The sequence below is a fragment of the Macrosteles quadrilineatus genome, unplaced genomic scaffold (genome assembly GCF_028750875.1).
Source record: "Macrosteles quadrilineatus isolate MER2022 unplaced genomic scaffold, UCM_ALF_1.0 Scaffold_4__1_contigs__length_99947679, whole genome shotgun sequence".
Classification (NCBI taxonomy): Eukaryota; Metazoa; Arthropoda; class Insecta; order Hemiptera; family Cicadellidae; genus Macrosteles; species Macrosteles quadrilineatus.
The window spans coordinates 85,377,997-85,488,527 of NW_026542597.1; the positions used below are offsets into that span (position 1 = coordinate 85,377,997).

The 110,531-nt window shown below is 34.2% G+C and overlaps 1 protein-coding gene across 3 annotated transcripts; it reads right to left on the reverse strand.

The window, feature by feature from the left end:
* Positions 1–9,070: 9,070 nt before the first annotated feature.
* LOC128992303 (aquaporin AQPcic-like) lies at positions 9,071–68,032 on the reverse strand. Of its 3 annotated transcripts, none has more exons than XM_054415799.1 (6): positions 67,916–68,032; positions 43,170–43,366; positions 14,342–14,485; positions 12,846–13,061; positions 12,142–12,222; positions 9,071–10,326 (listed from the first exon to the last, which is right to left on the reverse strand). In XM_054415799.1, exons 1-6 carry the CDS (start codon positions 67,935–67,937, stop codon positions 10,219–10,221), a joined length of 768 nt encoding a protein of 255 aa, XP_054271774.1. In that variant the 5' UTR covers positions 67,938–68,032; the 3' UTR covers positions 9,071–10,218. The 3 variants fall into 3 exon arrangements, with proteins under 3 accessions (XP_054271774.1, XP_054271776.1, XP_054271775.1); XM_054415801.1 differs by lacking the exon at positions 67,916–68,032 and adding an exon at positions 48,983–49,070; XM_054415800.1 differs by lacking the exon at positions 67,916–68,032 and adding an exon at positions 48,977–49,065.
* Positions 68,033–110,531: the final 42,499 nt, after the last annotated feature.

A 110,531-nucleotide genomic window follows, 5' to 3' on the forward strand; every position in this document is an offset into this window, starting at 1 on the left:
ATGTCAACCAAATCCAAGGGTTTCAATAAGTTGTTTGTACACTATCAACACATCCAATAGACACAAGACCTCTCATAATAATATAGAGGAGTGTGAGGACTGGTCGGCAACTTTTTGTCCAAGAACGCTAGGATATAACCAGGATTGTTTTCACATTACTTCAGACTAAGCTTACTTAGGCATTGTAACTTAAATAAAATCCATTGGTTATTGGAGGGATTTGAACCCGGGACCTCAGGGAGCGAAGTCCCACGCTGTACTACTAGACCAGCTCGCCCTCCTAGCTACGTTACACTGTCAAACAGAATATTAATCAAATATCATTACATAGAGCTAAGGTACTTGACTCATTATCAGCCGATATAATTGATTAACTACGAAATGTCCTGTGATCATTAGGGATATTACTTTTTACATCCGGATAGTACTCTTCCATAAGAAAAATACTAGAAACCCAATTTTAAAAGATGAAATTTTCTTTATCACAAAGTATCTTCCGGAGCTCGAGCAAATCAACTAAACGGTACTTAACTTTTAGTTGTGAACCAAAGTGATTATTCCAGTGCAACATAGCTGCAGGGGTTTCCTTGGCCTAGCGTTCACTGACCTTTACAAGATCCACGAAAACCCAAGGCCCTTGTGTCATATAGGCCGATATTTATGCAGTATTTAACACACCACACTCACGATTCCTGGCTAATAGATTCCAAGTAATTGTGAACAAAACGCAACGTGTACAACGCGTGGGAAATGCACGGAAAGTGTGATTGTTACCATGGCAACCTTAACATTTACATTGTGAATTAAACTTTGGCGTTAACTTGTCGCAGTTATTGTATGGCTTTTAGAAGAGAGAATCTTCCAAAATGGTTTTTGGAGGCTGAAAATTGTTGTTGATTTAAATTGGCGAGCCTTCTTTCTTTCTTTGGTTGGTGCCAAACCACTAAATTATGGCAGTTTTACATGCATAGGAGCCATTGGTAATCGCCTGGATTCTAACTAGGGGCTCCAGCGCAGAAAGCCTGCACTCCAACTACTAAAACAGTTGCTAGCCACTTTGGATTGTTTTTCACATTACTTGACCTATTGGTTGCGGCATTATCACTTAGATAAATTCCATTGGTGATTTGACGAGATTTTACCTGGGACCTCAGAGACCGAAGTCCAGCGCTCTAACAACTAGACCTGCTCACTCCCCAACTACTAGAACAGTAGTGCACCTAATTGTCACAGTGAGGAAATAAGGGATGCAGTTTTGATTAGTATTACTTTCTCATCCTATGTATATATAATTAAGTACGGTATAGGGTCTATGGAAAATGTGTTGTTTTCATGGAAATTTTCGAGTTTGGAGTTTGAGTGGAAATGTACGTGTTGGGTTCCCCTGAATCCAATAATGTTTTAGTGATCTCTGTATGTGCACATAGCTACAGACTAAATTTGATGAAATTTGATGTGTTGATACTAATACATAGTAAATCCAGGTAGATTTTTCATTGGTTTAAATTATGATATTCAACTGTAATTTTCCCAAAAAAACCTCATAAACCCAGGGCTCTGCCCCAGTGGCTTTTAAAGTTCCCATAGGGAGAAAATATTTGTTTACATTAGAGCATATGAATAGTTTGAGTCTGCACTACTAATTATGTGAACAGCTGGTTATATTTAATGAAATGAAAATATTTACATTATTTTTGTGGCTTGAAAAAGTATTTTGTTGCATATTTGTAATAGTCGAATGAACTAAAAAAAATCAAGAATGTACAAGATTTTTTGTGATTTTTAAGATCAGTGTGGTCTCTCAAAATAATGTGTCCAGGATGTCAATGTCAAAGGAACAATTATTTGCTAACGAGTTGAATCTATTATTTGAATGGCACCTGCCTTCTCCTATCACTCATTAACTATTTTTTAAATTGGTGTTCAAGAGAGAAGATCAGAAGTTAGTGCAATCCCATCCATTCCTTGCTAGATATAGTATTCTGCAATGGCATAATCATGCAGTTGTTGAATGATGAGTATGTTGTTGTAAAACCGGAGTAGTATGGTCGTTCCCGTGCGAGACGAAGTCGAATACGGTATTACCATACGAGTCCGATAAACACATTTTGGACGAGTGGCGTACGATATTTTACACCATACCACTAAATCCGTACTAATCCTTATATATTATCACCAACTAAAGGACTAACAATCACTAGTCATAACCTCTAAGACAGGTTATGTTTTTGTTTATAAACTAACCACTCTAACCCATTGCCAAATACAGTATTGAATGATACATAAACTTTGATAAAACTTCCTTAAACAAGATACAAAATGTAAATGATGAGGAAAAAAATACTTTACTCGGTTGGAGTTATGTAAAAATATGAACTAAACACAACGTGATAGGCTGCACAGTAAGATGTAGTAACTTTAACCTTGACTGCTCGACTGTAAAATAGTTGACTTAACAGTCTCATGATAAAAATCTGAATCGTGCAGGCTGCATGAGGCGTTTAGTCAAGGTAAAATTACCCAGACTGGAATATTCATTATCATTTAATATTCCCGTTTTAACATGTATTAACATACACGTCATCAGGTGTTATGTTTCAAGCGTGGATAAAATTGAGAAATAAAACGCAAAATTTATTAATTTGTTATGTTAACTACTTTTTTTGTCATACTGCTGCAAAAACTGCAGTTTTTATTTATAATGCATGCCTTGCGAATATAAAGTAGCATTTTTACTCTCTAGGGAGTAAACATTATTTTTAGTCACTAGGGAGTAAACATTATTTTTAGTCTCTAGGGAGTAAAAATCAGCTGTTGTAAACAATTGTAAAAATCTATTGTGACAATCGTATCGATCGAAATTATTTATCAATTGGTTTATTAGGTAAGGTTTTTAGCTATTTTTGTCGATTGCTCGACATATCGATGGTATAATGTACTATAACACAATCGTAATAAACGAAATGATTGAATCACTTACTAAACAGCTGCTTATTTGCACTGGCAGAATTGAAAACAAGCTGGAAGTCTTTTTTATAGGTTATCTTTACATAACAATTATTTCGCTTTCTAGCTTTGTTTGTTAATTAATTATGCAACTAGTGTCCCTGTTGCTCGAAATCGAGCAATTGCTAAGTATTACAGGTGTTATTTTAAAACGAATAACAGTCATAATTTTTGATGACTTGAAAAGATTCAACTCAAAGATTATGGAATACTCAAGATGTACATAACAGATCGATATAATCAACTTTTCTTGTAAATATCTTATTATTTTTCAAAAGCTGATTTTGTTTTTTAGTGTTTTCTACAAATAGTTTTACTCATAGCCGCATTAGGTTGTCCATAATAACGATTATATAAAAACAAAACACACACATTATTTCTATTTGTTCCCCTTGGTGGTGTTCCATGACTTTCCTATGTTCCATAGTTTGCAAATTGTCTCTTTCAATGATTACTAAGCAATATCAATTCGGTAAGTAATGTTAAGTGTTAATTCAGTTTTATTTTTATTATGTCAATTTCTCCAGGCTCTCTCGGTTTTCCCCCATAGTAATATTTACGCCAACCCAAATTCAAATAGTAACGATTTCATTTCAACCAAGTAAGTAAATGTTTGTAGCAAACACTGTTAAATTAGCAAACTTATTGACTTCTCTTCTTCTCACTTTTCATTTCTGACAACAGCTGGAGTTTCATAACAATATTTGTTTCCCATGTTAATCTTATGGAGAAATACGAAACTTTAAAGGGCCCCAGGGTCTCACCCTCTATATATTTCCCTAAAAAGAAAGTTTCCTGCACAACTTGACGTTACGCTCTTTCCAATGACACCAAAAATATGAGAACATGTAAATCGGTTCAGTAGTTTCGGAGGAGTAATTGTCACAAAAAACCTGCTTGCGTATTAAATAAGTATAGATATGACGAAAAATATAGTTCACCACACGGGCAAAAAATGACTTTTTAACGCTCGCTCGTTTTCCGACCTCGGGTCAAAAAAGTCACTTTAGACCCTAGTGATGAAATATACTATTGTATTGTTTGTTCACTTTTGTGCTATTTTGCTGGCCGATTTATTTGTAACAATTAAATTTTAAGTAAATGTTACACTAATCTTTAAAGGTAGTTTTTCTTTATTTATTGTATGATTGTTCCTTTACACTCCAATATTTTTAGCTAGTTTTTGGGATTATAGTGTTAAGACTGGACAGTAAAACAACACAGAGGGGATTACGTTAAATTAAATTAAATTACAACACTGAATAATAAAATAGATAATCGTCTCTACTGGGGATAATATTGCAGGAATCTTAATAGTTTAGGCAATATACACATTTATCTAAGTGTGTATGGTAAGTGAATGGTTTTAACTTTCTTGGGTAATCAAATCTTCTGTTTTTGCTGACAAATTGAGTACTACGTTGCCCTGGACTGAGGTCGTACCAATGAGGTCTACGGTAAAGATACGTATATTGTATCCGTAGGTAACCTATATTTCCAAAATTACAAATATGTATTCACAGAGCATGAAAACAGTTCTCAACAGGAACCACTACTCTTTGGAATATTACTGTCACACACAACCACTTCGCATTACTTCAGACATATGATTCCAAGTTACCCACAAAGTTCAAGGCCAACGACTAAAACAGATTTCTCAGCTTTGATTCGCTGATTTGCACAATTTGCTCTGACATTTGTACGATGGAATCGTTTATTTTCTCTGAGGCAACATCTCACTGGACACCAGTCTTTTTGCCTAATTATGTCATTTGGAACCTACTGAAAAAAATATAGAACCCTGATACCTAATATCTTAACCCTAAGTATAAAAAATTACATTTTTTGCATACACGTCAATGTCCGAAATTTCACATTTTTACTTTCAAACGCGTTTTTCCGAAAGTTTGAATTTCAAAAAATTTTCTGACAAAAATATCTTGAGAACCAAATGATAAAGAGAGTTCATATTTTCACCACATATTTAGTAGATCTTTTACTAAATATTTAGGTAGAATTAGACTTTTAGGTATTTATGTTGCTTAGACACATAATTTTATATATATGCATGTCTTTTTAAAAAAAAGTCTAAAGTTTACTCTACGATTTTTTATAAGCCACTAATACTACCATGATAAATCCACCTAAATATTTAGATTATATCATTATTTTCAAAATTAGACCATGAGCAGTGCAATATGTTGAATAGTTTCTTAAATATATCATTTTGAAATATGGTTTAAACGTGCAAAAACCAGTTTTTATTCCTGTAGGTTGTATGTGACAACTTTTTGGCCGTTTCACATTTTTTTTGTTAGCTCACTACACACTAGAATAAATAGTTATTGTGTACTAGCATTGTTATTGTGTATTTCAAAAAAGGTATTTTTTCAGTGGTGAATCCCCTTAAACGGGAATTAAAACATGTGGTCTTTAACTTGAGGGAAGGATGGGATTAGGTTTCTTAAAAGGTCTTGAAACATCTTGTATCATGAGATTACCATTGAGGCGACACAAAAATTATAATTTTACGGTAAACGTTAAATCGGAAACTTTTCCGTGTATTTTAAATTACTTACTTAAAACTTAGCCACTATAGTCACTGTAGTCATTTTCCTCACTCTTATCTGTGACTCATTCCCATTATCTAAACAATTCTATGATTTTTTGATAGAAAAAAAAATATTTTACCAGAAACTTAAATACTAGAATAGAAACTTAAAATTGATTGATATTACTAGCCGCCATACCCGTGCTTTGCAACGGGAAGAGAACGCATGAGAAGAATTAATTTTGCGTTCCATTGAGCTGCTGTATGAAAAGATATTGCCCATTAATGTAGTCGATACCTTTGTGTAGCCCAACGATCACAAGACCAAGTGTAGCCTAACATTTAAATCAAACGGTACAAACATCACAAAATATTTTAGCTTTTTATAGATATAGATAGTGTATGAATTGACCTACGCCTACGATCACACTACGATAGAAGAAAATCGGCGAGGGCACTGCCAAGCCTAAGCTCGCAGTCCCAATGGTCTTAACTGAGGTGTATTGGTTTTTATGGTTATTATAAGCCAATCATCGGTCTCGCTCGGGCTAGAGACACGACTCTCGGCTTTTCAAATAGTTTACATTATTCTGTTTCCATCTATATATCTAATTCGTAAGCCCAAAATTTTACAATGAAATTGTGAGCGAACCGGAGGGCGTAGAAAGCTGGGAGGGGTCTCATTTTAAAGGTCTGGGCATGAAATTTTGGGGAAAATTATTCATTTTTCTTAATTATGCACCAAAAGGTTGTGACAGAATAAAATAATTCATATTTAAATAACATGGGAATCTAGGTCATGTTTGCTTTGTTTACATTAAAACATGTGGTTTAACTTTATTTAAAGCATATGGTAATATGTAATATGCACTGTAATATGTATACTAACCCTTAAGAGAGGTTGAACCTACCAATTGACTATATTAATTTAATTGCACGATCTGGAATGCCACCACACAAATTAGTTTTAAAAGTTGGTTCAATAGTGATGCTCATTAGAAATATGAAGCTAGGGTCTGGATTAGTTAATGGAGTACGATTGGTTGTGTTAGGTATTACTGGAAAAAGTGTAAAGTTAGTAGTAATTACTGGAGTAGGCAAAGGAAACGTATTTTCCATGCCAAAAATAATACTAATATCCACAGATCCTAATATGCCGTTCAAGTTTACAAGGAAAATTTTCACAAAAATTGGCATTTATTTGAAAAATTTATCTCCATGTATTTTATCTAAGTGAATTTGTCTATATTCAAAGAAATGTATATACATTTAATTAATAGTCATGAAGATTATCATTGAAAATTATCCTTAGTTGTATTATGATTAGAAAGTTTATACTATAAACACACCGCATGAAAAATCCTTTGTAATTTTTATTTTTTAACAGAGCAGACCTCAAAATGCATTATGCAGGTATGTAATAACTATTATACATATTATAATATACAATAATGTTAAACGATAATCAAGGTAGGGTAACCCATGGGACTAATAATTTGTACAAAATAATTACTACAATATATACATAGGGGCTACTGCCCCTACAAGCCACTAGAAAATATATAAGCGCTATTCGTTCGGCCAAGCGCGGTAGTCATGTTCTAGCTACTCAAAGATCCCTGCGAGTGTCAACGGATACCGAGGACTCATAATAAACTACCAAGGCTTTAAATCGCAAAATAAACCATTAGTTTTCAATTCATCAATGGTAGTTTTGTTAAAGTCTAGACTATATTGGTTTATTTTCCCAGAATAATTTGAAATTACCAATAAACTAATAAACTTCTACGTTACATAATTTGGTGACATCTAGCGGTAAGTAGACAAACTACGGCGCACTGTGGCTAGAGGCACCTAGCGGATACTAGACGAACTGCGGCCCACTTTGGTTAGTGACACCACGCACAATTTGTTATTCAGGATTAGTTTTGCCAACAGTGTCATTTGGAGGCTTCTGATTGACAATAATGAAGGTTTACTAATTGAAAAATTAGTTTTGTTCATTAAATAAAATTATAAATGCCTCAAATTCAATTTTATAATTGTTTATTATGAAATGAAACTGTCATAAACTAACCAAACCAACAAAACGTGCTGATTATGAAAAAAATCCAATGAAAGTTTATTAATCGAAAAAATTGTTCTGTTCATAAAATATAATTATAAATGCCTCAAATTCATTTTTTTTTATAAAATAAAATTGTTGTTGTGTGTTTTTATATAAACTGTCCTAACGTAACCAAACTATCCAGACTTGCTGATAACGAAAAAACTAATGAAGGGTTATAATCGAAAAAATAGTTCTGTTCATAAAATAATACTATAAATGGCTCAATTTCAATTTTATAAAGTTTTAATTATAAAATTAAATTGTCATAACCAAACCAAGCCAAACCAAACTTGCTGAAAATGAAAAAATCAAAGACAAAAAAAATTTGCCATGGGTGAGATTCGAACCCTGCTCCAGTGGTTAATCAGCCCGCCACTTTAACCACTACTCCACCGAGGCAGATGACACTGAGACATATCAATGCGGTAAATGGTGTTCCCTCAGCCAATCAGAAGCCTTCAAATAACACTTGGCAAAACTAATTCTGGAATACTGTAAATAATTTATAACTAAAAACCTTTTTTAAATCAAAACGTTTTTAAACGCACTAAAAAGTAACCTCTGCTCTTCGAACTGTCAAATTTAAGTATTTACAGCTGACTTAAATTAATCGATATATTTACATTCTTTCAAAATGTAAACATGGAAAATTTGGAAGCCCATGGGGCGTAGCCCCAGGGAAATATGAAAATTAAATGATATAATATTGCATTGTCTTCCATTTGTGAGCTATGTTTCAAGTTTCAAGTCTCTAGCTCATCGGGAAGTACCTATCAAAATTTGCAAGATAGCGAGTTAATGAAAACTAGCCCAAGGGAAATATGAAAATTAAATGATATAATATTGCATTGTCTTCTATTTGTGAGCTATGTTTCAAGTTTCAAGTCACTAGCTCATCGGGAAGTTAGTATAAAATTGATTGCAAAATTTTTACCGGACAAGAAAGTGAGCTAATAAAAACGTTTTAAAATTCAGCTGACACCACTAGGTGAAACCCGTCGAAATCGACGGTTACTTTCAAGGCTTACGTTAATTCATCTAACTGTGATAAATTGGGTGAAATATACATATTTTGAGCATTTAGCATTGTTTAAAGAGTAATAAGTGTAAAAACTATAATGATTTGAATTGCGTTAGTTGCCAAATTTGGTTGATCATTCAATGACTAAAATATTTCCCATACCTTAAGTCATCGGAGTTATTATTAGTGTTATATGATATATCTTCCTTTGGAAGAATGAGATGGGTAACAGACAAGGGTAACAAAAGTCTTTTATTTCATTAGTCGGTGACACCTATCGGCGACTAGCGAACTGGCACTTTTTGAAAATCTCATACAAAATACAAACAAATCTTGGACTAAAAAGGTTGAAATAAAACAGTATTTTACATTTATCTTTTTATTCTTGACACCAAAATAGTACCAAGGTAGAAGAGCTTAACATCTAAACTTATCTAGCATGTAATTTAACTCAAATTAAACATGAAATAGGTGAAGCTCGTATTAAAACTATATTTACAAATAATAAATTACACTAAATAAACAAAATAAATGCACTTATTGCTTACTGTTTCAAGTCATTTACGTGTGTATACTGACAATTTTGCAGTTCTTTGGTAAATACTTACAACTATACTGGTCTTTATTCTAAATGAAGGCTTGCAATGAAACTCTTGTTGTGAAAGGTACTTAACTCTGAATGCAGTTAATTCGAACATACAGATAAAGGCACATGAGAAATATACAATAAAAATCTTAAACATAAAACTCTCGTCAAGCAAACGAAATCAGTTTGAATAATTTTACTATGCAGCTAAAAGATAAATTAAGCTAATTCTTGTGGGTTAATATTAAATGAGTCGTATATGACAAAGCTTGGATAAAAAGGAGTGGAATAAAAAGAACATTTTAACATCGTAATTAGTTTGTGCAGGGAAAGGATTTAAATTATTCAACTCAAATTGTGGTTGTTTCAGACACCAAAATAATTTAATACTGTATTTTTTTTACCTATGATGTATATTTGTAAATTAATAAGTTCATGCTCATTACTTTTACAGTTAAGAAAATAAATTTACAACAAATATTACAAATCCAAAATTTCGAATTTAATTGATTTTGCAAATGATTTTAATTGAGTAACCATATAGTATCTTACATTGAATAATGAAAGAATAAATACAATTCAATATGAATACGCTTTTGTCACGTTTTTTTATTTGAACCAGTGCAGTAATAAATTTATATTGTAAATTTTAATATAATAGAAAAAAATGGTTTAAATTGTTATATAATTTTACGAAAATAAATTGAAAAGACTTTAGGGTCATTCACGGAGGTGTCAATTTTAAATCCTCCTTGATTTTCAACAAATATTCAAAGTTTGAACTTAAAGTAACTTAATTCCATTTCCCTGTCTTGAAAACAAGTGAACGTCTTACAATAGCTATTTTCTATTTGCAGAGTTGGTGTGAGAAAAAACTGATTTCAAAGCAGTGACGATGGCGTTGTGGGATAGAGGCTCCCAGAAGAGGGAGAAATTCGAAGAGTTTAAAAGTCGTAAGAGCTGGCTTCCTCGTCGGCCTTCCTAGCCCTGAAGAGTGCCTTGTAGACAACTCCAGCCACGACCCCGCCTAGGATTGGGCCCACCCAGTAGACCTGGAACAGTAATGCGTCAAGGTATGTCAGCGTCAAGTTATGTCAGCGTCAAGGTATGTTGTTTACACATACAATATAATAAAAGTCTTACGACACATTTGGATAAATTGACGTGTACTAAAACATGTACAAATACAGGGCGTTTATAAAAGAATCATCAAGTTTTAATGGCATGTACCTCACCCAATTCTTGTTTCACATTAATATTAGAAACATGTGCTTAAAAAGCATGTTTCCAAGTTTTATAATCAGCTGTTCAATAATCAGTCTTGGTTTTTTATTGGACGTGTTTGCATGTTTGCAAAATAATTACAACTCAAGAACAAAAATCTGTGTTTTTCATTGACTTAAGTGCATTTTTAATAACCGTCCAGCGTGAGTTTCGGAGTCATTTTAGACAGACACACTAAAGCATTTTAAGGTGGTAAGGTGGTATCGCCAGTTTAAGAACTCTGGAGGTGTATTGAAAAGTAAAAGTAGAAGTCGCGCAAGAGTTCTCTTAGAAACTGAGGTGGATTGGCAGATTTAACGATAATGACTTGACCCTTCTCAAATGGCCCCGTAGATCTTCTGATCTTTCGTTGTGTGATTTTTTACAACGTTTTTATAATGCCAATGACTCAAACACTTCAAGAGCTCCGTGGACGAATTCACAATGCTGTAGAATCAATGAACCTTGCGATGCTAGCCGGTGTATGGGACGATTTACAACATAGATTGGAAACTTGCTCCACGGCTAATGGACGGCGCATCTAGCACTTATAGGGGTATCTATGAAAAATTTAAGAGTTCTCCTTTCTGTTGATATATTTTATAGCCATATTTGTTTAACATTAACGTCAATAAAATGTTTTAAAACCTGATGATTCTTTTATAAACGCCCTGTATAATCAAAAGATGTTACAATTGTTATCATTTGTTAGCATTAAACCAAGGGTTTCCTACCAGCCTAGATTAAAGGAGTAGACAACTGTGTCTACTACTTTATGCTACCTCACATTGGTTATCAGGCCTAAACCCATGTGAGAACATAAAAATGTCAATCAATAAGTTTTATCAGTCACATACAAAAAGTCTTAGAGGATAGAATCTATATATTAATAGGCAAGCATGTTTCTTTAAAACCTTTTTTCTCAGCTCGTGTGCATCACAGAGGAAAACTACACATAGGGCCTACTCTTAAAAAGATATTTTCCTGCAGATGTGCAGAATCCTTTTATAAATTAAAATATGCTCAACAATCGCCACATAAAATAAATTGAAAATAAAAAAATAACATGGGCCTTATGGGTTGCTATGCTGGTGACGAAATAACAACGAAATATAAACAGAAAATCAAAACAAATGGAAGAAATACTAATTACATGTTTTATTTACAGTATGGGGCGAAGTAGAGAAGTCTGTACATCACATATGTTTGGCAGATTTTTCGACCACTGGACGACCTCTAGTATTAGTAAACACGAGGTTTATGAAATCGGTCTAAGGAAGACAAATATTACATGTAAAGGTATGTCAAACTTATGTATGTACAATTGTTAATTTTTATAAATTTACATTATAGTTTTGACTGATTGCTTGACAACTTGATGGTGATAGCGAGAATTATTTTATTTTTAGTCAGATAGGGTAGGTAATATATTCTCACATACTGTTATACTGGCCGATATAGGTAAAACATACATGGAAATTCGTCGGCTTAACAATTCGATGTCATGTAGCTGTAATAAAAGGTTAGCATAGGTCAGTGCTGTTTGGGAGTAGTTGTTGAATTGGCTAGGTTGCAGGTTAGGTTAGGCATAATTCTAATCTTACCCAGTGGTTGTCCCAGTGGTTTCCAATGACAGCGGGGCCGAATGACCTCGCAGGGTTCATGCTGGCGCCGGTGTACTTGATCTAGAGAACGACAAAAATGTCAGAAAAAATTTAAAATAGTAACTATATATGAAAATACTAATGTGAACATCAGTAATAAACCTACAAAGGTTGTTTTAGCCCATTCTACCAAACCATTCATATTCAGCTTAAATACGCATCCAATGTTCGCCACTTTCTGATAGAATAGAATGTTATAACAATTTACAAGTACTTGAGCTTGACTAATGAGGGGATCTTCAGAAAATGTTAACATTTAGGCTGAAGCAGCAGCTTCGTCAATAACAAATCCACGAAGGTCATATCTCTCAATTCTGCTCCCACCCTTCAATAATAAATAAGCCAAGTTATAACTTGCTTGGTCTTTAGCAATTTGCAACTCCCCGGGCTTCGAGAAGGAATCAAAAGATCTTCATGAAAAACCTTAAAGTCATAGAGAATGCTAAGATGGTCGTGTTTTGTTTATCAAATTGCCACTCTCAGTTAGCTTAGCTGAATCATTTCCCTGGCCTGTGGCTGAATCCAAAGACAATTCGGTCTTATGGGACTTTGGTCTTATTCTGCCTTATGGGAAACAATCTTTGGTCTTATGAGAATCAATCTTTGGTCTTATTTGAAATAATATTAGGTGCTGTGGAACTCACCGCGGCTAGATGACAGGTGGTGATGGCCAGACCAATAGCGACGGGCGCGGCGTTGCCAAGATCCTTCCTGCGGGAGTCACAGACGGCCTGGACGGTGAGCACGAGCACAAACGTGATGACAGCTTCGGTGATGAAGCCCTGGGTGGCGTCCAGACCGGCGGCGGAGTTGACCTCGGTCATGCACAAGGTGCCTTGTTGAGCGGGTGGAGTGATCACCTGTAGAAACATCGGATAAGTTGTTGGATAATGGTTTTTTACTTTGTCACCTGAGAAACTCTCTGTGTCTTAGAAGTAAACAAGATTTTTGTTCTCGAATCTTGGGCTATGGAAGATGACCGTGTTGAACAGCAAAAATACTCAGACGTTCCAGATGCATTGCAGCAATCAGTTTGTGGAGCATTTAGCTTGCCCCAAAGATCGATTGTTGCAACCAATCCGAAAGGTCAGCCAGTGTTCTAGCAGTTCAAAGACACGTTGAACTTCTAAAAGATAAAACACAATCTTCATGAATTCCCTATCTGATCACTCACTAGCAGAAACCTGTGTCATTTGATAAACACTTGCTGCTTTACCCTACGGGAAAAAGAATCTCCAACCTTAGGAAACGCTTCAACTTCAAATTCAAGTTACATCTTCATCCATTGAAATTTAGCTTGTACTGAAGATAGATTACTTCAACGAATCTAAAATTTCCGGCCAATATTTTCATCAATTAAACAGCCGAAGAACAAATTTCCACAATACTTTGACCCTACAAGCGATCGATCTTCTTCTCTACTTACCCTATCACACTTATCATGAAAATCCCACTGAGAAAAGGGTTTAAATTTAAAGGATGTGTAATAATATTGAATGCATCTTGAAAGAAATAATATATTTGGAGAAAATGAGCTTGGCACCTGGGGTTACAGTGCAAGTAATTAAAGATAGCCGGTTCCAGCGTATAGTATTTGATGGTTCAAAACTGGACCCAGTTAACCTTGGATATCGGGATTAAAAAATAGGTTCAAGCATCTGATGTAAGTCAGTAACAAAACTACAAAGGAATCTCATTCCACCCCTCTAAGAGCATGATTCAATGAAATTCCTACATATCATGATGACTAAACTTACAAGAATTAAAAGCTAATTATCCGATTTTAAATTGCTCTGTGTTACGTGAACTACACTAATAGGCTGAGAACTGAAATTGTGAGGAAGAGAGTTACTTTAAATTGGGTGAGTTCAGAATAACTTGGCAATGAAAGGTCTTCTTGGTAGGTAGTTATTGAAGAAGATAATCAACATTATCCCTTCTTATTTAAAACAAAGTTCCAAACGGAACTGAAAAACAAGGAATATTGTAAAACACTATCTATAAATGACTAGAGATCATCCAGTCCTTTAATCAAAGAAAAAAATTACACATTTCCTTCCAGCAAAATTTACTCGTCAACATCAATCTTCAAAAGATTTAAAATCTTCAAACCACTTTAGGTTGACAACCACTTGCCTACCTTCAGAATAGCGGATCCTCCAATGGCGCCGATGCATTGCACGATGATGTAGAAAGCTCCTTTGAGGATGCTGATGTGTCCAGTCACTAGGAGTCCACAAGTAACAGCTGGGTTGATGTGACATCCACTCACGTGACCGATACACTGCAACAATGGAAACTGTCAGTACCCAGAATTCCTTCACAGCTGGGAATTCGGGGTGTGGGAATGTGGCTGCAAGTTGGACGTAAAGAGTAAGCCACTATATTGAAATTTTATCTGAACCGTGTATTTCGAGTTTAGAATTTATTGATGTCTTCTTCTTAGTCTTTTTCCGAAGAAATTGGAGCTATACTGTGGTCAAAATTGTATCTATGGTCAAAGGATCAAAGGATAGAGCGTTTGTGGAATTTGTATTTTTAAATAAATGCCAAACATACGTTCAAGATGAGACACACGGTCATACAAAGAAAAGATAAATTACTCTAACATGGAAATATATCGATAAAAATGCATGCAAAAGTAGGAAAAGTACCAGAGCAGGGTTAATGACCTTGGCTGACCCCGCTCTGGTCAATGAATGAAATTACGTAAAGAAAGCAGCAAGGTCGTCCAGGTATCAGTGGCCGCTCTCTGTCTCTCTCTTACACACTGCATCTACGTATCTTCTCTCTTTCGCTCACTATGCACCCCGTATAATGTCACTTATTGGTTTACCTGACGATATTTTTTTTTAAATGACGAATCAGAAATAAATATTGCGATTTCAAAGACGTTAAAGGATAATTCGAACTAAAATAATGGTTCGCGGCGAAAGGATAGTTCAAACGAATGAGTAAAAAAGGATGAAAATGGTTCTTCAACAAAATAAACTTTCATGCCTGAAAGATTGACGTTTTTACTGTTGTTAAAACAATATCTTGTTTCATAAATTCTTATTGCTTAAAGCAAATGGTAATTAGTAGAATTAAACCGTCAGGGATAGAAGTTGTGGATTGAGTAGGATGATAGCTTTGTTACTAACAACTTGAGGAGAATACTTCAAGGTAAAATCTCTCCATAACAAATATAATTTGGTCCCTACTAATTGAGCCTGATACAAAACTTTATTCTAAGTAGGCATACTCTGATTTTCTCCTTAAATAATAATTTCTTTTTGTGACGATTGTAATGGTATACTTGTCAACGTACACTATACTGTCATACTTATTTTGTAATCTTCTCAAGCGACTGAGTGACTGAGTGGGCTTATCAAAGATAGAATTAGACACTTTAAACATTGTATAAATTAATTTATTATTAAAAACTTTGCAATACACTTACACGGGTTCGTAAGTGTGGTATGAATTGTTGACATTAATTAACTATTTTCCAATAACTATCATTCTTGATAAAGTTAAGAGACTCTTTATCTTTGACTTTGATTGGTACAAGACTTCCAACTGTACAATTTGTAGCCTCAAAGCGTGCTTCGTATTGGTGACGTTTAAACGCTCTAGTGTTACAAAATCTAAATGTTTTCATTAAGGTGAATTGTCTGTGCTTTACCACAGAAAAGTTACCTTTCTTCTATGCGCCTTTACTATTTGGCCATAATGCTATAGAACAAGCATATAGGTTAAGGGTAGACTTCCGTATCTGTTGGCACAAACAACCGAATGAAAATATTGATTCGATAGTTTCATTCGATATATCGTTTGGTAAGTTAGGTTAGGTTAACCTTACTTCGAATTAACGATATATTGAATAATATATTGATCGATATTTTCATTCGGTTGTTTGTGCCAACAGATACGGAAGTCTACCCAAAAGGTACATCAAACGGAAATATAAATCTTGCAGCTTAAATTTTTTATCCTCACACACTTCTATCCTGGAATCTCCTACACGAGCGGGAAAACACACGAGTTGTACAGAAACCTTGAGCTAGATTTGAAACGGTTTCATTAGAGCTTATTAATTAGAGCACACGCCTTAAACGAACATCGAGCTGCAAAAACTTGGGCAATCTTTCATTGTTGGCGTCCAAAATGTCGGCCACAATTAAAACGGTTGGAAATCCCTGCAGGGTGGTATTAAAAATTCGCTTTCGGACCTGTAATATATGGGTGTCTGAAATTCGCGAACGTGGGAGATGCTATGCATGATTGTGGTATTAGAAGATTAAGTGGTTTGACTAATTACCTGTATGAATTATTTCGTGGTGGTCTATGCGGTGGTGTGTATTTCCTCCCAAAAGTATGAACATTGGTTTGGGAAGTTTGTCTACAATTAAGTAAGAAGTGGTAACTAAGCTTTAACAACTTCTTGTTCAGTTATTATTTTCTGTATTTAGTTGAAATATCTATGCCACTTCACCGTGACATATTCTGAGTGAACTCTTAGCTTTATATAAAATTCGAATGCAGTGAATCTAGAATCTTTGACTGTGGAAGACGTAGACACTTTAAGCTTATGTTTATTATGTATCATTACCAATACCGTTACCAATTGAGAAGAGGACGCATCCTAGGTGCGTACTTTAACCAAAAACATGAGTGAAGTATGAGTATAGATTGTTGTGAATATGTGTATGTGTAGATTTGTTACTGGTTAAGATCAGCTGTTTCATTAGCCAGGATCATTTCAAAGCCCAATGATCAGGGACAGCTGGGTCCAGTTTCGAACCTTCAAAAAGCTACTGACTTTTCGCAGGATCGAACCGTTGACCCTCTAAGTGTAGGAGAGCACTACCCAGTCATGATAGCCGATAAATGCTGTACAAACACTATAAAATAAACCTTGGAGTTTTTTCAACAAACATTTTTGCCAAGGTTTGTAAAATAGTTGTTGGAGGGCTATTTAGGTAGGATTTTAAAAATAATGCATCTAGCTACCAATCAAATATCTACCACCCATACAAGTTGTTAAGTCATAATTGAAAAATACCTACCGATTAAACAATCTATTCCTAAATGAAACGGTCAGATAGAAGATGATTCGTTCGAGACCAGCACAGCATATTTCAGTATAAATTCAACACTGGTAAAATGAATTACAAAACAGAGTGATATGACAGTAGTAAATTATATTACACAACTCATATGTAGGTTTGTTTCAGATTTTGACGTCTTGACAGGTTCATTTCGTGTCGGCGATGTTCAAAGTAATGACGCTGGTCGATTTATGATGCAGAGGCATTCGGGGCAACTCCTGTGAAGGTCACTGGTTCAAATCTCGCTCTGGTTCTGGTAGCTGTGATATATTATGAGTCCGCTTAATTGAGTTGGAGAAATGGGAAACCTGGATGAACTAATGACTAATGGATTTGGCAACAATTATACTTTGAAAATTACCATCAAGATATGTAAGATTTCTTCTTTGCACGATATGATTGGAGCAGATTTGCAAACAACAATGGGTTAACTTGTTCAATGAAAAGTCCATCAAAATGTCACAAGCAGTTTGAGAGAAATTCGCAAAAATTAAGACAGTAGAAAAAAATCAAAATTCTCCTTTGAAAGTCACACATGAGCGTTTAAAACATACCATAATGTAATTGGTCGTTTTGACTATAATTAAGTCAAAACTTGGTCTTCTAGAGAAGACTGTGTCTTTGGATTGTATCTAAATTGTAACCTGCAACTGATTTCAGTCGATTTCCAAAAATCTGTAGCCAAAATGTCTGCCAGTATCTTCAAGTGCAACGATGTGGTCTTCTCCCGAAAAGGAAGATTCGGTTCTCTACCTCAACTGTGGAGCCTACCATCTTTTAGTTCATTAAGCGTTCTGACCTAAATTATATGATTTAACTTTTAAAGTTGATCTTGTCATTATTACATTGTACCTTTTCACCCTTTACATTCTTCTTAGATATAAGATACCAGAACCCCGCCTAATTTACGATATTCATCAAACCACAAAAGTGTAACTTCTACATGCAACAGTAAAATTCTTCATGGTGACGTCACAGACAAGACTTAACCGTTGGAAATCAGGTCACGCTGCTTCTGTTGGGAAATCGCAACAATATGTGATTCCACCGAGCGACAATAAATCAGGTTTATGGCTCTGGAGGTTTATGCCGGAGTGATTGCAGCCTACAAAGACAAACTACGCGGCAAAAGTGGCAGATGCCTTTTTTGGCGGGAACATCGTATCGATTAATCCGGTCTTGTAAGGACTGACTCCTCCCACGGGCCTCGTAGTCTATGGGGTTTACAGCCTCACCATAGTCTATGGGGCTTACAGCCTGTTCCCCATAGTCTATGGGGCTTACAGCCTGTTCGTGTTCACCGTAGTCTATGGGGCTTACAGCCTGTTCACCTATGGGGCTTACAGCCTGTTCACCATAGTCTATGGGGCCTACAGCCTGTTCACCATAGTCTATGGGGCTTACAGCCTGTTCACCATAGTCTATGGGGGTTACAGCCTGTTCACCATAGTCTATGGGGCCTACAGCCTGTTCACCATAGTCTATGGGGCTTACAGCCTGTTCACCATAGTCTATGGGGGTTACAGCCTGTTCACCATAGTCTACGGGGGTTACAGCCTGTTCACCATAGTCTATGGGGCTTACAGCCTGTTCACCATAGTCTATGGGGGTTACAGCCGGTTGACCATATTCTATGGGGCTTACAGCCGGTTCACCATAGTCTATGGGGCTTACAGCCTGTTCACCATAGTCCATGGGGGTTACAGCCGGTTGACCATATTCTATGGGGCTTACAGCCTGTTCACCATAGTCTATGGGGGTTACAGCCGGTTCAACATATTCTATGGGGCTTACAGCCGGTTCACCATAGTCTATGGGGCTTACAGCCCGTTCACCATAGTCTATGGGGCCTACAGCCTGTTCACCATAGTCTATGGGGCTTACAGCCTGTTCACCATAGTCTATGGGGCTTACAGCCTGTTCACCATAGTCTATGGGGCTTACAGCCTGTTCACCATAGTCTATGGGGCTTACAGCCTGTTCACCATAGTCTACGGGGGTTACAGCCTGTTCATCATAGTCTATAGGGTTTACAGCCTCACCATAGTCTATGGGGCTTACAGCCTGTTCACCGTAGTCTATGGGGTTTACAGCCTCACCATAGTCTATGGGGCTTACAGCCTGTTCACCGTAGTCTATGGGGTTTACAGCCTCACCATAGTTTATGGGGGTTACAGCCGGTTCACCGTAGTCTATGGGGGTACAGCCTGTTCACCATAGTCTATGGGGGTTACAGCCTGTTCACCATAGTCTATGGGGGTTACAGCCTGTTCATCATAGTCTATAGGGTTTACAGCCTCACCATAGTCTATGGGGCTTACAGCCTGTTCACCGTAGTCTATAGGGTTTACAGCCTCACCATAGTCTATGGGGCTTACAGCCTGTTCACCGTAGTCTATGGGGTTTACAGCCTCACCATAGTCTATGGGGCTTACAGCCTGTTCACCGTAGTCTATAGGGTTTACAGCCTCACCATAGTCTATGGGGCTTACAGCCTGTTCACCGTAGTCTATAGGGTTTACAGCCTCACCATAGTCTATGGGGCTTACAGCCTGTTCACCGTAGTCTATGGGGTTTACAGCCTCACCATAGTCTATGGGGCTTACAGCCTGTTCACCGTAGTCTATAGGGTTTACAGCCTCACCATAGTCTATGGGGCTTACAGCCTGTTCACCGTAGTCTATGGGGTTTACAGCCTCACCATAGACTATGGGGCTTACAGCCTGTTCACCATAGTCTTAACAGCCTGTTCACCATAGTCTATGGGCGTTACAGCCTGTTCACCATAGTCTTAACAGCCTCTTCACCATAGTCTATGGGGCTTACCGTTCCCTTGTCCCTGTAAAGTAAAAGGTAGCTGGAAACGTGGGTAATTAGTGATGTCTTTACCATACAGTCAAGGATCATGTAATTTACGTTTTTATTTGCATTAATCGTGTAATAGGGTATGTAATGTGAATCGTGGTAAGATTTACTACTATCACTTTAGATATAGTCACAATTTTATGGTTGAAACAGCTGTCACAAAAATGCTGGGAATTAGGAATAACTAATTTGACAAGTAAACTTTTGCAACTTACAATTAACAGCTGTTAAACATATTTACTGTACTACGATTTTTTTACGTGATATCATTGACTTTTGACAATGTTGTAGCGGAAATTCCATTTATTCATGTAGATGTAGAGTATCGAAACTAGTTATTACAATTTTCTTTCTACCTTACGCACCAAATTTCATACTAAGGCACCAAAACGCAATAAGGTTTTATATAACAAAACTGGAATTGGGTTTTCGATGAATGCCGCAACGTTTGGCTTATTTTTGGCAATCCAATCTTATATAGATTGAATTTTGCAGTTCCATTCTCTTATTGCGAATATTTCCATCACGTAAATGGAGGTCCACACTTTTGGTTTCATCACTAAAAGTCGCCCAACCTATTTATTTGCACGTGAGCTGCGGGTGAAAGGTAGTAAATGTTTTAGGTCTTTATGAAGGCTGCAGTTTGCTATTTTCCCATACGTGAAAAACTCCAGAGGCCATTGAAGTGATTTGCACATGGAGTTAGCGGCCGTTTTTGCCCAATGGGAATATGACGGACTATAAATTTTGTTAGAACATGAAAATGGCGTTTAAAGTCTTGTTGTTTAGAGAGTAGTTTAACCATAATTGATGGACAAGGGCTTCAGGGGTATATAATTTAGTTGATTTAGGTTGTATACCATAAGCAGTGTTAAGCAGTCTAAACATTCAATGTTTGACTAATTGAATATCAAGTTTTATTAACTTGTAGTAGTTTTACGTGTACCTTTTAGGTTGTAAAGTTAAAATCGTAAAAATGACTATTTTAAAGCTGTATATTGCAGTAAATCTATTGTATTTTTTGGAATATATATCGAACAAATAAACTCTTTTTTCAATTAGGATATGGTCTGTTTTTGTGATAAACTCGTATTAGTGCCTAATTTTATAAAATTTGATTCATTAATTCTATGTTTAACGTTTGCTGAACAGACATTATTATCATTGTCAATTGAGATGTAGATGACGCCACCTAGGTGTGCATTTTAACTCAAGTATGAGTGAAGTATGAATGTAGAATGATCTGTGTTGCTTTGTTACTGACTAAGATCAGCTATTTCAGTCAGGACCATTTCTTTAAAGCCGCTGCAGGAATAAAATCAGACTATACTTTTTCACCGGTAGTTACCAAAAACATAACCATAAACATCCAAACCCCCCTTTAAAAAACAAAATTACATCGAAGAACTTCAAGTGCTCAGACGATCGACACCTTTGGCATTCTGTAACCGATACTTTGTAAACAGGCCTACACAACAGTGACAGACAACTTGATGAGGTTTGGCAACAACGGCGGTAAGGCGTGGTGCGTTTGCGTTACGTTACGTTACGGCGTTACAGACAGGTGTAGGTTGAAAGGGGTCACCGGGTGGGGCGGCCTCCAGGTCTTCGCCCCCCTGGAGTCAAACCTTCAACTTTCGGTCTCGTAGGCCGGGGTTCAAGGTCGGGATGCGATGTGGTTGGGTTTTTGTAGTTTTTTTTCAAGGCTTTGATTGGTGTTGTAGATAACATAAGTGGATTCAAACGAGCTGTTCGCTAGTTTTTTGTTTCGAAAACATTTCGTGTTCCTAAGAAACAGAAGTCAAGACTCAATTGAAAAGTTAATTTCAAAACATGCCATTATTCAAACAAAGCTTAAAAATGGCCAAGTAAACTATTTTTTTCGTTACAGGTAAGTTGATACATATTACATGTTTTGTGTTTGTAATAACAATCACCCGATAGTTTATAACTCTTTCTTGTTTGTTTTAAACAAATGTTGGAAAAATCATGAAACTATCGCTTTGATTCTTTTGGTTACTAGGTAGATATGCTATCCATTGAACCAGCTGTAGCTAATTGTTGATATGAAATATAATTAAATGAGGTGGTCATAGAGTTTGCATTACATTACATATTATCTTTTTTTGTGTTCTATATTGTGATAAGTGATGCGACAAAATATGCCAGCCTACAGTAAGTTCTCATTTCCACTCTTTCGATTTGTCTAACTACGTCAAATTTCATTCTAAACTTGTCTACAATTACAATATGAGAATATTATGTCTACCCATGGTGGAAGGAAAAAACATAGGTGTGCTATTCCCGTCATATTCTGACGTCACTTGGATTGCAAACAAAGGATCACCTGATTGTAACTGTCAAATTAGTATGTATTTGTTTTGATTTGGTTGTTATTGTTTTTATTATTATAAAAATAATAACAATCAAATAAAAACAAATACATGATAAATTTGACATTTACAATCAGGTGATCTTTTGTTTGCAATCCAAGTGACGTCAGAATATGACGGGAATAGCACACCTATGTTTTTTCCTTCCACCGATGTCTACCACTCTTTGCTGACACTCACAATGTAAGATTCAGACGTTTTTGACCGTCTAATACCATGGGACAACTTTAATTCGGAATTTAAGATGTTCAAACGTTGCAGAGGGAGAGTCTCTTTTTCAGACTCTTCCGATTAACCCAATTATATTTTCACTATCTAAATTCTCTCTTTATATCAATTACTTTTTCTTGTACCTCGACTTCAATCAACAGCAAAGATTCACCTAGCTGTATGACTCCACATCTTTCACTCGATGCAACAATAAATCAAGTGACTCATTGTTAGTCATTCTTACTCGTTTATTGCTTCGTTAATGAGCCATTAACATTCTCATTCTTGAGCATTATTTCTTATCAGCTGTTCGTGTGCAGTAAACTAAATTTGCTATTAGCGACAGATCCAAAGAACAGCGTGTTAATACTATTTCGAAGAACGGTATTTTTGTGGATAGAGAATGTTTGACAAGACTAACTTTATCTAAGTCCTGTGATGGATTAAAATAAACTGGTAAGCTACGTTTAAGGTTCGAAGATGGACCAAGCTATTAATAACTTAAATCAATCCACAGCAGTACTCTTCGTCGGGCTTAACTGAACTTCTTTACAAGATACAAGAATAAGTGCTTTCACTTTAAGCACTTACTACACATGAGAATAGAATCTGCAGTAACCTAGTTAAAGGTTTTACTTGAATTATTAGAATATTTTCATTCTAGAATCGTCTTAACTCTATGACGTCTATTAGGCAATAACGGGTTTTAAACCTTGATAAACAAATTATTGATTACACTGTTTGGGTAGCTGAGTGGTATAGTGCTCGCCTACAAATAGAACATGGATCGATCCTGAGAAAATTCAGTAGCTTTTTGATGGTTCGAAGCTGAACCAGCTGTTCCTGATCCTTTGGATTTAAATAAATGATCCTAGCTAATAAAACAGCTGATCTTCAGTAACAAAGCTACAGATCATCTCACACCGTTCTACACTCATCCTTCCTTCACTCATATTTGGGTTAAAATACGCACCTAGGTGGTGTCCCCATCTCAATTGATAATGATAATGTACTACCAAAGAATCGAAATGAACTTTTAACGCTAGTTAATTTAACTTACAATTTCCAAAGTCTACACTTACTTATCCACGAAACTCTTACCGATAACAATGTACTTATTTTCTATTCAAGCCACAAAACTTCGTAAGAAACCTCCAGGTGAAAATATCGTTCGCCTTTTCACGCACGAGTTTTATTCAAAAGTTAATTACTTTTACAAGCCATTGTGCTCCAGGCGCCGAGCTTTCGCTTGCAGATTTTTTAGGCGATCATTCCCGAGGCTAGGCCTTAAGTGAAAGGGTACTTACTGTACATCCTTCAGGTGAGTTAGCTATTGGCAATAACTCACTCTGACAGCTGAAGATTCGAGGATCGAACCTGAATCTTCAACCTTGGCATATTGGTTTGGCACGGATTACTCGATAGTTAAACCTTGAGTTATTGAAAGTGATTTGCAAACTTTAGACTCGGTTTAGGTTTTATTGTGTAGTTTACTTTGTAATGTTTTCGTAAAATAATTACGGCGTCTCGGATGAAATAAGTTTTTGTTATACATTTGTTTTTCTACCACTGCGTGGAAATGATCACATTACCACACTTGTAAACACTACGCAAAATTGCTAATTTCCGCTCTAGTGCGGGCATGAGAATTATCGCTTGCTTAATCAGCTGATTTCACAGTTGGCGTTTCAATAAAACACTAACCACTGGCAAAACCTAAAAAGAACAAACATAACCAAAATGATATTTTACATACGGCTAAAAAGTTAATCTTTGTGTCATGATAAGTTTATGATGTTAGAAAATCTTGTGTGTTATGAGTACAAACAGTCAATGTCGGTCTTAATTAACAAATAAATATCTGTTCTACGGGTGTTAACGGTTGCACCTTTCAGTATGAATAATTCTAATTCTAAATTTATTTCATTGCAGAAAACGAGAAATAAAGCTGAATTATCATAATGTAATTTGTAGATATTTTGATGTGTACAAATCCACACATAACGTATTTGCACAACAATATGCAACCCACCTTGTGTTTTACACTTCGTTCACATCATTTATGCGGTTTAAGAGGAAGCTCCCCCAACACTTTTTTGTATTTAATGAATGTTGCTTTAATCAGCTGTTGAGCTATTATTTTGAAGGTAAGGGTAAAGTGGAATATATTTCTTCCCCTAAAACCATCTAAATATTGAAAACGAAGCCTAAAAAAACTCGGCAAGTATGTTTTCCAACTCATCATCGACAATATACCTATTACAGTTTTTGTTTACAATGTTCATTCAAAGTCGTAAGAGGTTGCTCGTATCTAGGCTACATCGGTGCACAAAAACGATGAGTTGCATTGTAACCATCGTTAACGACGGCTTCGTTTTCTCCTCGACCTCGGCCGCTCTCGTTAAGGCGTCCTTTCTGTCGTTAACGCGGGGAGAAATATATCAGCTGATTTATACTAGCTCGATTTTCGTAGTTAATTGCTTGAGCGTAATGCATTGCTTCGAGCCAGGTGATGCCATTGACTCTTGGGTACTGAAGTAGACTTCACAGCTACATGGAGCAGTCAAAGCCATTTTAAATTAGAACATAGTTCAGCGTTTAGTTTATAGAGTAATATTCTTTTCCTACAGTCACCCGACAAAGTTGGCTTCCCTGTACTGTTTATAGTACAGAAAGCTGCTAATTGCTGCATATTTATACTTTGCCGCACGGTTTATACTTTGCCGCACATCAGGATTCCAACCAAACAACACAAAACAGCGTGGTTTTATTATGCACGTAATCCGTGTACGCTTGGAAATAGGTTGGCAACACTTAAAGATAATAATACTATGAACAGCTGATTGACTATCTATATAAATAAAATTAGAGTTTTGTCTGTACATTGCTTAGAATAATGAACTTTTTGGTTATTTTTACATTTCATAGGTCAGAGAAACCGAATCAAACCTTATCTCAATTTCTGTCTGTCTGTCTGTCTGTCTGTCTGTCTGTCTATCTGTCATTCTCTTGGTAACGCTAAAATACGCACTTTATTACAACTACTCCTCAATAACTATAGCACTGTCCCGCCTGAAACTTATTTTCCAAATACTATACATATATGAGATGGTTTTAGACGTATTTCATCGAATATGAGACAGTTAGATATTTAACAGTAAACCCTTGAAAATCAAGTTTTTGTCGATTTTTGACGTGGAATTTCTGGAAGCCCATGTTAACCTTATGAGAAATGAAATTATTGAATCTTAACAGCTGTTTCAATTAAACAAGTTGGTTCTGTTCTGTGATGTTCAATAGCATTAAAGTTACAAGGATTACCAACAGGGTGCAGCACTAGCACTATTATTTCTTTTACATTTATGACAACAGCTAATTTGCAACCTGGAGGCGAGTGAGCGTAGCGAACGAGCTAACCTGAAGGCAAGTGAGCGTAGCGAACGAGCTAACCTGAAGGAAAGTGAGCGCAGCGAACGAGCTCCAACATACAGGTGAGTGAGCGTAGCGAACGAACTTCAACCAGGACGTGATTGAGCCATGCAAACGAGATCAGATAGTAAAAATAAAAGTAAGCCTACCGTTATAGGATCGACCGGCAGACACAGAGGTAATTTAACCTTTTATTGATTGTCATACCGATCCGGAACAACAAAAAACAACATAAAATGAAGCTATGTATAATAGTTTGGCCAGCATATCTTAAAATATGCAAACCAACTGCTGTTCGTTATATAAGAAGGTTTCAACTGAATATTATAAGATCCCCGTGCGTAGAACGGGTACACAGCTAGTTATAACTACGATTTAACCTGTCATTTCGTGTTTATAGTTTTGGTATTTCTGAACTTTCTGGACTTTTCTTTTAAACGTTTTTAAAACATTCCTACGGTCTTAATAAACAAGAAAATACCTTTAAAGCATTTTTTTTAGGCGCGGAAACCACTTCAAATTACAAAAACATACGGAACTATATTCTCAAAAGACGGAGCACATTTCTTGCCGAGGAAAAATAGCGGAGTGATACGGACCACGGGTACTACTTTCTCCAGGGCACCATTTGTGTAATTGTGTTGTAGCTGAACCTAAAAACGTGTTGTATAGTGTTTGAAAGACTAATTATTTATGTTTTATAGTGACTGTAGGAAAAATATAATGTGTAACACGAGTGAAAAAGGCCTTTGCTGCACTCGAGATCATTCCGCACTCGCCTGCGGCTCGTGCGTAAGCATTGCTCTCGTGTGCAGCAAAGTGCCACTTTCACCACTAGTTACACAAATAACTATTTATGAAAGGTAAACGATTTTTTATGCATGAAAAATTTGTGAAAATTTGATTACTTTGTTGCTCATTGTTTCAGAACTTCCCTTACAGCTTTTAGTTAAACTTAGCTTAGGTTAAACTCTTGCCTATCAAGGAATGGGAGTTTTGGTATATTGTACCATATTTATTATTATGCCATTGTTTTTTTAACTATTAACTAAATTATAGCATCTTTGAATAATGCAGATATTAAATACATCAGTAAACGAAATACAAGCTCACTTTGGACAAAGAAAAGTATAAAAGGTCTTTACGGTCGATTTCAGTGAAATTATTAACTTTACAGTGGCACTTTATATTGGGGTCTCCAATTAAAATTAGCATTTTAACCAAAATATGAACGAAATATGAAAGTAGAATGGAGTGAGATGCCTTGTGTAGCTTTGTTACTTAGACCACGTCTTTATTTAGCCGGGACCATTTACCAATAATCAGAGACAGCTGGGTGTAATCAAATGAAATAAGTTGGATGGAAAGTTTCTCGAATACAGGCATTTTGGACTCGTGTTACACATTATATTTTACTTACATTTACCATAAAGCACAGGATCTACTTACATTTGATCGAACTTTAAAATAAAAATACTGTCCTCTCAGGATCGAACCGGTGACCTATAGAGTGTTAAATGAGCACTATAATCCCTCAGCTCCGAAAATTATATGAGAGAATAATCAAAATGTTGCTGGTGTTCACATTCAATAATAATTTCCACTTCGCCTCTTATTGCCCCTTTTCTGACTCACATCATTAACACAATTTACTACACCATATGACTAATTAAACATGATTCACATATTCTACTTTACACATAAGTATAGCTAGAAAATAATTATCTAACCTTGGCTATAATGATCAACTTGACCCGCTGATATTTAGGTGTTCAAGGCTAAATAAACCGCTTAATCATTTTACTATGATACTCACTATCAACCAGATATTTTACATGTATAGCAAAATTGACACCTTCCAGTGCTTAGTGAGCACAATTATTTTTGGATCAGTTTCAGTATCCTCCATTTTAAATTCATGGATGACGATTTAGTTCCCTTTCCATCGTTACTATTCATAAAAAATTCACCCTTGATTTCATTCTAACGTTTTTATTTTCTATTTAAATATTTCATTTGTTTTATGCTGTTGATAAATACACTCATAGAGAGCACACGCAAAACACATAATAAGTAAGTACTATTGTAAAGCAGATGATGTAAATTAGTTTTTTTTTTTTTAAATTATGACGAATTAGCCGTGAAACTCTACCCAATGAAAAATATCACATGTCTCAAATCAAATTAAGAGTTCAAGCCAAATAACCTTTTACATTCAATATTGGATCTCTTAAGAGTGACCCTGACTCAGTTGGAGGCCACATTAAAATCTGATATTTTGAATCTAAAACTAACAACGGTTTTAACATTAAAATTAAATATTTAATTTTGCATATTCATGTAAGAAAATTCATGGTCAAATTCAAGATTTGCCGATTCTTTAGAATTACTTAAAACCCGACGAAGAAAGAACTGACAGGTCCAGTTTTAAAATAAAAATTGTATTTCACACTTTTGTTACGACAAACAAAAAACAACTTCCATCCTAAAATAAACTAAACTAAACTTTTTTGGAAAACTAATCAAGATTTTCTAGTTTCGACGACAGGGGCAGTTCGTGATAGAAAACGCCAAAATGTTTCAGGAAAAACTGTATAGACTCCTAAAATCTGAAGGATATGCGAGGATTGAACGTGCAACCCTAAAGAATCGAATTTATAGACGAGATTCTAACAACACGCCCTTTTTAAGCTACCCAGATACATAATATTAAGTAGGCCTACTCTCCGATCTGCAAGTATCGATTTCTCATCTTTCAAACCTGCAATCCAGAAACATTTTAATCACTAGCAATTAATTGCATTTATCGGGACCAAGGCCCTAGCTGAGTACCAATGAGAGGTGAGTGTAAATGCCACCTGAGCAAAAGTGGATTCTTTCATGAGGAACAAACCGTCTTTTATTCCACATTAACCATGTCAAGGTTTGTCAGAGTGGATTTGCATCTCAATACCAGTTCATGACCGAGAGCTGGGAAGCGATCATGTGGAAAATCATTCACAGATGTCCACATGGTGACAATCAATAGAGTAGGTTTGATCAATAAGAAGTATTTGGTTAAAAAAAAAATTCTTACAGCAGAATCCAACTTTTGTATGTTAATACCATAAAACCGCTATTAGCGAAATGATAAAATTAGATTAGGCTTTGTACGAATACGAAGATTTTGATGATGACTGAAGAACGTCTTGAATTATAAGTGTGAAGATAGCATTGTTACTGACTAAGCTGTTTCTGAGCAATTGATTTGAAATCCCAATGATCATTGACAGCTGGGTCCAGTTTCGTACTATGAAAATTGATTGATTTTCCTAGGATTCCTAGGATTCCAATTCCATTGACGTTTCCTAGGATCGTACCAACTAATTCAAACCTGATCCACTCTTCACTAATCTCTACCCTGAAATACTCTGGTGTGGTGGTATGCATCTAATTTGGTATAATTCACATTGTACTACATTTTTATCAGACTATTCAAAAGCACCTAAAAGCAAACAAATTGTAGACCCAATAAACGAATCATTTGATCCTGATAGCTTTTCAAGGAAGGTATATTGTTTACCTAATTTTTGAAATGTTTGTAGCCTTTCTTCAAATCAGCTGGAAATAGCTAACCAAACCCAACTATTTCCAATATCAAAACAAAATACCCTTATCCTAAACCTCTATGTCGGCTTGTACTACAGCAAAGAGACCTAATTGACACGTAAAACTCATTTGCCATTACTCAACGAGCAAGAGACAGCAGCGAAGTGTGATGTCACTAAGACAATGACTCCAGGACATTTGTCTTGTGACGTACCCGAGCCTGTGGCAACTATGGACTGTGGGCAGCTAAGTAGGGCTTCGGCGAGGATTGCACAAGAAGAAACTGTAAGGCCGGAGGTGAAAGGTAATCAAATTTCTTTTCTGGAAATTCTGGATGTGCACGAGAATTGTATGGAACGTGGTGTTCGAAAGTGTTCTGCGTAAATTGTGTTAGAGTAATTGGAGAAAAGTATAATTAGGTGTTATATATGATGAACGGGGTGTTTGTTATTTTTGAGTTCATAAATATTGTGATCATCCTTGTGAATGGAAATAATATTTACGCCATTCGATTTTGGAGTTTGTGAGACAAAGGCCATTTGCAAATCAGAACTTGTTGGAAATATTAGATGATATTCTTCATGCGTAGGCTTTCTAGGATATTAGATGATATTGAACTGTTGAGGAATTCTACCTAAAATATTTTACATTTTGTATAGTTTTGGAAGATAATGTTTACACCAATGCAAATTTTGAAATTCAAGGATACAATTTTCGCATGGTTAAACATTGGTTCAACATCGAATAAAAAGATGGGGTAAAACTTTTTAGAAATTATTATTGAAATAATGTTACAAAATAAAATTAATTAGTCACCACACTTAAATACACAGCAATTACTTTATCAGAAGACATATCAAACATTTACCCCAAATACGAAATACAGTTACAAAAACAAAAACTTTCTACATTTGTGTTCTAAAACCAAACTCACCACACTGCAAAATACAAGCAATTATACTCCATGCACTAATCAAGTGTGAACATAAAAGAAATTACTAAAACCAAAAATTTTTATAAAACGAAACTAAACCAATGTGATCTAAAAACCTAAATATCCCAATTCAAAAGACAATGCAGATACATAATGAAGAGACACCTCGTCGTTACCAAAATCAAAACTCATAAACACGACACTTTATCAAACTAAAACATAAAATTTATGATCACAGAATAAATTTGGTACGTTTTAACACTTTAGTCACCATACATCAAACGTCACATCTACTTCATGAAGAGACACTTGATCTAAACCGAATGCAAAACATTTACTCAACAAACGAAATGTCGTTGAACCAGAACAGATCAGCGACGCTCCAAGGCCTTGGATGCAGAAGGAGGTTACATTCCGTCATTTCCCAGCTGAGCTGATGATTGGATGACAGCGACCTTGATGATGCGGCTGCGGTGACAGGAGAGTCAGGGAAAGAACAACCTCGTGGTGTAAGTAGACAGTTGTTTACCCTTCTACATGTTCTTGTATGGATCTGGTCACTAATCTGCTGCCTTGACACAGACAGTTCACTTAGATAAGCTCACTTAGGAGATTCGACTCATCGTAGGTGACAGTCAAGTCAGGGAAAGAATCCTCGTGGACAGTTCACCCTACTGAATGCTCTTCTATGGATCTGGATACTAATCTGCTGCCTTGACACAGACAGTTCACTTAGGAGCTTCGACTAATCTTAGGTGACAGTTCAATCAGGGAAAGAATCCTTGTGGACCGTTCACCCTAATAAATGCTCTTCTATGGATCTGGAAAGGCTTACTAATCTGCTGCCTCGACACAGACAGTTCACTTAGCAGATTCGACTCATCTTAGGGGACAGTAAAGTCAGGGAAAGAAACCTCGTGGACAGTTCACCCTACTAAATGCTCTTCTATGGATCTGGATACTAATCTGCTGCCTTGACACGGACAGTTCACTTAGGAGCTTCGACTCATCTTAGGTGACAGTTCAATCAGGGAAAGAATCCTTGTGGACCGTTCACCCTAATAAATGCTCTTCTATGGATCTGGAAAGGCTTACTAATCTGCTGCCTTGACACAGACAGTTCACTTAGCAGATTCGACTCATCTTAGGGGACAGTAAAGTCAGGGAAAGAAACCTCGTGGACAGTTCACCCTACTAAATGCTCTTCTATGGATATGTATACTAGTCTGCTGCCTTGACACGGACAGTTTACTTAGATCAGTTCACTTATGAGATTTGACTCATCCTAGGTGGCAGTAAAGTCAGGGAAAGAAACCTCGTGGACACAGTTCACCCCTCTAAATGCTTCTCTATGGATCTGGATAATAATCTGCTGCCTTGACACAGACAGATCACTTAGAACAGTTCACTTAGGAGATTCGACTCATCTTAGGTGACAGTAAAGTCAGGGAAAGAAACCTCGTGGACAGTTCACCCTACTAAATGCTCTTCTATGGATCTCGATACTAATCTGCTGCCTTGACACGGATAGTTTACTTAGATCAGCTCACTTAGGAGATTCGACTCATCTTAGGTGACAGTAAAGTTAGGGAAAGAAACCTCGTGGACATTTCACCCCTCTAAATGCTCCTCTATGGATCTGGATACTAATCTGCCTTGACCCAGACACTTCACTTAGCACAGTTCACTTAGGAGATTCGACTCATCTTAGGTGACAGTAAAGTCAGGGAAAGAAACCTCGTGGACAGTTCACCCCTCTAAATGCCTCTCTATGGATCTGGATACTAATCTGCTGCCTTGACACAGACAGTTCACTTAGATCAGCTCACTTAGGAGATTAAACTCATCATGGCAAATTTCACACGTCGTTTTGCCAACGGTGATTTTCGCGACTGGAGGAGATCAAGGTCTAGTGAGAGATTTGATTCTGAGCGAATTCTGGTGTTCAGTTTTTATTTTGAGGCTTGCCGCTGTGTAGTTAATCATGTCGTTCGATCTACAGTATTGCGATGAAAAACTAATAAATGCTAGACAAAACCAGTGCCTTTTAAATTATAGCTAAACAAGAGATTTAACTTTCTTACATGAAACATTATTAGCTCCTTGTAAATTTAGCCTTTTCTTGAAACTCCAGTGGATTTTAAACTCTCAGAACACACGATGATTTATTTTGGCACAACCTGCAATTGGTGTTGTGTGTACAGTGTCGATTAAACTTAATTCATTTTTTCACTATTTTTAATTTGAATATTCTGAACATTTTGTTATTTCTATTGTACATCTTGTTTAATAAGATTCCCTGTTTTGCCAAGTCCGTGATCCCATTCTTTCCCCCCTGAAAACTGGGCAAGATTCCAAACGTCAAATCGTCGTTACACTTTTTCTAACTGAAGAAGCCCATGATAATCCTTATAATAATCTTAAACTTCCACAATCAACGATGTACTTCAAGTAGACTTTAAAATCGTGATGTGATCGTAAACCCATGAGGGACAGCAACCAACAACAACCCTCCAAGACTGCCCTAGGGCACACACCCTCTTCAGAATAATTTAACTAAACTATTTCACATCATAAATTACACTTCACACATCTAACCTCCACGTAGAAAAATTCGCACTTTTCGCAAAGACGAGCATTCCCTGTTAGAAAGCTCTGGCAAGTTTGATCTCAAATCAGAGATCAGTCGTTACCCTTGGCACCGATGTGGGGATTAGCATATAATGCCTCCTACCCGGCGTTAACATCTACTGAGCGATTTAGAGCCTGGAGTGCGTGTAAGGCTCTAACCCAGCGGGGCAAACACGCCGACAACCCGACTTGAGCCGTGGGAATTACCTGATCTCTTATGGCCTTTTAGTAATGGTAGATCACTACAGGATGATTTTGGGTTGGAGTTAACTTTTGGTGGGTTATGGAGAGGTTAACAGTGAACTTTAGGTGTTCAGGTTTTCCAGGTTAAGATGGGGTTGTGTACATTAGTTATTTGTGTAGTGTGCTGGTGTATATTTATTAATTCGTTTTTGTGGAAGGTTTCTCGAGTGCAGTAAAGGCACTTTTCACTCCCGTTATACATTATATTTTTTCTACAGTTACTCTTCTCACGGTTGGTGACTACCCATCACATAGTCTTTCAAACAGTGTACAAAACGTTTAGGTTAGATCCAAACATTGAACGAAATGGGAAACGCTGCACGAGCTGATCGTAGTCGTAATATCTTTAAGTGTTGCCAGCTTATTTTCAAGCGTACACGTATTACGAGCTTAATAAAAGCACACTGTTTTGTGTTGGTTGGTTGGAATACTGGTGTGCGAAAAAGTAAAAACTGTGCTACAAAGTAAAAAGTGTGCGGAAAAAGTAAGTAGATGCAGCAATTAGCATCCTTCTGTGATATGAGTGCGAGGAAGGCCACTTTTACAGGTGACTGTAGGAAAATGTTATTTTATGTGCCTTATCACCTAAAGAAGGGATCATATTTCAGATTATGAAACGTTGTGAAAACATTTTTTTTTATGATATGGTAATTTTCTGCAATATCACTCCAATACCAACGCAGGGTAATAATAAATTGTTGTTAAACTTATGTTAAAAAGTCATAAGTTTAAATTTTTCCATTGTGAAAAATAAATATTTATTACTTTTATGCCACACCGACTCATTTTTCGATATATTTTTTCTACGTACAGGCTAAAAGGTTAGGGAAAATAGTTTGAAAAAGATCTTCCCTACGTTTTATCACATTCATTTACAAATAAAGTTTCCCAAATTTTGCTTAAGTATAGACTATGTCTACCTTAGTAGGGGTTGACGATGCTAGTCCACAACCTAGATTTTCAAATCACCTTACCTTATAACTAACACACCTATACTTGTTCACAATCACTAAAACAATTCATAAAATCCAACTGAACAAACATGAACCAGCATTTCCATTAATTTTGGAACCTCCAGTTGTAAAACCAACGCCTAGCACAGTCCCATATCAGGAGCGCCCGCGGTGATAGTGATAGTGAGCTGTGAAGATGCCACTTTTGCACTGTAATCACTAGAATCATAATCACCATATCATCACCTCGCCTTGACTCCGTTATTGGTTAACCGGACAACCATGTAGGGATAGCTTGGTCTCTATGTAACTAGTGGTCAAAATTGGACATCAGTGGAAGTTTGTGGGGATATACTTGAAAGAAGGTGAGATACTTGACAGTGTGTGTGATATATTCGAAGGTATGTGTGATTACGAGTACTTGGAAGAAGGTGATATGCCTGAAAATATGTGTGAATACTTTCAAGTAAATTATGTTTTTAAGTTGATGGAAAAGATTGACTTTGTAGTATGGACATAGATATACTGAGTTTTCGATATTTGTTGTTAAATATTTAGGCAATTTAACATTTACTTTGACACTAATTATGAGTATAAATTACTTTAATTGATCAGACTGTTAGAAAGTAATGTTTGTATCGGTATAGTGTAGCAAAGAGATTTAATAAAAACTAACCTCACCACCAATGTATGTACAGGTATAAAACTGCCACAGTTTGAGTTTGTTGTTTTATTTTAAAATAAATTTTTTAACAATTTAAAAAATGTATTTGTTAAAATACAAATTTATTATCTTGGTCGTCGTGACTCTCAAACTTAAAATCGTAAATACTCATCGCTATCTACACTTTTAATTTTTACACAAGTTTTTTTAAACAATAGATGAGCAATTATAATCAACCATTATCTTTGAACCCGTTGAACAATAGGCTAAGATGAAGACCAACGATAGGTCAGTTAGGGCTCCAATAAACTTCATGAGTTTGGACAGGCCATTGTTTCTTGTGATCTTACGTGCTAGATAGTATCTTTCTTGCATACAGATCAGATCACGGTCTTTAGTTTCCCTACTTCCTTTTGTCACAGGAGAGACTTCTCTTTTGATGGTGTAACTTTCTCTATATTAATATGATTGAAATATATTTTTGGGTATACGAACTCAACTCCAAATTTAGGATTGAAACCCTTGTTTCTCTTACACAAAAGCCATTGGTTTTGGACATATTTTTTTAAGATCTAATTTTCTAAATTTTCAGTAACTTCAGCTACACAAAGGTATAAGTATACAAAGGTATAAAAACCACGCCTCTTTTCCTTGAATTATTTTTGTCTGACTTTGCAAAAGAAGTTTTTCTTAGTTTGATAGGTAGACTAAGAAAGAGTTAGTATACTAGACTCTTAAAATAAATATCTCTAATCAAAGGAGAGAACCATTTTGAACTCTCATTTCTCACGAGCAAAATTTAATACGTTTTTCAACCATCATCGGTTGACACTCAATCGTTACTTTAAAACCACACAATTTCAAGATAAAGAAAACAGAAGCCTAAAGAAGAAGCGACGTTTGCAAGATGTAAACACTTCCTAAAATTTCAAATGGCAAAGAAAGCTACTTATTCAGGTTTATCACGCTTCTTTATCAAACCTTCAACTTGATCTTCCGTTTCAGGGTCTCACGTTCAAGGACGAAGCGGTCGCGGAAGCTTGTTAATTGAGCGTAAAATCTGGGAAAATGTTAAACAGAAGAAACCGTCCTTGACATTGAGCAGGTGATCCGATCAGTTACGGTGTTTAAGCGACATAATAGAGTTATTGTTTTGCTAAGACTACCACTACTTTACACTAATTAATGGTGTTAGAAATTATGAAGGAGTATAGTTTCAAGAACGCATTTCTGGTTATCAAAAACAACTAAGCACCTTTTAAACAGTGTTGAACAAGATTCCTCCATCCTAGATTTTACAGATCCCTCCAGTACCTAAACTCAAACAAATTCACAGCAGCCTTCTCTTTATTATTACCGTATTGCTTTTAGAATAGGGACATCAGTTCGTTCATGAAAAAGGTCAGTAGCTTTAGGATGATTTAAAACTAACCATCCTTGATCTTTGAACTTGTATTGAAGGATGTCCTTGATTAAGGACCCAGCTGATCTTAGTCAGTAACAAAGATAAGGTATCTTCCTCTCAAAGCTAGCATCTAATTTATTCTACACCCATCCTCCAATCTTCACCTTGTACCTCACACCCTGGCGTATAGGCATAGTAAAAATATAATACAATTTAAATAAGAGATATTATTCAAAAAGCCGTTTCAGGTTCCTTAACAGTTTGACATGAAATAGGTTATCAGCTCATAGTGGACTTTAAAAACAGGTAGTTTGATTAACGTAAAAAATTTAAATTGGTAACATTAAATCCAAGAGTCTCAACAAGAATCTCTAGTTTTAAACACTTCACTTAGATAATACGCGTTCTCCTTTTTCAGTGATTGGACATATTCAAGATAGACTTTTGGACTGACTTTGGCCATGACCTTGCACCTGATGGCGATGGTCAGAAGAATGGAAGGTCGAGTTTGCTGCACGATCCAGTAGATGCACTTTTACTGTTAGTTGCAGACTGAGAAAACTAGGAAGAGGTCTTCACACTGAGAAAGTTAAGGATTCATTTTGTTATTTGTAGCGATGTTCAGATAAATGACTACAAGTTCAAGTTTACTGCATGATTTTAGAAAAAATAGATACACCTTAACAGTTGATTGAAGAAACTAGGAAAACTCTATACAAGTTAAGTGGTCAGTTAGAATTTATGAAGATGCTCAGTTTGCAAGGTCAAGTAAAAACAACTTCCAGGTATCTGACCAGCATCAGGATTAGGTGGAACTACGCAAGTAGACAGTTCTATACTCTGTATTATGGATCCTGTCTCATACCCGTGTTTACCTGGGTACAAGGCCATTACGAAGAATAAACGAAGGGCCAGGAGACAAGTTCCATCGTGCAGACTATGTACTCTTTTGCACTTTGGTTTGAGGTAGATTTAACAATAATAGTTTAATTGTTTGACTTAATGTGGTTCTTCATGAATGTGTGATAATGTTTCAGACAATGGCAGGTAACATTGGTCGTTATTATCCTTTGGAAACTGTTATCCTTTGGTAACTGTTATCCTTTGGCAACTGTTATCCTTTGGTAACTGTTATCCTTTGGCAACTGTTATCGGATCGGTGAATATCCCAGTCTTCATTGTATAAGCAAAACCATAATGACCAACAATCTAGGAAGCTCTTTCAAGGAGGCACATTTTCCCTACATTTTAGATCTTGTGTACTTTAATCACGACTTCCGCAGCTGGCAGACGAGATAGAAAGATGAATACTTCTCCTAAGTATTGGCTGATTCCGTTTTGAGTCCTACTTATTAGTATCCCATGATAGAGATCTTCCGGTGAAAGTACAGACTATCACAAAGAAAGACTATTCAAACTGAAGGTATACAAGCCACAATTTTTTCAATGTCATCGTCCAACACTAGGTCAGATGGTCAGCGTTGCAAGTAGGCTAGACTTCCGCTCAGCGAATCCGGTTCTTCTGAGATAATTGGTCCAACGCAGTCTGGGAAAGTCTTGTCTGGGAAGATTCGCCTGATTATTGTAACTTGATGCTACTTTAGATAAAGTTGATCATGTGAAAGGAATTGAGTGAATTTGGGATGGAAAATATTGAGCCAAAACCCTTTGTGGTAGACATTTTATCAAGTTTTCCAACGCAAAATCAAAATCCAAATCAAAAGTAGCGAAATACCTGATCATCTGTAAGTGAAGATTCTTTTCACATCATATCTCAACCCATGTGGCATGAGTTGTTAAGTATTTTGTTTACGAACAATAATTAGTCACATACATAAAACTAAGTAAGCTCTTTAGTTCTACAACAAGTAAAACTAGTTAACATTTAGTTGGTCTGAAATTCATCCGGGACGGGATGACGAACTACTGAATGTCATAATATTAAATTCAACTGAAATAATCGCCACACCGTACCAACAAAGAAGATTGTTTTGGGTACTTCATTTCAAGCAAAGGTTGAGACGTTTGAAAGGTTTGATTGAGTCTATTCATTTATTCAATAAATCAAATCCGAATCAAAAGGGAAGATAGCGTGCGAGGATCAAATGGAATGTTCAACAGACTTCGTTGGTCTCCAAACTTTTGATCTTTTATGAAACTGTTTCGACTATGGTCTCTGTTCCCACGTCAAACCTTTTTAATTAATTACTGACAAATTAGTTTCCTAGGGTAAATAATAATTTTATCAACTGAACCGCAGAAATTTAAATACCTCACAGAACCTTAAACTGTTGATGTACATTTTAAAACAGTTGTAAACGTTCTGGATAGTGCTCTGTATTTTGTGAAGTTTCTAATTTTGCATTGCAATAAAATATAATCTCTACCATAATACATAGGTAACAGGTATTTTTATCATTAATCCATCTACTTTAAAATGACTGGTTTTGGAGCATTATTTTCCGTTTTAAAATCCCATAGGATTGTCAAAATCGTCAAAAATACATATCGTCACTAGGAACATTCAAACACAAACATTACATTTAAAAGCAATTAATTGGTAGCATAATCACGTTGCCAACCAAACAAAACTATTGATCTGATCAAATTGATTGTGGATTGTCAAAGAAAATGGGTAGGTAACCTATATTATAAATGAATAATTTTCTATCCCTTTAAATTTTAATGGAACATAGAATCTCCTGACAAAAATACCTTTTTCCCAGGACGCTAGGCACGAGCCCGGAATTGTTTTCACATTACTTCAGGCTAGGCCTAGGAGTTACGGCATTATTACTTAGGTAAAATCTATTGGTGATTTGGCGAGATTTGAGCCCGGGACCCCAGGAACGGGAGTCCCGCGCTCTAACAACTATAATAGACCAGCTCGCTCCCCCACAAAAATATCTTGCACATGATACAAGTACAAATAGTTAACCTAAAAAACCCTTTGGACAAATTTTAAGCCCGTGATACATTCAAAATACAGCGTGGCCCACATGTTTCGCTCCTGACCTATGAAAGTGAATGCTATTGAGTGGGCGTTCGTGTCGTGAGAATAGGACACGGGACGATGGAACTGAACACAAGTATCAATGGGACCGTGACCACACACACGCACACACACACACATACGTGTTATGTAAAGTATGACAACCGGTTAGGATCCGTTATGGCATGGCTAACTGATTGAGCTGTCTCAATGAGAGCACTTAGTTTGAGTTTAATTTATTTTAGATAAAAACCTATGAGAAAACACCATGAGCATGATGTGGGTATGATGCAAAAATATGTTTCTTTATTTTGCTTCTTGCTAATCACATATTCCTTAACACGTATTCATTATGAATCGGTTTAGTAGTAAGAAATTTGTGAGTTGAAGGATCGATTTAATATTCCTATCGATAACTAAATCGATAATCGATAACTTTAAATCGATAGTCGATAACTTTAAATCGATAGTCCATAACTTTAAATAGATAGTCGATAACTTTAAATCGATAGTTGATAACTTTAAATCGATAATCGATAACTTTAAATCGATAATCGATAACTTTAAATCGATAATCGATAACTTTAAATCGATAATCGATAACTTTAAATCTATATTCGACAACTTTTAATGGATACTAGATAGCTTTTTTCGATGATACACAACATGATCAAGCAAGAAAGGGAGTCATGAAGAAAGTAAATAAAATAAAAAAAAAAATACAAAAGAAATTTTCAAAAAATAAATTCTTAAGATTTTGAAACCTGCCGTTGGATATCCAGTTTGTAGCAGCATGAAATACCCTAAACAGTTTTTGGCAACCTGCACCCAACTCCATGAACGATAGTACAACGTTTTTATTTTCATGTCATTAATGCTTTAAACGGAATTTTCTGTGAATTTAAAAAGTCGTTGCCCTTTTTCGACACTTGTTAGTAATTTCTTTAGCCTATTCCAGGCGAGTCGCTCTGACCTGTTGCTCAACACCTATTGTATTCTAATTTCCACACCAGTTGCTGTTTAGCTACGGATATTGTAAGTTTACAAATAGCTTATTCATTACAAAATTGGTAAAACAGTGTCGCTTTGTTCACAGTTACAAAGTAGTTATTTCGTATTTGTGCTTTGACATTATGCTGTTTGAATTGAATATAAGGATTTAATGCTGTGATTTGAGAAATTTAAAAGATCGAACCAGTACGGAATGTTTTAATATTCGTCAAGTAATTAGAAGGTCACCTCTGTGATCTTGAGAAAACTCAATTTTATTCATTTGTTTGAAACTAGACCAGTCTTTGACCATTGGGGGTTTTAAATAATTATCTTGACTAAAACAATCTGACCTTAGTCAGTAACTAAGGTACACAATACAGATTACTCCATCTTACACTTATCCTTCTTTGGTAATAAGATTACAAAACCTAAGCGAGTTTCCCATAAAGGGAGCAAGCTACAGTATATGTCAAAAACACCATTCGTTGAATTCGATATAGGCTATTTAATCTATTGAGTAAAAAATTTCCGATTTTGATGAAATTTCATACATACGTGTAAACCTATTTGACTTCTACTGTATCTATTTCACGAACCAGCAAAATCGTACTATGGGAATGGGGTTTTAAGGGTTAAAATTGAGTTTTCCCATTTTCGACCATTAAAACATAAAACTTTGCAATTTATTTCCAAATTATTTTGTAGAGCTTAAAACAAACGATTTAGTGTTTTTGCAGTTGTTACATTATAGCTGAAGGAGAAAATTTCACAACATATGAAAGTTTGCTTAATTAGGGTAGTGTCATAACGTATTTTCGGCCAAAAGAGTTTCATTCAAAGAAAACTATTAAGAGAATGATTTGGACTTTTTTTGTAACTTCTACACATTTTTCCCAATTTCACGCCTTAGTGTCAATGGACAATCTCTTTTTCACAGAAAAAATCACCAACATCCAAGCACCAACTTCAAGATCTTACGAGATGATAAATTCTCCCACAAAAGGACTATAAACTTCCCAGCTGAGTCAGCCAACCTACTTTTCTCATTCCTGAACGTCGTTGCCTTCCTGTGCTATAAACTTGTTAAGAATCGCAACCACCAGGAGTTTCCACTGACGTAACCCCCATTATTGCCTTAATTGACCCCGCCCATGATTTCATAAACCCTAATAATATTTTTTATGTGGCTCTTGTTGAGTTCTCGAATGTGGGGAAAGTTCTTGTCACCTGCGAAATACACCACTTTTGTTTTCTAAGTTGGTAGACCTGGCTTAAAGTTGGCCTCTGATCAACTGCATCTCGGAAATATTTTATAGCAAGAACTTTTATAGATTCTTTAAGCTATTGGGAATTTGAACAAGTAGCTACAAGAGAAAGCGTTCAAACTATAGTGCCATTTATGACAGAATACAGTTTACGATTACCTTTAAACCATTTGCTTCATGGCTTTGCCTATCCAATACCCAAATATAGGCACCGACAAACCAAAGTGGAAATCTACAAACTCAATCCACTCCTATAAACCACTCGATGTGGGACCGTTACAAGGCCGGTTAACAGTAGGCACAGGTGCGAGGTGTGGTGCTATACATCTTCTTGTGATCGTGACCCGATAAGCATCAAGACTGTAATGGTGATTGATCCATCCATCTGGGTAATCACGCCATTGTGATAGAAAGGTTACATGAATGGTGTGCAGTAATGTCAAGTACGCGTCGCATACCTCAAGCCGGTCATATGTTTGCGGATATGTTAGAACGATAAATTTGCCTCGGGCTTTGTCGATCGGGTTTGGTTTTGAAGGTGGAAGATGGTTTGACGATTTTCAGAAGAGGATTTGGTAAAAACAGTCTTCACGGTGTCCACGATGTAGGCTAGTTTAACTGTTGCCAGTCTTTACTTGCCTTACATCAAGATTCCAGTTGAATTGTTTATTTGAAACGTTGCAGAAAGTTTAAGTGTGATGTTAGGACTCATAACTATCAGAGGACGCAATTATCATTAGTATAATGTTTTTAAACTAGAAGATACAACTAGTAGTACTTATTTTACTCAACAGGGCAGGGTTAAAGCTAGCTTTGGCCATTGATTGGCGTGCATAACCCAGTGACAAAAAAGGGGTGTTTGGATATATAGCTTAAAAGTAACGTACTATGTTAGAGGATCATCATACAGATGTTCTATTCAATAATAGCTACAGCTAGTCCATGTAGGGGAGATGTCCACTTCAATGTCCAAAAGTAAAGTTTTGTAGGTTCTCCTGCTGACTAGATCAGAATATGAATCTCAAAATTACGTAGAAACTTTGTTTTACCACTAATGATACATTCCCACACTATATATTTTCAACACACACCTAGCAATGAACTCTAAACAAAGAATTCTCATAACCGTTGTGGGTTCAGACGTCAACCATGTTGGATGGATACGTTTCGATACCGATCCGTACCGATACCGATCATTTGTAGTTGGAAGATTCAGCCTCGGTGGCTAGGCTGAGATCGATTCACCTTTTGGACATGTACTTAAAGGAAGACTATAGAGTACAGACTAATCATTTACAGCTTCCTCTGACCTGGACCATAGTAGCGATGATGAACCCGAAGGTGAGTGCGATCCTGACCACGGCATCCCCAGCAGTGCTCTGCACGTCCGTGCAAGATCCTGTCCCTATCAGCACCAGGAGCAGCGTTCCCACCAGCTCGGCAGCCAAGCACCGCCAGATGGTCTTGGAGTCAGTGATGTCATCGATGCCGATCACCTTCTTGGTGTCTGCAAAAAACAGAAGAGATGAGAGTCTCCGGAAGTTAAAGGGGCTTAGAAGTCAATGCAAAAGGTTAAGCACTGATTTAGCAATGAATGATATTCATGATGGGTGGTCTAAGGAGAAACTCGTATTGATAGTGATGGCATCGATATCAACCCCCCCCCCTGAAGATATCCCTTGGTGTACTGAAGTGCTGATTTGGCAAAGAATGGCTGAAGACGTTATTCGTATAGAGTCATTGATGTCATCGATGCCGATTACCTTCTTGGTGCCTGCAAAAACAGGAGTGAAAAGAGTTTATGAGCATTGGAGGTTGTAGGGTGTGTACAAAGTTGATGCACTGATCAATGAAAGAATGGCATTCACGATTGGGGACAGAATATTGATATAGAGTCAGATATGTCATCGAACCTAATCACCTTCTTGGTGTCTGCAAAAACAGGAGAAGTAAGAGTCTCCGGAAATTCTAAATTTGTAATTTACTAGAAAAAATAGACAAACAGTCATAACTATTGGTCGTTCTCAAGCGATAAGAACACGAAAAAGACACCAAAACATTTACAACACCAGATTGTATGTTAGGATGAGAACTTGCAGTATCAAAAGGGAATGGAGTCAGGAAGCTATTCCTAGAAAGCTTTACATGCAGTTTTCTTATCACATTGCGTGGCTGAATATATGTTCAAGACTGCAAACATTGTTAGGTATCGTCAGCTGTTAGCGTCATGCTTACGCCAAATATTTGTATCTACCTACACTGTCTTCAAGGTTCTTTCTTCAACATAGTTATTATTAATTTGAATAATTACAACATAACCTTAAAATATATACAGAATATGAATAATAATGTTTACTGGTACTTTTATTTTCCAGAATTAGGATGTTGCCATTGGATAAAAATGTGTGTGTTGGATAAATTCGCCCCTGATAAGTTATTTCTCATTCATTTGATCTTGTAAGTACTTTAATTTACAAGGTTATTTGTTTACTATTTGGGAAGTAAAGACCTACATAAGTTTTACAACAATGTTTATTATGAAATAAAAATTACTAACAAAATTGATGTTTTGTATTTTAGAAAAAAAAAAATTGAATGTTGGTCTATGTTTAATAGGTTGTGTGGAATCAATTTTGGCTCTATTACAGATATACCTAGCCCGTTGTCCTTTAAGATATGAATTAAAAACGATTACTGATTCAGTGAGGATAAAAATTGTTGTATTTTAAATTAAGTTCAAAATCAGCGCGAATGATGCAGCACTGTTAAAACATTAGTAAAAGTAAGTGAAACATACTTTTTTTTCAAAATTAAAGTTTACAGTACAAATCTTCAAGAAAAACATCATGTATTTTATCCCAATTAAGAATTTGACTATAAACATAGTTAGTTTATCTCTAAATCAAAGTCTAAAAGCCACACACATTTTAGAGCAACCAAGATTCTTACTAGACTACTGTACTCGTATATAAGTAATGTATATTTCATTCTAATATTCTAATAAAAGTGGATTTTAAGTAGGTTAAAGGTTATAGCGTGACCTATAAGACCTATGGAAAGAGCTGAGATAATACATGAGTGCCCATCTGACACTGGGTGGGGCGCTTCCTTAACAATACCGTAATGGAAAACTCATAACTTTATACAAAGATCACTTAGAAAAGAATCTGGCACGATCCTTTTACCTAAACTGTATCAGTTATTTATGATTCAAAGAATATAAATTACACTATTATAAGATGCGATGTTGGGTATTGTACTTTTACAATACCCAACATGTTACTCTTTAGTAACTGGTATGTGTGAATTTGATAGAACAATTGCAATACATTTTCTATAGGATTGTAGGGGTGAAGTTTTTTTAAACCGTTAGTATGGGTATCAATGAAAAGTTGAGGGTATATCCCTATAGTATATCATAGTATTATCTACGTATATTTTTTTACCAAACTTGAAAAACAATCTTAAATCTGTATTTAAGTGCTGTATTAAATCATAAAAGCCAATATAATATATCAATAACTTTTACAAATAACCAAGTTAATTGATAATGTACTAAAAAACTGACCTTAAACCAGGATCAATCAAAAAGATAATTAATAAATTAAGTGCTGTATTAAATCATAAAAGCCAATATAATATATCAATAACTTTTACAAATAACCAAGTTAATTGATAATGTACTAAAAAACTGACCTTAAACCAGGATCAATCAAAAAGATAATTAATAAATTAAGTGCTGTATTAAATCATAAAAGCCAATATAATATATCAATAACTTTTACAAATAACCAAGTTAGTTGATAATGTACTAAAAAAACTAACCTTAAACCAGGATCAATCAAAAAGATAATTAATAAATTTACAAAAAAATAATAAAAAACAAATAGAATATTATTGAAAATAACAACTGATTAATCTTTAGTATGAGACGGGTTCATTCCACAGCATATAAAAAAAATTGTAAAACCGTAAATAAAAAATATTAAAAATCATTAGTTTTACCTTCTTTTAAATGCGATTGTTATCAACATTAATAGGTTGGAAAAAAACTAATTTGGTCATCAACTCAATTTTTAAATTAAAATTTTAGCTAAAAAGCAGAGTCGAATCTCATCAATTTCAAGTGAATCATATATACGAGTATTTCAGTTAAAACATTATCAGTAAATGGACAACAATTTACAATCGTAGTAAATAGTTTTGCCTGATAGTAGTCTATTATTAGTGTGATTGCATATGATTTACTAGTTTGTCAAACAAAATACTAAATTGGACAATTGACCGTGGATGATGAGTTAAACTCATTCTACCTTTAATAATCCTTAGAATGTTTTCCATGTCCAGTTGCGCCTGGAAGCATTTAATACTAAAAAAATTGATGGATTTAAGCATTTAAGTTCAAAATACTCTTTGTTATTTGCTCTTAATAGTTTTGAAGTGGAGAAAAAAACCATAAATACACACCCATCCTCGTATCTTTGAGATGATAGCTCTTCTTAAAAGAACACCAAATTCTGTTGGACCACAAGTAAGACATGTAAAAATAAGTGTATTTAACAAAAACGATTTTTCAGTATAGTTTAGAAGTGTGTAAATCTAAATCACTTAATTTACACTATATTTTGACCAAACTTGAAATTATTTATTTTATTTTAAGCTATTTTACTAAAACACACTTAATTATCCTCCCTGTAGCAGCAAACCTAAGTACTTGTTAAACCTAATGTCATTTAAATAAATTTTATTGAAAATAAATTCAGGCAAATGAAAATTCACTTAGTCTGCAGGTTTGCTGTGGCGGGGGTATTTTTGATCAAAATCTTCGTAGTTGATGTGAGTCACCAACAGACTGACTATCCAATAGTAAATGGTACAACGAATAAATGAAAACAGCTGCGTAAAGTTCAAGGACTTATCTGTTTCGCTTTACAGCATTATTTAAACAAGTGGTCGTAGTCGTACGAAAATTGTACCAAAACTGAGGAATCGTTCAAAGTAGCGAGTGTTAAATTAAAACATAAATATGAACATTTTAGTTGATTGGCAAATACTGTTAAGTTTTTTGACTATAAATATACTAATATGAATTATGTTTATTATATGTGTGTTGAGATTTATAGTTTTTAAATAAAAATACATTTTGTGTATGTGGGTTTTAATTTTTTTACAAATTACCTTTGCAGCCATATCAAACCGTAATCTTTTATGTCCTCATCTACTATTATAGTTATAGTCATACAATCTGAAAAAAGTAGTAGCACATTTTTAGGTTTTTACAAATATGTTTCCGTGTAAAACTGGCCATAGTTCACCAAATATAGCCAAGTAAACCTGGTCCATATAGATGGGTGGTTTATTTTAGCATCCTAAGTAAGTGATAATAAATATAAACACTCAATCATACAACTCACGATAAAATACACATGCGAATTTGAGGACAAACAATGAATTGAAATATGATTGTGTATGCGTGCGAGTAAAATTAACCCGCATAAAACGTTAAACTTGATTGATATAAAATATCTAAACAGAAAAAAAATCATTTTTATTAATGATAATAAAGTAGTTATCAACTTATTTTAGTCAAAAGCAGTTTCTGAAATTTTTTATTTAATTGGCCTAATCGTGTTATGCTTTTCGTGCTTAGGTAGTAAAATATTTAAAATTTGGTCATCAAATCAAGCTAGGTTAGGTAACATTTTTTTTACAGAATTGAACCGTTTAAACAACTTTAAAAACTGTAGTGTTTGGTCATGATATAAGTTGTCAGGGGTTTTTATCATTTAAATTAAATTACTATGGTTTATTTTAATACCTACGGTAACACAGGATTATACTCGGGCCTATTTGTAGACGATTAAACGTTATATGAAAATGTATAGGGAAATAAAAATATTTTTTTGTGTTGTAGTTCGCCACATAACCGTAAAATAATTAATCGTTGCAGCTAATGTCTATATAAAAGTTTATATGAGTCATTTATGTAGTATATTCACATCACAACACCAATCTGCGCTTATACCTCTCCATTTTATACTAAGCTAAACATTGTATAATTGATTGAATTCATAGTAGTTGCAATTTTAGCTTGAAATGCCGCTTGTTTGTTTTGAAAATGCAGTTTTCCACGAAAAGATAAACGCTGCAGCTTCGGCAACTTTTGTAGAATCGAGATAAAATCACCTGCTCATAATTAATGCTGGGTCTGCTCCATTGTTATCAATGACCTTCAGACTGACTGTTGCTTCTCGCGGTTAAAACATATGATAAGATTGGTGAAAAATAACGTACACATTGTTAACTTATTGATAACACTACGTGTAATATTTTTAAGATAAACGGCTGTATTCTTTTCTAGTATTTTTGTATTTGTTAACTATTATACTTTTGGGGTAAGAGATTTGACCAACAATAGTATACATTATATTGTTGCATGCATTGTAAATGTGCCTATTAATTATTTTCAAAATAGGAATTCTGTTACAATTTTACAAGTAGAAAAAACCAACTTGACATTCAAACTTTTAAAATTATACACGGTAAAACTTTTGAGTATTTTTGACAATACTTGGTTTCAAGACTAAATAAGATTACAAAACATTTATATCCAATGTTTAGCTTCCCACACCATAGAATTATTCCCTTTTTAGAGGCAATACCATAAAATTTCATAAACTGTTGCAAAGCTATAAAGATTTTAACTTATTTGCAGGCGTCAAAATATTGATGTAAAAAGGGCTAGATATTACATTAAGTTTCAAAGTTACTTAGTTTTTACTAGTAAAAAGTTATTCTCAATTTTATACTATACGTGTACAGTATTTTAAAAACTTTCTCATTTGCCAAACAAACTATTTATTACAAAATTGTTGATAGTTTAATATTATCAAGTGCACCATTATAGTGTTTTTTCTATCCGTTTACAATCGTATATCTATATTATACCCTAAAAAAATATTAAGCTTTTATACAATAAAAAAAAGTTAAAATTATTCTGATCACACAAAAATTGCACTTACAAAATGTAAAAAAATCTGACATAATGCTTAAAAATAATATAATTAAATAAAATTAACTAAATTAAATCAAGCAGGACGAACACACAGACACTAACACTTGCCAAACATGTTGTGTTCAGTCTACTCCAGGTTTTGGTTTCACTCCGCTACACTTCTACCGTCTACCGCCGCCCGACAACTACTGACAACCAGAACCGTCAGCGCCCCCCTCTAGAACCCCCCGGCCCCCTTGGTACCCCAGGGGTCCAGCAGCCCCCCAGACTCTCAGAGGACCACTCTTGGAGGAGCAAGTTACTGGAGATCAATTAGTGGATTTTTCCATTTCGTAAATCTTTTGTAACATGTGGGATGTCATAGTGGTATATCTAGACTAATTAGTTGATGAGGAAAAGATGGTATTGCTCTAATTGTGGTATAAAATATTTCGGTTTGTTGTGTAAATGTTAAAAAACTATTAACAATATGTAAATTATATAACATTACTAATTGCTATGGCGTATCAACTTGGCGTATTTTAACACCGGTATTTGCGAAGGATTACTGTAGAATGGAATTATATATTTTATGTGAGACTTTTTTACTTTTGTGACTTGACCATTTTTAATGTAAGCCCAATGGTCAATGTGATCTTAAAACACAATTTGCAACAGCAATTTCAAAACTCAAAAGATCCTATGAATTTCTATAGAACTGACGAGGTGACTATTTTGATTTGACAATTTTTTGTTTAGCTGTAACACGGTTAGTCTAGAGCTTAGAACGTGTGTTTTCCCTTGTCTGTGGTGGAACTAATGCTCGGAAGGTTTTAGGTTCGAATCCGTCCAAACACCAATGACTTTTAAATATGTGATAATACTGATAAAACTGATAAAACTGTAGTCTGGGGGTTTGAAGCTCAATATAAGCTATAGGTTCACCTAATGTATATAGGAAATTATAAATTATATGATTTCCACACATTTTATAGACCTTGCCTGTATTGCAAACTCCTTAAATCATCCACATATTTCAGTGTTCTACGTTTTGACAAATGTATTGAACTAGTCATAATTAATTTATCTAGATGTATACGTAGAATATATTTTTTATGTTTGCTTTTTAATCGTTATTCGAATATTTTGCGTATTTTTGGTAACAGCATTGGAGCATCACAAAGAGTTAATTATTTTTGTTGATCCTTAATGAGGTTGCTAGTAACTAATTAAACTGACTAAAAAAATAAATTTGGGAATAAAAATACTCTAAAAACATGTTTGGGAAAAGTAACAGAAGAAAACACGTACTAACTAATAAATATTTTACAGTAATACGGGTATTTAAATGTAATGAAGACAATGTCCTTCAAACGAAGCCAAATTTGCAAAACCTTGAATGATAAATCCCGTCAAAATCTTATCTGGTACACGAGGAAAATGTGACGTCAAAATCTAGACGAGGAAACTTAACAATGTGCATCGTTAGACATTCATAGAATAAATCAAGTTTTGACTTACTTTGCTTAGCTTGTTGTTCATGTTCAAAGTGTACTTCCGTAGGGGGATAGCTATCATATACACATTTTAAAAGAAATGGAAGAGAATCGTACATAAAAAGTATTATGACGTTCATATGGTTCATTCATATGCAATTTCACCCATAGTTTGTCATTTTTTTGGACCAGAAGACAGTTAAAAGGAATATGTTTTTTTCTGATGTAGAGGGTCTATGTAGGGTTTGCTTACTATTGTTGCTTTGTTGTTGTAAAAACTTAAGTAATATTTTCGTATTATATAAAATAATAAAATCTACAAGATATTAATGCAATCAACCACAACCAACAAACTTTTCATAAAATCAGCCTTCAGTTTCTACAGGATGAAAAGTCTACTTTTGCTATACTTTCAGTATGTCAATGATTTAATGTACCTTTTTATGAAGAATTTTTTTTATAAACTGTTTCTGGGTTTCAGTTTGTCAAGTGGTTGGTTCACGAAAATTCTCTTTCGGAGCACCAGGTTCAATCCCTTCCGATCACAAATACGTAATAATGAACAGATTTGTTAAAGGTTTGTCACAGTAAACTGATAGACAACCTTTTAAGCAAACAAATATTGTTCTTTGAGCTAAAGATTTCTGTATTGTAGGACTTTAAACAAACAATACAACATTTATAAAATTTTAACTGCCTGCAACTTTTAAAGTTGGTTTCATTAAACGTATCTTTTTGACAGTTAATAATAATTTATTAACAGATTGTAAACTAGTCAATTATTCTTTATAAAACATTCTCCTATAAAATAAAACCTATGGAATGTTCACTACCATTACATCAAGTGTACCAATTGGTTAGAAAATGTTCAAACCATACGTGTTACAACATAGAAATGTGTTCTGCACCTGCTGAATTTGATGATTAATAGTTTGTAGATGCGTTACTAAACCTAAATTATTTGGGTATGTCATTATATTTCATCTGCTCAGAGTAATAAAAATGCAAAGGATTAAATTTTGTTATCATATACTAAAAGGAAAAGGAATCGACTGAAGATACAGTGAAAGACTTTACATTCGGTTTTAAACCCGTTTTACGTGTTTTATGTCTGGTTCTTAAGTGCGCTTACATAGACTGTAACATTTTTTGTGTTAAAATATTTGTAGTTTTTGGGTTAACTATACTGTTTGCCTTTTTTAGTTATAATCCCAAAGGAAACCACATATTTTTTATCTATTGATAGTTTTTTAGGGTTTAAACGTTCCGTAAAACAACGAAAAGTAGGAGGAAAAATTACATCAAATCTATGAATCACCTATCGGAAAACTAACACCTCTCAACTTGGAATTTAAATGTTGCTATTTAACATTCTATTCAGCGAATCACTACACATGACAATCCAACAACGAAGTACATATTTGTTTAACTTCCATCCAAGTATTGCGTTTTTTGTAGCAAAACCACTGTTTTAAAGTAAAAACCACTGTTCACTCAACTTAAAAAAACAACTCAGTTTATAGACAAAACCTATGCTCACATTTACTTGAATTATATCTTACGCAGAAATTCTTTGCGACTTATACAACTTTACATAATTCCAGTCACGTAATTGATTGAGGATATAAATTACAATGTTCACCCGCTTTGCCTAAGTCAAGGTCACAATGCATCATAAGGTCAACGGGCAAGGACGTGTAAATTATATTTTCCTCTTCAACCGTTCTTTTTTTTAAGTAGTTTTAGAAATAAGATGGATTAACAAAGGAAGAGATTTTGTATGTCCCATCTTCACATACATGGACTCTAGGTTTAAGCCCGGAACTGTTTCCCACATTACTTTAGGCTAGGCCTAGAGGATGTGGCATTATCATTAAGAAAAGAATTAATGGTGATTTGCAGGATTCGAACCAGGGACCTTAGGGAATGAAGTCCCACGCTATTCTGAGAAAAGAGAAAACTAGATTAATTCATGTAAATGTTTAAGAAACATGTTTCTGTATCAATAATGAAAAATATACTAAAAACTTTTGTTTTGTTTTTAATGAGTAACATTCTGACCTAGTCGACAAAATTTGTAAATTTGACGAGCCATGCTTCTGTTATATTGTCACCAGCTGTCTTTGATCATTGGGTTTTTAATAATCCTGGCAGGAGTAACAACGGGTGTTAGTGAGTAAAGAAGCTACAAAGGGCATCCTACTCCATGGTCGTGCATTAATTGCCTCGGAGAGTTCCTTATTTGCACCAAGCCCTCAAAGGGTGCCAAAAATGTTCCTTAATTGCGCCAAGGCCAAGTCAGGTAGGGGGGAGTTGCTGGCAGAAGGAATACCCTTGTTTACGTGTCATTCTAACCTATCCTAACCTAACCAAACCTAATCTAACCTAACCTAACCTAACCTAAACTAACCTAACCTACTCAATTATACAGTCAAAGAAGGCACTTGGCTTAGTTAAGAAACATATCGGGTACCTGGAGTAGTTGGCGCAATTCAAGAATACCCGACTACCTGACTCGGGTCAGTTGGCGCAATTAATACCCAACCTTCTCCATTAGGCTACATTCATCCTTCACTCATATTTGAGGTAAATCACACCCAGTTTAGCTCCATTCCCAGATGTGTAATACTACATTTATTTTAATGTATACCTAAAAATCAACGTACCAATTACATCACCCTCTTTCCCACCAACCTAAACAATTACAGTGTTTATCACAGTATAAATTACCAGTGACTTCATTGATAACATTGATATCACACGTTGAATACACCGTAAACCCCATAAGATTCGGTCACGATCCCCATAAAGTTGAGATTTTCAGTGAACCACCATTTTACGCAACGTTTGCTCACCTGATAAGTCTGACGGGAGCCAGATAACACTAGGACATGTTTACAGACGTGTTGGTACATGGTGAAACATGCATTGGGTCATGTGTATTGTTGTGTGGGAAAATGTGAACTAATTGAAGTTTTTGAAGGTTAAAATTTTGTGCGGATTTGAGTTGTATGCCTCCCTTATTACATCCTTGGTTCTATGACGCTAGGTTCTAGCTCGAAGGTGTTTACAAATTACTTAAGGCTTTAAAGGGTCGCGGCAGTATAACATGGATAAAATGGCGATTGGCGGGATTTGAACCCGGGGACTCTGTGACCAAAGCCTCGTGCTCTACCACTAATCAAACTCGCTCCCCAAGTTTTCATTGGTCAGTAAAGCTTTCTAGACTTTATATGAAATTGTTTTGTATATTTGTGTACAAGAGGCGTGTTGTAGCATAGACAAAATAATTAAATATTGACTGTCAGCTGTGCTGTGGTTACCATGGTTACCGTAGGTTCTGGCGCACACCTCTGGGAGTGCCGTGTAGTTACGTAGCGCGTATGCCGTAACCACATGGTGATCCCAGCGGTGTGCGCCAGAACCTATGGCAACTGCAGCACGGCTGACAGTTTAATTCTTTTTGTCTATGGTTGTAGTAATAATCTGTTGTAAAATTAAGAAAAGGTTGAAATGAAAACACTAAAACTGTGTTTATAGAAGTCTCAAAGTTTTATAACAATTTTGGCAAGTGGGTGACACATATTTTCAGGAATCTTTCCAAATAGTAATAGCAGCTATGATATCGCCTAGACAGTTTTGATGAAACATTTGGATTAGCGTATCTTAATACCTTACAAACAGAGATAAGTGGCGTTGAGAGAACCAGATTCACTCTCTAAATAGGGACGGGAACAACTCACTTATCAAAGTTTCATGGCTCTTTTACAAGACGTTTTATACACCTTTTGACAAAAGATATTAAATATGGTTCTACTGAAACATAATCTCGAGCTAAGGATTATTTAATTGATTTAAACCGAGAAACAAAATAATGGGCGGAACGTGCGAATACTTTTTATTAGGAATGTGTTAATTGTATTTAATATTTTTATTTCATTAGAGAAATATTTGATTTTTCTACGTTCCAAAAGTCTAGTGTATTTGGAGCTAAATTGCAAGCCTAAATTTAGGGTTTGTAAAGTCACTAGAGTAACTGAATTATAATATCCGACCGCTCACAGATTTTACCGAAAATAAACCGTGTTGGTTAAATAATTACGTTATATGAAATTTAGAATTAATTTAGAGTTAACATGCAAAAACAAAAATAATTTTTTCGATGTGGGAAGTAAGCGTTTTGAATTAAATTTCAGCCACTGAGTTGTTGAATTGAATCAGGGCAAAGAAACATAGCAATTGTAGGATTTTTAGCTCTGAAAATAGTTTCCAATTCAGATATAATTATTGAGAAAACTGTTCCTCACCGATAAAAGCTGTATCAATTATCTTATATTGATAATGCACTGGCTTATTGAATGAGATGCTCCATTAAAATATATATATATAAATATATACGTCGTGTACAATGCAATTTTTCAGTAATGAATTATTTGTTTCAACCAGTTCGTTACACAGTTTACACAATTTAGTTAATTCTTAAATAAGCAATAATTAAGAGTTTCAACTACTTACAAAGTAATATATGCTAATTAACAATGTATTTTGTATGTTTTTGTTATATCAGAATCTAATAAATTATCGATCTTAAGCAATAATGATAAATCGTTTTTCTAAAACCTTTATGATAATAAAATAAACATCCAACAAAGAGGTAATGAAACACGTGGCCTTTGTCTACAGGGAAGCCACAGCATTGCAATGTCGCAGATGGGAAGATTAGCAAAAGACAAGGTTGACGCATCACCGCGACACGACAAAAGCGTGACAACGGCATTCCCGGCGGTCTTCCGCAAACACAGCTCAGATGCAAGGGATGCCGCGAGTGTGGATGACACACAATCATAAACGATCATAAACGATCGTAATAACGATATTATACTCTAGACACAATCATAAACAACCGGAAACAATCATAAACGGTCGTCTACAATCATAAACGACCTATACAATCATAAACGACCGTATACAATCATAAAAGATCGTATAGAATCATAAACGATCGTATAGAATCATAAACGATCGTATAGAATCATAAACGATCGTATACAATCATAATAATAATAAACGATATAATAATATAATAATAATAATAATATAATAATAATAATAATATAATAATAATAATATAATAATAATAATAATATGAAATAATAATAAAAAATAATAAACGACAGTACACAATCATAAACGACCGTATGCAATCATAAACGATCGTATACAATCATAAACGACCGTATGCAATCATAAACGACCGTATACAATCATAAACAATAGTATACACTCATAAACGATCGTATACAATCATAAAAGACCTTATACAATCATAAACGATCGCATACAATCATAAACGACCATATATAATCATAGACTATCTAAACGAACATATCGTAAACAATCAAAAACTATCACGAAGTACAACCATGAATAGCATAGCATTGCCGTAAACAATCGTTAACGGTTTTTAAAGTTATATACGATTCCATACAACAATAAACTAATAAACAATATGAAACGGTGTCGAACAGATTCAAACGAGACTTAACCCATTTAACAGATTTCACGTATTTGAACCGATTTATACAAGTTCACACAACCATAAACGAACGAAAAAGAGCATGCAGTACTTATTGGACGATCATGAACGAACATTTATGATCATAAACAATCGCTGCATACACGATCATGAAAAAACGTAAATGATTGTAAACAAGCACGCACGATCATGAATGAACACACACGATTATTAACGACCCTAAACGAGCACACGTGACCATAACGATTACTCTCCACTTTCTCCGATTGCTTTTTCACAGGTGAAAGTAAAAGTGAACAGAGCAAACGTTTTTTGTGCCATTACAAAAAATTGAATCATGTTACTGTAGTTGTTTAATGTTTATATTTGGGTAGTTTAAACAAATGATGGAAATAGTTACTTCACTAGGTTGCTTAGTTTGTGGTTTGTTGAATCCTGAATTCTAAAGAACCTACACTATTGTAGTATTCGGAATAAGAATGCTACTATAAGATTACACGTTTTAGGCTATGACACATTAACTACTGTAATATTATTATTATTATTTATACAACAACGCAGTGCGTATTTAAGCAAGGTAAGTGTATATGGTGTGAGATTATTAGTGTAGCATTGTTGACTAAGATCAGCTGTTTGTATTAACATGATTATTTATTACACAACGATTAGAAACAGCTGGGTCCAATTTTTGAACCATCTTTAGCTTTAGCTTTTGTCAGGTTATTTATTAAACTATTAAAATCATACCTTAATTTTTAATCCAGGTATTTACCCAGTGCCTGCTCCCTTACTTTTTTTTATCCCTTACACCATCCATGGAGTTTAACAACACCAAACTCTTTTAATTATTCTCACAATGAAAAATTCCTCGAAACATTCATAGCCCATTCCTGTTTCTAGATGAGCTAAGTCTATGCACCACTGCACTACTTACATAAGATAACCCCGGACATGGAAGTCCAGTAGTCACCCGACCCTAAAGTGACGTCACAGTTACAGTCAGCAGACAGATTACCTACTCTAACATTAGCAGCCATTAGACTAACGGTTGATCACAGAAGTGCCTTCGCATACATCTGCATAAATTGAGTTACAAAACTATTCTGCGAATTGAATTGTGTTGTGGGTGAAGTGTTTATTGGCACAAAGAGGTTAAGATGATAATTGCGACTGCTCGAAATCGAGCGATTGTGTTAGGGTTTCATCTTGGATAATGATTACATGATTCATTAGTAAATGAGTGCCGTAAATTCGAATCAATTTTTATTCCGCTTAAAAGATTATCATGCAATTGAAGGCTTACTTTAAAAATTTTTACCAATGTATAACATATAACAAAGGTATAAGTTTGTCTACATGGATAGAGGTTTGTGCATATGGACTTGGTTGTGTACAAAATGGTTGTATGAGAATTTGTCCAGAACAAAAAACAAATAGTTGTTGATAATGTTCGAAAGTTTTGGAAGGATTGGACATTGAAATAGAGCTATTGAAAAAGTGATGAGCCAATGGAAACTAGAGTTATTTTTTTATTTTTTATTGTATTAATATTTTATATGCACGTGTGATAAAATGTGTGAAACTTGAAGTTCTGAGAGAGCATTTACATAAACTGAACATTCGAATTTTTGAATCCAGACGCAATAAGTCTCTCTCAAAGAATTTGCTCATAATTAAGACTCATGTAAATTTTAGTTGTTTGCAGTTGAAATTACTCTCGCTCAGCCTAGTTACTTACCTAATTGTAATTCCAAATCAAAATACAGAGAGTAAAAACAATAGAATCGTAATTTATTCTACAAACCCGTTCCAGAGTGTTATGTAATAGTATATTTCGTACCTAGGGCCGAAAATGAGGTTTTGCCGGCTCGAGATAGTTTTTAAGTTCGAGACGAAGTCGAGAACTTAAATCGATCGAGAGCCGCAAAACCATTTCGGTCCGTGGTACGAACGCTATTTTTCACCACACTATACCCTATTACCACTATTCACCACAATAATAATGCACACTGATAGTCAACACAACTACAACTTTAAGGTTATGTGAAGAAATAATTTGAGGAATCAGCAAAAATAAAAATATATAGTTGCTAGGCAACGGTGACAATAACACAATTCTATTGAAATGCTATGGATTTTGATTATGTATTTAAAATGCATTCATGTTTTAAGTAAGTAAGCGGACAGCTGATTTTGCGGCCCCGGCCTGTAAAAACCTGCTCGGTCCCCAAATTATGGACAGCTGGCATCGCCAGCAAAACGTAACTTTCGGCCACCAATTAACGTATGTAATACAGCCAAAAACATGATAGTGTGGTGAAAAACCAATTAAAGATATCTGCGACAAAGGAAATCGAAGAACTTGTATTTCAACACCTTCAGTGAATTAGTCAACTGCAAGCTAACTAGTTACTACATGATAGAGACAAGGTCATGGTAGTAGTCAAAACAAGTTGTCTTATCTAGGCTTTTGCAGGGCTGTCTCATGGAAACTGCATGTTCTTGGTCTTAACCTTCTCCCAAAATCTACTACTAAAGTTGTGGCCCAATTTTGTAATTTCTTCAAGTTTAATTGTCATAATTTTATGTTGGTGTAGTTGTTACCAAAATGCTAATTGTTTTCCGTAAAATCATTGCAAGTTAACGTGTTATGTAGTTTTTTTGGAGGGTTTTAAAAATATTACTAATTTATTTATGTCAATTGTAAATTCTTAAAATTTGACCATAAAATGTAATAGAACAATAATTTCATAAACAAATCGCACAATAGTACGTAGCATACTGGTTTTCAATTAGTATTTAACGAAATACAAATTAGTTTTAAGGATCGGTGTTCCTTAATTAAGGAATTCGAACTTACATTTGACATAAAATTTCTCTGTTATATGATTCAGAAATGAGTTTTTAAATAATTTTAAATGCAAGTATTAATTGTTCTCAAGTTTGAAGCATACATGGAACTAAAAATGTACTTATGACAAATTTGCTTACCTTAAATCTTAAAGACTATGCATAAATAAAACAATTAATATAAGTAATACCTCAAACTCTATTTTTGTACACTACACTCTTATGTAGGCCTGCTATTATTTTGAAATAGTTCTATGATTAATAAATCACGAATTTGTAAATTCACCAGTTTTCATACATGCTAGTTTTTTTCGTTTTGAGGATTGTAAAAATATATTACTGCTATGAAACATTTTGGATGATTAAATTATTGGAGTTCCAAATTTAAGATTTCCCTTATTTTAGCTGTATACTCTGTCGTTTGATAATATTTTATAACTTTTCATTAATTTTGATAACGTTCTGCATGGCTTCTTCTCCTTTATATACTAGATTTACTTTAAAAATGTGATTGAAAGCGTCAAGTAAAAAATGGAAAACCTGTAATTATGTCTGGTACTACTTGGTCAACTTATCAAAGGTCACGTGAGTGACCACGTGATTTTGCATAACATATAGTATAGCAGATATCAGCAGGATATTGGGGCTACATGTCACCGTGACAGGCCCTGATAACATGTTACAGTACAAGGACTGCCTATCAGAGCTTCAATGAGTCCAACATAGGAAAGTGAACGTGTAAAAAGTCGTGAATTTGGCACTGATTCATATTATGGACACTTGCTATAAAAGTAACAGTAAAGTTCTGAGGAAAATTGTAAATAAAAATACTGCATTACCAGATTACTGTACCATCAAATGGGGGTGCAACTTGGTGAACTGTAACTAAAGGGCGAGTATGGTATTAAATGAAATGTCTTGTGTAGTATTTTACTGACTAAACCAGCTGTTTATTTAGTCATAATCGTCCAATCAAAGCCCAATGAAGGTCATCTGTCAGTTAAACAAATTTTTTACCCATAAAAAATCCTCTGACTCTACATTGGGTTCCAACCAAAATAGTTAATTAGATGTTAAAAATATTTGTGTATCAAGATGCATCCAAATGTACATCACACAAGATTAAGACATACATTCTTCAAACAAACTGCTTAAAAAACTTAAAAATTTCTTTAAACAATCATAATACACGTAACAAAATATGAACCCACAATGCAACATAATATAGCTTATTTATTTTTCAAAATCTGTTCTAATTATGTTCTTTTCTCGTGAATGAAGATATTTCACCTTAAAGGCTAAAATGTGTTCGCCTTACTTCTCGACTTTTTTAAATAGTGGAAAATGTGTAATTTATTACAGGCTAATATTTTATAGATTCATAATTATTGTTGTTTATATTGCTTTAATATCCAGCGAAGCAAGAACATTTTATAGTATAGATCTAAAATTAAAATTTATTTTAAAACATCTCTTACGTGATGGTATTAATCGAAGGAAAAAATATAGAAAAAAATATTCCACATATTCCACCGGTACGATTTAGCAAGAATACGTCAATCATATTCTCTTTCAAAGAAACTTTAAACTCACCACAGCATAAAAATAATGGATGTAGGTTGGAGGCTTGAATATGATTACTAATATGATGTTACAATCGGAAGTGATGCAAGAAAATCCCCTTTGTTCAACAAATTGTCTACCTACACTAGTGTAATTATACGTTACAAAAGGTTAAGTACTAGTAACGATCGGTTATTAAATAGTTTAGCACAGTTTCCAGTTTAGAGCCAACACAAGCCTAATTTGTGCGAATGATTTTGCTAAACCATATTTTAAAGCCTACCTTATGTTGTACAATATTATCATCATATATTAATAGGCAAGGATGTTTATTGAAAACCTTTTATCTCATCGTGTGCATCAGAAATTGAAATAGGCTCAAAATAAGCACAAAAAATGAATTTAAGATAAAATAAATAATTGGCCCTTACAGGGGACGAAATAACATCGAAATATAAACAGAAAATCAAAACAACTTCGAATAAATTCCAATCAAGTTATTTATTTACAGCCTGGGATGAAAATAGAAAAATCAGTACATTACATAATTATTTTTTATAATTGTTTATTCGTGTTTAGAGACAATATGTTTACGTGGATGAAGTAAAATGGATTCTAAATCGTTCAGTGAGGTCAGTATTGCAAATGATTCAATGTTGTATTACATAGTTTGAACCTATAAAATGATCTCACAAGTGAAGATAATCTCTATGTAAATTAAACACGTACTCTACCCATAGTAGTGAACTCGCTTGATAATTGTTGGCTTGAAAATTAACCTATGTTGCCCTTGGCACATGTAAATTTTAGATTAGCGAAGAATTTTGAGTCCAGAAATCAGCTGTTTGCCGCCAGCTTAATCAAATGGGGTTTCATTATACAATACTGTACTGTAATGAGTTTTACTGGACACCAACCAGCTGATTATACTGTATTTGGCAATGAGTCAATAAAGAAAAACATAACCTCTGTTAAAGGTCATGACTAGTGATTGTTAGTCCTTATGTCGGTGGTAATATATAAGGATTTTTAAAAATTTGTTAGTATGGTGTAATAGCTATTTACATTACAAGTGTAATAAGAGCGTTTTTACATCACGCAGGTGAATGTTGTGCAACGAGCGGAAGCGAGTAACAATATCATAACAATAACATTCAATCGCACAGCTGATTTCTAGCGTTGAACGTCGTTGGCTCCATAGAGTCATATTTTTTAAGTTAAGCACTCAATGTTATTTAAATGGGTTTCTTTACATCACTGAGTGAGTTTTTGATACTTTACATCACTCGAGAAGTAAGGAAGTTGTATACATCACGCTTGGGATAGGGAAGTTTAACATGGCGGGTTAGGTAAAATATCTTACGTCACTCGTCCAGATTGTGTTTACCGGACTCGTAATTTAACACCTATTTTCAGGGCTAGTAACGTGATATACTATTACACAAAATGAAAGCTTCACATATTACGATTTGTTTACACTGTGTACGTAAGGTATCACTTTTTTTGTTTTATAATTTTCTAGTGTTTGATAATGTTTCGATTTGTTACAGGTTTTTATCAATCGATGAAAAAAAATCGTATACAATTTTACCTTCTGATATAAGTTGAACTTTTAAGGACATAAATTTATAACTTCATACAAATTGAGACGATCAGAAATCATTCTTCCAAACATTGATAAATTTATTTGTATATTCAACAGTCTTGCCACCTTACTACTAGTAAAACTATTAACCTACGTAAATCTATCAGAACTTGTTTTTGTATTTAGCAGGCTCCCTTCTGATTTGGTATTTTTAAAGTTATAAAATTATTCGTTGTTTTTGAAGTATTGATATGGGTTTCGATTTTCTTAGAATTAAGACAATTTTGCTGTTCTCAAAGTTTATTTACCTTTGTTTTTTTCTACTTATGCCTTACGTCATGCTGTAATATATAAATCAGTTATCAGTAATTTCAGAAATGACTTTGATAATCAACCAGCGCCGACGTAAACTTAATTGCAACATCCATAAATTTATATCGGTGATCTCAAGGTTTTATATCCGCAGATCACACTTAATAATAGTTTTTATTCAGTCAGTTGTGTCTTACATCATTTCGTTAATTAAAGAATTTATCTTCAAGTAGAAGATCTTCAAAATGTGTTGTGTATTAGATGACCTGAAAATTATTATAATTTATACAAGCTTATACATAAGTAATGTCTCAATTGTAAACTTGAAACTGGTTGTTATGTCTTTTGCCACTTATACAATTATATTTCGTTTACAGACTCATTAATTAATTAAACCAGAATGGTCATATAGAAGAGTATTATATGGATTAGATTATATCTTATTCCTCTATATTCATAGATTAGTATGTTATTGGTATAGGCCCTACTCTATTTTATAAACTGAAATCAAGGTAAAATATAAAAGGGGTAGAATGATTTTTAATTTTTTAAATGTTTTTTAAAGTTTTATATAGTCTTTATTAGGATGACTTCAACACCATTTAAACATCTCACACTTAACATACCTAAAGGTGTTCAAACTATAGCTGAAAATATAGTAATAACATTCTTGAAGACTTCTGATTGGGGAAAAAAAAACTTTGCTTACAAAATAAATAATACTTTAACCTTTCCAAACCCCTAAAAAACCTACGTCATTTATCTTTAAGTTTGCATCCTCCCTATCATGAAACAATAGCTCATTCTAAAATATAATTGTTGATTGTTTATCCAGTTGCTCATTCAAACACCTACCACCAAGGAATAGTTTGTATCAAGAATATAGCACAACACGTTTATCTAACAATTTCAACCGCTTTTATTTGCGAAACTAATCTCTGGAAACTTCTTCGACTTCCAGAAGCAATTACAGCTGTTTTTCGCACAACAATCATCGTTTCCTCTGACCTGCAGTGTTGCCACACGTGCGGCATTAAAATCCCATCACTCAGAGGTAGTATTATCTAGTTAGGTTGCATCACTGCTCCTTAAAACCCAATTCACGACCAGGAACGTGTGTTATATTTTGCTGGGTAGACAAATAGTAAAATCGTGCGTGAAGAAACTAGTTCTAAGTGTGAAATAACTGTAAGTGGTTGAAGGGAAAACAGTCTTAATCTTCCATTCATTTATAGAAATTCAATTACACATATATGTAGTTAAAGAACGAAATAAATACCTAATTGTGTAACAAAAATATAAAAATCTAATGCCAACTGTGTGGTGTAATTATAATATAAATATCCCCGTCGCAGCAAACCTGACAACTAAGCGAATTTCCATTTGTCTGAATTGATTTTCAATTAAATATATTTAAATAACATTATAGGTCGAGTACCTAGGTTTGCTGCTACAAGGAAACTAATCAAGTGTTTTTTTTAGTAAAATATTAATAGCTTAGTACAAAATAAATAAGTTTGCCAAGTTTGATCAAAATATATCCATAAACAACCAAACTACAACATTTTACAATATTCTCCATAAGAATAACATGGGAATTTTAAATTTACAACTTTTTAAAATTTCTCCGTTACCAATAACCGTACAAAAATACTTTTATATACTAAATTATTTGTTTTTTTAAGCTCTTTAAAAAGGTATAAAAAGAAATTGGGAAACTTTGTGTTTTGAGGGTCATAAGTGAGAAAAACCAATTTTTACCCCATAAAACCCCCCGTAAAGCCCTGTTCCCATGTGGACCATGCTGGTTCGCGAACTCATTCAAGTTTATCCCGCTTTACACCTTTAAACCAAATTTCATCAAAATAGGACAAAAATTACTCAAGTTATCGCGTTCACGGACACATATATATATAAATCTATATATATACATATATAAAAATTTGAACGAATGGTGTTTTTGGCCTCTGGGGACATCAAAATGAAAAAGTAAATCGCTCCCGGGCTTAGGTCTTACCATGCCACCTACGGTAATAGCTACTTCCCTATAGGGAAATTCGCTAAAAGGAAAAAATCTAAGGTTTTGGTATAAAAGAGGTTTATTTTTAAGGGACAAAATGCATACTTGTGGTTATGAGAGGTGATTCGTGGTGAGTGAATTCAACAATGGAAATGGTCATGTGATGAAATTACATATCGACTGTTATATACAAAGATATTTAAATTAATACAAAAAACAAAGACACTTGACTGAGCCCCAACATCTTTTTAACTACTGCATATGTGAAAAATCGTAGTATGTAAAAAGTAATTTTTGTACAGAATAAACTAATAGACTTGTTAGTCCAATTGATGGAATTCAATTTATATAGTAAATACATTTTATCGTCTTCATAGTTGAAAGTTATTTGCTGTTAGTGTTATACTTTATTTGTGTGGGACCAGTTTTTTGGTAAAATATTTTTTTAAATTTTTTTTATTTACTATTTACTGCATCAGCACCTAAAATTAAAAATTAATAAAAATCAACAACAAAGCAATTGTTTACGGTTAGTCGATCTACCAATAGAAAACAATTTTTAGAAAACAATCAAAATAATATAAAGCTTAAAACTTGAACACCAAATAACAATGCATAAAAGTAATCTTTAAAACATTTCGGCTACACTTTAATATCCGTCATACACTCATTCGAATGAAAACTATCGATGTATAGGTTATTCGATATATCAATTATTTCATTCGGTTAGTTAGGCTTACCTAACTTACCAAACTTGATATATCCAAAGAAATAATCGATATATTAATTCGAATGAGTGTAGGTCGGATACTAAAGTGCAGCCAACATTTCAAACACACAGGAAAAATCATACCCCATTTTCCCTGTTCGCAGAACACACCAACAGCACGAAACATCAAACAATTTGAACATTTCGGTTGTAAAAACGATGACTGTTACTTTATTAACTTCAGTTTGATTTGATCAGGTCAGCGTGTAATGGGTTCTCAACCAATAATTATCATAGAACCAGTTCATTTGACCTATACAACCTCACGTTCACTATGGCACGTCTAGATGCAAGGTGCTCTCTGCACAGGTGCATGCAAATAATCTGGCCAGGTGTAATGGAAACTATATTTATTGTATGTTTATAGACTTAAATAATTGATTGTGGGGTTTATTAGTGTGCAGGACTATTGTCTTTGAATACTTTAAGATAGATTTTGCAGTTTATGCTCCACAATTGACTTTAATTGTAGGAGTAGACATTCTATATTAACTTCTTAAGCCTTTCTGGAGTTTTAGTTTTGGTTTATGATGGCTACTTCTGAGTGCTCTGGATTCAACTAAATATTCTCTTTTATTTGGTATAGTTTTTTTATGATTTGTGCAATTTTAAAATCTACATCAGAGAAGCGGTCAAAAATAGATTGTTATGTACTATCAACAAGGCAGTTCAAATGTAGATTTAGTTTTTAAAATGTTAAATGAAAATATTAGACGCAATTGACCAATACATTGTATCTACTAATTGTAAAAAACGAAAAAAAGAGTGCTGACTACAAAATTAGAAACATCAGTACACTGAAAAGGAACCGAACGCCTCATAACGAACAACAGGCCTGTTAGAAGTACTATGTATACTATCAACTGCCTGCCATTTGAGGATGAAATCATATGTTATTAATTGTTATGATTTATTTACTTTTTTGTTTACTTTTTATCAGTTTTGTTCTCAACCATGTTAATAAACCATCAATTGTTTTTCATCTCTTTTATTTTGTAAAAACTAATCACTCATACTATCTATAATTAACAAGGCCCATTGGACTACTTTTAGTATTTGCAAATAACGTTTTTTTCTTTAGGTACAAAAATATTTATTTTTTCAAATAGAATATTTTTATTTCAGATTATAAGTGACTAGCAGAGTACCCGTCCTTCGTGCATCAACATGTCTGACACTGCTTGACAATAATGAAGGTTTCAATACAACTTATTTATACTCCAGTAACCTTATCGAAAACTCTTCGTGCGAAACAACTAATGCAAACATAAAAGCATTTTATTAAGTTAATAATGTAAATGTGATATAATAATGCACTGCGAGATTTTCAATTATTCTTTATCAGGTAAACCAATTAAAGGTTACAATTCCACCCAAATTAATTAAGTGAAACAGACTACAATAAAATATCGTGTCTATAACCTCATGAAGGTCAATAGTTTTAGCAATGATGGAAATTACTGATGTCGATAATTGTACACAAAAGTAAGTAAAGTAATTGATCAAAGGAAATGTACAGAGTAGTAAGTAAAGTAACTGTTGAAAGGCAATGTCCATCTTGTAAGGGAATACGTCAATTTCAAGAACAATGCAATTGTTAATTCACTGGTATGAGACAGGAAATCCATTCTTGTAATTGTTATTTACAAGCACTTGAGCTACTGTGTAATTCAATACGACTGCAAAATACCTGGACAAATCATTTTGTTTAAAATTCTAGAATTTCTCTAAATAAAAAATATTGTATTATTGTATCAGGGATAAATAGATGCGCACCTAAATTTGTAAGTTTTCAATAATAGCATTTCTTAAATATTTATTATAAAACTTAGAAAATAATCGGTTACCTACCTATATTTTTTTAAACATAATCAAACCACAGATTAAAAAGAGCGAATTCAAGAAAAAATAAATATAGTGTCCAAAAGACTAAAGTACAAATGGTTATTTCAGTATAGAACATTTTGAATGAAGTATTGGACTACAAATACTTCCAATGCGCCAGTGCATCAATAATTTTTTTAAATAACCAATTTACGTTTTAAAGGGTTTCGAAACTTTATTCTAGAACAAATATTTTACGGAAAGTAAATATACATTTTTCTAAGAACACTGAGTTATATTTACACTTTAACTGTTTTAACAAGACGGTAAAAAACATGGAAAATAGTAATGATGATCGATTTCGATTGGACACTCCAATAATCATTACACCAAATAGGCGAATAACAGGTATTTAGATCATTTGGATACTGGGTCTGATGATTATTGGATTATCTAATCGAAATCGATCACCACTATCACTTTCATGTGTATTTTCTGACTTGTTAAACCAATGAAAGGGTAAATATATGTTTCAACGTTATTAGACGTGATTTTATTTACTTTCTAAAAATATTAACACCTAATATGCTGATTAAGAGGTTATTCAACAAACATTTTTTCTAAATCCATAGTTTTCTCCTTCTAATAGTCTTCATGCTTATTTTCTGGTTACCATAAATTTGACGAGGAAATAATATGCTTAGCTTATTTATTGATTTGATTTGATTTATTAGCTTTAGTATTTCATGTTTGTGTTATACCAACTTGATTATAATTTTGTGGAAGGAGGTTATTTTTACATATTTATATTATTTACTTAGACAATCTCTTATTTATAATTGGTACTCCATGTATTTGGTACATTTAAAATTAGTGGATGGCCTACTTTAAGGCAGTGTATACAAAGTGAAAACCAAATAAGATGAAATAGCTGATATGGTATTCAAAATTACATTCTCTCCAACCAGTAAAAATTACTCTACTACTGTAAACACATTTTTGAACAGTTCAACAACCTTAACTATAAATAAAAACAAAAAACCTCGACATACTTAAAATAAATTGAAAACTCATGTGTTGGTAGCAAAAAATTACTAAACAACTTACTGCTTGAAGTCTTTTCCACCATTTTGAACTGGGCGAGCACAAACTAGACCTACAGGACAACCGTCTCCCGACTTGGTTACTAGAAGACTAACCTACAATGACAACTGACAACAATCAAACCCCCTCCACGAATAATCAGCTGATTATCACAGGTATATTGTAATTATCAGCTGACATAATTAATTCCGACGTATAGTGTCATGCCGAGGAGCTATTCTTGACTGATAAACAGTATCACACCTAGAAGATGCTCTTGATTTGAGAATCTCATCTTCAGATTTCCACTTGAGCTTAAGTTGGTCACTGTGTCGATGAACTGTTCTCATTTAAATATGTATAAATGAAAAAAAATTTGAAAAATGTAGGAAATGTAAGTTTTTTTTATCGTAGTCGCAATGACTTATGAAACTGCAAAATCTCAGCGTCTATTTGATCAACAAATTAATAAAATACAGTTTATTATATTTGCATGTTTGTTTTTCCTCATGCATTATCGAACCAGTATCTGGTGTCAGTGAATGGTTGGAAAATTGTTCGATATGCTTGAGAAGATATTTGTTTCATTCCCAATGTTAAATCTCTTAGCAACAAATCTTTGGGGTTTTAGAGCTACCACGTTCATCTTGCAAACTAATTTTTATTGTTTCTTTGGAAACGGTAAAAGTGTTTTGGTATAGTATAATATTTTGGTATATGTGTTAATGGGTTGGCATAAACTACTGTAACATATTTTATAACTATATTTATGACCTTGAAACGTTTTGGCGTAGTGTACCAAAACCCAGAAACGGTATTAGAAGATGTACTATTTCTGTGTAACATTTAATTACATATTTTCTTTTGAATGTGTTTCATATGTTGCAGATTAATTTTAAACTGCCAAACATGTGGTTTCTAAGTAGGCCTACTGTGCGAGTTTCTATAATAATATACATAATTTATTCTTTCTCTATTTCTAAGAGGAACTATACAATTTATAAATAGTTAAGCTTATTACAGCTAGCATCCAATATTAATATTTCAATTCGACAAAGATTTTATAAAAAAAGCTTAATGCTTAATGATGTTAATTTAAGAGTGTAAGGTACGTGTGGTTTTGCAAATTCACAATAATTGATGTTTTGCGATATTACAATATAAGCTCTTCAATTAATTGTGTTCTGCTGTTCTATCCACAATTGACGTAGGCTAGTTAGTCACTGTTAAGACATGCACATTTACACCGTGAATTAAATTGTCTGTAATTAAACAATCGTGATATCTTGAGGCATTTCAACTTGAAAATGAAACAAGTTTGTTATATGATCTGTTGTTTTCTTTCAATACTAGGTTAGGATTGACTGAGTAACCTTTTTCACATTTACGTACATAATGTTTTGGATTATCATTAGTTTAAATACAAAAGTATGATTGTAAATAGGTAAAGAGTATCCTGTAAGAATAGGATACTAAATCAATGAGTGTTCTTAAACACGATCAGCAAGTCAGAAAAACTATTAAACATTGCACTTGTAGTCCTTATAGGTAAAAAAAAAAAAAAAAAAAAAATGTTTCAATTACAGTGCCATAACTTAACCATAACCAAAATTTAAAAAATCTTTGCTCTTTGAGATTTTGTTAAACATTAAAAGCAATCGGTCAGACAAAAGTTGTAAACTACATATTCATCGTATATTGTTGATTTTTCCTAAACTGCCCCATAAAAATGTTCTCCGGATAACACTACAACATTTGTAAATCTAAGATTAAAGTTCGCAACAAGAAACGAAGATTTCCTTATATCATCCACTAGTCACAATTTGAACAACCCAAAACCACACTTGTTTGCAAATGACAATGTACTTGCAGCTAAACCGCACGACTGAAGGTTGTTGTTTGTCTATAAAAAGGCTAACTAGACGGTAATTTAATGGAGGTAAATGGTAAATTCTAGAATGCCGGATGTAAATTAAACGTGAGCGTGCGTCTTCTGGTAATAGAGATTACACGAGTGTCCTTGGGATGAACCCATGACCTTGGGGTCGGCCTGGGACAAAGATGGGATAAATAGTTTGTGTAAAGTAATATTTTTATCCAAGCTAAATTATTGTATTTGGCTAAATTTAATATTTATTTATATTGTAAATCATTGGATGATAGATTTATGGGGGCCATCTTATACTTATAAAAGGCAAAGCCCTCACTGACTCACTCACTCACTCATCACTAATCCTCCCACTTCCCATTTAACTAGGAGGCTGAAATTCGGTACACCGATTCTTTGGGCATTAAATAGGAAAACTAAGTAGTTTTTATTTTGATCGGGCTTTCGGGCTGCGTCCCAGTGGCTCTGGAGTTCCCCATGTTAACCTTATGAGTACTGATATTTAAATGGAATTAAAGAATCTTAACAGCTGGTTCAACCATAGATAAAACATACTACCTAAAGGTGAGTAAGCGTAGCAATCGAACTTCAATCAGGACGTGATTGAACCATGCGAACGAGCTCATCTTGAAAATTAACGAGCATTGACATAAAACTACATTAGGACAGGACGACGACTTGACCAATTGAGCAGATGTTTTTGTCATGAATAGAGCCAATATAACAGGCTTAGTGGAGATAGCCATTTTTAATTTAATACTCTCCTAGAGCCCAAATACTCCCTGTCAGCTAATTAAGTCCAATGTTGTTCTTTGAAGTAACCATGAAAAGCCACTCGAAATACCACCCAACCCGGTACGGCAATCAATAGTTTTATTGATACTAATGAAGTTAAACGGGGCAAAGCCCGCGGGTACAGCTAGTCTATAAATAACTATGAATTAATTTTTATTAGAATTATAATATTGATCCACTAATGTAATAGAGAGATCTAACTACTAACTATAACAGAGTAGGTGTAATATTCATTTTATGTTTCGACTCGATTCCAGCACCCAAGCTTTGCAACCTAATTTCAGAGTGTTTTGTTGCACATATCCTATGCAATGTTTTATTATCGGAAAATGAATTGCTTTGATTTTGAATTGAAATTAGTTGGTAATTAATATTTAAACTCTCTAAGAAGTAAGCTCTACCGTTTTGTAGAGCTTTAAAACGAATAATTTAGTACCGGTATGTGTTGAAGCGTTCTTCAACTCAAAATTTTGACGAGGGGAAAAACTGTAAATTAAATTTTCTTATGTTATGCTTATGAAGAATAAAATAAAAACTTAAAACTCTTGTACCTTGCTTGTTTAGGGATATATTTTGAACACATTTTGTGGCAAAGTAATTTATTAAATACTATTAACATTTTAATAAAAACACACTTTATTATCTTTCTGTCGGTAGAAAACATTAATACTCATTAAATTCTATGTCATTCAAAAAGGAAATATATGCGAGAGTCTTAAGGGAATATTTTTGTGGAAATCCATTAACGAAATTTGTTTAGTCTGCAGGCTTGCTGAGGAGGGGGTTATAGATTTCGAGATTCAAAGTTTGTTCATATTCTTTGTCGAGCTTTGAATATGCAACAACATAAAGACAACCGGGTCTTATTCGAGATGTGGTTTACAATGATCAAGTGGGGGATCACAGTCCTACTTAGGCTACACCGGAAATATAAATCGGGAGTGGGAAAACCTCGCCAACATTCCGTCTAACCGAAACCAATCGTGACCATGGAGTCGGCTACATAATTCATGTCCAAACCCAAGTATGACGCACATGTTAAGCAGATAATGTTAGTTCTTAAACTTTTCCGACAGTCCGCCATCTTATTTCTTAACTTATACAAGTATTCGAAGGTTAGAAACAAAGCAATTTAATTATCTTAGGTTATAACGCATCACAACTAAACAATACCTAGAATTATTCTAAAAAAAAAAAATACTGAAAATATAAGAATGAAACCTGTGAAAACTTACATTGAGTAATTGAAAAGTGTTTCCTTTTATTGTGTGTTTGGCTATCCAATACTTTTATACCTAACCTTGAAACAAAACTAACCTTCAACACCAACAGGTTAGGTTAGGTCAAGTTAGGTTAGGTTAGGTTAAACTGAACGAACTTGAAATGCAAACTATAAAACAAACTACATAGTTTGAATTTCAAGTTCGTTCAGTTGAAACAAAACTAACTTTCAACACCAACAGGTTAGGTTAGGTTAGATTAAGTTAGGTTAGGTTAGGTTAAACTGAATGAACTTGAAATGGAAACTAGTTTGTTTTAGCACTTACCCTAATAAACAAAAGAATTTTGTAGTTTTTCCTAAAAACGCCGCTCGTCAAAAATCAAATTACAACAAAAACATAGTTTTGGAGAGTGTTGTTAATAGAGATTAATGGTGGGTTTGGATTGCTTTCCCGTACATCATCGTTTGATTTTCTTCATTAAACATTGAAAACGATAATGGTGTACACAGAAATAACAAGTTTTGAAAAATTATGAAACCCTGAGGAGGACCCTGCACCAAGACAACGTCAATAATAATTAACATTTTCAAGCCAAACACTGGTTGTGATGTATCGAATCTTTTTTTCATAAATGTAAACTCCCCAACCTCCTATAAACACAACCAAATATCCACCAAACCCAAGCTAGTAATAATATATTAAATTATTACTTCATTTAAACCCTGCATGCACACGTAGTACTAATTACTTTCTAGTGCAAACCCAATCCTGCTTAATATTCACTCTTCAACTAGCAATAAAAGTGCAAGTCAGGTAAATACCACCCATGAAGCTCTGCAGACTGCAACTCATTATATATATAAATACACTCACACACACACATACGAGAGCTGTCATCGGTAGGCACGGTGAGGCAATAGGTTAACTGTTCACTTCTGTAAACGCGTTCGTGTCTTACAAATTACAGGTTACTTGGAGGATTAAGATAATTTGCAGTTGTAAAGGAAGGATATGAAATGATAGAATTGAAATAACGATAGCTTTTTATATGGTTAAAAATACAATGGTATACACAAATGTCAATAATAGTGATAAATGTACGTTTAGTGTTAAGGCATTCTAAGTGGAAAACAACATTGGTGTTAGGGGCTAACCCCCCATTGGTCCCTGAAAATATAAACTTAAACATACATTTCGTCATAAAAACGAAACGGAGGTTTTGGACACAGTTAGACAAATTGAGTTTAAAAATTGTAAATTTCCGAGGTAGAACCCCCTCCTAAGATGGTACCACCTCTTTATCCCCCACCCTGACAAGGTCATAGAACCACTAATGGAAAACAAACTCAAGTATGATAGACATCGGGGAACTGTTATTGCTGGAGTATAGTCGTGAAATTTAAATTATCTTCAATAAATACTAGACACTTATATTACAGGTATATTTCGAAGAGGTGCCAGAAAAGATATGCCATCTATATGGACTTGCTTTAGATTTTTTTTTCAAGGAAGGCATCTGTGGCAAAGAATAAATCAATATAAATAATTTAATTTCGTACATAGTTTATTGATACGGTAGTTTGTATGATCGTGGAAGATGACAGTTGCTTTCCCTTTCATTTGGGTTGGTGTACACAATCGTACGGTGGTTGAATTTAACTGAGTTGAACTTTTTTGATATGGAAATTGATAATTCCTATTACTTGCTGAGCATTCTTATTGCTTCATGTATTTTGGATTTCATTTAGCCTATCTTACATTGTTACTTCTCCACCGATATGGTGTATATATGCACTCACTCAACCGGCCGCCATTATTATTCATTCTTGTGTTTAACTGGCATTGCCGTTGGATGCCTAGAGTACGGTGGTGAGTAATAATTGATAACAATGTTGTCATTTACTCTAAGGTTACTGACCGGCTGTAGAGCAAGCAAGGACACAAACACAGACGAAGGACACAGGTGACCTCAAACTATCAGATGGGCAGAGGTCAGCGGGGTCAGGCCTCGACCTTCACCGGGCCAACATACTGTTATTCAGAAACTGAATAGTGGATAGTTTGCATTCGATATGGTAAGATATTCGTCGGTTGATTAGCATGGTAAAGATCTGTTCAATAATCTTCCCTCCATGATTTTGGATAGAGATTGTAATGTAGCTTAAGGGTTTTAGTTTTGCCAAAAATCTGTATGTTCAATTATTTTGAGTAAAGCCAATAGCTCTTTGATGGTTTGAACCAGGACTCAGATTTTGGTCATCAACTTATACGCTAAAGAAACAGCTAGTCTTTGTCAATAAGAACGCATCATCTCACTCCTTTCTATTTCTTTCACTCACGTCCAGGATAAAAATACACATCATCATGGTTGTTTAAATACTTTTTCCTACAGTTACCTAACAATGGACATGTTCTCTCACTGATTTGAGAAAGCAAAGTGGCCAATTCGCTCATCAGTGAGACAATGTTAACATTGTCTCACTCTAATTACTTATACGCTAATTACCTGGTCTCACTCCAGGTTTGCAACGTGAAGGCACGACATAGTGAGCGCGTAACATGCAGGCAACGTCGTATGCGCGCGAAATACTTTGGCAGCACTGGCTGTAAATCAGCTGGTCAGCTGTTGTACTGTTGTATTTGTCACTTAACATTAAATGTTATATTATAAGTTCACTTCTGTGTAAAACTAGGTTATGTTTCTTCACAAATTTATTTGTTTTATGGTTACTGTAGGAAAAGTATAATGTGCAACTCGAGTTCAAAGTACAATTGCCTCACTCGAGAAACCATTCCTCACTTGCCTACGGCTCGTGAGTAAGGATTTCTCTCGAGTGAGTCAATTGCTCACTTTTCTCACTAGTTGCACAAATAACTATAACCTAACAAAATGTCGGTAGTAACAAGAACCAAGTTTGGACCGTTCCCTTACAAAAACGAAAAAGTTCCTATGACATATAGACACAAAAAATTAATTGACCTTTACCAATGACCTAATTATGAAGTAAAAACTGAATTAGACTTATCTGCATGACATTTACCTAGATCATGCCACTTTATTATACATCTCGCGATATATAAATACCAGGCTAGTTGCAATATATCGTCTTAGTCACTGTGTTAATCCTTATTAACAGGTTATGAAGCTAGTCTATGTAAGCATTCCTGTAGATTAACACAGATTCTGTCAGATATGTAAAGATAGAAACTCAGCATGCGTTGATTTAATGGTATTGCTCTCCTGGTATGTCTACAGCGATTGCTATCGTAAGAGAAATATTGTATGTAACTGTAGGTCTATTAATTAAGTTTTCGTAATACAGCAAAAAAAGAAGTTTCCAATATGACATTTACGGGGTTGAAATAGTTATTTTTATCAGTAGCGTAAAAACAAGCTGGAATTGAAGACTATCAGTAGGCCTACATTTGATTTTGTAAACTTATTTTTGGCTAAAAATAACCATACAATTATTAGAACTAGAGGTCGTCCAGTGGTCGAAAACTCGACCAAAAATATGTTATGTACAGACGTAAATATTTTCACCCCGCGCTGTAAATAAAACATTTGTTTTGATTTTCTGTTTGCATTTCGTTTCTGTTTCGTAACCAGCATGGCAACCCATAAGGCCCATGTTAATTAAAAAAAAAAATCGTGCTTGTTTTTAAAACGATTTTAATCTATAAAGGAATTCTGCACATATCTAGGAAAATGCCCTTCTATGCGTACATTTTCCCTGTGATGCACACACTAGCTGAGAAAAACTAGGTTTTTGAGAAACATGCTTGCCTATTAATATATATGAAGATTTTCGTTGCACTGTATTTTTCACTACAACAAATAAACCTACATCGATATTAACACTAGATTTACTACTAACACAAATTTACAAATATTTTTATAATTTTACAGTACTTATTTTCTTGTAGCGTTGGCGGATCTAATATATCTAACTTATTATCTAACTTTCGTTTAAAAGGCTAAATAAGTTGCATGGGGAAAAACTTTCAGCCAGCAAAACAAGGTAAAAGCTTTGTAAACTAAATTATGAAGATAAAAACTAATTAATAGTGTGTGAATTTTATAGCTTGAAACTGGTGCAGAATGGGGCAAAAAAACTTTTCTATCCTAGGTAAATTTTCATCGATTTCGCCCTTAAAACGTGATCTTTGGTATAACAATTGTCACTTTTAATAAGAAACGACATAAACCTTAAATATCTAGAAAAGCTTTCAATAATACAGCAATTTCCCGTATAAAAGTAGAAAATACAATGTGGATATCAATGATTTAGACAAGTACAAATTTACAGTCAGTTTAGCACATGGATCATGTACTAGTGACCAAAATGTAAATTTACTTACGTTATTTTAATTCTTAGGTTAATTGTTTTCATATATAGTTTGTAGTTAAGTTTGAAATCTCATTTTCCTCCTCCCCCAAGGTACTACTTTGTCGGCTTGTCCTCACAAAGGCGATATCTAGATATGAAGGCGCCGATGATGACGTAATGCTTAATACCTATCGTAAATGATCTCATCACCTGACACCGTTGAATCACTGCTACAATTACTATATCGTAAAACGTAGTAAAGAAGTGGCTTGGATTGTGAAATGGTAAATACAAATTGTTGCCCAAACAATATTTTTACCTAAAATGGTGACCATACAAAGGTAGGTATTTTAAGAAGAATAAGAATGGAGAAGAGTGTATATATTTTTTATAATGTATTTTAAGGGGCGCTTTCCTGTTTTAGTGATAATAATAATGATAGTAAAAACTTTAAGGGCTGTAGACTAAGAACCCCTTTTGCAAGTAACGTTTACCAATCTTCTGTAATTTCATGGCTAATGCAACTGGTTTGTAATTTTAAACAAACAATAATTTGATTTGACGCGAGTTTAATGCAATAAAGGGCGAAACGTTTAAACTATTGTGCAAGAAAATAGAAAAAAAATCCATGCTTGACCAGAAAAAAGTGTTCAACGGATCCGAAATGTGCTCTTGAACTTCTGTCCGATTAATTCTCCCAAAATGTCTGCATGTGTTTTGTTAAAAATTTAACATTGTAATGTGCCTTAGTTTCTGTGATGCTAGTCTATTGTATTATATTTATTCTGCTTGTTCATGAATGTATTTATTATGTTTTTCTTGAAAATATTCAAATGTATCAATGCATAATGCTAGTCCGTGTATTGTATTTATTTTGCTTGTTCATGCGTGTATTTATTATTCAATGAGTCTGAATCTACTGTAATCTGCAATCTTTATTTATTACAACCTTTCTTGTATAATGTCTTGTTGAAACCGTATAATAATCCTAGTTTATATTTATATTCGCATGTAATCAACTTGTATTTTGTTATACAATTTTAAATTGGCTACTTGTCTTAGAAATAAATAATTAAATAAAGAGTCTAAAACACGCAAAATTATTTTTTATCTTTAATTAATTGTAACATATTCTTTACAATTACATAAAATAGGCATCGTTAACTAATATAAACAATTTGAAAACTAATCAGAATTATATTTAACATGAAATATATAACCATAGGTATGTATAGTCAAAAGAAAAATTGACTGCCATCGATATATAACCTACTCCAGTAAGAGTGGTTAGAGCGTGGAACTCCGGTTCCTGGGGTCCTGGGTTCAAATCCCGCCAAGTCACCAATGGATTTTATCTAAGTGATAATGCGTAACCCTTCTAGCTCTAGTGTGAAGTAATGTGAAAAACAATTCCGGGCTCATGCCTAGCTACATAGGAAAAAAATCAAACTCTCGGACTCCTCGGGTTTGTTGATTTAGATAATTGGCAAAATGATTATGATGTTTTATCATCAATCTCGTCCTATTCAACGAATTAGTCCAGCACTAGAGGGTCAGTAGCAGGGCAACCTTAAAGTAAACAGCACATTCGAGGTGCCATTTTTAAGCAACAATATGTTACCATCTCACTATTTATTGAGGTAAACACGTTTAAATATTTCATTTAACAGCTCCTCAACAACAAGTACCGTTCGGCCAATTAAACCCAGAGATAACAGCTGATCGCGTTCACCTCTCGAGAGTTTGTGTTATCTCTCGACTTATCTCTCGTGTGGAGATGTAAGAAGCCGCTTCCCAACATGTATTGGAGATAACGAGGCGCCAGTTACCTCACGGTTATCTCCGAGGTAAATATCTGTCTTCGGGTATTTAAAGACCGTCCAAGGATGTTATAGTGGTTTAGTTTTTAAATTGCTGATTTTTAGAAAATGGTTTAATTTACTAGATTCGATACATAGACTATTGGCTACAATAATACACAGTGCAAGATTTAACTACAGTTAGAAGACTAAATAATCGATCAATACAGTTATCAAGGGAAAACTAGCTAATTGAAACTAATAGGAATTATCAAAAAAATTACCACAAAAAGATAATAAAAAAGAGAATACAGTAATCTAGAGAAAATTGAGATCTGGTTCGGACCTGAGAAATGTCCAGAAGGGTTTTGTATATGATTTGAAACTGGCCCCAAAGTAGGGTTCCACCTACCGGTTGGTTACCACTACAACAGCATTCCAAACCGAGTTTGTGAATCCGATTGAGTGTGTGAGTTTGTGTTCCGAGTTTGTGATGTTGTTTTAACATGGTCCTACAAAAAAGAACCTCGTGGCATTATTTAAGTGTCTATCAAGTTGAAATAAACTGTAAAATATTCACAAATAACTATGCCTGGATGAACTGAAACTTCTTAATTGATTCTTTAACTATTTACAAAACCATTTGGAAAATCCGTAAATTAGCCTTTTTCACATGTGATTTTAGCTTCTAAATAGTTATAAACATTAATTTATCCCCAACCATTCCAAGCTCTGATATGTTAGGAGCACAAAAAAGCACACACTCATTGGAAACTTAGTTTTAGAACGTTGAGAGATTGTACCGTAGAGGCATCCATCTTGAATTGACCCGGTAGAACCCTCTTAAAAACGGTCCTGACTAATAAAACAGCTGATCTTAGTCAGTAACAAAGCTACACAGATCATCACACATAATTCTACACTCATCCATCGCCTATTAGGGTCTTATGATGGTTGGAGTGTCCAATCAAAATCGATCACCACTATATTTTATATGTATTTACCGTCTTGGGAGTAAACAGTATAAGTGTAAATATATTACAAGTGTTATTTGAGTATTTTTGTACTTTCAACTCATCCTTCACTCATATTTGGGTTAAAATAGGCACCTAGGTGGAAGCGTCCCCACATCAATTGATAATGAAAGGGGACAATAACCTAAAATCGACATTCCCTTCCAATGTGCAACATAAACTCCAATAAACCCGGTTGCAGCAACCGGCACCACAGCTGAGCGCCACCACGTCACAGCTGGGGCTGTTGTTTTGGCGGGAAAGTGTCACACCGAATGATTACAATGTTACAATGTTATCAGTCAGCTGACCCACGCCGTTTGTGACTGCCACGCTCCGTCAAGTGTAAATACTTTCTCATGTACAGTAATAGTGAAATTATTGAAATACAATGTTTGTCTATGGAAAAAAATCAGTTTCGTAATGAAAATTATGTAGAACGACAACACCCTGAGTTCATTGCTTGGTATGGCTGTGAGAAAAAAGTTTGAGAAAAACCATTCCAAACATGCAGAATATCTCTAGAATATAATAAAAAGGTTTTGAAGGATCTTAGCAAACTCCAGTTCCTTCCTTGACCTTTTATACTTGATCATTTCATTAGAGATTTTCAATAAGATAGGGTTGGTTGTGAACGTTTTATGGCTCAATATGAAGTTCAATGGAGTTAAATAAGCTTTGTCACTGACTAAAATAAGCCGTTCTTAGGCAGTATTTGTTAAAAGCCCAATGATCAAGTACAGATGGGAACATTTAAAACAATCAAACAGTTTGAAATCGGATTCAAATCAGCTCGAAAATGAACCTTTAGGTTCGAAACCTGGGTCGCTGACCTAAAAAAACAGGATCACGGACAAGTACTACAGGTATTTAACCTTTTTATTAGTAAATTACTTAATTCAGAGGCTTAACATGTTAAAATCAAATAGTTTGTTGTGAAAATCTTGTGGGCTTCACTCACCTTTATTACTGCGATATCGAGGACTCGTCATATGCATTTAGTAAACACACACACACACACACACACACGCACACACACATACATTATACAAGTCACACTCAATCCCGGGGATCAAGTCCAAAGTTTCATGGAAATCGAAAAACGTCCCGATTTTTCAGGTTAGGAAAACTTCCCCGCACGCGGGTCGAACGCATAACCACGCTCAGTCAAGTTTTTCTACCCTCAAGAATGGGTGTTTTAAGAGTGCGTATCGGTGAAAATTATTGAAGAACGAGTGTTAAATTGATTACTTTATAATATCAACTTATGTTTTAGCATGGCCACCTAAAACACTTATATTAACGAAGCATCCAAGAAGAATAACAACTAATTAATTTATATACACAATAAATTGTCCAAAATTAATTTTCATCCTAGAAAGGAAAAGGGAGAAAGTTGCAACGAAGTATAAAACAGGTTAATAAAACATGTATGTTTACGGTAGCAATTGCTTCGTGTGGGGTCGCGTTTACTAACACACCTGCTCCACGCTATCAGCAATATCAGCAAATGCTGCAAGAGACATATTTATGGTGATTTAAAGAATCACCGTTGCCAATCTAATGCTGCCAACCTAGTTCGAGATAGTTGGATTAATTTATTTTATGTTGGTGTAACTGATTTTATTGGTTGCTAACTGATGTGGATTGTGGTTTATGGGAATGGTAATCAGCTGTTTTTCATAAGTGCTAAAGTTTATTGGTGAAAAATCTACGTTCATTATAGTTTTTTTTTTTTTTTTTTTTTTTTATAGATGGGTACGGTAGTAAGTAAAGTGCAAAAATATTTTACAGTATTTAGTTAAGTTTTTAAATATTTAAGATGCGAAACTCTGTCCCGTCTATTGGGCAACTGGTATTTATTAGGCGGTTTTAGTATCGTAGGCCTAGAGAAAAAACTGTATATGTATTATTGATAATCAGATTAAATGACTAGGCTAAATGTTTAAAAAATTCGTATGTTAATGACAATTATCCTGAATGACAATTTTACCTATATTTCAAGACAGTTCATTACTATTGATAGTCTAATGAAAAATGGCATCTGGATCTGGTAACTATCTCGCTTGGGATCGAACTAGTTAACTTCAGATTTGAAGGCGAGCACAACCATTCGGATACCCAGATATCTTAAAAGAGTGTTAACTCTGACTTTTAGCAAAGCAGAAGACATTTTACAAATTTTATTCCTAATTGATAACCAGTTTATACGGGTATTGAGTGTAAATATTCCTTTAGAGGTTGTTCTAGCTAAGTCCAGTTCAGAGTTTTCATTCGATTTCAGAGGCATTGGAAACTTCACCAACCAACCGCTGCTTACTTGACTCTGGTAACAGCTGCGAGCTGCGAACCTTTTACAAGTCAATCAGTCATTCTAGTCCGTTCCCGTAATTAGCTAATAACCACTTCTCTGAGATGAATAACTCTACAATTGGCCAATCAATGAGAACTTGTGTCTACAACTTGGCGAGGATTTAGAAAATTAGCTCTATTTTGTAAGTATTCGCGTCACAAATGACTGCGGAAAAGAAACATTTTTGAAAAAAATAGAAACAATATTGTATTTTGTATAAATGTTTTAGCCATCGAGGTAAATCAAAATATTTTGAAAAATTGTAAAATTCAGCAATACAAATTCGCATTTAACATTAAAAAAATTGGGATTTTTGTTACAATCAATTTGTAATTAGTTAGTAACGAATTATCGAAAATAGTCTATACAGTTGCACATCAATAATCAACGTATTATTGATATCAACGTATCAACATATTATAGCTTGTTTACTCTCAGGTAAATAATTAAAAAAATATTGAGCAGTATTGGCGGATATGAATAAGGAAAACACAAAATAAGTATAAAGGAAAATGAAAACAAATAAAAAAAAATATGATGGTTTAGTTTTGTAAGGTATTGATCTGACTTGGAGAAATAGATATATTTCAAGTATTATTTTGTTGAAAAACAACATGAGTTTTAAGTACCGATTTTTAACGCATAGACTTCCAAAATAACACCTTAGCACAGACATTTCTAAGAAAATATTCGTGTTTTTCTTCCACGACTGTATGGATCCAACAATTCAGCAGAAATTGAGGGGTAATCACAATTAAAACGAATAGCAATTGTTTTTAAAGACAGGTTTGGTCATTTTCCCAAAACCTCACATTTGGTTCAAACAGTTAGACTCGTAGGTTCCAGGAAAACTGAACTAACCTTAAAATTAGACGTCTAAAATTGTTGATTAGGTTTTCAATTTTCCAAGGGAACTTTCTCATAGCTGCACTACTAGTAAAGATCAAGGTTCTACCCATCGGGGTTTACTTAATCTGGAAATTTTTTGATAGTTTGTGGACGTTAAGTCAGCTGTAGTAATCAGAATGTTCATAATTATAATGTTGCAAGATGAGTTTAACTTCCTTATTCCTCCAAATTATTTGAACAAAGTAGTATGAGATTTTCTGTTCCCAATTTATACTACCTTCTTGTATAATATATCAAATACAACAGAATGAACAGAAGTAATTTATTTTCGAAAATGTACAAAAATAATTGATTCGGTTAGATGAAATAAGGCACACCACGGTTCGATTTTAAGATTTACTGAATGGTAACTTCTCAATAAATGAAAAAATAGCTACGTACTAAAATCAGTGGTACATGATCATTCTTATTATTATTATTATTATTATTTTAAGTTTGTAATCTCAAAACTGTTATGAAACATTTGACCTCAACTCGACTCCACCGCTATAATTTAATTGAACCGCCATTTCCTCTTGCATATGTCAAGTAATACATTCTAACCTGTCAATCGTTGCAGAAATCACTGATGACATAGATTAATTTTGGCGGCAAAACCAGACACTCAACGAGGGCAACAGCTGTAAATGAAACAGCTGTAAATGAAACAGCTGTGAATTAAACAGGTGTAAATGAAATCCCGATCTGTCAGCGCTTTGTCAGAAGTTTTTTTTTCTGACAAGTGGTTTGCTGTAAAGATTGAACTATCAGCAAAAGTATATTGCGATAGAAATTTTACTGAATAAAGAAATACTGTAAGCTATATTTTTAGACTTGCCGGATGCGTAAAAAACACGTGAAAAATACGTAACTTGTATTTTTTATTTGAATCACTATACATGCAGGCTGAAACTAAAAGGAGGGAGGGAAATTATAACATATTGCTAACCATTGGTGATTCAAAGGATTTGAACCCGTAACCCTGGGGGCCGAAGTGCTACGCTCTAACACATACCTGCTTCCCACGTTCAAGATACAAGATATAATATCAGTGGGTAGGTACTATAAGCATCCATAAGAATGACCTATACTTCTGCTTCAAAATTGTAATTTCAACATTATTTTTTCGAAAACGTTTAATAATTTAATACATTCCCGAACGAAATGCTAGTCGCAAGAAAAATCACTTATTGCCTAAACATAACCCAAAAGCAAATTTCAATGCCTTTTCATCAACTAAATATCACCTAAACGTAATTAGTTTAATTTCAAAAAAATTTGACTCAATTAACACAATAAAATCTCAGTTTTTCTCCTCATCAACTAACATTTTACATGCAATTTGCCTTATACGATAAACAGTATCCAAAGTCAACATTAATTATCACGGAATCTTCCGAAGACAGCTGCAGGAAGGTATAATACCCCATTGTCAGTCTTAAATGCAACCCCAAGGCAATATATTACGTTTTGACCTTGAAACTTTGCGAGATTCTCCACAGTTCCGAGTAAACTGCGCAACAATGGGTCAGCTGATTCAATAATGCGTCAGAGCAGTGGATTACAGCTGTTACTGGATAATAACAGGTTCAGAACGCCTTGGGTACGATTATGTGAGGTTAGGATTTTCCAAGGGGTTTTCGGAACCTAATGCAAAATGTAATACAAGAGAATCGTGAGTTTATGTGACGTCATTTCATGATGTGCGTAGACATTTTGCGTTTTTCTTTTCAGTGAATTTCCTTAAGGAAGAAGCTATTACAGGCAGCAAGAAAAGACTAAGACTCATGAACGATTTATTTTTTCACTTTGATGTCCCCAGAGACCAAAAACACTAATTTTGTATAGCACTGTTGTACAATTAGAGGTTATAGAGAAGAAAAACTGTACATTTAAAATTCCTTTGTTATTTTTAAGTAGAAAAAAAGCGTTTGCAGCCTGCTTGTTTATGTATATATTTTGATCAAATTTGTAATATTTATTTCTCCCATCCTCTACTATAAACATTTTATACAAAAACCCCTTTTCCCGTTCCCTAGCTGCAAACCTAAATATTGTTAGAACAATGTTATTTTAATGGGGAATAAGTATTATTAGCTTATGAAAATATTTTAAACAAAATTACATCAGACAAATTGAAATTTGATAAGAATTAAGTTGATTACATAATATTCCGTACACTCATGAATGTAAAGTATTTCTTTTACAAATTATTTTTTACCAGAAAACCCGTGAATGAATGACCATTTCGCTGGTTTTAATGAAACATGTTAATTTAGCTTTTTTGGTAAAATGATAACTGAATAAATCAATCGTTATAGCACCAACAATGCGATGGCAACTGTAGATGGCTTTGGTAATAGTTATACTACATATTATTAATAAACTGTCATACAATATGTACAAAGTGCGTATGAATATGCATTCGACAAAAGCAATTCAAACATTATAAGCGCCTGCTAGGGCTGAATGCGATATTGATGCTGCAATAGAATTGCATATTATTGAAATCCAGGCGCTTTTTTATTGGGCGATTTTTTATTGACTGTGTGTGGATTAATTTTAGTACATTTACCACCCATTGTAATCATTCGGCGAAAAACTTAATTTCGGCAGTCAGTAAGAAAATGAGTCATAATTCATATCAATTCGGATTATGTTTAGGAGTACAAAAGGTCCAATAAATCCAATGCATTGGTGTATGTTAAACCATTGACTTAGGAAACTGAAAGTAATTTCTAATGGTATTGAGAAATTTGAAAATTTCTATTTGTTTAAGGTATAGTAATGTTTAAATGCAGATATGTAAACTGAATTTACCTATGTTATTTTGTGATATTTTTTACAAAGTACGTCTTTCTCGTGGTTTTCCACACCATGTAGCCCAGTAAAATATGGTACCTAATACTATTTACAAATTTAAATATTTTAAAACTATTTCTTTGTTGATAAGACAAATTTTAAGACTAATACTGTAAACAATCAAATATTTTTAGAACACTTTCTTCAACAACTACCAAGCAACACAAATTCCGACAACGAGGTGTTCCTAAACCCCGTTCGGCGTTGTTGGGCGTGCCCCAAGGAGGGGGGCTCATTCTTACATTGGGTTTGTGTCAGTTTCTCAGGTCAAGGTTTCGAATCAAACAAAAGAGCAAGGCTGTGGGTCACTGGTGAAATTGTCAAACAGATGCAGAAACAGCTGTAGTGTTGTGATTGTTGTTAAGTGTTGCAATCGAGTTTGGAATGCTATACAAGTTTGTGGCAAAACACAAAGAAAATACAATTCCACTTTAGATCGAGCTTTAGAACAGATATTATGGGATCACCACCTAGGTGCATATTTTAACCTAAATATGCTTGAAGGATGAGTGTAAAATGGTGTGAGATCTGTGTAACATTGTTATTGACTACGATCAGCTGTTTCATTAGTAAGGATTATTCATTTAAAGTCCAATGATCAGGAACAGCTGGGTCCAGTTTCGAACCATTAAAAAGCTACTGTACTGACTTTTCTCCGAATCCAATACTTTTGACACTTAGAGCCATAGAGATTCTTAATAGACCCTTATAGTTTTATCGGTCTTATCAGGTGAAGATCATTTTAGGATTCGATCAGTTAAGTTGTAAGGCTTTATGATGTTTCCTAATTGTCTCTTGTTATTCAAACAATCTAACTGAAGTTAAACTAAGTTTAAATTTACTGCAAACTTTTTAAGCGATTAAATCTACTTAGAAATAATTTTAACAGCATGAAATTATTACTGATTACATTAAATAGCCTACATATTAAAACGATAAGTGTGACGACACAAATTGTATAAATAAGTAGGAGATTAGTCCAATACTAAAGACAATAACACAGTTATCAACATACCTTCACTCGTATACCCCATGGAATTATAGTATTAGCTGCTGGACTATGAAGTAAAGAAAATTGTTAACCTTCGTCCACAATACTAATGACAAAACTATAAGTTTAAGTCGTGATTAGTATTATCTATGTTAACATAAAGTAGGCGGTCAGTAGAATGATAAAAACTTGATAACACACGGTAAAACATGCAAGGAAAAATGAACTGCTTGACCAGCTTTACAACTGACAATATAACAAATTTTACTCTATCCCCATGTACATAGTTTAAATAGAAATTATTGTTTTCGTACAATGTTTTGGGTTTGTTTTGGGTGGAAGTATCACTTTTGGGTCTTCCTGCATCCAGAAAAGGGGTTTTCTAAATGATGTCATCACATTAAATGTCACCATTTTCCCTAAACTATGTGTAGAGCTTAAACATTAATTATTTTGTACACTAAAGCTTTGTTATACGAGTAATGGCTACGTAGATAATGAAATAAATGTAAATTAAAAATATCCATGTCATTCTTATGGAGAATGAGTTGTAGTATGCTTGTTTAGGGATAAATTTTGAACAAAATAGGCAATAGTATATTATATAACAAGAGTAGAAAGTGAGTCATTAGATATTTGAGACCATGTGAGAAATGTTCAAGAATATGTGTTTTGAACGTTACTTTTTCGCTTCACTACAAAGAATCATTTTCTTCATTACAAAACTCATAGAATTTTTTAGTCCATGCTTTCAACTTAAAGTCAATATTTATTAGTTGTTAAAAATGGAAACAGTTGATAAAACAATACCAAATTTTTCAAGTTGTTGACAGTGGAAAATTTTCGCAGGTTGTAAACACATGACAAAATCAGCTCAACTCATAGTAGTGTAGTAAACATTTATTTATTTCACACTAAGCCATTAAATTCACAAAAACACACTTTGTTACCTCCTGTAGCAGAAAACCTAAGTAACATTAGGTCTTAAAAGTACTCATTGAACCTAATGTTATTTTAATAGGGAATGGATCTGTCAATTTTAAGGGACTATTTTGGTGGAAGTCGAGCCAAGGATATGGAAATTTGCTTATACTGCAGGATTGCTGCGGAGGGCTAATATTAGTAGTATTTCCATCCTGAAAATTCGTTTGGTGTGCATGTTTGCTGCAGCAAGTGGTATTAACAAGAAGAGTGTATAGAATGTATTATACAAGTAAAATGTATTACTAATTTAGTAAATATAAAAAACAAAAAATATAATACTGACATATTCTATACTCTTCCAATTACAGAAACCTCGACAACACTCAAGGCAATCGCTAAACACCAAGAGACATCTTTATTGTCAAAACAAGGAAGGACTCTTTGACCTTGACCTCTGTGACTACGGAACTGAAGCTAGAGTCAGGGAGTTCCTCTTGACCCAAAACAGAGGATTATGCAGATGCAGAATTGGCAACGAACTGTCACCATGGTCGAGTGAAGGTTGGGAATTGGGACCTTTCTACACACCTCTTTAGCACAGTTTCGAGAAGATTGGGATGATTAGTAAAGATTTCTGTGTACTTTCACACGAAGTATTTTTTAGAAAGTGTTTTATAGTGAATGCTTTAAATTCAAACACGTATTTGACCGCTACGAATGATGATGTTTGTGACTACTCATATACAAGTTCCTTTTTTAATTATCCCTTTTACTTAAAATACGGTTTCCCATATGGAATGGAACTATTTGTATTGCACATTTCACTAATTTCCTGTACTCCTTCAAGCTTCAGGTGTAGGGCAATACCGAACACTAGAACATCAAATTTGATGAAGGAGTTATTTTTTACAGGAGGTGAACCCGAGGACAATACTTCATTTCTGAGGTGTTGCCTTCCAGACTACTTAACAATTACTGATCTAGAGGTTAAATACCTTGTTGTCAATGTATTTAACCTCTAGATTTTAACGGGAATAGTTGGAGCAAGTGCCAGATAACTTTCTGTATAAGTTATGAACGATACGTTTATTATGACCGAAAGATTTTCACACACAGAATACCAGACGCCAGTAAAATTAAACTAATGTATTTCCCAACTAACATTGTTTTAATTTAACAATAAAAGAAAAGAAATTGCAAGTCTAAATTACAATGTGAACATTATAAGTTAAAATTCAAGGTTATTTTATTGTGCTATAAACACGCTTTACAAGCTAAAACAGCAAAAATGGATTATCCATCCTGTTCTTATTAACAGTAAAAACAGCTGATTCCAATAATATAATTAAATTGTAAACAAACACTAGCGCACGTAGTGGGTGAATGGAGAACTGATTGAGAGCAATGTAAAGTAAATTTAGAGGAAGGGTAAATCAGCTGATCGTTTATCCCATGCTTTAGTTAGAACTTGGAAAAGAATAACTTTTTTACATCAGCTGTTATCGAAAATAACTACTTTCTGTATGGATTGATGCAAACATACAGCTCATAATGAAGAGATACACATTAAAGGTATAAATTTTAGTTTAAAACAATCTTTTATCTATCCTAACCATTCAAAAATGAACAAATAATCAAAGGATAAGGCTAGAATAGTTTATTTGTTTTTTGAATAATAGGTATGTGAGTTTTTATATGGCTATGTTTTCAAATCAAAGTCTGATCTATATGTATTCAAGTATGTTTCTTTAAATCCTTTTTTCTTAGCTCGTGTGCATCACAGGGAAAATCTACGCATACTGTTAAAAAGGCATTTTCCTGTATGTGTGCAGAATTAATTTATAAATAAAAAGGCTCAAAATAAGCACAAAAAATGAATTTTGACAACTTCAAAAAATTTACTTGGGCCATATTCCCATGATGGTGACGAAACAATAACGAAATATAAACAGAAAATTAAAACAAATTCCAATAAAATGTTTTATTTACAGAATGGGGTGAAAATTGAGGATTCTTTAAATTTCATGTTTTTGGTCGAGTTTTCAACCACTGGACAACCTCCAGATAGAAACACACTTTCATTTATTTAACCTGTAAGACCACAAACAGTTTACAGGAAACGATTTGAGGAGTATTTATATATTATTTAGAGACTTTACTAAGAAATAAAATATTTATATTTTAAGGTGTAGTTTTCATTGGTTACCTACTGAATTGAAAACAGAATAACGACGAGAAATAAACGCCTTCTTCCGAACGGTGGTAAGCTAAACTCTAGTACGCAGTAGTGATTGCATCTTTTTTAATGCAGGCGCTTGAATCTGCATTACCATCATACATTCTGGTTTTACATTTAGTTAAAAACTACAAAGAAGTAGCCTAATAAAACTTGAACATATGTATCGAGGTATCAGTAAAGTAGAATAAATGTGTTATACATTTTCCTACAGTAAACTCTCTCAAAGCTGATATTTATTTATGGTTTAAATAAACTGTTATTACAGTATAAGTTTTTTTTTTTTACTATTTTTGTAACATCTAGTACAGTATACGCCTATACGCTTTATAAAATACAAAAGCCCATATGGAGAAATAGAAAAAATGTAAATTTTTCTCAAAAGAGCAAGAAATTAAAAATACAATTTAAAACTTCAAGTTTTAAATGACAATCTTAATTGAAGAACAATTAATTGCAAACACACCTAACTAATTACGTAACAACAATTAAGTGGTGACATTCTTGTCAGGCTTGTGATAACATTATCAGGATGACCTTCGTACAAAACATGACCTTAAAGCTTATCTAACCTTAGTCCTGCACTATAAATACCTGAGATGTAAGAGTTATATAGACAATATTATATAGACGGGTGGCGTCGTCCTGTAATCCAGCTAATAGGAGGTTACGAATTGTGGATATTTATAGGCATGCAGTGTGGATGCGATACTCCCTGGTGTGGATTAACGTCCGCACGAGTGAGTACTATGACTATCCGCAGAACTATCCTGAAAAGTAGACCAATTCGTATATACCAAGACAAAAATGTGGTTCGGGTTCCACTATAAACTGTAGGTCCCTTAGTTGTCATTAGATGTATGGGCTATTAATTAACAGCTGTGTCTAAGGAATTAGTCGGCCTTAGTCACTAACAAGACTACAAGATCGCTCCACTCACCCTACACTCATCTCCATTCATACTTGGCTTAAAATACCTACTTTGTATGGTCGCCATATTATTGAAAAGTATTAAAGTAAGTATTAAAGTTTACTTAACTTTATTTTGATAAAAAATTATATATGTAAAATATATGTAAAGTTATATAATATACAGCATTGTGAATCACTCATTTACCAAATATATTGTGTTTGAAGGACTAGGGGTTGTCTTAAGATAGGTTAGTATGCAGTTCTGAATTTTCTTGGCAACACAATTTTGTTCTCAGAATTGTTAAGACGAAAATTTTGTAGATATACTCGTTTATACAACAGAGATTTTTATTCAAAATTGATTGCACTTTTATACTACAGGCAGTGAGATAGTTATTTAAAAAGAATGATTATACTTTAATATATTTTAAGTCGCTGTAAATTACAAAAAAAAATACATTTGAGGTAAAAAACTAATCTGTAAATATTAAAATGTTTTATCACTAGAGCCTACGGTGACTCTTTTTGAAGTGAGCAAGCAATAGTATTTTCTCCTTAGAGTATAGTTGGACTCAGCGAGCAAAGCTCAACCAATAAGACTTTGTGTCTAGTTGTAGGGATATGAAATAAATCGGTAAGCAAAGCTCGGCCCCCAATGCTTGAACACAATAATAAGTGTGCAATGTGTTGAAGAAACAGGGTAAATACCCCAATGTTGAATTTGTGTACTCTTTTTTACATGAGTTTGGATATAGGGGAATTTTGTTTATGCCAACTTTTTTGTCATCAAAAAACCGCAGCAGTGGTGGTATATCAGAAAATCAATGTTTGTATTCAATATTATATCGAGTGAAAATTTCATCCGATACTATATCATAATCTCTCTGCAAAGATATGCCTATGATGTGGCATAATTGCGCATTTTAGGCTAAAAACGTTCTGCAAAGTGGGGAAAAACAATTCCGATAAGCAAAGCTCGGCCCCCAAGTTGTAACGCATCCTTTGCAGAGTCCAGCCGCGCATTACAGGCTGTTACGTAATAACAGTGTTCAAGAGGCATAAGTGGTGGTCAGGAAATTCCAACCATTCTCCCGCTCAGTGGTCAGTGTTGTGTCGGCTCTTCGCCATTTTGGGCCACCAGAAGGTCATGTACCATATGAGAGACGAATATTAAAAACACATGTCAACGATCTCTTGGCGGCGTAGCGTTGTAATGTAAACATATTGTAAAGTTTGAAGATCGTTTTAAAATCTGATGTTTTTGTTCATGTAAGATGGGGGTATTATAGAAAGCTACATAATGTAAACTTTGAAGTTAGTTTATCTGTAGGCATATATATATATATATATATTGGACTCTAATTTGTTTTTACAAAAATGAGTTAACTAAATTTATAAAGTAACAATCATTAATAATTTGGAGTCCATCATTGATGATTTCGCTTAACTTCGGACACCAGTGGCGTTTTACAGAAGTTTGTGAAAAGTTTGCAGAACGCAGAAGCTGGAAATACTCTTCTGTAACACTATGTTGTGGTTTACTGTAATCTTTTTTTACAAAATACACTATAGAGGATTTTTCCTGTAGATTTTCATTACGTACAAGGGCTATTCAAACAGTTTCATATATTAGGTATATTTTATTCAGTCCTTTCACTTGTATTGATTCCAAACAGTTAGTTAATTATAAGCTCAATCAAACATTGAATTTAAAGTACTATCAATCCTTTTTTTAAATTAGTTTATAGAAAACTTGATTATTCATTGCTGAAGGAGCTTAAGAATTTTATTTATGATTTTTTAAGGTGTCGTTAGCCCTATGATCAGTTTGATAAAATTAAATTAAAACAGAATGTAACAAAACACTATACAGGGTGAACAACTTAACTGTGCCATTATTGGTATCTCAGACACTATTAGATTTAGAGAGAGAACATTAAATGGAGAACTTTGTTTCTGAGATACTAATGGTGGCACATTTAAAATGTAAATTCCAAATTCCACTTAGAATTGTGTTAGAGGGTGTTCCTTAAGAAAATGTTAAGTTAGCTGCCATATTAGAAAATGGCATTTTAGAAAAATATTTTTCAATGTCATTAAAAACTACTTGAAGTTTTCCATTTCAAGTTCTCTCAAAATCTAATAGTTTCTGAGATACCAATGGCTGCACAGTTAAGTTGTTCACCCAGTATATTCGAATCCTTGGTGATTAAATGTAAACTAACACTATAAAAAAATATTTTTCATCTAGAAATTCTAATTCCTATAAATATTTTTCGTTTCTAAATGGCGTACTGGACTTGTACCCTCAATTACTTAACATTTGGATTAAAATACTTCAATTACATCTAACCATAAAATAATAACTAATCGTTTTATTTTATACATAACACCAGGAGGGAAACAGAATCTGAAGCAAACAAGTGAAAAAACACGAAACCGCAACCATGGCGTCGCTGCGACTCAGAAGTATTAGTTACAGACCTTGGGTTTCCCACGTGACAACCGTTCCTGGAACTGGAACTGTGGATCATGGAACGAGATCGAAACGAACATTTCCACTTGCAAAACACCGCCAGAGACAATATGACAGCTGATCTGAGAAACAATGAGAAATCAGCTGATTTAAGCTTCCAGCTGTGACTTGTTTTTATTGGTTGAGTAGGAAGACGTATTGTAACGTGGTTTTACATTGTTGCGTAATTGATTCAAATTCGTGCTGATATACATTCTTATCTTTAGTTTAACATATCGATAGCTTAATGTTCACTAACACAATCGTAATAGACGAAATGATTGAAGCACTTTAAACAGCTGTTTGCATTGGCAGAATTGAAAACAAGTTGGAAGTCGTTTTGAGGGACCATCTTTCATAAGTATTTTCGTTTAGTAACTTAGTCTGCTTAAATAATGGTGAAATATAAAAAGTTACCTTTAATTTTATACAAACGCATTAACATTTTCACAATATGGTGGAAGCACATAATATTCCTGAACAATAATATATGCTGAAGTAAATACAAAATCTAAACATCTGGAAAATAATCTACAAATCACAAAAACAACTTGACAGTCAATTTTGGCTTTCGTCCAAAGCAAAACTGTTTGCTTTGTTAATTAGTGATTCACTTGAAATAAATTGTACCATTATTGGATGTGGATGTTTTCACCCATCGCAAAGTTGGGGACCGGTTTTACGACGGTTTTGTACCGGTTTTGCACAGGATTTGCACAGGGTTTGCACAGTGAAATGTGTTTATGCTGTGCAAAGTCATTGGCTCGACTAACTGGCTTTCTAACAAGATGCGGGTTGGTAACCATGCTTTCTGCAATTTACATTTTCTCTGTAACATCACTGCTACGCCATTGCGTGTTCAATTGTTGTTAAAACGAACATCTAAGGAGTTAAGTAATGGAGTAAGAACTCGATTGGTTATGTTCTCTAAGAAAAATGTATTACAATTATTATAACCAATTAAATAAAAATGTAAGTACAAAACTCATCACTACTACCTGTGTGTGGGTATCTGTCATCACATGTGATAAATTTGAATAAATAATAATTTAAGTTCTCATTACATAGACAACTATCACATTTTAGGAGGACTGGCGTCTTGTAACAACTAGTATTATAAGTTTTCGAGTAGTTAAAAAAGCCAACAGATAGTTTAAAGTAGTATGGTCTGTCTTTTTGCAAAAGAATGCAAATCAACTTTAACATATGGTTAAAGTTTTGGCATAGAAGTTAAACATAGAAGTTATAACATAGAAGTTAAACATAGAAGACATAGAAGTTAAACATGTTTAACGGTCTAATGGTTTTTGTTGACTGACCGTTGCTAAAACAAAATATGATAGTTGTCTCTAGCAATGAGAGCTTTACCTTCTTGTTCCATCTTACACTTAATGCTGTGGATATTTATAGGCATGCACGGTGGATGCGATACTCCCTGGTGTGGATTGACGTCCGCACTAGTGAGTACTACGACTATCCGCAGTACTGTCCTGGTAATTAGACCAATTCGTTAATGACAAGGCAAACATGTGGTTCAGATTCCACTATAAACTGCAGGTCCCTTAGTATTGGCTGTATGGGCTATCAATTAACAGCTGTGTCTAAGGAATAAGTCGGCCTTAGTAACATACAAGATCGCGCCACTCATCCTACATTCATCTCCATTCATACTTGGCTTAAAATACCTACTATGTATGCTCGCCAATTCAGATTAATGTTTACGCCTGTCAATATTAACTAGTATAAGTGAGTACTATAAGATCCCTCGTAAACACCATAACCTTTTGACAATCACTCTGACAGCTTTGTGTGACGTGCTGCGTTACGTAACTGTGCGTAACGCTGTCTAGGAGTTTGACACCTTAGCGTTACACAACGTAACGGCCACCCACTACAATGACAGCTGGGCTGCATGCTAATATTGTAAGTCTTCTAGCCGTTGAAGGATCTATGGTAACTGCTATAGTCAAAGATGCATCAAATGTTGGATACATTTTCCTGGCAATATATTTTTGGGTTGTGTTTGCGTTTGCAGCAACCTAAATCATGGAACTTTAAGATTTTTTAACTGTCAACTGATAACAAAAATGATTTTTTGAAATTATGATGGAATTTTGCATAGGTGTGTAGAGCAAAGTAAAGCCAGCAAGATCGGGCAATGGGAACGGAGTTTTATAAAGTTGTCAAGGTTTTCAAAAATGCGTTTTTTTATCCTTGAAACATGTGAATTTTAAATTTGTATTACATTAATCGTGTATATTATTTAAACAAAAATAGTTGGTGTATATTGAAACATTATTGTAAAAATTTATGTTTGCGGAGAAAATTCGAAAAAAGCTGCACACTTCAAGTTTAAACAGTTTGCTTGCTGATGGTATTTTGATCAAATTTGGCAAATGTATTTATTTCATCCAAATAATTAACTTTTGATAAGAAAATCACTTTTTCCATGTATCAGTAAACCTAAATACACGTACAAACAAATTGAAAATCGCTTAGTCTCCAGGTTTGCTGTGGGAAGGGGGGTGGTTGTTATAGCTTAACCTTTTTATGTGTGTCCAAACTCCACATTGAGTCTAATGAGATTTTACCAATAATATACTTTCATATTTGTCTCTCGCAGTTCTGTTTAGTAAACATTTTGTCAGCGTTAAGTTATGATCGGTTCGATGAGTTATTGGCTATATCGATCAGTTTATCATTCCAAAAGATTTAAAGTTCAACTGAACAATTAAACACCATCGACTCTTTAACTAGAAGTCGACTAAAAGCCAACTGAAGCAGACAGGAATCATTCAGAGTATGACAGTGTGATGCACATAGTTTTTTATGAACTAAAGAAATAATAAAAATAAATACCACTTAACACAAAAATTTAGACATAACATGTGTATGTAAATTTTGTCGTAAAAACTCAAAGAAAGACAGCTTTTGATCGTGGATGATATATTTTTTTATAACTTTTCTTTTTACACTCGTTTCATTCAAATAAAGTACGAAGTAAGTAAATTTATTTGGAACTGCAAACCATCACAGAACAGGGAATTTACAAACATTGTTTTGGTATCATATATTTTATCTTATGGTAGTTATGAACACGTAATCTACTCGATTTTTTATGAAGGTCTATACTTTCATAATTTGTTTTTAGTACAGTAAGTTATGTTAAACTTTCGTCAACCTCAAGTCAAAATCACTGTCCTTGATATTTTTCGTAATTATTGACGATCAATGAACCCGGAAAATGACAATTTCTTTCACCAACTTAACAAGTAAGTAACGGATTTTACAATCAATATAACGAAAGTTTCGATAACCTAAATAAACCAAGTAATGAGCCTAGAATCTATGATAACTATTTTAATTGGTGAAGGAAAAGTCATTCATGTTAAAAATGTAAAGACATTAAATTTTATGTCTACTACTAGTAACCAGTGACGTAGCCAGGATTTCAAAATAGGGGGGGGGGGTCGACCGACCGAGAGGTCTGTGGGTATTCCATACCCCCTGGTAAAAGGGGGGTCCGGGAAAAATTTTAAAATATAGGCTCTAAAACGGTCTTTTTTAGCTCTCTTCGCATTGAAAATAATCAACCCCAACGTCAATACAGTTTGATAATATGATTTTACATTTTATTTATAAAAATCATTATATTTAAGACCGGAAGGGGGGGGGTCCGGACCCCCAGGACCCCCTGGCTACATCACTGTAGTAACTAGTAATACTGCACTGAACTATAATATAACATTGAATGGGCTGGTCTATTGGTAGAACGCGGGCGTCTGGTCCCCGAGGTATCGGGTTCAATCCCCACCATTCACCCACAGGTGTGATAATGCCACGACACTCTAGACCCATCCTGAAGTCATTAGTAAAACGGTTTCGTGCTAGACTCCAGAGCGTAAAAATTGATAAAAAATTGTCTGTGGTAAAAGTGTATATAAAACCTTCCCAGCATGCGTAGAACTCCCTGCGGTACTTTGGGTTTATACCAACCACACCGAACAATTAAACCTCACCTAACCTAAGAGTAGACTATGTTTTAGGTTAGGAAGAGTTTGTTGTTTAAACTAATGAAAATCTTATTTGGAAGTCAATTTATCGGTGTAGTCTGTATAATACCAAAGTACCCTCCCCGCGCAAAAATTATTGCAAACTACTATCGTTGAATGAATGGTGTAATGGTTTAACTACGCAACCAAACTCCTCATTCCTCAATCCTAGATTAGGCCTAGCTTTACAAATTCCAACCATAATAATGAAAGTATAACACCAGTAATGTCCTGTCCGCTATAGAGGAAATGGAAAGCTAGGGGAGGCGGACCCATTAATAAATCCCTAACCGTTCAGTGGGCGGAAGGCCCATAAAAGCTTGACAAGCGGAATTTGAATAATTATTTGATATGAGGGTATCTGTGATTGTGGCGTATCCTGTACGAGTTCCGCCACTTCCGGTGCCAATTACCCGCCAAATGATGGTAGTGGAGGGAACGCGGTGATGCCAACCGTCTGTACTTCCTCCGGACCTTTCACTCCATTGTGCTCTGCCCCTCTATGGTTCTTGGTCAGGGGTATGTGAGGTTTATGGGCAGTGAGGGAAAAAATCCCATCAAGAAGAGGGGTGAAGTCCCTCAAAGTACTATTCATCTAAAGTTAATAAACTGTTGCTCATATACTCTCATTTTCATATATATAAATAAACAAATCTTAAAAGCAGATACACACACTAGGATGCGTATTAAAAGTCGAACATGAGTAAAATATGAGTGTAGAATGGAGGGAGATGATCTGTGTAGCTTTACTGACTAAGACCAGCTGTTTCCAAGACCATTGATTATAATCACAAATAATCAATGTTACAACAATAAATCCTGAAAATGTAGTCACTACAACATTTTGAACTCCTAACAGAATCAGCTGTTTTCAATACCTACATCAAATATTTAAAAGTATAGTGTGTGGTAATTAATTTCCTTTAAAATTTACTCAAATATCATAACTTCAAATGTGTTCTATCAGGGGCAAAATAATAAGCGTTCTACGACGAATAAGAACGTACAGAGTGTGCATAAACCTAACCAAACAAAGTGAAACTATGATCCACTCTATCACAGACAATGGACACTGTCTTGAAAACCTGTTTTAAACTCCTTATTCGTGAAAGATAATCTAACGCTATAAAGGTAAATTTTAAACGTGCAAAACCTCATTTCTGTTAATAATTATCTAATCTGAAAACGGCGTGAATTAAAGACACAATAAATTGAAAAATGCTATCAACAGTTACACAAGGAAAGTGCAAATTATCTTAGTTATCGAAAGTTAAGATTACAATGATGTCATCTCGAAGTTCAGGCGCCATTATGGCGCTAGTAGTTTGGGGGAAACTTTTGATTAATTGATCATATTGAAGCTTATTTCGTTAAGATACGGTATTGATTACCAGCAATCATCAACAACACTAATGAGTTTTAGATATAATGATCAAGGAAATCATGAATAATAAACACTTTTGCTTGATTTAGTTTGCTTGTTTATTGTAGAAAAATAGCTAAATATTTAAGTGGATGAATGGATTGGTATATAAACAAAAGGTTTTGGGTTTCAATCCTGGGAAAAGACGTTTACTTCCTGAAAAAATATTTGAAAATAGAAAACCCCTGTCATTTATTCGTCATTGAGTTTGTTAGTAGTTTCAGGCTTAATATAAAAATACTTCTAATAACATAACTACGTATTTAATTGAAGAGGTGAAAGGGTGTGCCCTTATTGATAGGGCGTTAAAGGGGGAGGTAAATTATTTTAGACACGCAAAAACCCTCCCCTCTAAACTAAGGACCTCACCCATTATTTGATAGCTCTCCACAAATTACAGTACCTTTCTTCCATGGCCATAGTATTAGCGTTGTCAAGTAAAATGCGCTTAAGTTGATCAGACTTGTTAATTTGGTAATGTGGTTGAATTACCTAAGGCATGTAGTTTGCTTTCCACCTATTTTTTTTTTGTTACGTAAATGTGTTGTTTAGTTAGTGTTAATAGTCACACTTTATCTAAAATTAAAACAGAAAATTTACGTGATAGTTTTGTTTGAGTACCGTCCTATTACTGACACAACGGTGTTTTTTTCTACTTTTACTTAAAAGATCTCAGAAAACAAACTTCCACATTTACAGAAACGAATTTTCATATTTATGTGTTTTACGGGACGGATTTTTAAATAAAAAAAAAAACTTTGTTTACTTACAAATTTGAATGTTTACAATACAGAAACAAACTTATAATATTCCATAAACCTCCTCATATACAAAATTGACCATTTACATGTACAGAAATTAACCCCATCATTTGTAGAAATGATTTTTGGGTGACTTCTGACGCAATGTTGTGACTGAAACAGATTATGGGAAACAGTTTCGGCGTTCCTTTGTCTTGCAGTTACATAGAAGGACAAACAATTAAACAGATTAGAATCAGAGAGAGAGCACTCTTTCTCTTCCTCTGAATTTTACTGCAGGAAAGTTTCGTACATATCACTTATCTCAATGCAGAGTGTGTGTATGTGGACATATGTAAATGTGTACATATAGCGTGGTCTAAAAAAAAAAAAATGTATGTGCGAAAGTAAAATTTGGTTTGTAATTTTATACAGCCTGAAAAAGGTATGTTTTAGACTTTTCGTTGCGACGCGACACACGATTTGGTAACTTTGACAAACCAACAATTGGCACTACCAAATCTCGATAAACCAACTCTCAAAGTATCAACCTTTATGAAATAGAATTAAAGAACATCCCTTTTCTTGTCATTCGCCTATTAGGTCTTTTGATGATTGGAGTGTCCAATCGAAATCGATCATTATTTTCCATCTTAAATGTATTTACCTTCTTTTACTAAACATTATAAGTGTTATATTATAAAGTGTTATTTGACGTATTTTTTGTACTTTCAGGTAATTATTATCTCTTCTAATTTGTCTCTGTGGTTTTCTATTATGCACATTGGAAAGTATGCAGAACCAATCAATGTAATACCTCCGTGCAGTTTGATTTGGATTATAGTAATTTCCGGATATTCAACTAGAACTAGCCACTAACCAGTGAAAGCTAACCTGTTACTTTTGTAGGAGACAGTAATTCCGATTTGATAACGTCCGTATTGACCGATATAATTCTTCCACTTTCCAATTGACTGTTCAAAAATTAACTTAAGCATCAAATTAACTTAAGCATTAGAGAAGGATGGAAAACGAATGCACAATGGAATAAAGTTAGTTTAATATTTCAGATATTTCCTTTATGATGTTTCACTAAATAATTCTTATTAATTTAGAGACCTTTAGAGAACTTCTTTCACAAATCTAATAGTTTACTTTTTATCAAACCCCCTATACTAAAATTCATACCTTTTAGACAAAAACCCTTTCAACAAAAAGATTTTAATTTTCTTTAAACCTTTCCAGAAATTTTTTAAATAGCTTATTCCCTATACTGTACGAGAAATTTGCTAAAAGTAAAATGTATACCTTTTGGAGTACCCTCTTCACTTAGAGACACACTATTTGAAGAATGAACCTCTTTCATACATTTTATAGAACCGTCACCATTAAAAGACATACTTTTAGAGAATCTCCTCCACCTTAGACACTATTTTAGACATACTACTTTATGACAATTTAGACATTCTAAAAGACATACGTTTTAGGAACGCCCTCCAAAAACATTTCTTTTTGGAACCCTTTTCAGCTAAAAAAAAAACACACCTTTTCAGACAAGCCTATACATTAAAGAAATTGATTTTTTTAAACTCCTTCCAAGAAATAGCTTTTAGAGAACCTCAGATAAATTACATACCTTTCAAGAACCCATTTTACAACTAAAAAATTAGATTTTTCTAAGACGAAAAAATGTATTGGCATAAAAGAGAAGAGACAAAATTACAAGGTCAGACAGAGATTTTAGTCTGATATCACTTTCGAGAATAGCAACCACCAACTTAACAGCTGAGAGTTTATTGGACTTCCTGCAACAATCACCCACGCTCCAGCTGGTGTCACAGCTGATCATTTCTCTTCTGTAACCTAATGAAGAGAATCGTCCAGTGACAGCTCTTCCTGGCAGGATGGTTGGAGAAGAAAGGTCCTGCGTGTAAGAACAAGGATAAAAAGATACTATGATAAGAATCAAACTATTTAAAAGTTTTGCTCATAATAAAACGTAAGTGATCATTAAATGTATAGTTACCGTAAAATCCAATTTATATTTTTTCAAGTAGGTTTGCAAGAAAAGTCTTAAATAAGCCGATTTGACGAATATCATTTATGTATATGGTTAGGTTTGTTTACTTTGCACATCTTCTGTCCCTTCAAGCAAAGAAACACCCTCGTACAAGCAAAATATAAGACTAATTGGCCGATATTATTTTATGCATATACGTTTGCTTAGCAATTTTCCACATATAACATGAATATGCCTATCTCAGCAGAACTGTGACTACGGGAATTTAATGTTGTTTTTCTTAACAGTGTCAATAGTAAAAGGAGTTTTGCAGTTCAATCTAAGCCTACTAAAACTTAGTTAACATTGGCACAAAAGGTGCTCATGTTTGCTCTCCCATTTCTTCCACATGCTTTTTGTTCGTGATAAGGATTGCCAGATGGCCATTTTAATGCTCAATGCCCACCAATAAACTTTCACGACAATATTTTGAATAGCAATTAATTCCTACGAATACTATTTTTAGAACGAAAACTTGCTGGGTGGCTACATTTCTCGCCTAGTAATTAAAAGGTCGCCAGTTCAATCCTGGAAAAAGACAGTACAGTAATTCTTTTATGGTTCGAAACTGGACCCAGATGTTCCTGATCATTGGAATTTAAAAAATTATCCGATCCTGGCCAATTAAACAGCTGATCTTGGTCAGTAACAAAGCTACACCGATTATTACACACAATTCTACACTCATCCTACACTCATATTTGGGTTGAACTACGCAGCTAGATAGTATCCCCATCTCAATGATTGATTAATTTAATTTAGAAATTAAGCAGTTCACAGTTTATTTATACAAGCATTCCCAGTTATTCGATACAATGTAATAAAAGAACACTAGACGACTTTATCAATCAATGCTCATTGACCATCAACAGTCAGTCTTCCAAGATATTCAATTACAAGTCTCCAATAAAATACTAGAAAACTAAGCCTAGTCAGTGAGTTTCCACATTATTCATTACAAAGGAATGAACAATTAGAGAAGGACAATGATTGCCCATCAACAGTCTTCCACGATATTCAGTTACACAGCCAAGCGTCATTCTACGTCACGCTTGAGGTCGTACGTCGTAGTACTCACCGGTCACCGGTCGTCGGTCGTAGTTGAGAACCTCCTTTGTTCTTTGACCTTGAGAAAGTCCGCTGTCACGCGATCAGCTGATCCTGCGAGTCTCCAGAAACATTGTAGTCCTTCTGGAACTACAGTGGAACCTCGATAACGAATCCTTCACCACGAATCCTCATATTATCAAATATGACTTGTTGTGGACTTGGGTTTCTACAGAAACACTGCAGTCCTTTTAGAACTACAGCAGAACCTCTATAACAAGTCTTTCATGGGGATTATCGAATAAGACTTGTTATCAAGGCAGAACCCCAGAAACATTGTAGTACTTCTGGAACTACTGTGGAGCCTTGATAATGAAACCTTTCATGAGGATTATCAAGTATGACTTGTTGTGGTAGACGTAGGATCTCCAGAAACATTGTCTGTTGAAACTACGGCAGAACCTCGATAGTAAGATTTTCATGGCATTATCGAATAATCCTTGTTATCAAGGCAGATCTCCAGAGACATTGTAGTTCTTCTGGAACTGTTGTAGAACCCTTGATAACAATTCCTTCATGGGGATTATCAAGTATGACTTTTTGTAATAGACTAGAGATCTGCATAAACCATTCTACTCCTTTTGGAACTACAGTAGAACTTCGATAACAAGTCTCTTATGGTAATTATCAAATAAGACTTGTTATCAAGGTAGACTTGGGATCTCGAGAAACACCCCAGTGGTCAGGAACTACAAAAGGAATCTCAATAACTAGTCGTTAACAGTCTTTCATGAGCATTATCGAAGGTAGACTTTGGATCTCCAGAAACATACTAGTCATTTTGTAACTACTTTTATTAGACAGCATAATCTAATTGATAACGCATCGAAAAATATCATATGGGGCTCGAATCGATCCCACTTGAATGAAATAAATGGTTCCGGCTAAAGATACAGATGGCTTTAGCCAGTAAAGGTTATTAGGTCATTTTACTCTACGCAACATTATGTTGCTACCCTAATGAAAAAGCTAAACAAAACAAAAAGCTAAAAAAAATTAGTAAATAAGTCATGAAGAAGCTAGCAAATAAAACTTGGGAACGCATATGATATCCTGAAATTATGTAGATCCTTACGAACTTGTACCAGGACTGTTCTAAATCATCATATAATAATCATAACAAACTTGGTTTCCTTCAATTTCTTACGTATTTTCAAAGATAAAAAAATATTGCTAGTAAATATTAAAATGAAACAATGGTCTTCTTTTCAGATCTGGGGGGCACCAACCTCCCCCCCCCCCACAATTTCACTCTAACGGCTCCCGCCAGGCCGCCAGGGATTTGGAGAACACGCTCGATGACGTCATTCAACTGGTTTGACTTCTCAGGAAGAAGCCCTTTTTTGCGAAGAAGTGCGGCAGATTCTCTGAAAGCTCTGGTTTAAAATCTGCCATTGATTTTGCTCCCCTGAATATAATGGGGGTTTCCAGAGCACACTAGAAACTGCTTTCACAGCGGGGTACAACGTAATTATGTTTCATCCTAGTATTAATATTTATTTCATACCCTGTAAATACAGTTTCATCAATTTGTTTCAAACTCAATCCTATGTCAACTAAGAATTATATTTAAATAACACAGTAAATTACATCTAGTATTAATACCGTACTTTATAGAACTGTGCGTATTTTTTATAGCCAATTGTATGACCTTAGCATTAATAAATGTACTATTTAGTTAAAAATGTGTATTACATTTTACTTGTTTCAAACTGCTGTGTAAAAATATTAAACACATAGGTAAACATGTACAAAAAGTGTTATGTAAACGTTATAGTAATTGGGTTTCCATTGAAAATAATCAACTTTTGATTAAAATAACTCATCTTAAAAACTTGAAATCACAAGAAATAGACCTTGGGTTGTTATCATAATACAGTGTTAATTGATTATTATGAGGTTGAGGTTTATATTACTTGATTTTGAGTAAATTATTCGTCCATTCATTTGATCACCAAGGTTGTTGTAGATTGTAAGACCCTATAATACATTGACATTAATAGTTAAATTTAGATGACTGATAACAATTTCAAAAATTTTTTAAGTAGCCTAAATATTTGACTGTTTCAACTAATGACACTAATAAGTAATAACCTTTCTTTAAACCTTGCCTTATTGTAATAGTTTAATGAAATTTGTTTAAATTCATGTTGAAATTTGTTTAATTAAATTAGAAATTTGTTTAATGAAATTTGATATCAAATCTCCATTTCAGGAAATTTCCATATCACAATACATTACTATTTACATTATTTTGTACAAGTTAACTGTTATATGATGCAAAATGTTATGCACTATGAAAGTTTCAAGATTCAGATGATTTTTAAAAGTGTTTATATAGCATGTTTGTGGACTTAAAGAATTGACTTAACTGAGTCAGTGTGCCACTATAACAAGTTAAAATAGAAATGCAACGTCGGAATGACAGCAGGTGGAACTATCTACTATTGTATGCAGATGTGGCAGTCATTGTCACGGTCCCTTGGAACACCCAACAATCTGTCATTAGACCCGTTGAGGGACCGCACGCAACTAACATCCGAACAAACACCAAAGGGGACGCTGAAACGAATAAAATGCAACTATGGAAACGAAATATCCCTAAAAAACCCCAACAATCTGTCATGAGACTCATTGAGGGATCTAAAGCAATCCGAACTTCGTTAGTCTTCAGGTTTGCTGTGGCGGGGGTTATTACTTGTAAGATGGTATAAATTCTTGATAATTCTATCTCACATCTTGGTCTTCTTGAGTTAGGACATGATGTTCATCCGTCCACACATGACTCATAAGCTAATGGTGATATTGATAGTGCCGATGATATGTCATGGCAATTACGATGTTTCTACTTATCAGGATATTATGTCTGTGGTGTGATTGTTATTAGATAGAAAAGGAAATGGCATCTACTGGTTGTAGTGTTATTCATGGCAATAAAGCAATGAATCAGATCTGAAACATATTCTTGCCTAATTGATTTTAAATCCTACGGCAAATTAGTTAGTTCAAGTGAAGATGTTTTTGATAATGTTAAGTATACTTATTTGGTCAAGCAATCGAAAATCAAAAATATCAATAGTTTTGATACATTTTTAAAGTCTGTTTAACTATTGTTCTGTTTTAAGGGCCATCAAACTAAAGAGAATTTACTGGAAGGCATCACCTATATCTATTACTTATTTAATACGCAAGCAGGTTTTTTTATGACAATTACTCCTCCGAAACTACTGAACCGATTGACATGTTTTTGGTGTCAATGGAAAGAGGGTAACGTGAAGTTGTGCAGGAAACTTTCTTTTTGGTGAAATAATTAGACAGTGAGGCCCTGGGGCCCTTTAAATTTCGTATTCCTCCATAAGATTAACATGGGAAACAAACATTGTTATGAAACTCCAGCTGTTGTAAGAAATTAAAAGTGAGAAGAAGAACATATGTTAATTGAAAACAGTCAATAAGTTTGATAATTTAACACTTTGCTACAAACATTTACTGACTTGGTTGAAATGAAATATTTTCTATTTGAATTCGGGTTGGCGTAAATATTACAATGGAAAAAAGCGAGAGGGCTTGGATAAATTGATATACTAAAAAGAAATCTGAATTAACACTGTGCTGCATTTCTTAGTAATCATTAAAAGAGCCGATTTGCAAACCATGGAAACATAGGAGAGTCATAGAACACCACCAAGGAGAAGAAATAGAAATAATGTTGTTTTTTTTTTAGAATTTATAGTCGTTATTATGGACAACCTAATGCGGCTATGAGTACGGCTATTTGTAGAAAACACCAAAAAACAAGATCAGCTTTTGAAAAATTATAAAATATTTATAAGAAATGTTGATAAAATATCTATCTGCTATGCACATCTTGAGTATTCCCATAATCTTTGAGTCATATCTTTTAATGTCATCAGAAATTATTACTTTTATTAGTTTAAAATAAATCCAAATCCTATAATACTTAGCAATTGCTCGAATTCGAGCAACAGTGACACTAGTTTTATTAAATCGGTAACAAGAAAAAACTTTCTGTGTACTGACCGAAATTTATACCACAACAATTATTCAATAAACTTAAAAAAATTAAATATTTGAATTATCTTTATTCTTTAAATTTTTTGTACACCAACCACGTCCAACTAGCCCTTAAATCAGTTAGGAAGTAGGTAGTATTTGTAATGAAGCACATGGGCTGCATGGTAATATTTAATGCCGGCGCAGTCTTGGCATGTAAACCATGAAGCCTTCTCTACTCTAGGTCAGCTGGTAGGTCGCTGTGTGACATGAGACATTGAAGCTGCATACAGAAAGCTTTGGGAGAAAAGGTTTCTGGAGGGAAAGTAAAGTAAGTAAAATTCATAACTGGGAAATTTTGTGAGCTAAAATCAAATCAAGCAAATGTTGTCCAAGAAGGCTCGCTCATAGGTACTGGTGTACATTTAACCTCATTGATGAAAGAATATTTCTTGAAATTAACAATGAGTAAGTGTCTAGAAGGTTTATTGAAATAAGCAAATCAAGGTCTATAATGAAATATAAACAATTTTGTTTACGATTATTGTCTTATCAATAATTGATATTTATTATCAATTATATCAATTATAACAGTGCCTAGAGCAGAAACATCATATAACGACACTACCGTTCAAAGGTACACCCAAATTATGGATCAAGCTTGTAAATAAATCTGGGTCAATTTTAAGATACATTTCACTAGGTTTATTTTATACAATAGACGAAACTTTAAGCCCCAAGTACTATTTTTGTCTTTACTACCATACTATTTTTCTACTCGTATGTGACCGGTATGTGTTTTGACAATTTAACAATTGATTTCTCTTTATTTTATTTTACCACCTTTAAAAGTGATAACATTCAGCGATCATGTAAAATATTGATTATTTTCTGAACTTCTTATGAAATAGTAAACCGTACGCATTAAATTGACTTTGTTCAGATTGTACAATATGATAGAAAATCTTATTGATGCCTCCAAAATCAATGACTTTCAAATGTGATTTAATAACCCAAGTCATTAACCTCATGGAGAAGCACTTTTATATTTAGGGTGTGAATGACCTGAAAGTAATTCCTTAAGTCACTTTCTAACTGAAATGAAATGGTCAGCTCAATCTGGTGAAATTAAGGGAAGGAAACCCCAATTTTGTAGAATACGTAGTTGCGATAAATCTAGATATTTGTACATTAAAAAAATTATTTTATTTTGGAGTTTGAAGTTTGCATACTTATATAGGTGGACGCTAAATAGTAATAGTGCTCGCCTGGTGATTAAAAGTTTATCGGCTCAATCCTGAATAGATCAGTAGATTTTTTTTGAAACTGGACAAAGCTGTACTGGAGCAAATAAATTGTACTGGCTGAAAAATCTGCTGATCCTAGTCAGTTACAAAGCTACCTATCTTTCCTTAATCCCGCACTCAACTTTAACCATTTTCAATGAATAGAAACCTTTTTAACCTTAAAATACACAACCACATGCGTTGGCATGGTACAAATTGTAATCTAATTTTTGCTCTGTGCAGTTTACAAACATCTGTTCAGGTGAAACCCCGATCCAAGTACAATAATTTCCAAAATAAAATGTTTGTATACTGTATTTTATAAATCACGTAGGGAGGAACAAATTTAGTCGGATGTCTAAACATTTATCAATTATGAAGCAGTCTGAGAAAAGAAAGATGAAGGAAGAAAAAAAAGGAAAAGAAAAGAAGAAGAAGAAGAAAAAGAGGAAGAAAAGAAAATAACGATAAGTATAATACACACACACACACAGACTTTAATTTAGGTAGTAAAACTTGGGGCGTTTTTTTATGTGGGAAGCTATTTGAAACAATTGTATTATTAAATACAACTAGAACCATTCCAATCATTAATTGAGGGAGGGGAACACCGAAGCAAACTTCCTCAATAGGCTTGACCAATGGACCTAATTAGAACGGAGTGTCATATAGGGGAATAATTATTACTTTGTGTTTGAGTAAAAGTGTAATCAACTACAGTGATAAGTCATCGACGACAAAATAAAAACTATTGCAGTATATTGATAATTGGTTTAGTACAGTAGAGAATATATCATAAATATTTCACTTTCGTGTGATATTACTATCAATGTCCTCTCCAAACTACGAAACTATGGAATAACAATTAATTGTTTGATTAAATTAACACTGACTTTTCCTATAATACTTGCAATGTGTGTTTACTGATTTTGATCGCTAGAATACATAGATTCAAATTGATTTGATACCTAAGTCTTATATACAAGCTCTCCAAACATTTCAGTTGTTTCAACATCGTTTAGGATTATATTTTGTAATCAAACTCACTTAACGTGTTGCATTATGGATGCTAAACAATTTAATTGTTGTCTTAAAATTATCTATATCAGCTGTCCCCTGTAATTGAACATATTTGTGGAAATAAGAAAGAAGTAAGATCACAAAAGGATATAGATATTTAGGATAAATTCGTGTTGTCCGTAAACATCTTCCTTCAAGCAAGTCATTCTTGTAAAAACGGCAATCGAAATGCCTTTTATATTTAGAGGCACTAAAGTTTCTTAAGTAGATAGTAATCCATGATGATCTAATACCAAGGTCTTTTAACGTCGGCTGTCGCCACAACTTGTACTATCAGGTGCCTTCCTTATCAGTGATGTCATTTGATAAGGCTTTTGTCTTGCCGCTTAACGTAGTAATTAAAGTACGGTAGTAAGGATAAAAATAACCCAAGAGCAAAAAAGACCCAAGAGGCTACAAGTGCGTTGCCTTTATGTAAGTTGATAACATGATAGTAAATAGGGTACTGACCTTTTGGAACATGAGGGAAAACACATGTTAGTTTGAATGGAAGCTACTTTTTCTTTAGACTAACTGATTAAAATAGGTAGGAGCATATACTAGGGGCATTAATAGTCAAAGGTAGGAGGCTTTCGGTTGTCAAATATTGTGCTTCTGGAGATGAAAAGTGACCAAATTATTTGCCAGTTGAGAAACCCAAAAGATGGGTTACACCAATGCATATGAAACGTCGGAATCAAAAAAGTTAGTTACATACATTTGATGAGGCCTTGTACTAGCATAAAATTGGAACATTTTGGTTTATTGTTTTTTTGGGCTTTTCCCACAAAATTATTGCTATACAATAAATTTACCTTGAAAGAGAACAAAAGTAGTTTTAAATGTCATATTAGTTTGTACCATTTCGCTACAAAGATATGAATAGTGCTAAGCAAAGTTGGCCTAAGTTGTTTTTTGTGCTTTACTTATGAGGAATTCACAAATGAACGTAGCTTTTTTATGATAAAATCTTCACAAAATGTCATAATTTATATTTTATTGAAAAGTTACAACGGCAGATTTTCTGTGACGGGTCTTTAAAAGTTTCCGACGGCCTTAGTGGAAAATGAAGTTTCCATTGTTAATAGTTCAATTCGTTTACTCTCTAGGAATTTCTCCAGAACCTTTCAACTATTGGTGCTCCCAAATACACAAACAAACAACACTAGAGTAGATCTTAGGAAGGAAATATTTTAGTAAATACTAAATAAACATTACTCATCTAAAAACAGCTGTGCATCATCCTTTATATATGCTATCCTTTAGTTATAGCATCCTTTAAAGTTAGTTTAACAACAGCTGTTCAATACCTACTATGTTGGCTGCGTAGCTTAGTGCAAGAGCTCACCTAACAATAAAAAGGTCACCATTTCGATCCTGAGAAAAGTCAGTAGCTTTTTGATGGTTCGAAACAGGACCCAGCTGTTCCTGATCATTGGATTTGAATAAATAATCCTGACTGAACCAGCTGATCTTAGTCAGTAACAAAACTACACAGATCTCACAACTCATCCTTTACTCATAATTGGGAAATGCGCACCTAGGTGGCGCCCCCATCTCAAAGAATTGATACTGCAAATAATCATGTAATGGAATATCCTTGATGATTGATACTTTTATGATCAGTCTTTGCACTGGTCAACTTTTTGCCATGACTCACCCATGGAACTTTCCATTCTCAGAACCAATCTTGAATGGAGGTGGCTGGGGATTGTGAATGAACGTACGGGATTTCCTCGAGAGTATCAGCAGTGTAGACCGTAGACCTGCGATAGGTCACTGTTTATTATTGGTAGAGGGGGGGGGGGATATAGGTCCGCTGCGAGAGCAGGCTTTTGATCACTGACTATACATAGTCAATGCTTTGATCTAGATTATTTTTCAACCCGATTCGGTCGAATTTATAATCATTCTAGATTTGGTTTCTGTCAGTGTTTGTTCCCAGTAAATGCAAACAGAACCGATTTTGGTTGATTACGAATCTGACCAGCCTATATAACTATTTATGTTCGAATTTATTCCAAATACACCAAGTTTAAGGTTCGAAGATGGAGCTTTAGGAATAGAATGATTGGTTACCAAAATCATATTTTCATTACAATTATTTAGAATATCACGACTAAAAACTAAATTGTCGATTGACTTTTCAGTGAAGGGTTTCTTCAATAAA

Excerpts from the sequence above, each read along its gene's own strand:
- LOC128992303 (XM_054415799.1), bottom strand. The coding sequence starts at position 67,937 with ATGGTGGAAAAGACTTCAAGCA. Across the intron at positions 14,486-43,169 it reads TCATCGCTACTATGGTCCAG|TGTATCGGTCACGTGAGTGG; the intron begins GTCAGAGGAAGC and ends CCATTGTTGCAG. Across the intron at positions 10,327-12,141 it reads ACCACTGGGACAACCACTGG|GTCTACTGGGTGGGCCCAAT; the intron begins GTAAGATTAGAA and ends TTACTGTTCCAG.